Source organism: Cibotium barometz, chromosome 7 (assembly GCF_041138505.1).
Source record: "Cibotium barometz isolate CiBa-2024 chromosome 7, ASM4113850v1, whole genome shotgun sequence".
In the NCBI taxonomy this organism is placed as follows: domain Eukaryota; kingdom Viridiplantae; phylum Streptophyta; class Polypodiopsida; order Cyatheales; family Cibotiaceae; genus Cibotium; species Cibotium barometz.
Window position 1 is genome coordinate 28509643 of NC_141052.1, and position 144179 is coordinate 28653821.

The 144179-nt window shown below is 42.2% G+C and overlaps 1 protein-coding gene and 1 pseudogene across 2 annotated transcripts; one reads left to right on the forward strand and one right to left on the reverse strand.

Moving 5' to 3' along the window:
* Window positions 1-8344: 8344 nt before the first annotated feature.
* LOC147636855 (uncharacterized) lies at window positions 8345-10486 on the forward strand (annotated as a pseudogene).
* Window positions 10487-28321: 17835 nt separating this feature from the next.
* On the reverse strand, window positions 28322-98981 carry LOC147636856 (uncharacterized). 2 transcript variants are annotated; one of them, XM_086800416.1, is made up of 15 exons: window positions 97968-98981; window positions 97702-97823; window positions 88884-88934; window positions 80453-80566; window positions 80224-80343; window positions 80022-80145; window positions 44513-44683; window positions 43852-44007; window positions 42252-42358; window positions 42027-42117; window positions 41319-41460; window positions 31892-32048; window positions 31588-31704; window positions 30753-30879; window positions 28322-28739 (listed from the first exon to the last, which is right to left on the reverse strand). In XM_086800416.1, the coding sequence occupies exons 2-15, from the start codon at window positions 97815-97817 to the stop codon at window positions 28497-28499; spliced, it is 1836 nt and encodes a 611-aa protein (XP_086656542.1). In that variant the 5' UTR covers window positions 97818-97823; window positions 97968-98981; the 3' UTR covers window positions 28322-28496. The 2 variants fall into 2 exon arrangements, with proteins under 2 accessions (XP_086656542.1, XP_086656543.1); XM_086800417.1 differs by lacking the exon at window positions 88884-88934.
* Window positions 98982-144179: the final 45198 nt, after the last annotated feature.

A 144179-nucleotide genomic window follows, 5' to 3' on the forward strand; every position in this document is an offset into this window, starting at 1 on the left:
CAAGTTCTCTTAAGGTTCCACACCTGTGGCAATGTGCCAGTCCTCTCATGAGGTTCCACACCTAGTGAAGCACACTCATGTTAGATCTTTTGGTGGTCACTACCCTGAGGAAGTGCATATTTCACTCTGGCATATGGTGGCCTAGTATGTTCAAAGGCAATAAAGCACATGTTCAAAGCTGTGGGACATTTGCCAACGATGTGGACCCAAACCCCCACCCACCAATCCCCACCCGCCCCCTACAGGTCTCCCTTGCTTGGTCTTTATTTGAACAATGAAGAAACTATTTTGTGGCTCTTATAGCTTATCCCAATAGGTGTCTCGCTACATCCTTATTGCTACTTACTATGCCAGCAAGTGGGCAGAAGCACAAGCCACCAAAGATTCCATTGCCTGAGATGACCACTGATCGGGGCTCCACCTTGAGGAAGTTGTCGAGATGCTTTCATTATCTGACATGAATGACAAGCTTTGACAAATTTGATAACATCTTGCTACATCTGAGGCCAAAAGTATGTAGCAGACAAAAGCCGATATGTCTTGTTGATACCAAGATGAGCAGCATAAGGAACTTCATGATACTCTTGAATGAGAATCTTCCGCAATGAAGTATTGTGAGGTACACAAATGCGATCAGAAAAGAACAGCAACTCATCTATGATGGTGTAGGCTGCAAACATGTTCATTTATGCAGGATTGGGATTAGAAGATTTGAGAGCACGAAACGCATCTCCAAAATCTCTATCAGTCAAATACTCATTTTTGAAACAAGCAGGGATTTCCATTTGCACATCTGTGATGGCAAAATTAGTGGCTCGAGGCATGCGGCTCAAAGCATCTGCAACCACATTCTGAAGATCAAGAACATACTGGATAATCGTGTGGAAATTAGCCAAGAATTCAACCCATCGGCCTTGTCGAGAGTTCATAACAGGTTGAGTGAAAATGTACGTCAGAGATTGATGATCTATACGTACAACTGAATCTGCTCCAAGAAGATAATGTCTCCAAGTCCGATAAGCATGCACGATTGCCAAAAACTCCTTATCATACACAGGATACCTGCTTTGAATGGCTAAAAACTTTCTACTGTCAAAAGTAATGACACGATCATTCTGCATCAAAACTCCACCAGAAGCACGATCTGAGGCATCTGTCATTTCATCAAAGGGCTAGGTGGGATCTGCAATGGCCATGACTGGGGTTGTCGTCAAGGCATGCTTGAGATCATTGAAGGACTGCTCAGCTTGAGAAGACCACTGAAGTTTGTCCAGCTTTGTCAATTTGTCAAAGGGGCAGCAATCTCTGAAAACCTATTCACCTTGCTGTGATAAAAGTTAGCAAGTCCCAAGAAAGATCGAACATCTGAAATGGTGAGAGGCAAAGACCAATCCACAATCGCCTAAATCTTTTTAGGATCTATTGTTGCAATCCCATTAGCAAAAATGATGTGACCAAGATATTCCACATGGTTTCTTGAAAAATTCGCTCTTCTTCTTGTTTGTTGATGTATAGCATATTGGTGCGTAGCACTTCAAAGACAATCTGTAAATGCTCTTTGTGATCGACCATAGATCGGCTAAAACCCAGAATATCATCAAGATAAACGATCACAAACTTGTCCAAGTACGGCCCAAAAATTTCATTCATTAGGGTCTTGAAAGTGGCCAAGGCATTGGTTAACCCAAAAGGTATGACCAAGAATTCATAATGGCCATATTTTGTTCGAAAGACTGTCTTGTATTCATCACCATTGCGGATACGAATTTTAAATCAATCTTGGAAAATACCTTTGTACCAAGCACTTAGTCGAACAACTCATCGATGCGAGGCAAAGGGAATTTGTTCTTGATTGTCAGCTTGTTGAGAGCACGGTAATCAATGCAAAGCCGCATTGATCCATCCTTCTTTTTGACAAGCAAATGTGGGGCTCCGAAGGGACTTTTGCTAGGATGGATGTGACCTTTGTCCAGCAACTCCTATAATTGCTTTTGTATCTCCTGAGATACAGAGTAAGAAATACGGTATGGAGCTCGGGTTGGAGGAGGTTGACCTGGGATAAGATCAATCGGGTGATCCACAGGACGACGAGGAGGCAATATCGTCGGAAGATCATTCGGAAACAGATCCTAAAAAGGCCTGAAGAAGGGTTGCTCCAAGTAAGCAGTTGTTGATGATGACGAGGCTTGAGATTGCTCACTAGTTTCTACTTCAATCTCCCGTAACATGACCAAGGATGTTGTACAGTCACGTTTGCGGACAAGGCGTTTGACTTGCAGGGCAGAAACAACAATGATGGGTTTGGCACTGAAAAGGCCACGAAGTTCTAGCTCTCGACCATCATGGTATAACTGGATTGAATGAGAACGAAAGCTGATCACTCGATCATATCGATATAGCCAAGATTGTCCTAGTATCATGTCATAATGTGACAACGGCATCACTGAAAAGTTAAGGTGATCTTGGTAATCTTGGATCTGGAACTGAAGCTGTTGCACCTTTTTGTTACAATTAAGGAAGGAACCATCAGCAAGCTCTACTTGAAAAGCATCCACAAAATGTTGGGTCTGTAAGCAAAGCTTGTGAACCAAAGAAGTGCCCACAAAATTAGTGGAACAGCCACTGTCCACCAGCACATTGATGGGATGGTCACCAATGAAACCCAGAAGACTAAGGACCTGCTTGGAAAGACACAGGAATAGGGTTGGTACTTTGGCCATTAAGCATCAGGGTACTGACAACTTCAGAAACGCGAACAGAACAAGCTATTTGTTTGTTTTTGTCTTTCATAGGAGGCGGGTCATGATCGGCAAGGTGGCAATTGTCCACCTAAGAATTGTGCCGAGTGTTGGAGGGTTTAGGGTGCTGAGGACATTCATACCACCAGTGATCACCAGAACAAATTGTATAGAGGCCTGGACAACTAGGTTGGGATGGAGTGGCAGTCAATGAAGAGGTTTGCTGTCCTGAAGTGGTTTCTCGCTTGAAGTTGCGCCGATCATTGCTACGATGGTCCTGTTGGGACCAATCTTGGTTTCTGCTGTGCCAAAGGATTCGATCTGAGAGGATCTTACGTTGGATGCGGGAGCTTGCCCCCAGAGAAGCGCGACCGGAAGGACTATTGTCCAAAATATGGTCGCCGAGAGTTGGGTTGTCTAAGATTGGGACGCTGCGGTTGGCTAAACCCATTGGGTCGATTCCTTGCTGGTAAGAACGAGCGCCGGAGGAAAAGTTCCTAGGAGGAGGACACCTATAATCACTAATGTGCTCGACATATGAGATTACTTCATCCAGGGTGGCAGGATTGTACTTATGGACTTCGTCTTGGATCGTGGATTCAAGCCCGTCAATGAAGCTGTGAAGCTGGTCAGAGGGGTTGAGTGTCCCCTCGAGAGCCAATTTTTGAAACTCTGAGATGTACGCGGCCACAGAGCCAATTTGACTCAAGCGGCGGAGAGAAGACCTGGCATGAAAGTTTGCATTTGCAGGCTCAAAAGCCTTGCGAAGAGCATGCCGAAATTTATCCCACGTCGGAGTACACTTGCCATCTCAAATCTTGCGCCACCAAAGGAAGGCGGTATCTTTCAAGAGGGTACTGGGCCAATGCCACCTTTTTGTTTTCGGGCAATTCGGTATTTGAGAAATAAACCTCCATCTTGTAGAGCCAGTGAATCGATTAACTGCTTATCGGCGGGCCATTGTAGGGCTCAGGTAACTTGATATCCATCTTTCTTGGCTGTGCTGTGCTGTGGTCATTAATTTATACAAAAGTTTGAGTTCAACATTGTCTACCTCGGCGGTCGCATCGGGAGGAATTGAAGGATCGTCCTACTGGCCCATCGAGGATGATGATGATGATGTTGGAGAACGCGAACGACGCGCTCACTGCTGTGACTTCCTGGATCCCTCACGCTGGTGTTGGTGCCGTTGTTGCATGTCTTCCATTTGTGATCGCATTGATGCCATACCGTCGAAAAGGGCCCGTTTTGCAAGTCCTCCAGCTGTTGTTGAAGAGTGGTCATTTGCAAGGCCTCCATCTGAGGATCGGCGGGTGGCACGTTGTTGTGCAAAGTCGACATCCGAAGAACTCAGAGAGAGTACTGAGGTGAAGTAGAAAAGGTCCACCTGAAATGTAGGATGGAAGGAACAGCTGCTGGAGAGACGGGGTCCTCGTACTCAAAGTCGGGGTCCTCCACTTCCTCGGGATCATCCTCGGAGGTTACTTCGTTTGCTTCCACTTCTTCGTTTGGTTCCGTAAAGAACTGGTCATTGGAGATAATGGAGTATAATCGGGGGACGAAGATCTCACAGTAGAATGTTATAGGAGGGCGCGTGGAGGAGATATTGCGAAGGCCATCCACACTGCACTCTCGAAGAAAGTGTGCCAACTGAGGGTACCGTGACAGAAAGTACTCAAAATGAGTAAGGTGCAGTGGCTCGCAGGTTGTGAGGAAAATAGTCCAGATCGCCCAAGTGTAAGGTTCGGTTACATGCTGGCTGCTGACATGTATGCGGTACACCTGTGATGCCGGGGCTACTAGGATAGGAGAGTCCGAGAGACTTGGAATCCACCCAGCATCGGTGGAAAGTGGCATCGATTCCGGAGTGGGGGCACGAGGAGGGCTATGTTTGGGAAGAAGAGCCTCGGGGATCTCGTCGATGTAACTCAGGTAGGAGATGTGCATGTCGGGCTCCTCTAGAAAGTTGTCCATGAAGCATGCACATAGATGGCGAGGGCGCACAGACGGTGTAGCGTGGGCAGAGCCGAGAAAACCCACTAACCACCGGGAGGAAGATGGTCGCTGAATCGTCGGGGAGAGGGGGAGAACGTGAAGATGCCGGGGGGAGGTGGTTGTAGCCGAATCGCCAATGGACACAAGGGTGTCGGTTCACACTAGCACACACCCATTTTTTTTTTTTGGAAGATTGAAGACCCATGTGTCAATGTTATGTATTAATATTTTTTTTTAATGGTGTAAAGGTGACGGGCCTACATCGCGTAGCCGCCGGAGGAAACAAAAGGTGCGCCGATTTGAAAAGGCACCGCCAGCGACGAGTAAGCGAACAGGTGGATGGCGGTCGCTAACGAGGGGCTCAGGGCCAGCAGCTGCACGAAGCAAGCGAGGGGCTCACGGCCTGTAGCGCAAGAAGCGAGGAGGGGGGGTTGCTCCATATTCAGCAGAGAGGGGGGAGTTCATGCCATGCAGCGAACGACTACCACCACCGTGAGGGAGGTTTTACGCCAAGTCCGCCATCGCTCCAACACATTTGTGGGTTGTCAAGGGGGGAGAACGCTGAGTGAAGAGGCTAAGTGGCCCGCATAACCCATGAGGGGAGGGAAAAAAAATTATTTTACATCACCATGGGCAAAGCTTTACGCCAAGTCCACCATCGCTCCACTGCTTAACACCGAGAAGAGGGGTGGACGAGGGAGTGCCGCGGAGAGGGTGAGGGCTTCACAACCCACGGGTAGGAAAAATTTTGCTCTGATACCACTGTGAGGATTATGTTGTTAATCCCTCATGTTGTGTACTAATTACTACTTAAGTACTTAACTTAGAGAACAAGAACCTTCAGGAGAACACTTGAGAGAAGATTGAATTGACTTGATTAAACTGAGTACAATAGGTCTCTTGAATTGAATTGATTAAACTGAGTACAATAGGTCTCTTATATAGGAGATGAAGAGACACATTTGAAGAGGCATGTCCTTTGACAAAAGGACATGACCATAGACGAAAGGTAATGATGATATTAAGTAAAATGTTTTCACCATATGGGCCAATTAATCAACCATTGCTCTCAAGTTTGGATAAATCTTGCTAAGTATCAATCATTTACATCCTCTTGAGGAGTCCTGTGGTGGTTGATTGCATGCTTTTGGAAGCATTTGTTGCCTTGCTATTGGTTATTGGATGCTTCAAATGCTCAAATGCAAGTAAACGGTATGCCATTTTGGATGTGTTGAATCATTGGAGGTGCTTGGTGGAGCATAAGTCCAGGAGGATATTTGTATATTGAGCATGAGTCACGTTTAAATTCATTGGGTAAGTGATCTCAACTCATCTATTTGAGATTCATTAACTCTCCACATCACTTTGTATTACACCTTTTATTTCTAGCACACTAGTGATGTGTGAGGGTACCCCGGTATATGAAGGAGAGACTAGGGGGAGCATGTCTTAAACTCACTGTGTCGTGAGTGCCATGGGAAAGCCGTATGGTGAGGGATTAGGTACATGGTGGTGAAGAAATGGCCCAAACTTTTGCCCTTGAATTATAAACTTGGGTAAAGGGGTTGGAAGAGCATGGCCTGGGAGATCGACAAGCTTCAACGCGCTTTACCAACATACATTCTCAAGGTAACATCAAGACAAATCTTGTGGCAAAATGATACATGGGTGAGGTATTGCTGGACTTATGCAGTAATTTTGGCTTGGTATTGGTGGACACTTCTGCAGTAATTTTGGCATGCAAAAAGTGCACTACTTGCTCAGTGTGGTCAAATGCACTGTTAGGGTCAGAGGCAAATTGCCTTTGCCCGACCGCCCATGCCTTGGGCAGGCGCCCACTGATGATTGTACCTTATACATATATATACTATAGTGTGTATAGGGGGTAGCCAATTTTGGAGGTCTCCCCACCCACATTCTGTGTCCCTCTTCTCCTTCATCTCCTCTCTCACACAGCACAACATCCGCACACACCCCGAGGTCCCTTCAACTGGTATCAGAGCGTGGAGTGGGGCATGTGCGCAACGCACGTGTGCGTGGTCGCGGCGGTGACGGACGGAGCTCGCAGCGGAGCTTTGAGAGCTGTGGTGTTGCGAGTGCAAATCTGCAAGAGCGGAGATAGATCTGCGAGCCTGGAGCCTTGGCGGCGCTTCCGGCATAGCCAGCGTGGGAACACAATTTATAGTGAGGCTTATCCATTAGAGAGGAGCTGTGAAGTCGTGAGCAGGCGTGTACAGGTGGAAGGAGTTGAAGTTTTGCACTGTGGGCTATAGAGCTTGCAGTGGAGAGAGAGCAGAGTCTTGTGTATGCACGCTACACACACACACAGATTAGCGCTTGTTTTCAGCCGCCGTGAGAGAGAGAAAAGGGCTGCCGTTTTCAGCCCGTGAGAGAGAGAAAGAGCTGCCATTGCTGTGAGCTGCATGCAGGTGTGAAGGAGTGAAGCAAGCCTTGCTTATGGGTTGTAGCTCTTGCTAGAGAGAGAGCAGAGAGCTTGTGTAAGCATTCAACACACACACGCAATCGGCGGGCACCAGCGTGAGAGAAACGCTCAGCTATCAGCGCTCCAATCAGCGTTTTCAGTCGTGAGAGAGAGAGAGAGAGAGAGAGAGAGAGAGAGAGAAAACCTGCTTCTCTCCACCAGCATACAGAGCAAGTGGGAGAGAGAGAGAGAGAGAGAGAGAGAGCTGGTGTCATACCACATACAGAGCAAGGGAGAGAAAGAGAGAGAGCTCCACGCATTTCTGTCTGCAGCAGCAGGTGGCAGCTTTCCTGCTTAATTAATTTCAGTCCAGGCACCAGGTACAAGGCTCCGGCCTTGCATTATACCTGTTTTCTACTCTTCCAGGTTGCAGGGCGAGTGTAGCCATTCGGCGGCTATGCTCATTGGCATGCTTTGAGCAGTCACATGTATGTCTGTGTGGTATGCATGACTGACAGGGTTTGTCAGTGATCTTGCTTAATGCGGTATATGCATTGAGCGTATGTGCGTGTTCTCTCCAGTTATACAGGTTCTCTCTACAGGCTTCGACTCATGTATGCGATTGCAGTACACATTGCTCATTTGTGAGCATTACAGGTCTCATTTGTGTGCATATGCTCTACGTGAGCGGATTTCAGTCTCGCAGGTCTTTTATTTGCATTACGGATTGGTTACGGATTGGCAGACATTTTGAGCTACGTTGCTCACATGTATGTGACTGTGGATATATGTGCATGAGCTTGAGTTACGCTCTTAGAGACAGGTACTGCGGTTTGGACACAGATTTGCAGAGGTTTATGCACGTATATTGAGTGTGGTTTGATGCATATTGGATGCTCATGGTCTTGAGCTTACAGGCAGTTGCTTGGTTATTGGGTTTATAGCCGTTATACTGTCGGAACTCTGGCGAAATGTTTCCAAGAGTTTTATGCGCATTGGTTGATGCGATCTAGGTTACGATTGCGATAGCACCCAAGGTTTACGTGCGGTGTTCTCTGCAGGTGGGAGATTAGTGCGTGTATGCATCGATACCGCACATTGTGAGCTTGGCGAGATTAGCTCACGGGTGAGCATGGCGATTCGCTCACAGGATTACAGGATTTCATAGCGATTGTCTCATAGATTCACATCTCGTTTTGCCATATTTGTAGACAATTGGCATGTGCTTTTGGACAGCGATTTGGCCTTCTAGTTTGCTACGTTGTTCTCATGGCAGAGACAGGTGATCGATCAGATTGTGACCTCTCACAGATGCGCATGTTTGATGGGTCAGACTTTGCGGCATGGTGAGAGTGTATGCTTGATGCATTGACACAGCGAGGGTTGCATGGACCATTGAGTGGTGATGCAGGTAGACCTTCTAGTATGTCTGATGACGATCAGTGGTGGCAGGAGCTAGATAAGTTGGCATTATCTACGATCCGCTTGTTCCTTGTGGAGTCTATTTTTGCTCTTGTTATGCATGAGACGACTACGAGAGCATTGTGGCAGAGATTACATGAGATGTATGATGGATTTGAGTCATCACTCATGTGAGACAGAGGCATTCACGTATACGTCGACAGGTTACATGTTGGCATTGTGGTCATTCGACGGCGTTGTTTTCATCGTATGCGACAGCGCAGGAGACATGGTTGTCTCAGAGATGCAGTTAGCTCAGTTGATTTGATAGTTGAGGGAGTAAATGCAGTGTCTGAGTACACGAGTGACGGCGATGTCACATTTGCTTTGAGTTATGCACTAGATGTTGTTATGCATGAGGATCATGCACTTCCTTCGCAGTGGTTGCTAGATGCGGATGATACGTTTCATGTCACATCATGTCGTGAGTGGTTTTGTAGCTATTCTAGTGGAATGCTTGGCAGTGTGCACTTGTTTGATGGTTCAGTGCATGACATGGTTGGTGCAGGAGATGTGAGACTGTCATTGTCGAGTGGTGCATCATATTTGCTGGACATGTGCGATATGTACCAGACTTGAGAGTGAGATTGATCTCAGTTGGTCAGCTCCTCAGAGATTGTGAATGCCAGATTTCGCTTCGAGAGCGATCTTTTACGATGCAGTTGGGTTCGCTGGTCATTGCGAGAGGTGCCAGGGTTGACATGATTTACCCTATGCAGCACGTGGATCAGGTACGAGACGACATAGTCTCAATTGCATTACTGACATGTGAGGAGCGCAAGACAAGACATGTCTCATTTGCGAGTACGCTCTAGTATGCTCAGGAGACAAAGCATGTAGCTGTGCAGGACATGTCAGTAGACTCTGTGGAGATACAGGTAGAGCGAGAGTGCTCTAGTGAGTCACAGCAGGATGAGATGTCAGATATAGATGCTGAGACATTAGCTCTGTGATGCAGTCATTTCTTGAGATGCTCGAGATTGAGCATGATGCTGTGTAGGATATATTTGCAGGTGCAGAGGTAGAGTGGGATTGCTTTAGTGAGACACAGTAGTTGTTAGAGTTTGTGCATACAGAGGTAGAGCGGATCTGCTCCCTACAGACACAAATTGACAGGATTGACTTGACTACTATTATAGATGTTGATGCGGCATCTGTGACACAGTCTGACTTTGATATGCTCATGCTAGAGGCTGATATGGTTATGTCAGGACATGTGGATCCAGTCCTTATGGATGTCAGGGAGGTGACGACCATCCCGGAGTCAGCTATTATGCAGTCATTCCTCACCATGTTTACAGCGAGCATGAGGATTCAGTTGTGTAGGATTTGTCTTCTAGTAGACACCTAGAGCAGCACCCTTGCTCCGAGGTTGCACAGCAGGTTGATGCGTCTTTTGTGGACACTCAGGAGATGCATGGGGTTGACATGCCTAGTCAACCAGAGATGCCTATTGCGAGGGACATTCATGTTGATGCATGTTCAGTACGGCTAGCAGGTTTAGCTAGTGTTGCGTCGACATTTGGTGGTCTCATGTACGAGACGTTGATCTCGAGACCGGATTTAGCAGCTTCAGTGGGAGCATTTGCTATCAGTCTTTCGGTGTGACACTGATGCTGGCATAGTGCCGCATGGGGAAGTTATGCAGGTATTGCATACATACTTGCAGTATGTCTGGTGGTGCATGGACTTACACGGGAGCAGGACAGCCGGATGCACACGATTATAGACCATCTGTGGGCATTGGGATGAGTGTGGTTCTCACTCATCAATCCTGTACATTAGTCATTAGACTTGGTTCTCTTATTCAGCGACATATTCGCCTCTGAGTGGGAGAACGGCCAAATGGCACAAAAAATTTTGGAATCGGGTATTGCATGCTTGGTCAACACACATAGTTGACTTTTTCATAAAAGTCAAAATAGAGAGTACTTTCACTTTGACTGAAGCAACGAGATTCGTTGTAGGAACAGTACTACTCATCAAAAGCTTACCAACAAGCTTCTGCCAACAAAATTCCAACCTCATTTTAGGGTTTTGGAGCCAAATTACTATTTTTAGCAGTGTTATATAAACCCTAAAATAGAGAATACTAGGGCTATCCAAAAAAATATTTTTCATGTATATTTGGATACTACACAACAAGAGCTATCCCCATAGAGCCATAGATCGCCAATTTTCAACACCATTTGCCTTCTACGAGCCATTTTCTATTTTTGGCATTTATGCCAAAAATAGAAAATAGCATTTATTGAGCCTTCTACGAGCCATTTTCTATTTTTGGCATTTATGCCTAAGGGGCGTCCATCCAAGCAAGCGGTGGGACTTCAAGAGATAATAGAAGACTGGGAAATGGTGAATGAGGATCATGTAGAGGTGATTGGTGAAGAGGACGTGAATTTCAAGGGGGGCAACAATAATGCAAGTATGACACATAGGACAAATCATGTGTAAATTGGGCCAAATTTTATAAATGTGGCCAATGCATCAAATCAATTAGGAGGAGCAAATGCACAAGCGATGCCTGCTATGACAAATGACATGTCACAAATGATGATGATGAATGATGAGAAGCATGATGGAAACCATGATGCAACCACTTGTGGGGAAAGCATGGTCCAACCAATTGTGCAAAAGATTAGGGGCATTTTTTATGACATAAATATTAGGGATGAAGATAAGGGTGGATCATCTCAACATGTTTGTCAAGCTCATGTTGAAGACAAAGAGAATCATCACCAAAGTTTTCATTCTACTTATGGTGCTATGCGTAACCCGATGTTTCCGTACACACCCAATGAATCCAAAGGCCAGGGTCATGCATTTCCAAACCCAAGGAATGAAGGCTCAAGATTCCCAAGGAGTGATGCTCATATTCCATTCAAGGGGAATACTCATCGAGGCGGTGCTTCAAGACCTCATGTTTTGAGAAAGATCTTGATGATGTGTTTGAGGATAACAATGGTTATGTGGATGGGCCTATGCATAGGTGTGGGGTGACCGACATGGACATGGAGATGAATTTAAGGGTGTGAAAGATAAGATTATCCTTTCAAAGCTTAGTCACTGAAGGCACTAACAATGATATCTTCAAGGAATGGGTGAACAAATTGGATCTCTATTTTGAGATGAACCCTTGAAGTGAGAGAGCTAAGCTTTACTATGTTATCTTACACTTGGAAGGGTATGCTCATGCATGGTGGAAGCATCTCCAATCACAAGATTATGAGGCCACAAGTTGGGATGCATTCAAGGAAGATATGAGAGAAGCATTAACTTCCAAGATGCACAAAGATAAAATGGTTTGTAATGGGATGATCTACAACAAAGGTACTCAAGTGTGAAAGAGTACACACATAAGTTTCTCAAGCTTATGCTTCATGTAGAAGGGTTTAGTGAAGTGTCACAAGTTGGGATGCATTCAAGGAAGATATGAGAGAAGCATTAACTTCCAAGATGCACAAAGATAAAATGGTTTGTAATGGGATGATCTACAACAAAGGTACTCAAGTGTGAAAGAGTACACACAAAGCTTATGCTTCATGTAGAAGGGTTTAGTGAAGTGTATCAAGGGCTTGAAGAATGTAATTAGAATGGGCGTGGAAGGCACAAAGACCAACAACTCTCAAGGATGAAATGATGGCCGAGGTATATGAGGAAACATATGGAAATACATGGGTAAATCATCGGCCAGATTATGGGTTAAATGCTTCCACAAAGCCACCTTTTACTACTCCCAATATACCTAAATTTCCTACCATCTATGGTGGTGGCAAACCATACAATGCATGAGGTTTCAAAAGTGAGAATACTTCTCAAAAGCCTTCACAAGTGGGTGCAAAGCCAACCAATGATGGGGTGAACAAGACCAAATTTGTCAGGGAAGACCGCATCAAAACAAGATGAGGGACAAAAACATATGCTACAAATGTGGTGCCAAAGTATCACAAAGAGCTTTGGTTTCAAAGTTAAGATCAAGGAAAGTGATGCATTTGTGTTGGTGGATAGCGGTAGCACACATAGTTTTGTGAACCGCAAATCATTGAAAAATCTCAAGTTGTACCTGGATACATTAGCAATGAAGAGAAAAGTTGAAGTGGAAAACGGGGATAATATGGATTGCACAATGATTTGTAAAAATTTGGAATTGAGGCTCTCAAAGCAGTACACTTGTAAAGCTGAATTGTTAGTGCTAGATATAGGACCGATTGATATGGTTTTGGGGTGTGATTGGCTATCAACTCTTGGAACCTTCTCTATGAATTTTCAATAAGTGTTTTTGAGGTTCATGGATGGGAATGAGACCATTACATTGCATGGTTTTGGCACCTCAAAGTTAACCTTGATCATAGCACATATCTCAAGAGGGAATTGAATAAGAGTGGCTAAGACGAGGACAAAGAAAAAGAGAGAAATTTTACACATGGGCATGGAGAAGCTACTCAAAGATTATGAAGATGTGTTCCATATGCCCAAATGCTTGCCCTCGATGAGGGAGGTAGATCATGCTATTAAGTTAGAGTCGAATGCAAGGCTGGTCAATAAATCTCTATATAGATTATCAAAAGTGGAGAAGAACGAAGTGGCAAAGCAAGTTAAAGAGTTAATAGATATGGGGTGGGTGGAACCAAGTCAATCACCATTCGTGTCGCCTAATTTATTGTTGAAGAAGAAGGATGAAACTTTTAGAATGTGCATAGATTACCGGGATGTCATAAAATCACCACCAAGAATAGATACCCAATCCCAAGAATTGATCTCTTAGATGAATTGAATGGTGCCAAGTTCTTCACAAAGATTGACTTGCGGTCTGGTTACTACCAAATAAGAATGAAAAGTGGGGATGAGTACAAGACAGCATTTCGCACCAAAAGAGACCTCTATCATTTCATGGTGATACCATTTGGGCTATGTAACGCAATGTATAGCAAGAGTGAAGAGAAATACTTGGTTCATGTAAAGAAAGTATTAGATGCATTGAGAGCCAACCAATTGTATGCCAAAGAAACCAAGCATACATTCATGGTAAAAGAGCTGGAATACCTTGCTCACATTATAGGCATTGATGGCATAAGGGTGGAGCCAAAGAAGGTAGAGTGTGTGAAGAATTGGCCTACTCCCACCAATCTTGTCAAAATTATGGGGAGTACACAACGGAAGCAATAGTTGATGGTGGCAAGATAAAGCAACATATATGAGAGAGAGCAAGAACACAAGATATATAGAAAGATTCTATAAATTACCTTCTATTTCAACCACTTCAAAGTTGGCTCAACCTTCACCTTCAAGTTTTGTGTTACTTGTGTTACAAAAAGCGAGGCCTCCTGCTCTTTATATAGGGTTCACCAAGGGATAGGGTTGGGCCAACCCTAGATCCCTTTTCCACCCACATGCACACTTTGTTTGGGGCGTGTTCACACCTACATAACCTCTTTTTCTCACCCTTTATCACTTGTACATCATATATTTCAACACCCCCTCTCAATGCCACCATGGGACAATGCCAAACATGGAGCAAGGTGAGCATTGGACATACAAGACAAAATTACCCCCTCTCAACCATAGGATAGATGACAAGGTAGGTAGCCTTTATAAATTAGGCTTTTACAAAAGTGATGAGTTATAGAGAAATGTGGTTCACTCCCAATTCTAGCAAACATGCTTCACTCTTCAACTAGAAGATTTTCTCATCGAGAACATTTGAGGAATTTACATATTTTTCCTCAACCTTAGTAACATCTTTGGTACCATCTCTTCCAGAGTGGCTTCATGGACCACCCTTGTTGCTCTTCCACTTTAATGAAACCATCTTCTTGCAAAAGAAAATCTTCAAGTGGGATTTGGATGTACCATTCTTCATTATACTGGCTTCATTGGTTGCATCTTTGTGCTTCTCCAATCCTTTCTCGTGGTGGTAGACACGCTTCATGTGTACATGTCTCCTTCCAATTATGCTAGCTTTCTTAGTAGTCCAGCTATCACATAGACTAACACATGGCTACCACCCATGTTTTAATAGCTTATGCATGTTCTTCTTAATATCTTGCTTCCACCTTCCACTTCATCATGATGCAAAAATACATACACCAATGTGAACATTGATTTAAGAGAGGTCTTACCACTTGTTTATCAACACAAGGGCAGTGTCTAACTCCATTACAATATGGTAGACGACTTCCATGCACATGAGTTTATATAAAAAAAAGGATCAGAGTTCTTGCTTGATGTGTCAATTTGCTTGGTTTCAGAAATTGTGCATACCTTGCACTTCCCAAGCGAGAACGAAAAAAAATATTTTCTTCCTCCACTTGCCTCGAGATTAAAAGAAATGAGGGCAAAAACTTTTGAGTGCTCGGTTGAAAACCAGTTGGAAAACCTTAAAGCTAAAGGTTTAAAGAAAACCTTGTAGAAAGGTTTAAAGACCTTTGAAGAAGGGGTTTTCATTTTTTTAAAACTTTGATTAAAAAAACAGTTTTTTAAAACCTTTAGAATAGCATTTTTTTTTAAATGTTAAAAAAAATGCAGCGTTTTTGCTATGCTGCATGCATCGTGCGGCTCTGTTTGCGTTTTGTTGCCGACTACGTTAAAGGCAGCTTTGCCGGTTGTTGCTGTCGAATCTTACCAAGCCATTGCATAAGCAATAGCAAGCACCACACACAAGACGGCTCACTTACTGTGCTTAAGATGGCACCACTGGACGGAAACAGCGACAGGACGGCGAAGGCAACGAAAATATTCGACGGACGGCCACGGTGACCGAAACACTACAGAATGGAGATGGAAACACAAATGGACGTGCTGCGTTTTTTGGATTCGCCTACTTGATGATGTTTCCCTTTTAATAGAGGGGTAAGAGGACATACCCAGCAACCCTCAACTTATCACAAAGAAGTTCCCATGCATGATAACGGAAAAATTGATAGAATTTCTTGACAGATAAAACCAGAGATTTACCCATTTGCTTGTGTTTTCTTCTCCTTTTTCCTCTTCTTCTTCTTCTTCTTCCTCTTGTTGATGATGAGGATCTTCTTCTTCCAAGCTTCGAGAGCTTATTGATGATGACGGAATCTCCTCTTTGATGGAGCTCTTTTGTTGCCTTCCCTATATTACCTTCTATTTCAACCACTCCAAAGTTGCCTTGACCTTCACCTTCAAGTGTTGTGTTACTTGTGTTACAAAAAGTGAGGCCTCTTGCCCTTTATATAGGGTTCACCAAGGACTAGGGTTAGGCCAACCCTAGATCCTTTTTCTACCCACATGTCCACTTCATTTGGGGTGTGTTCACACCTATATGACCTCTTTCTCTCACCCTTTATCACTTTTACATCATATATTTCAACAAATCTTACTCAAGTGAGGGAATTCTTAGGCCTCTCATCATTCTATCGTCGGTTCATTGAGAAGCATGCACATATAGCAGCTCCTTTAACGGATAAGTTGAAGAAAGAGGCATTCCTTTGGGATACAATGGCACAAAAGAGTTTTGATGAGTTGAAAAGGATACTTACTTCAGCACCTATCGTGGAAGGTCTGGATTTCTCCAAGCCTTTCACTATTAGAGCGGATGCATGTGGAAGAGGCGTTGTATCAAGATCATGGAGTGATTGCATATAAAAGCCACAAACTTGATAACAAGGATATGGAGATACATGTGTATAACCAAGAGATGATTTCTATCTTGCATGCAATCAAGAAGTGGCATTACTATCTTTATATGGAAGCAAGTTTTATGTATGAAGTGACCATAGGATTCTTTAATTCTTTCTATCACAATCAAATATTTCACCTAAGCTAAGAAAGTCGTTGGCTACCCTTCAACAATATGATTTTGAGATCACATATACAAAGGCAAAGGAAATTATGGTGGCTCACTCACTTTTTAGAATGTGGGCATGTTCACTATCGGCCATCACGGAGGTGTATAAGGATTGGATTGAGGAGATTCAAGAGGAATACATGCTTAACACGATGAGGCTTCACAAATGGTGCATAAATTATAGCATGGTGTTTGTAATGATTTACCTCATTTCGAGTTGCAAAATGGTCTACTCTATCTCACAAGGAAAGGGTGTATCTTGTACCCCACTCATCCTTCAAGAAAAAGGTCATGGATGAGATGCATTCTACTCCCATGATGGCGGGACACTTGGGTTTGTTCAAAACCTATGATGCCATAAGGAAGAGCTTTCATTGGAAGGATCAATGGAGGGAAGTCAAAGAGTATGTTGCTAAATGTATGCCTTGTCAACTCAAGAAGGATTCCACACAAAAGCTTGGTGGTTTGCTTCATCCCTTACCTATTCAGGAGGGTAAATGAACGCATATTGCTGTGGACTTCATTACCGGCTTACCTTCTACTAAGAGGGGATAGGATAGTATCTATGTGGTGGTTGACCAGTTGACAAAAGCTACCTATTTTTTGTACCAACAAAAGTGAGACACTCAGCATCTATGGTAGCACACCAATTCATGGAAAATGTGTTCAAGTTACATGGTATGCTGCAGCAAATAGTGAGTGACCGAGATGTGAAGTTCATGGGTACATTTTGGTGTGCATTGTTTGGTAGCATGTGTAGCATGGTACCAAATTGACTCCTAGCATGGCCTATCAACCAGAAACCAATGGTCAAACCGAGAGGGTCAACAAGTGGCTTGAGACATTATTGTTATGAAACACAACATGTATTGGATGATTGGTTACATTTGGCGGAGTTCGTCGCCTATAATAGCACCTATCACATAGTAGCATTGGAATGCCACCTTTTGAGGCCATCTATGGTTACAAGGTGCATGTACCGATCGTAGCATTCAAGCAAGAGAATGCAAATCCATATGCAAGGGAGAAAGCGGAAAGAATACAAAATCTTTTGCAAATATGCAAAGAAAACATCAAGAAGTCTCGAGAGAAGATGAAGCATTATGAAGATGCACATTGAAGACCATTGGAATTCAAAGAAGGGGACTTTGTGTTCTTGAGGATACCTAAAACTCGATATGGATCTCTGAAAGGTAGCACCAACACAAAGCTTGCACACTGTTATTATGGGCCACACAAAGTATTGAGAAGGGTTGGTGAAGTGGCTTATCAATTGCTTCTTCCATCTATTACAAGGATACATAATGTCTTTCACGTATCGCATTTGAAGCCGGAGGTACAAGTATTGGATGAGCTTCCACCCATGAGTAAAGATGGCATGGTGGAGAACATTCTCGAGAAGGTGTTGGGAGAAAAAGGAAAGGTGTTACACAACCGCACTTTGCATGAATACCTTGTCAAGTGGAAAGGTTTACCTCAAGATGCAACATGGCAGCCCGCCTTTATGTTGGAGGGGATGGAACACTTTTTGGATGCATCCGAGGTGGATTTCTGAGTCTTGAAAAATAGCTCGTTGTTTGTAATTTAATGTTATAAGGCATAAGAAAGGATCAAACGCGGATGCAATTGGCATGTACACTTCTTAGCAATGATCAACAATGAGCTGGGGAGCATTACATGAAGTTTTGGAGGTCTCAAAGGCTCAAAGCATACTCTCTTGGTGGACAGCTTTGGCAAAGAAGTGTGAAGTGGTTTATCTTGATACTTATGCAAACCATCCATACTATGGTTCTACTTTGTACATGTTTTGAGGACGAAACATATTTGGGTGGGAACGGTTTGTAATGAAGCGGTGGACGCATGAGAGTGGACACGTGTGGTAGACGCATGAGAGTGGACAAGTGCGGTAGACGCATGAGTGTGGATACATGGGAAGTGTACATAGTAGGCCAAGGTCCAAGCACAAGTCGGAATAGGCCAAAGAGCTAAGAGTAAGTGGGAGACATAGGCTTATGGGCAGAAGGCCAAGGAGGGTGGACGATAATAACTGTGTGAAAAGGAGCCAATGGTATATAGGCCAATGGAAAATTACTAATCGTAATTAACTCATACTAATCAAGATTACAAGCTATCAAGCTTTAATGACAACCTTGTCCTTCTCTTTGCCCATGGATGGTGCTCTTACACCCATGTTGTCACTCCATGAGTTGAGTGGCCAACCCTAATCGTTTCAGATATTGACACACCAGCTTTTCATTTTTCATTTTTCATTTTTTATTTTTGTCTCGACACCATCCAAGGGTACTCCGAAATCCCAATCCTCAGCGGTCCCATCCTTCATCCTCAGCCAGTTTGTCGTTGATGCTTCGTTTGCCTTGGATGAGATATCTATGGATATGAGAACACACTCAGAGTACCTCACGAACTATTTCTTGTTTCTCTCTGAGGAATGGCGATGCTTGTAGTGAGCTCATGATCAAGCCATGACCTGTGTCCACTAGGAGTAGCATCACGCCACCTCCCTCACTGCCCTCCAAGTGGAAATCACCCAGGCAAGATCTTTCGAGAGTCACTCAGAGTGGCGCTTGGCGAGGGAGATGGAAGGGTTAAGAGGCCGCTAAGAGCATATTGAAGGCTGAGACGGATGTCATTGCTCTCAGCAATGTGTTGGTGAAGATTGAGTTTAATGTTTTTTATGCGCCTTGGAGAGTTGCTGCTGCAATGTGGTGACCTCTTGTTCGCACGTGCAGTTCCACCTAGCAAGGATTCTCCTCTGCTGAGCAGTTTTGGCATGTCCCCTCCCCTCCTACAAGGCATTCTAGTTTTGGCATGCCCCCTCCTCCTACAAGGCACTAGTGCAGTCACTTGCATCTCACTCCTCCATTATTTTGTTTTGTTTTTTTGGCAAAATCTTCATCATACCATTATTATATGCAAATTTATTTTCCTCATTTCATGATTATCAGATTGCTCGATGTGTGCCGGTTGTCTGCCTGCTGCTGACAACTCCAACTAACAAGTGTTGGCCGTCTAGCTGACAAGTGCTAGCCGTCATGACAAGTGACAAGTGGCACTCCAAGGTGGTGATCATTGATGGAAGTATATACCTACAACCAACCTCTTTGTTGGCTATGTTGATGGCTTCGGGAGAACTTGCCTTTATAGCCTCGTCCAAAGCACACCACTGTGAGAGAGGAGACTATCACAAGCACCACAACCCAGCATAAACACCACTACAAGGCACCGACAACACCCAGCTGACATCCCTTGGTCCTCAGCTGCCCCAATCGAATACTTCAATACCCTCCCAACCTCTCTATTTAATCCAACTCCCTACTCAAATTGTCCTCTTAGGTCAGCCTCACCTCTAATGTCTCTAATCTTGCAACTAAGAGCCCCTCCTGACCTCAACTAACCAAAACAGCTTCCAGTTGCCACCACAGAACTGGCCAACGACTGCTTCTAAAGTCTTCTCTTTGTTTCCTGTAAGAAATCTGCCTTCCAGAATCCCAAAATGTCCTCCATGGTCAGCTAGTCTCAAAAACTTGCATCAAAAGCTCTTTGAACCAGTCAACTACCCTTTGCTGACCTGGCTGACAATAAACTCTCGTGGCTGCCTCAAACAAGTCAGATACTCACTAATTCTAATGGCTTTCCTTAATCAAAAATGGGTCCTCCAGTATCCTCTACGATTCTCCAGCGTCAGCAGACCTTATAGCTACAATCCATAGACCTTCCTACTTGTCCTACGGACCCTCTTTCGACCTTTCCTTGATCTTCCACCTACTGTGTTCTACCTCCAAATTCTGTCATAGAACCATCTGCCTCAGAACCTTTACCCGACACAGAAACTTCTCCAAATTTCCTCAAACTTCTACAGACCCTCAGGATTCTCTCAACTTGAAGGAAAACCACACTATTAACTCTCTGCTGCCTACAGCTAGCTCACAGATGTCTCCAAAGTGACTACCCCCAACCAACTAGTTAGAATGATTAGTGAATGCAGGTATCCCCTCCTCTGCGTCAGCTAGCACCTCAAGGGCCTCCAAACACTTCAATCAAGCCAGAAATCAATCTCAAAAACTCTCAACTAACCACTCGTGTCAGACTGCTGCCACAAAAACCATGTAAGACAACAAAGCCTTCTGACAGTTGTCCTCAAACAAAACCAAAACCATCAGTTGTGCACCTCAGAACCACTTCCTATCAACTCAAATAGGTCAGAACAAGATCCCTACACAACCGGGTAACTATCATGATGTATGGTTGACTATAGTTGACTCCTACACAAGTTAACTGACCCAGCATAGACTCAACCAGAGTCAATTCTTCACTTGTAGCCTTGTCTTCAAAAGAACTCTATCCAAGCAACACGGAATTGAACCAAAACCATAGAAGAACTCTTTAATTCCACACAACTTGATTCTCTGTGTATTTTAAGAAGACTGTGCAACACGCAACAAACCCTGAGACTTGAGAAGATGAGAGAAAAAACAACAACAGACCAAGAGAGCTCTCACACCAATAACCACAAAAGAAACCAATCATATACTCCAACAAGATCAACAATAATAAGATCTACAAAAACAACTTGCAGGCTTCAACTATCCAATACAACTGGGATCTGCTTTGAGCAATCCTCAAATCTGGTCCAAGTTCCAACAGTGATGCACTCTGAGAGATTCTGGGACACCACTCTCCACACAGAACCCTCGACCACGTCTGTAATCCCTGCTTTGGACAAATTTAAGTCTCCTCTACCATTCCCCGTCGCCCTCTTCACAATACAAACCCACAGATGGCCAACAAGCTTCACAACCAAAACTAGCTCTCTTGTCAGTCTCTTCTTCAACTAACACACTCACCCAGGTCTCTCACACATACAAGCTTTTTCTTTCTCCCCTATGCAACTATGCTTTATCTCCATGCCTATCATGCCCAACCCCACTATGATGTGGAGAAACACGGATATTCCAAGAACCTGCACAGTATATCCAAACACAAGCATAAAGAGCGAAGCATCTTTGACTGGCATCCCTTTTACTTTTTAGCATTTGCAACCTTGATTGGGCTCTCCTCACGTAGACTTGTATATCTACATCCGTTTCTATCATGGGCTTGTCAAAGCCCCAATAAAAGGCATCCTCATGCACCTCTATACCTCCAACCACCTCTTGTTCACACACGTCCATGACATTCTCTTGACAAGCAGAGAGCTCTTTAATACCCACCAAATAGTGATCCTCCTCAACTTGGCACACCAACTGCATGAACTCGGCCCAAGAATCCTCCTCATGCTCCACATCACCATCATGGCGTCCTTCAACAACCTCCAAACTCATCTCTGGCAACTCCCTCGTAGCAAGAACAACTTCGTTTTCTTCATGATGCATGACATCCTCAAGGGAGTCCTCAATATCCTGTTAAGAAATGTATCTCATGTCGGATAAGCCCCTAGGATAAGCCCCTATTGATTATTAATGGGTCGGCCATCTCTACCTATGGGATATATAAACAACCCTATGCCCCCATTGTAAAAACCAACTATTCATTGCTAAAGTTAGCTGTTCGTCAACTTTTTTCTCTCTCTCTCTCTGCGCCAATTTCTCCCTCTACGTGTGTATGAGTGTGGCTTCCGCATGCACCAATCTGACATGGTATCAGAGCTTCTGGCTCAATGATCCTCAAGCGCAGGTAGGAGCAGTTGAGAACAAGAGCTGCGTTGGCTTGCATGCTGTATTGGCGGCGATCGTGAAAGGTGGTGTGTGCTGCTGGCTATGCTTCTGCTTCGCTGTTTGCAGACAGCCGCTCGTGTGTGCGTGCTTCGGCTTTGCTATACAGACAAGGCGAGGAGGGGCTGGGGCAGCACTGTGAACACATTGGCGACGGCGTGGTCGACGGCGTCTGGTGGTGGAGGCTTGAGCCTGGCTTCGAGTGACACGTGGGTGCTTATGGTGGGCACTCGCTGGTCCGGATGAGTCTGAGGAGCAAAGCGGCCGTGCGAGCATATCTGGCGAGGGGCGAGGAGCACTACGTGTCTCACTAATCCCCCACTACCAGTGCAGTTGATCATTGTCATGCCTCTGCTAGTCCAATGCGGCCTTGCAGCCTGGCACACTTCTATTTAACAAGGCACAAAGGGAATTTGTAGGAGCAAGCGATCAAGTGCAGCGTTAAAAATTTTGACTGTTACAAGAGGAGGAACGAGAAGTGTGTCGGCTACGGAGAGGAGGTTTGGTTCAACCGAGATCTTGGATGGAGTTTATGAGATGGGTCTCCCGTGTTCAAGCAAGGACGACAAACTGAATGGCGACAACTATGCGCATTGGAATTTGATCATGAGGCTATGGTTTAGCAGAAAAGGCTTATGGGACATTGTTGATGGCTCAGAGGAACGTCCCCGAAGGGATAGCAATCGGTTCACACGTCTTCAGGAGGAGGAGTTTCTCAAATCTCTTGTGGATTGGGATGCTCACAATGCGAAGGCGATGTCGGCGATTGCAGAATCTCTCACCAAGGAAATTTCCCCTGCCATTCAGACTTTAAAGACTGCCAAGGAAATGTGGTCAAAGCTTGCAGGAATGTTTGATCGAGACTCAACAATGCGAGCAGTAACCCTTCTCGGCCAGTTGTTTTCCATCAAGTTTGAAACCGGGACCTCTATGCAGTCACTTCTAATGAAGGCAAAGGTTATCCATGATCAGTTATCGGCTATGAATAGTGCATTAACTAGTACCCAGTTAGCTGCCTTGGTTCTTACGAAGTTGCCTGAGGAGTACGAGATGGTCTCGAGGGCATTATGCTTACAAGTCACGAAGGAAAAGCTAGAATTTGATGATCTCAGCTCTTTTCTCATTGAGGAGGAAGCAGTGCTCATTTCCCAAGGCAAGATTCGAGTTCCGAAGGATGTAGAATCGGCACATGCTGCATCGGAATCCAATAAGAAGTCTAGGAGCCGTTGTTATAAGTGCGGAAAGCGAGGGCATTTGGCTCGGGATTGCAAATCCAAAGCTAAAGCTCAAGGCTCGACGAATGACAAAGGCAAAGGCAAAGCTGACAAGGATGATAGTGACAGTGATTCTACTAGAGATGCTACGGCGTCTGCCGGTGTGGCGAGGACTACACTGGCACATGCTCCAGCATTCTAGCTTGGTGGATGGATGCTACCACGTGCTTCAGCCAGAGAGAGGCATGTGAGTGGCAGAGAGGGGCAGTCTGTGCTCCCGTTTTGATGACTTGGACCCGTGTGTCGGAGTTCAATTTCTAGGTGTTTGGATTCGTGTGTCAGAATTCAAAGCACTAGGCATCTGGCAAGGAACCAACATGGCGTATAAAACACTATGGATATGCTGCAGTCATTCATTGTTGTTTTCGGGATTATGGACAGGGTGTGTACCAAAGTTCATTATCTTGTGGAGTTTTTTTTTGGACGTGATGTGTTCACTGTTCATGAATGGGGATTCTTGGACGTAGTGTGGTCTACAGTTCAATGTTCTTTGAGGCAATTGGTGCTCAGGATGGCATTTTTGGTGGTGACAAGCTGGTGGTTGCAAATCCGAGGTGTACCTAGTGGTTGGCCACTGCTGGGGTGTCCATGGTAGCTTCTTCATCGACTTGGTATTCCTACTTATGCCCACTATGAGCTACAGAGAGGGTGTTAAGAAATGTATCTCATGTCGGATAAGCCCCTAGGATAAGCCCCTATTGATTATTAATGGGTCGGCCATCTCTACCTATGGGATATATAAACAACCCTATGCCCCCATTGTAAAAACCAACTATTCATTGCTAAAGTTAGCTGTTCGTCAACTTTTCTCTCTCTCTCTCTCTCCGCCAATTTCTCCCTCTACGTGTGTATGAGTGTGGCTTCCGCATGCACCAATCTGACATATCCCACTCTGTTCTGCCCAGCATGCCAAAAGACATGTTCTCCAACACAACAACAGCCTCTCATGTGCCTCCAGCTCGCAAAAGAAGACCCTGCTTCTTCATCGTCACAAGAGATAGCATCAGTAGACGTATCATCAAAGTCTAACGCTGAAGTATAGCCATCCTCATCATCAGCAAAATAGGCAATGTCACACATGGCTGCATGCAAACTCTCGAACCTCTCATGTTCCTACATCAAATACTGCACCATACATGCTACATCGGGTAGTTCTTGACACACCACTTCAATTCCAAGGTTCCCGGATAATGTTCCAATGAATAAAAACTTCTCCTCTTGTGCATCCAACACGACATCCTCCATCAACTCCCTTTCTTCTTTCATGCATTTGAATCTCCAATAGCGTAGCTGGACTTCCTCCAACCTCTCCAACTACAATTGCCTGAGCATTTGATCATTCATTCTCATCACTGCATCACTGAGACTCCTCATGGCTTCACCACACACATGCATCCAAAACTGCTACAAACTGAAGGTACTCGGGGAAAAGATCCTAATTGGGGGCACCAAACCAATGAAGTGTCGAGGAGAACGCTTCTATAGCCCCGTCCCAACACTCCACCGTGAGAAGGACTCTCCAAGCTAGCACCCAAGAACCCAGCAAAACAAATACAAACACACCTTTGTCCTAACTCATACGTGCATAGCATCTCATCCACAACAAAACACCTCGAGGACACCAAAAACACATGATCAACAGCAACCCCTTTAGTGAAGACTGTAAGACATGAAAGAGATAATCATGCAGTCGACTCTTCCCCTAGCTCAAACAATAGGAGCAACAGACATGTCTCAAAGCCCCAGGGCTCCAACACCACCAAGGTCATCTTCCCAGCTAACTCTGCAGACCACCGAGTGCCTTGGTTCTGAAGAGGACGTCTGTGTTGTTTACTTTGAAGCCTACAGTCTGGATATGTGGGAGGATGCTGTGAAGTGACCATCGTTGAAGCTAGAAGTAGGAGACGAGAGGAAGCCTTGGGACTAAGGACATGCTGGATGCTGCTGGGCTTTCTGGGAGGTCGACAGGATGGTTTTCTTGGAGCTATGTGGCTGTGAGGCAGAGTGTGTGGAAGCTGGGGGAATATAAGACAAAGGGATGCCCTTTGGTGAGGTTTTTTTGTGTGTGTTTCTTGGCCTGCAACCCACCACAGGCCATCAACTTCTAGCATGCTCAGACATGTCATCGACCAACTCTTTGTAGCCGCCGACCACGCAAAGTTTTCAGTCCCCTTTCACCTTTGCTACCTCATGCAATAGCATTGTAAGGTTTACACCTACGAGCTTCTCTAGCCTTTAATATATTTTGGTAAAAAAAAACTTAATTGCTTTGGTCCCCCATAGGAGGTGTTCACACCGACCATTATTTCCATGCTTTGGTTAGCCCATAGGAGATGCACACCATGGTTACACCTTGATGCTCATGCTCGTCCACAACGGGAATGGCTCCGGCCCTGCATCACCCAAGCCCATAACCCATACATGCCATGCCTTATTGCCATCCAAGTTGAGCACGTTGACCACATCCTAAGGCCTTCTTCTTGACCGGAAAAAAACCCATCAATGTGCACTCCATAGCATTTTCCAGGTCTATCTCTTACCTTGGAGGCATGTCACCTACACACCATCCCTAATATTGGAAAATCAATGGCAGGTTGCAATGTGTCCCTAATATTGGAAAATTGGAAAACAATCAGTGGTAGGTTGTATAGGAATCATTTTCCACGTTCAGTGGTGGCAAGCACTTCATGACCCAAACACTGCACCTACTCATAGTGGTTGGACCACTTGTATAAATAAGCAATCTTGGGACTCATGGAGGATGTTTCAAATAAAGTTGTAGAGACCAAACATCTAAGGTCTCATACTAGATTACCTTAAATAGACGTGCAAAAACATGTAGCCACAATTATTCACAAGTTTCAGATTGATGCATGACTTATAATCCAGACACTCCTATTGCAAAGGCTAACATGTTTTGGGATAAATGAACCACTTGATGCTAGTTTTCTTATTGAGGAACAAAAAGGAAATTGGCGTCTTGCTCACCATCATTCAACTACAAAGCGCCCCTCAGGGTGGAGATCTAAAGGTACTTAAGAGACACAACTACACTTGCAACAACCTCTATTGCCCCATGATTTCATGACACATCCAAGGGTGTTATTGCACAAAGTAGCTATTGGTCCCCATAATAGGGTCTTAAATTGACTTATATAGTCACCCGAATAACCAAGGTACTAGATTTAGCCAATTTTTGAAACTTTGCATATGTTCCCAAGTATCCTCGTATTCCAACCTTCCCTAGATGATGGCTCCCCATAATAGAGTCTTAAATTAACTTATATAGTCACCCAATAACCAAGGTGCTATATTTAGCCAATTTTTGGAACTTTGCATATATTTCTGAGTCCTCATATTCCAACCTTCCCTTCCACTTCATTAGATATTTATAATTAACTCAATTTCTAGAATGTTTAGCATGTTGATCCAAATTCATTCAAGTTTCAAGGAAACATATCAGTCACATCCATTTGGAATTCCTCCACAAGAAAAACCTCATCACCCTCACCACCCTCACCCACATCTTGCAAATGTTTTGACTTAAAAAAGGACTTCAACACCTAGACAAAATCTTGTAATATTTATCAAATTTTGAGTCCTTGGAAATTGTAAGATATGCCCACTTGCCCTCCTATAGGATCGTTCCAAGTCCTTTTTTTGGCTAGCATAATGCAAGAGGAGCACTCTTCATACTCCTTGGCAAAATTCAACATATCTTGCAAGAAGCCTACAACGTATTGCAACCTAACATCCCTTAGTCCCACTGCTATGTTTAATATGGGCTAGGATCTATACATAAGCATAAATGAGCTATATACATTAGCTGAATGCTAACTACTAGCATACATAAACTTTGTTTGTGGAAGAAATATTTCCCTTTCAAACAATCTCTTGGAGACAAATGCATTAAGGATGTTCTCTATCGTGTGACTAATTAACTTAATCTATCTAGCTAACTCAGAATGATCAAACAATGTGCTGCTCAACTTGGTTTCCAACTTGAAAAACATTGTTTGACAAAATTTGTGTAGTGAATTAGGACCCCTATTACTAAACATCTACTTCACTAGACTAAAGAGCTTGACAGATTGCTCTACAAAAAGTTGAGCTAGCAAAAAAACTCATTTTTTTAAAGAGAGATTACAAACCTTCAAAATCCTATTGAGGGTAGTTGTAGTGTCATTGGTTGGCTCTCTCAATAATAGATCTCATAATCAAACTTTTGCATGAGCTTGATCCATCTAGCTGATTACACACATTTTAGGGAGCAATATTACCTACTTCAAAACTTTTCATCTACAATGTGGAAATAAGCTAATAAAGAGACATTAGTGAACAAACTAAACTTAGTCCTAATGCCTTCTTGAGTGCACTGATGAACTTGCACTTGACTGCAATGGTGGACTACAAGTCCTCCACCTTAGTTAGCATTTGCAAAGATGGAAAATCTTTACTACTATCCAAGATACCCTTTCCTTTTATCTATAAGAAAGAGCATGCACTCCTCCTTCAAAAAAAAACCACTTAGCATTAATTCCATTGGGTACACATGATAGTTACCTTGAATATGCACATCCCAATTCCTTCTATAAATAAAAAAGTTTATACACCGTTATTTTTCTTCCTGGAAGCCTTAGTAAAAAAACATGGATTGAAGTTTCGTTTTGTTGTTTGGCTCTTATCATTATTCCAATGTGCAAGTCACTTTTGCATTACAAGAGTTACATCTTTCTTATGTATTGCAACCATGCTAAACAAGGAACCTTCAAAAGTAAGATAATGAGATTGCACTGGGTGAGACGTTGAAGGAAGGGGTGAGATTTAAAAGCATAGTGAGAGATCTAGGGTAAGGGGAGGGGACTAGAAAACAAACGGACACCTACTGCATGGTTTTTTTCTTTTGTCATTGAATGAAAATAACAACAATACAGTATGTTGTAAACTAAAGAGTTATGGAGTCGTAAGTATGGTTTGTTTAGTTAACTGAAAACCCATAATTCCATGAGACTTCACTTTTGTTGCTTTATATCATCACTAATGCAGTACTTTTCCATGTCATGCTTCCAATGCAGGCTCCTCCAAGCGCAAGTAATCATACATGACTCCCGAAAAAATGCTAGAAGTCACTCTTTGTGTGAGATAGAGAATGTTTTGCCCCTGTTGCAGCCATTCAGGCACAATGTCGATGTCATATGAATAGTGCAGCCCATGAATGCCATGCCTTGCAATTGCATTATCCCTCCCAAACTGTCCTGTGTCAAAGTGTGGAACAATCTTGTTTGGATCATTGAACCTGACCTGCAAAAACACAATACCATGCATGGCCCACTTAGAACAATTGTATTAATCGCTCTGGTGGACATTGGGGTCCCTCCAAATTTGCAAATGCATGCATCATCCTTCCAATTTTTTGGTCCACCTTGCCAAGGTAGATACACTTGATGGTTGTTAGTGTAAACTGCTGGGCCTTGCTATGCATTTATTGAAATAATGAAGGAAGCAACTTTATGACGACGCACTTGCTCCATGTACCATAGTTACCAAGAGTTTCAGAAACGCCTGATTTGAAACGGGTTTCAGAAACGTTTCAAAAGTTTCATATTTTTTTGAAATGGCAAAAAAAATTTCAAACAAAAATGCACACACACACACACACACACACACACACACACACACACACACACACATATACATATTAATATAGAATGTACAACAGTACAAGAAATAAGTGTTTAGGACTTGGCCTATTTCAACAAGCAGAATACTTGAAAAACATGACTCGTGAGAAAACACATTGGATTCATTATTATTCAATGCAAACAATGATTCAATGCTAGAAAACAACAGCAGCTTCACGAAGCTTGTGAGGGTGGACAACAGTTGTGACCAATTGGCCAACCGTACACAAGCAACAACAACAGGAGTCGGGAGACAGGACGGATGTGCAGACAAGCTCCTCGAAACGTGCCACAAACGAAAAGTTGGCGCAAGTGATAAGACTTTTTTTTTTTTGGGAAAACAAATTGGATAAGAAACACATTTCATTCAACGAAACTTTTACGAAACATTTCAGTCCATTTCATAACAGCTAAAACGCGTTTCGCTGCTACTATGCCATGTACACACTCCAGAACTTTCAGTAAGAATGCAACATGCATCTATATTAGGTATATAGATATAGTCTTAGCCTTTTGGTCTCCACATCTACACAGGGCTTTAGACTTGCAATTTTTGTTTAATTTTACTACATTTTGTTGTAGGGCACCCCGCACTGTGCATGGAGCCCTTCTGGTCACAATACGCCGCAACCCTCCATATGGTAACTTCTGGGGATGTGTTTTCACACTTTCACATACACTCTCACAAGTATCCAACTGCTTACTATGATGCTCACTGTGATGATGATGATGAGATAGAGCTACACCTAGTTCCTTTTGTACCAGTTTTTTTTTTTAGTTTCTGTCTTTTCTATATATATATATACCTAGGAACATGCCCAAATTCACCTTTTAGGAACGTGCATGTTATATACTCATGGTAGTCAACCCACAAGACTACATAACTATCAACTCCATTATGCATAGTATGGACTAGATACTACGACATCCCCACTAACGTCATCAGTGCCCAATAGTGGGTGTAGAAGTCTATACCAAGATATGCTCTCACACACGCACTCCACACACACACACACACACATAAGAGCATATATTCACACAAAGGCCTTCGTATTGAGTTTCTATCAAACCTCTGGAAATGCAGGGTAGACTCAGCCATAATGAAGCCTAGCACTAAGCGAAGTAGCAAATAGAAAGAATTAGTACAAAAAATAAGTAGTTGATAGGGCAAATGCACCGTTAAAGATAGAAAGAATAAGCACAATATCAACTGGCCACAGCTCGGACGAAAAATTCACAATGTGAAATCTGCATGTTCGCTAATACGGCTGAATTATATACCTAGATGAATCCAGGAACATGCCCAAATTCACCTTTAAGGAACGTGCATGTGATATACTCATGGTAGTCAACCCACAAGACTATATAACTATCAACTCCATTATGCATAGTATGGACTAGATACTATGACATCCCCACTAACGTCATCAGTACCACAAGAATTCTTGTACTGCTTTTGGTCTCATAGGGTCTTTTGAAGACAACAATATAACTCACTCTCTCTCTCTCATATTGAAGTGGAATGGGTAGACGAACCTTCTCTTGCTTCTTGATACGTGAGAATCAAAATAGAAGATTGATTTTGCGCTGGACTTTAAGTAAGCTCTTAGAAACTTGTGAAAACATAATATACCTGGATAGCAGCAAGGTGAGCTGCTGCAAAAGCAATTCGAAGCTTGTAGGGTCCAGATTGCTTTAACTTCTCAAGCTGAAAGTGAACTTGCCATGTTGTGGGCTCCAAAGAACCATCCTCTTTAATTCTGTTGAAATTAAACTCCATCAGCATGTAGTCATACTTCATATGTTTATTCAAAGACTGATTATGTTTAGAAGCAAGGGTTAGAACCCTAGACCGGTGTGTCCTCTCTAAGAACTCAGATCTACCATGCACCCCTAGAGAGTATATCTTCATGTCCTCTTATAGTTCAGATATACCATGCCATCGCATATCGTCTCACATCTCAAATGTTGCATGGGAGTGACTGCGCGAATTGCATCACATGGCACTAGCTCTATCAAATAGTGGGGCACCAAAAATTTTCCCCAAAATTTCCCCCTTCAATTTTATATTTCCTCCCTAATTCAACTTTCCCCCAAAATTAAATCTCCCTTGCCTCCAAAATAATGCTGGATGTTTTTCCTTCATATACAGATTATTTATTTATTTTTAAATAAAACTATGAATAAATAGATTATATTCACAAGTAATATATTTACCTATAAAATGCACTTCTGAATTCTAAATTCATACATATAATGATATGAATGTAAATTGACTTGTCATAGCTTTATTTATTTATATTATTATAAGATCTATGAGACAAAAGTCGAAAAAGTTAAAACCTTCACTCTTTGTTACCTGCCCCTGTGTTCAGTTTAGTTCAAAAACAAAAATTATGGCATTGACTAAAAGGCCTTAAAACTCTTGAATTTAAGACTAGGCACTTGCCAGGATCAAAGACAATTACCTTATTCCATGAATAAAAAACCAGTCTTTGGTCCAGTCACTCATTCCAACTTTGTAAACCAGGTCTTCATCAGGGAAAATTTGTGAATATCGAAGCCAAAGCCCATATTGCCTAAATCTGAGAAAAAAAGCCACTCGATATCATTTTTTATTATTAAATAACATTTACTTAATATTATTATTTTAATTATTCAAGCAGGCAGCAATGCAGGGGAACAAGGAATCTTGGCATGTGGTTGTGTCACATGGCAGCTCCCAAAAAAAGCTTGGAGTTCTTTTTTAAAAAGCTCTGGCTTGTTTCTTACCTTTCAGGATGATAAAGGAAAAGCCTGTTTACATATTTTGGGTCAGGTTCAGGAATGAAGAATTCAGCTGCTATTCGATCAGGAATACCTATCTCCCACATTGTTTTCCCATCTCTTGGTGGCTCAAATATAAGGTTCCCAAGATCTAAGGATACACCTGAGGCAGAGAATCCATCAAATCAAGTATATTGCTTGCTGCATGACCAGACGTGACACAATTTTGCAATAAAAAGAAATATTATTCCAATTGTTGTGTTTGTTTAATTTTAGAGGCTGAAAAGGTGGTGGTTTGTTTTGTGAAAATCAGGCGAATATCTGTTCCAAGCATTCGTAAAGGTACCCAAGGACAACTTCATAATTGGCCTACCACATGAGGAGCAATACCTTTTGACATATAGTGTCTAAGGAAGGAGTGTGGATGGACCCAGCAAAGCTTGAGGCCATCAAGAATTGGCCAGAATTGAAATCCATACATGAGGTGCACAGTTTGTTGAGGTTCATTAGAAACTTTGCCACCATTGCCACTCCATTGCATGATCTAACCAAGAAGAAAGTAGAGTTCAGATGGGGTGAGCGTGAGAGACATGCCTTCAACCTATTGAAGGAGAAGCTTACTACTGGACCAGTGTTGGTCATTCCAGACCTAGTGAAACCTTTTGTGGTGGAATGTGATCCAAGTGGGGATTGTATAGGGGCAGTTTTGCAACAAGAAGGGCATGTGGTGACCTTTGAGAGCCGAAGGTTGTAACATGCCGAGAACACTTGCAGATTTATGAGAACTTCTAGCCATGATTCATGCCCTTACTTCATAGAAGTATTATTTGCTTGCAGCTAATTTCATGGTGAAAAGGAATCATCAAAGTTTGAGACATTTTTTGACCCAAACTAAGCTTTCCCATAAGCATATGAGGTGGGCAAAGTTCTTGTCCATTATTCATTTCCAGATTATCTACACCTGGAAAGAAGAATGTGGTTGCAAATGCTCTATCTAGGAGACCACACATACATTCAGTAACCATTGCTTATCATAGAGCGTTGGATTCCATGAGAGATCACTATGTGCATGATGAGGACTTTTGACATCCAAGGAACCAAGAACAAAGGAGAATGCTCAAGGTTTATAATCCACTGCAGAGAATTGAGTATTCTAGAACGCGAGGGTTATTGTCCAAGTTGTATCCAAAAGGAGCAACTCTGAGAATAAACAACACTAAATCTTTTGTAAGAGAGTTATGGGACTAGCCATCTCATGGAGCCACCAAGGGTCGGGGACGCCCGGACAAGCATGTGTGCACGTGTTTGTGTCTTTTGACATATAACGGGTGCATGTTGATCTTGACAGAAAGAGAATCATGCCAGGAAATCCTACCTGAGGGCATCCCTAGAGACGCAAGGGGTGGGAGTATCTTCCAAAGAGGTCAAACAGGAGGACATTCCACATGAAGAACCATGTCTCAAGAGCCAAAGAGAGAAGAGCTAGGCCTAAAGCAAGAAAAAGCAGAGAAAAGCAAGAAAAAGCAAATAAAAGCACAAGACAAAGCAAGACCTATCAATTGAGGACAACTGTTTAATAAGTTGGGGGGATGTTACAGAAGCATTAAAATACATGTTGCTAACATGCAAAAACGCAACACAACAAAAAACAAAACAAAATAAAAATTGACGTGACGCTGCCACGTGGCAGAATAGCAGCGCAAGGTAACCTTACAAACTTGGAATGATGGACCAGCTTCTGGCAAGAAAAAGATTAAAAGCTTTTTAAATACTAAAAAGAGAAGAGCTTTTATTATTAAAAAGATGCTTTTTGGGCTATAAGTGAGGTTTAAAGCGCTTTTCCCAAGTGCTTTTGGGCAAGAATTATAAATTCAGCTATTCTCTCATTGTTGAGACATGTAAAAAGACAAGAGAGCTCTTTAGCTCTAAAAACTTGTACTCAAGACTCCTCCAAGGGGTTTTATCTAATATAACTCCAGGGGAGGGGTCGGCCCAAGGCTATTCGGACCCCTAGTGTGGTGTCGTCTCTCTCTACTCTCTCTTTTGTTTATTTTCAGATTTTCTCAAGGTTATATGTGTGAATTTATTGTTTTCTTGAAGATAAGCTAAGTACCCGTGCCACAACCCTTACGAAGGATGTCCCCCCCCCTCCCCCCTCCGGCGCTACAAATCCACGACATCATTAAACGCCACATAGATGTACCACCAAAGGAGGTGGACATTGCTGCACTCTACACCATTCAGAAGGATGACATTTGGTGAGCTTTGTTTAGACACATCCATGTAGTACATGGGCTTGTTTTCTTTTGGTAGATCTTTTTTTCAGTCTTTGACATCCAGTTATTCACGGATGATATGTACTCATTCTTAGTCTTATTAGTAGACATTTATTACTCTTTTACTTTCTTCTCTTTCTGTCTTTGAGAGAGAGAGAGAAAGAAAGAAAGAAAGAAAGATTTAATTAACGTCTTCCGAAAGACCGAACTCGGCCTATGAGACAAATCGGTGTACCTATATGGGGTATCCTCTGTCATCCCAACAAAATGAAAAAGTACTGAACTAAAAAACTGAATCTGGGTGTGCAATAAGTACAATGAGTGGTAGAGGGGATGGAGCTCTACTACTAGGAGAATGCAAAGCTATATGCATGGAGTATACAATCATGATATGCAACCTAGCTAGCTCCATCCTGTACCATACTCGGGGTATAAAATGGTATACATCAATGAAGGGGGTGTCCACAGCTCCCTGAAGAACATGCCTGGGCGTGCTCTGAAGCGAGCCAGTCGCTCCGCACCCTCTCTGTGAAACTAAGCTCTGATCTCTGTCATCTCTCTCTGGTATAGGCGTGGTGTCCGAAAGCCAGGTGTCCTCTGTCTCCTGTGGGCTCTGAGTGTCTCTGCTCTCTCTCGAGTAATTCCTTGCCGTGTAGGGGCTGGGAGTGTGTCTCTGAAAAAATGTAGTAATCTATGTCTGTCATCCCCCCTCTGGAGCTGTCTGAGCCTGTAATGATGTCTCTCTGTGGCGTTGTATGTCTAGAATGAATCTCCCCAGTATGCGCTGGTCTGCTGCCTCAAAGATCTGGCGTAGGGAATGTGGCTCTCTGAATAAAATGGGATATCTCTCTCTGATGGCTGTATATGCTCTGCATCTGCATACATAATGCTCCTCACTCTCCACCTTCTCTCTGCACAATCTGCATACCCTCTCCTCTCGGGGGATCCGTACTGCTCTCCCAGTCTCAATCTCCAATCAGTGTGATGAAACTCTAAGCTGACCAATAGCCACTCGGGAGCCGTGTGGTAAAAAGCCCTCCATGTATCTAGGCCTCTCTATAAATCCATCATCAGTGATACTCATGAAGTGATCTCTGTAGTATAGCATCTTCGGTGGAAGAGGCTGTGTAGGCGATATCCATGTCTCTCATGTATAGAGCTGCCATAGATCCTGTCTCAATACTCTGTTCCTCTCACTATGAGAGAGACGGATATGTGGTGCATCCCTGTCATACTGGAATGGTGGTAGATGATCCATGTCTAGGCCATGCTGTGAGAACCAATGTGTGACCTATGCATACCATGATCCTCTGTCTCCTGCCTCAGCCAGCTGTCTAGATGCCTCAAAAGCTCTGTATGACAATCTGTTCTGTGGCATCTCTCTGAATCTGTCTAGCAGGCATATAGTCTGAAATATGGCCTCTACCATCATAGGAGGCGCAGCAAACTCTGCTCGGATAATGTCATGAGGTACTGACAGTTTGCTACGTATCATGCGTGCCATCGTGAGGGCCTGTGGTCTCTCTATCTGTGTCCACCAATGGGTAGCAAGGCCTGGTGCCCATACCGCTGCTCCATACATCAATGCCGGTGTGACTAATGTGTCAAATAGCCACCCCTTCGTCCGGGGCTCCTGAAAATGCGCCTGGTGGCACTATCTCTCTAGCATAGCCAATGCTGCATATCCCCGTGTCAATCTAGCTCTGGCCTACTCATACCATACTCCAGAGTGGCCCTCGAGTGCAAGCTGTCTTGACTCCGAGGCAAGCCTCGAGTACCTATGGGGATCCATGTGACTGGCAAAATCTATAGTTTCGGATTGAGATCCAAAGTTTACAGGACATTTTTGGACTTCGATATTCAAGTCTCTTGGTACAAATTTACTCTTTAGCTCTGCTTATCATCCTCAGACAGATGGACAAACGGAATGAGTTAATCAGATTCTGGAAGAAATGCTGCGACATTATGTGCACTCTCGATTAGCTTCATGGGAAGAATATTATTTGCTTATAATAATTCTTATCATTCAGCTATTGGAATGACACCTTTTCAAGCAGCTTATGGCCATACTCCCCTCTTTCCTGCCAACTTTGTTCTTCAACATAAAGTGGCTTTAGCAAACCACCTCATTCAAGAAATGCAAGATATTCTATTACAGATTAAGGATAAGATGATCAGCGTCCAAGAGCAATATCAACGTGCAGCTAATAAGCGTCGTCATCACATTGAATTTCAAGAAGGAGACTTGGTATTATTATATATTGCCCCTCATCGATACAAGACAGTGAAATCAGTTTTCCCAAAGCTTCGCCCAAGATATTATGGACCCTTTCGTATTATTAAGAAGAACTCATCTCTCAGTTATAAGTTGGAGTTACCACCTTCTTGGGATAGAATTCATCCAACTTTCCACATTTCTTGGCTCAAGAAGTTTGTGGACGGTGATTTTTCAGTTTTAGATCATTTGGATTATGTTCCAGAAATCGAAGATGAACACATACTCTTAATTCCAGAGATAATTCTTGATGTCAGACAGAAAGAAACACGACATAAACTCACTACAAAATTTTTGGTTAAATGGAGAGATCTTGATGATTCCGACTCTACTTGGCAAAGTGATGAAGACTTACAGGAATATCCAGAACTTCTTCGGGAATTCTTTCAAAGACAACCATCTCTTCTTAGCCGGAGTCTTATTTTAAGTGGGAGGGAATGTCACGATTGTGACTAACTCTCTTAATCTCTCCTTAGTTACTCCTTAATCTCTTATTAACTGAAAGGACACCTGTGAAGGGTCACACCCTTACACATGGGTCACTATCAAAGGACATGTCTATTCATTAAAAGACACACCTCTAAGTCCAAAGGACATAACCGTTGACTCAAGAGCCACACCCCTTCCCAGGGATGTGTCTCTTCACTTGTACCCTTTCGGCCTCTATTTAAGAAAGGCCCCTGTCTCAATGCAAACAACTCAATCTTTCTATCAGCATTTGTCTTATGTTTATTAATTAAGTCTTAATCATGTTAATAAAGCTATAAAAGCTTTACATGAGGTCTAGCAAAAGTGATCCCAAGGTATACATATGAGGTAACATACTCCACAGGCTCTCCACTATATGTAAAATGTACTGCAAATCTACTTATCCATTGTAAGGAGATGTTAAAGATCATGACCTTGGTCTTTCCAAGGTTCACACTGAGGTCCCGGTCCTCGCAAAAGGCCCGTAATGCATCCAAATGCCTCTCCATCCCCTCTAGTGAATCAGAAATAAGAACAATATCATCTGCATACAAGAGGATCAGTATCAGGACTCTTGCCAAATGTGCTCCTGGTTCTCCCTGTCTGTCTATGTAATCCGAGATCTCGTCAATGTATAGACCAAATAGAGTAGGAGACAAGGGGCAGCCCTGCTTCACCCCAATAGTGCTGTGTATGATCTCTGAGTCACCTCTTGGAGCCCGTACTCTACCTGTGACTGACTCATAGAGTGTAATGATCCCCCAAAGCATCTCTGCTGGCACTCCCATATCTTGCAATCTCCTCAACAGTCTGGCCCGTGGGACGGTATCAAAAGCTTTGCAGAAATCCACAAAGCAACAGTTTATCCGATGCCCCTGAGCTCTCCCCTCCTCAATGATCCCCCATAGTGTAAAGATATGATCTAGTGTGGAGTGCCCTCTCCTGAAGCTCGCCTGGCCCGGTGCTCTGAGTCTCTGCTCCGCAGAGCTCATGCTCCAAAATCAAACCATAAATCTTGGCCAAGGTGTGACCAATCATGATAGTCCTGTAGTTGTTGGGGTCCATGGGGTCACCTGCTTTCAAGATAGGTACAATAGTATTCGATGACCAACTGACGGGGAAGCCCCCACATAAAGCTCTATTAAACATGTGAACCAGTAAAGGGGCTAGCATGTCCCTAGCATGGGAGAAATGCTCGATGAGGAGTCCATCATGATCCTGTGCTCTCCCAATCTGCATCCTGTCAATAGCATCTCTCACCATGCTGAGGTGAAAGAAGGAAGAGTGGGGGGGACGAGGTTCGGGTGGATGCTGGGGGCATGGTAGAGAGTGGTGGCATAGGTGTGCCAGGTGCTGGGTGAAGTAATCGGAGTCAGAAGGCGATGATCCTGGAAGATCCTCCAGGCCTCCTCACAGTCCCTTCCAAGAAATAGCTGGTATAGCTCCTGCTCAAGCCTAGCTAGGTAGGCTCTCTTCTTTCTCCGTGCGAGACGTCGAAAGATCACTTGCGTCTGCTGGTGAGTGGTGGATCTTAGCGCCGTCTCCCGATGTAGACAGGCTTGGGTATCACAAGATTCCTCGTCGTACCAGCTATTCTATGGGACAGTCCCTCCTAGTGATGTAGGGATGGCTCTGGAGTGCGGGAAGGCGGCTGCAGCGGCCATATGGAGGGTGGCTGAGAGGTGTGTGGTAAGCTCATCAAGTGGGATGTGGGGGTCGAGATCGGAGAGGATGCAGTAGACGTGATCAAAATAGATGGAAGAGGTCTCTCTGGTGAAGTGTGAAATACCCAGTTCATGGTGCGGATGAGAGCTTCGCCTTACTCACCTTCTTTATTGCGCTTCATGGCAGACTAGAGACCCCCTTAGAGGACTTCAGAGGATGGACCTTGCAGAGGGTGAGGGTGATTGGTTTTCATGCACGTGAATGGCACATTGACGTTGCACCAACCAAGGTGGTCAGAGAGAGATTCTAGCGGTTATTGATTTGGGAGGGCCGGCCTCTCACGAGTCTCTAGTGGGACCCAGGAGAGTGGACATGGCAGGATCCAAAGGACAGTGGGGAGATGCCTGACACCCCCTTTTTTTCTTACACTGCACGGCTGGGCCATAGGATTCAGTTGTCAAAGGTGGAAGGCACTCCACCAGCAACACAACACTAGCAGTCCCAAGGCCTCCCACCGCACTCTTAGATTTCTAGAAGCAGTTGTCGGAAGATCACTCTTTCCATGTGGCAACTGGCGCATAGGAGCTTGGCAATTTTGGCACTTGGTTGGCCATTGGGGGTAGACCAGCATTATGTCAGAGGTGTGCGTCATTGTCTTTCGGATTGCTTGAAGGCACAACAAGTTTGTCAGAGGATCCTACGCATTTTCACTGTGGATCAAGCCCCCGCTCATATTGTTATGCAGGGCACAGTTGCTTGGGCCACTAAGGCCGCGATCATCATGCCATATGAGGATGAAGGTGGGGGACTAGTCCTTTAGGTCTCTCACCTTCGTATTTCTACAGTGTCAGTTCCAGCTCCAACAGGTCACTAAACTCCACGTTCTAGCCAGAGATGGGACATTTGTAGCAGTATAGCTGCATGGCATATATGGAGAGCTCGATGCAGCGAAGCCATCGAAGACCCCCCCCCCCCCCCCAACAGAGCCTATCGAGAGCATCTAGCTCGATATCATTCATACCCTCCACGGTTAGTGGGCGCAGCTTCAGGGTGGCTTAGACTGCATGCGGAAGCGTCAGGAGGCCTTCTTGAGGATCTGGCAGCACGATCCTTTTCTTACAGATAGTGGTGGCGAGCCCACTTGGGATATAGACCACACGTGTGGTTGTTTCCCCCTCCCCCCATTGTATGAGATAGCCTTCTCCTCCTAGAGCGGCCAGCCGAAGGAGAAGAGCATCCTTACCTTCAGTACAACTTGACTTTTGTCTCCCATTTGGGGACAAGTTTGTACTTAGCCATTTTGGTCGTTTTTTTCGGTAACTAATAGAAAGATTTTAATCCGGAAAAAACGAAAATTATGCACCCTTCCCTGGGGAATCCCCTCAATACATGACATGTACCATCTTCACACTGTACATTGGCCATCTACATGTAGCCAACATAAGTGGATCAGGTTGCTAGGCCCATTCATCTTAGAGGCATATTTTGGGGTTTTCTAAGAATATTCAATTTCAAAACCTTCATGCTTGAAACATCAAAGGAAAGCAAATCCTTGAAACAATGAAATGATGGAACATACAAAACATTTTTTGTAACTATGCATGGGCTATACAAGGTGGAGAGGGTTGTGTTAGATGCTGTTCAAGGGAGTAGCAAGCGTATGGTAGGCTGGAAAGTGTGAGACATTGGGAAGTCACAAACCAAGGAGAGGTCTGGGTGTGTGCCTCAGAGCAGGAGCAAGGTGTGTGACAATCTTCCTCTTCTTCGTTTGACCATGACGCAGACACCAACAAATCATTTGAAATTTCTCTCACCAAAAGCATACATCTTCCCCCTTCTTTAGGGCTACACTTTTGATCATTATCAAGCCACTTTTTACCCCCATATTTTGGCTGTAGAACACTTGTGCCTATGTGCTAGGGTTTTGAGAGAGAGAAAAGAGTGCGGCAAAATCACACATACAGCACACACGAGTCCTAAACTACTGCTCTGTATTATGTACAAGAAGAGAGTGTTACAACTGAAATTCAAGTACAACGGGAGGAATCTGAGAGGAAGTGGTCACTGCTCAACCCACTGCTCTGCTGAATACACCCCTGCAGAGATACACTCTGGAGAAGTCCAATGCTTGTATTTTGCAGAGGATTTTGATGGTTTTGCTAAGCACGTATATATACGCAGGTTTTCCTTCTGTCAGCCACCTTCACGACGTAGTCCACGCTTATGCATAAGTGCCCACGACTGGTATTAAAGGTGTTCACACCTGCTGTCCACCCAGCCCAGGCCCAACCCAACTAGGTTGTGTGTGTGTGCAGCCACCCAATACACCCGTGCGCTGTTCCTATCAGGTTCAATTGCTGCGCCTGTGCAGCATTGCCTAGCATTGGGAGGTGTGCAAATGAAATATCCGTAGGTGGGTGGCATTCCCCCAAGCATTTTCACATCTCTTTGTTTTGGCTGTTGCAAACACCAGTTCATGTAAACTGTTATGCGTGGCACCCATTCTTTGAACAACGGAAAGTTGAGATAGGATTGTTTGTGGGCGTCCGTGAACTAGAAAATTGTTGTCCTTGACTAAGATACAGAGCCACATAAAATTGGCACAGAAACCATTAAAACATTGGATTATACACTATTTCAATATCCACACAAAGAATGTACTATTGCACATATATTGTGAACCTTGGATATGTATTGAGGCCTATCCTTATTTCATGAAACAAACACAGAAGGATGGATAATAAGGTACCCGGGTGAATCGTAATAATGCCTTCTCTCTTGTAGTCACCAAACACCCCAGGTACCCATCCATAAAGCTCATAGTCACCAAATCGAACATTTTGAATATTGAAGTATCCGTCTTCATCTGCTTGTGACCAGAATTGATACCCCTATAGAACATAAATAGCAACATCAATTTAAGATTTATGCATCCCCTTTGAAATCAACACCCACTGTACTTAGTGAGAGACTGTATTGGAGAAAGACTGCATGTGACAACTAGCTTTTCTGAAGGTCTAAGTTGTGCATTAAGTTTGTGCTCCAGAATGAGCAACACAACAAGACGACCATGGTGCTACTCCTAGATTTTCATCAAATCGCTGCCAGCTTCCCTGTGATGGCTCGGGATTTATTGACGATGTGGGACTCTAGGCAGGAGATGATAAATAACCTCACTGCTTGGCACATTTGATGTGCCCGCTGCAGAGAGACCATCATGGTCTAGTGCCTGTCTGTGCTTAAAAGTGGAAATGCCCTTACCTTGACATCTTTAGAGGAAATTCCTAGCTTCGTAGGCGACATGGATTTTGCACTCGTTATGCTATGAGATTTGGGGACCATGCATAGAGGCAAGTGAGGACTCTCATTCTTTTGCCATTATGGTCACAAAACATTTTCAAGGAAAAAATTGAGTTTTCCATGGGGAAACAATAGCAGCAACTGATTTAGCTTTTACCTTGCTTTCTGTTTGCCAAGTTCCCTTTAGGCCTGGCAAAGCCAGGCCTAGAAAAGCTGACCTGGCAGGGGTAACAACTGGTAATGCAAATCTGCAAACACTCTGATTATGTCAGGTATACAGTGAACTACAGGATATTGTTATTTGAGTTGCAAGGGAACAGATGAATATTTCAAGTGTAAATATGGCATACTATGGAACACTTCATCTTGCATTAGAACTAACCGGTCTTGCACAGATAGCCTTCCTTGGACTTGTCCTCGTTGTTCAGCTTTCAAGTAGTCTTGAGAATTTGGCCACTCATAAGGCCATGACTGCACCTCAAATACCATCTAAAAGCAACACATAAGCAATCATGCTATATACCTAGATGAATCCAAGAACATGCCCAAATTCACCTTATAAGAAAGTGCAATTTATAACCTAATGGTAGTCATCCACAAGACAATAAACCATCAACTCCATCATGCATAGTATGGACTAGATACTACAACATCCCCAGTGCCCAATAGTGGGTGTAGAACTTGGTATCAATGTATGCTCCCACCCCCCCCCCACCCCTCCCCACACATAAGAGCATACATTATGCATCTTTTGTCTACTGCAGGTGCTATCATTAATCGGAATAAATCCATTGGATTTGGAGCAGAGGTCCTTTATGAGGAAGTTGCAGAGCTAGAACCTGGCAGCATGGCTAATTTGGTGGGCTAGATACATAGAGGTCACTGTGGGTACAAGGGCATTTCATATGCCTACACTATGAATCACCAGTATACTAAGTCACACACTCATCCTGCTATGTGGAACAAGATTCAAGGTCAAAGCAGAGACCAGATAATATGCATTCATGAAAATTTGAGGCAACGATCCGGTTCGCATACCTTCTGTTACACATTGTATGGCATTAAAACATTCTTGACTGAATTTGCCATCAGTGAATGATTCTTGAGGAGTTCCCCCTCTTAGGATGACTTTTGATTCTTGTAGGTTATGTTATACCTGACAGGAGTCTCTTCAATAAAAGCACACAGGTGAAACTTGGACCATAGAGATTTCAAAAAGGTGCACCCCTGGACTGTCCTAGATGCACGGTATCGACCATCTAACCACTGCAATCGGTATTGTATAGAGGTTCACAAAGGATTGCAGTTCTTATTAAGGGCATTCAGACCATAGTTGCATGCAACAGAAACCGAAACAGCAACAGAAACGGATGATGTCTTTGCATTGAAAACGGCCTGAAACTAGGAAACGGTACATCTCTAACATTTTATAGTAGATGTAAATAGAAATGATAAAAAAGGTTGAGAGAAATCAAGGAGAAACTTGGAATATATCATAATTTAAAAGAGTTAACAAGGAAAATTGGGAAAAATCAAAACTTAGCAAGTGGAAAATGTAGGAAAATTCCTTAGGTGAGATTAGGAAACGGCAAAATGGCACCTCCGAAGTTCTGTAATTTTCGCTAGGAAATGGAAGTTTCGTGTTACTATGATTCAGACTCTTCATATGAGGTCTTTCTATCTTGTGGCCCTCTTGTGGTCTAATATTGTCTACAACTTCAATTCTATCAAGATCAGATTCGAGACCCCTCCAAGTCGGCAAAGGACAGATATCGTAAGTACTTGGGGAAAATTCCCCTTCCTTTCATTCTTAGCTACACCAGCACTTACTTTTTTTTTTTGAGAATCCCTCTAATTTGATTCATCTATGGTTTTTTAAATTTTTTCTATGCTTAATAAAAGTCTACATTGTAAAAATAGACTCAATTTTTTTCCTAGCACACACATGCACAAACATTATGTCAAGATTTAACAATTGTCACCTGTTCCTTTGCATCCTCCCACAGATATGACACAGGACTTCCATCTGGTGCAGAGTTTAGATAGATGAGAATGGGACCAAAAACCTTTTTCCAAGGATTGCCATTTCTGAACTTGGCATGAAGTGGTGCGCCAGCATAGTGATCACTATGGAACATCTGTAGTCAAGAAACAAAACATAAGTTGATAATTATGCATACATTTTATCATGGAATTTAAAGATCCAAAAAAAAAATCCTATACATCTTGTACTTGTCCTGAGTAACAACATCAGGTTATTGCTTTACCATTTCCTGAGTTTCACAACTCAAAGAGAGATCCTTTTATGTCTAAGTATACTTCAAAAACCTTATTTATTTTGTGATTGATAGAAGAAAAGATTCTGAACTAGGATCAACTCCGTGCTCCCAGTAGAAGTAAGCCCCACCTCCTGCTTGTATCCACTTCCCATACAACTATGCCTGCATCCAGCCTTCACCACACCAGAAAAGCTGGGCCCACCTTCCCATTTCCCCTCTGCCTATGCTGCTATCACCCCTTCTCTCACACCCTATGGAATAGATAATCCAAAAAAACTCATAGGACATTTGCTTCTTATTTTTTTAAAACCTTCTCAACTATCACATTCACAGTCATCAAGTTTTCATGTGTTTAAGAGCTTACAGATAAACTTATAGGGCCAACATGTGACGTCAAATTCTGCTTCAAGATGCCTCCATTGCGAAATTCGTCACTGGGAGTGATTATCCAAAACCCCACCATTGGATCGAAGCTGATCCATCCATGCACTCTATTCTCTCGATTATCACATGAATATTGGAATTTGTCATCAACCTGAAAAATAACTCTCTGATTTCATACATCATTACCATGAAATCAGATTACCTTTTCCCCGAGGAGAAGGGGGCCGCGGGGACCCCCCGGGGGGCCTGCCGGGGGGTGGGGGGTGGTGGTTGGTATATAAGTAAAAGCAAAAAAAAGAAATCAAATTACTTAGGCACATAAAGCAAACCCCAGATACTCGAGAAACATACCCATGATAATTTATGGCCTTGTCTAGACTTGAGTAAAAATATTACATGTTCTGATGTCACCCTTTATCATCTCTAGAATGTCAGGTTTGCTAACTAGGAAAAAGGATGCTATGTATAAGAAAAGGACGAGAAAGTTGACCTTGACAAAACCAAGGTCGTGAATCTCAAAGAATACCTTTACCTTTCTAGCTGCCGGCATAGCTAAAGTGTATCATTAGCACCACTGGGAAGGCAATGCTCAGTCACATTGTGAGCAAATACACACCAAATACCTCCTCTTTGATTCACTCGTTAGACCACTAGGAATACATTGAAAAAGATATCAAAAGCCATAAAAACACAAACATTCAACGTCCATCATTGACTAAGCCAGCATTCATCATTTGTTAATCACATTTCATCAGTCATAACCTTATGAATATTTGAAACCAGGATAAACACCTACACTTGACGATCCACGTGTTAATCTTTCAACCTTACGTTAACCCTATGGTTCAGTACTCACTGCATTAGTAAGTTAGGCCTTTGTGCATGTGCAGATTATAGGTATGAAACCAATCAGAGATATTCACCTCAGTGTTGCAGGCCACTAAGCTTTTTTTTTTTAAGACCGAGGGGAAAGCATTCAGAAAAGAATGCTAGGGGACAGTGTGGACGGAAAAGCGCTCACTTCTAGCCAGGGGTACAGATCTTTAGGACTCTCTTCCTCTGACAGAGATCAGAGCTCAATTTCACAGAGAGGGTGCGGAGCGACTGGCTCGCTTCAGAGCAGACCCAGGCATGTTCTTCAGGGAGCTGTGGACAGCCCCTTCATTGATGTATACCATTCTATACCCCCATAATGGTACAGGATGGAGCTAGCTAGGTTGCATATCATGATTGTATACTCCATGCATATAGCTTTGCATTCTCCTAGTAGTAGAGCTCCATCACCTCCCCCACTCATTGTACTTATTGCACACCCAGATTCAGCTTTTTAGTTCAGTACTTTTTCATTTTGTTGGGATGACAGAGGATACCCCACACAGGTACACTGATTTGTCTCATAGGCCGAGTTCGGTCTTTTAGAAGACGTTAATAAAATCTTTCTTTCTTTCTTTCTTTCTCTCTCTTTCTTCATGCCCTCGTACAGGCTGCTGCCTCAGCATTTATGCGCCGCCCTGTTTGGCAGCCCCACCACTACCTGACCACCACCCCTCAACCCCAACATCAAAGTGTCACCTGCACGCTGCCTTCGGACTGCATCTGCACCACCAACTCCGCTGGGTTGCATCTGCACCACCACCACAGCCCTCTCTTCTGTGTAAGTGCCACCACCACCAGCATGCCTCTTTATGGTGCTGCCTTGTAGCATTGCTAGCACACCACCCTAATTGTGCCCATGCCCTCTCCGCCTTCTGTACATCTTTGCTGCTATGCAGCTCCACTGCCACCGACTTCTATGTAGCACCGCCTACAACTACCTCTGTGCAGCTCCACCATCTCCCCTGCGCAGCTGCCACTACTGTGCTGCCATCTCAACACCACCCTTGTAAGCATCATCTCAGCCAGGCATTGGCTACACAACCATTAACTATGTGGGTGCCACATTTTAAAAGGCGCCACTACACAGCAACATTATATTTTGTGGGGCTGTTTTTATTGGTGGGCATTTTTAACTCTCTTGCAATATTGGCTGGCAGGGCAATATTCTAACAGCCACAACTTTGAAAGCCACAGCAACACATCAACAACTTCCTATTTGTATCAATATAGGCATTTTGGGCCCTTTAAACCTCTCTTTGGGTGGAGTAAAAACATAATGCTGTCACAAGTCCCCCGGGGCAATGCCTTAAGGTGGGTAGGGAAGCCACTTTGAGTGCTGAAGCTAATGACAAAAAGTGTTTCTCTGTTCAAGTATGGTGGCACTCTAAAGCCGTGTTGTTAGACCCCTGCTCGAAAAACAAAAACATAATGGATTGTTTTGCAATAAAGGGGAGGAGGACTGATCCGTGGCTTAAAAAGGAAATTGACCGTATGGGATCAAACAAAGAACTTCTTGCTGGTTGCAGTAGGATTGCTAACACCCATAGACTTTGGCTTGCAGGGCGGATCTAGCTAGTTGACCGCTGAGAACTCACGGGTGCGGATATGGGCTGGTTAGGATCTGTTGAGTGCATGGGTGAGATCTAGTTGCGATCGCACATTATGTTGAGGACCTTGGCATCCACTTCTTCACAGCGCTGTTTGTCTTGTTTGATTTGCCTTGGAAAAATTCTTGTAATTGGATCACCAAGCGCCCATAGAGCTTTGTAATCTTTCTTTGGGCAATATAGAACTGCTTATTGGGGGGGCTAGCCCATCTTTGGCCCCAGTGTAGTGACTTGTGCATGATCTCACAACACATATACACTTGATCATTATTGCATGCATTCCATCTTGTATAGTGTAGTTAAATCAAGTGGTTTATTAAGATCTCTCTGGTATCACTAACCATCATGTAACACTTTGGTAGCATTGGCCCACATAGCAATGTGGAGTCTATGAGACCAAAACTGCATTGCACATAGCCATCTAGAACTGCAGCACTATGTGGTCAGATCCCAATGGCTTTGTAGACTTACATGGGAAGGGACATCATTTTCTACATAGAGAGAAGGTTACCGAAGGTGTCCAGTTATATTTGCGAGTCAACTGAATGACCAGTAACTCACACAGGGGAGAAGAAAAGGGAGGTTTTGAGGGTTTGGCAGAGTGTGAGTCTTATCCCAAACACCACTTACATAGCATCCTTTCAGTGGTCACAAGGGATGAGGCCGCCAGATTCATGTGAAGTCACCTTAGCTTACCAGTCGATCGATTGACACATTTAAATTGGCTACTTTCCATTAGGGACCCCCAGTTATGCTAAGGGACTATTGCAGGAAAGCCTGTCACCCTATCCCCCCCCCCTCCCCTCCATCTTCCCCCCTTTTTGCAAACATGGTGGAGTTCTCCCATCAAGGAGGCATTCTCCTTTTGGGTGACTTTCATGCTTGGACAAGCAAATGTCAGGTCCAGATGTATGATTTGACACAGACCTCCACCTATTCATCATGACTAAGTTAGACACATCAGACTTGGGACTGCATACAGCATCCAAGGACAGACGTCACATCACTTCATATGGCAGATCCCTTTTGGAGATGGGTGCTATGCATGGCTTGATGTCACATGCAATGATTATATCGGTGGCATGTGGACATAATCTTACAGTTTAGGGGTAGTGTTGGGAAGCCTATGCATGTGTGAACTAGCCTGGCCAAGGGAGATAGGGTTGCTGAAACTACACCGGCTAGGTGTGAACGTCCTTGGGCACCGTTTCCTTAACAATATGCATGTCACACTTTATATGTAAAAGCCACATTGCACATAACAACTGAATGATACATCATTGCATAAGATAATCTGCAAGAGACAAGCACTGCACAGTACACCATCACTGGGGTTGCGAACACACCCCTCCCCCCCCAATACTGGAGTATATTATTGGAGTATTTAAATCTATACAAAGTTCCAAGGGCTTTCCAGAAAGATAATCCAATGCAATGCAAGTATGAAGACGAGTTATTACCCAAGCAAAAGTGTGTCGGAGTAAAATGTCGATGCGGGTATCGTCGTAAGAGTCACCGTGACTTGACCACCAGTCTCATACACCTGAAGAGGGATGAACGCGAAACCGTCGTTCCGTGACCACACACAAACACGCACTCTCGTACTTCAGCCTGGCTCATCCTCTCGTAGAGACTAGGGTTCAAGTCCTCTAAATACGAGTGCACAAACAAGCGTAAGCACACAAGCAGGTTCAAGAGTACACTCCGGTACAGCACGAACAGCAGGTACACGGGTTGTTTCAGCACCTACAATCGATACAGGTGCTGGTATAGCAAATACAGAGGTGTATTCAGCGAGTACAGAAGCCGGTACAAGCAGTACAGCAAGTACAGTAAGGTTTCCAACAAGTACAACTAGTACAAGCGGTACAGCAGGTCCAGTAGGGTTTCCATCAAGTACAGCAAATAGTACAAGCGGTACAGCACAACTATGCATACATAACATAAATTTTCAAAGTTTTAGCCTATCCTACTTAAAATTCCTCATTTAAAATGACATTTTTCAGAATTCCATTAGTTTTGTTTGGTGACGTAGTGTTCCCCCGTTCCCGTTCTTGTTCCGGGGGTTCAAAACGTTCCCCACTTCCCGTTTCCTAGAACTATGTTTTTTTTTTTTTGAAAAAAGATCCTTCTATTAGTTAATGAGAAAACGCCATAAGGCTACAAAGCTTGCCTCACAAGGAGGGATAATAAACACAATGAACACCGGAGCTCCACCCCCATGGCTGGCCGCTCTCTGGGGGGGGGCTACCTAGTAGTACATGCAGGAGGTGAGAAGAGCCAAACTGGAGGCCTGTAGTGCCAAGTGACATCCTCGCCCCTCGCGATGAGGAAAGGGCCAGGCTGCCAAGTGCGGAGGAACGCCTTGCGGCGACCTCTCATGCGATCCGAGTTGCCTTGAAGTTTCCCCCAGTGTCCTCTCAAGGTGTGAATGATGTCCACCCAGAGGGCCTGTATGACCTCCGCCGGTGGAGTCGCCTGGCGGTCTATGGCCTCCCTGCATCGGGCTCTCCATATGTGCCAAGCCGTCATGCTGCTGATCATCTCCCATCTGTGCCCGTCCCCCTCCTGGGAGACTGCCGAAGAGAAGTCTGGCGTCAGAACCACCGCCATCGCCCTGTCAGAGACCTGGATGGTCACACTGCCAGGGACGTCCTCGTATCCAAGGGCCGGGCCGCTGTCCGTGGCCCAAGCCACCGCACCCCACGTCGCCATCGTCTCACCTGGCGAGCCTGCAAAAACCATCCTGAGAGCGCGTTGCCAGACCTGCTGTGCCTGTGGGCAATCCCATAAGCAGTGCCGTTGTGACTCCTGTGCATGGCCGCATCGAGGGCAGGACGCTGGGTGTCTGCCAAAAGCTAGCGAAGCCCCCACAGCCAGTCCTCTATGCGCTGTAAGCCAGAGAAAAAGCGTCACCTTCCGGGGCCGGAAGCTGGCCCAAAGGCGCTGCCAGAAGTCCCTAAGGAAGGCATGGGAGAGCCCCTGTCGCCGCCAATGCTCGGCCGCCGCCGGGGTGCCCGCTGTCCTGTGCCTCTGGATCCGCCGCCCCAGCCTCGCTGTGTACTGAAAAAAGGGGGTGCCTGGGCTGGTAGGGGCCGAGTAGGGATCTCGCCAAAGCCACTCGCCTGGATCCCACTGAAGGCGAATAAGAGGCCTGCTGTCCCAAGCCCATAATCTCCAAGAATAGTCCTCCCCTATCGAGGCCGGTGAGGGGTCTACATGCCACTATCTCTGATGAAAGCCGACCACCCGCACCCTCTGAAAGATACAACCCTGGAACTCATCCAAATCTAGTCGGGTCCTCTGAAGCTGGCCTCCCTCTCCCACCTCGAAGGTGAGTGGGGCGACTCTCTCTGCTGAGCCGCAGACCGCTAGAAGGATCTCATGCCGAGTAAAGACGCCCATCCACTGTGGAGGTGGAGGGTCCCGCTGAGTCTCCTCTCCTGAGCCTCTAGAGGCAGCTGAAAACATATCCAATCGTCTAGGGACTGGGCTGGGCCGGAGCTCAACGGGCCCCACGACACGTGAGATCGCGATCCAACCATATGACCACTGGGAAGTCGGATCAAGGGGTTCCAGATCAATGGCTGCCTCAGGCGCTCCTCATCGGTGCCCGGGGGAGTCTGGAAGAGTGACGGCCTCAGATGCTCCCAGGCCCTCAGAAGGCTAGCTGCAAAACGCTCCTCGAAGCCAAGGCCCACTCCTCTGGATCGCTGCTCTGTAAAGATCCACCTGATGCTGGGGGTCCAAGGGCCGCTAAGAGAAGGAGTGCGGCTGAGAATCCTGGAAACAAGAAACTCCTTCCACGGCTCAGCGCGCCTGGCAGGAGGCCACGAACCACCAACTTGCCAAGCAAAGCTCGGCTCTGACAAATAGGATCAACTATGCCCAGGCCGCCTCTCTCCCTCGGCTGGGTGATCACAGCCCATGCCACCTTGGCCCTGGCGGGCCGCCCGTCGCCACCGGACCAAAGAAAGTTCCTGGTGAGCCTCTGCACCTGGCCAATACACGCCCGCGAGAAGGCCCAGCAAGAAGTGATGTACCACATGGTAGCAAGCAGAACCTGGTTGGCCACAACCACTCGGCCAGCCAGAGATAAACGAGCGGTACTCCAATACAGAAGCTTCTTCCGAATGCTCAGAAGAAGGGGGGCTATCTGCTGCTCCGGAGATATGTCAATGCCCACATAGCATCCCAAATAGCGCACTGTAGTGCCGGGGGGCAGCCACTGAAACCCATCAACTGGCCTCCAAGTCGGGGGGGCACAGAACTGACCCACAACCCACACGACTTGTGCCAGTTGATCAAAGCGCCCGAAGCTCTGCAAAACCTGTCCATGGCTGAGGCGAAGCGGTAGAGGTTCTCCTCCCCTCCCTGAAGATAGACAGCAGTGTCATCCGCAAACTCCGAGTCTAGGAGCTCCTCCGAGGTGCGGATGGGGAGCTGGAGGTCCCTGTATCCTGTGCCGTCAAGAAAGTGCTCATGGCCTCCGCCACAAAAAGAAAAAGAAAGGGCGCCAAGGGGCACCCCTGCCGCACCGAGCGCGAGAGCTGGAACCTCTCTCCGCGCACGCCCTGTATCAGCACCTGGCTATGGGCCGATGTGTAGAGTGCAGAGACCCCACGGATCCACTGAGGGGGGAAGCCCATCCTCTCCATAGTGCCTTCCAAGAAGGCCCAGTCCACCCGATCATATGCCTTCTCGAAGTCGAGAAGGAGCACTGCCAGATCCTCCTGCCGAAATCTAGCCAAAGCCGTAGCCTCCCAGAAAGAGAAGATGTTATCCAGGATGCTCCTATCCTAGATGAAGCCTGTCTGCGTGGAGTGGATGATGTCTGGAAGGTGAGGCTGAAGCCGCCTGCTGATCGCCTTAGCTAGGACCTTGTAGGCCATGCCTAGCAAGGTGATCGGTCTCCACTGTCTAATCTCCAGTCTGTCTCCTCCCTCTTTGGGGATCAAGTGAATCAACCCCTCTGCCATGTTGTCCGGCATGTCTCCCGACTCCATGATCTCCTGGAATGCCATTCCTAGAACTATGTTGGACACGTCATTGCAGGCATTCACATGAAAACAAGTCACGCGAAATCATTTTCACGCAAGCAAAGATGCGTGCACATGCATTATACAATGGATATATCTCCCATTCCTAGAACCTATAAATAGCAGGTCTTCTCGAGCACAGAACTGGCTCAATGGGAAGCCTAAACTAGGATCCCTGGCAATGGGTTCCACATCCTGGCCACGCTACGGGTGACATGAGGCCTGGCTTCCCGTAGGTGACACGAGGCCTGGCTTCCCGTAGGTGACACGAGTCCTGGCCTCAATACGGGCAACACAAAGCTCCCTAGCCTCCCATACCTTGACACAAAATCGAGGAAGGCCATTTGGATGGCAAACGATGACATCCCCCCCAACTTCTAAACAGTTGACCTCAACTAAAAAGCCTCCAAATACACCTGAAGAAGTTTTGGGTAATCTTTGAAGTAGTTTTCATCAACCCATTTTGCGTCAATCAGCAAATAGTTCTCATCTCCTAGAAAGCTTACCACAACAAGTAGCTTTTTATCCTTGTGAAACACAATCTGCTCAGGTTGAAGAACTTCTTCTAGCTCATCGACCTCTGGCAGCTCTTCTGTGTGACAAGCTCTTCTGGCTCTGGCCCCACACACTTGCGCAATAGACTCACATGAAAGGCATCGTGAATCTTCCAATGATCAAGCAATGCAAGCCAGAAAGCAACCTCATTGATCTGCTTGATCACCTTAAAAGGTCCGTAATACCTAGGAGAGACCTTACGGTGTGTTCTCTCCTTTCCTGGCCTCTTACGGAGTCTTGCTTTCTCAAATTTCAACAATAACCAATCATTTTCTTTCATGTCTACCTCTCTTCTATGCTTGTCGGTAGCCCTCTTATGCTTATCTTGTGAAAGAGCAATTGCTATCCGCACTTGTGCAAAGGCAACATCAAGATCTCTGACATACTCATCAGCTGCAAAGATCTCATCCGTAGGATGTGCAGCAATATCACTTTGCCATAAACAATTTCAAATGGAGCCTTTCCCATAAAGGTATGCATTGTGTTGTTGTATGCAAACTCTACCAACGGTAGATACTTTTCCCAAGCTGTTTTCTGGTTTGCAACATAGCATTTGAGAAGATCCAAGACAGCTGAATTTGCAGCCTCACTTTGCCCATCCATTTGGGGGTGAAAAGCTGACGAGAATCCCACCTTAGTGCCCATATTGTCAAACAGACTCTCCAAAAGAGGCTTGTAGTCCTGGGATCTCTGTCCCCCACAATGGATTTAGGCATACCATGGTGTTTGAACACTTGTGCCACAAATAACTTGACCATATGCTCAGGCTTAATGGTCTTCCTAATCAGCAAGAAATGTGCTTGCTTGCTAAACCTGTCACAATGGTCCAAAAGCATCATTGCCTTGCTGAGTATGAGGTAAATCCATGATAAAATCCATTGCAATACTTTCCCATGGCTCGAAGGGAATAGGCAAAGGGTGAAGCAAACCAAGAGCCTTTTGCCTTTCAAACTTGACTTTCTGGGAAGTGATACATGCACGTACATATGCCTCTATATTTTTGCGCATTCCTAGCCAAAAGAAGTAACGCTCAATCATGAGCGTAGTAGGCATTATACCTCTATGTCCAGCATACAGAGGAGCATGGCACTCATCATCAATGACCTTTTGCCTCATGTTTGACACAGCACATAGGCAGTTATCCTTCATGAGATATCCTCTTTCATCACATAAGAGGCATGTGCATGTCCAGCCACTAAATCAATCCATATATGCCGAAAATCAGCATCCGTATGGTACAATTCACACATGGCACACAAGTCCCCATGTGAGACAATTGACTCTGCAGCCACATATGGCTTTCTAGACAATGCATCTACCACCACATTTTTCTTTCCTAGAGTGAGCATAATCTGAAAATGAAACATAGACAGAAGTTTGCCATCCTCACATGCTTCTCCGAAAGCTCTGTTGTCAATAAGTACCTTAGGCTTTGATGATCTGTCTTGACCATAAAATGAGCCCCAAGAAGATAGTGTTTCCAAATAGTCAAGGCATGAATCACAACCAACAACTCCTTCTCATAAATGCCCAAAGAAAGTTCTACGTCATGCAAACGACAGCTTTCATAAGCTATGGCATGTCCTTCTTGATTTAGAACAGCGCCAATGCAACTTCCGGATGCATCACATTCCACACAGAAAGGTTTCTGCAGGTCTGGAATGACTAACACAAGCCCGCTCATAATAGCCTCCTTGAGGCGAATGAAAGCATCTTTCTCATCAAGTGTCCATTTGAAGACTGCCTTCTTCTTGGTGAGATCATGCAATGGCGAAGAAATCCATGCAAAGTGTCTGATAAAAGGCCTATAATATGAGCGTGAACCCAAAAAGCTTCGTACTTCATGTACGGAAGATAGCTCAAGCCAATTCCGAATGGCTTCAGTCTTTGCAGGAACCATCTTGACGACATTCTTTGATACAATATGCGCCCCAAATAGTGAATCTCAAAAAGGAAAAATTCACTCTTTTTCACATTAATGAAGAGCTTGTGGTTACAAAGCTCTTCAAAAACATTGGCCAAATGTTGGCAGTGTTCTTGCTCATTCTTGGAAAATACCAATATATCATCGAAAAACACATCTATGAATTTCCCATGCTCACGAAAACCCAATCCATCATTCTATTGAACGTGGTGGGACATTCATAAGACCAAACGGCACAACCAAAAACTCATATAGCCCAAATGACGTCCTGAATGCCGTTTTGTGTATATCTTGTGGTGCCACACACACCTAGTGATATCCACTCTTAAGATCAATAAAGCTGAAACATGCAGACCCATCAAGTTTATCGAGGATGTCATCTATGCGAGAGATTGGGAACCGATTCTTGATAGTAAGCTTATTCAAAGCCCAGTAATCCACACACATAAGAAAGAAACCATCCTTCTTCTACACTAGCAAGACCGGTGAGCAATATGGCGAAGAGCTTGGCTAAACCAAACCTCAGTCCAAAAGCTCCGTCACCTATTTCAAACTCTCCTCTTGATGTGCTCCGATTACCCTATATGCAGGTCTATTTGGTGGGGAGCTACCAAGCATTAAATCAATGCAATGATCCTCGGGTCTCTCAGAAGGTAGCTCTCCTGGTAATGCATCTCCAAAGCTGTGAGAATATGTGAATGTGAAGTGGAAGCAAATAGAGATCACACAAGAGAGAGTAGACAGCCACAGAAAGATCCCACACTTGAGCTAGAGACTGAAATATTGAATGTATTGAATGAATGTTGAATGAATAAATCAAGGTACAATGGCCATGCTTATAAACATCTCATGTAGAGCAGTCCGCCATGTAGAGCAGACGGCTAGTAGCACTGGAAGACAAATGTCCACGATTGATAAAAATGCCTAAAATAAGCTATTATACGAACAAAGTGAAAGTGGACATCAATATGTTTGGTCCTACCATGGCAGGATGAAGTTCCAGCCAACACCAAGGCACTCTGGCTATCTGTAAGAATACGGATCGAAGAATCCAAGAGTACATCAAGATTGCTCAACATCTCGAACAACCATAATAGCTCACAGCAAGTATCCAGATAAGCATGGTACTCCATAGTTACCAAGGAACGAGAACGGGGGAACATTTTGACCCCTGGAACGAGGACATTTTGAACCCCGGAACGGGAATGGGAACAGGGAACACCACATCAGCAAACAAAACTAATGGAATTCTGAAAAATGTCATTTTAAATGATGAATTTTAAGTAGGATAGGCTAGAACTTCAAAAATTTATGTTATGTGTGCATAGTTGAGTGGAAAAAATGCTTTTTTTTAACATTTTGCCCCTTTTTTAAGGGTTGTTGGGCCTGTTACGAGGGGGAGCATGAGGAAGCGTTTCCCCCTGACCATTCCTTGTGGGGGAATGTTGCGGAACATTCCCCGACATTTAACTTCCAGGAGTGGGGAATGGCGTTCCCCCATTCCCTAGAGGGGGAACAACGTTCCCCAATAACTATGCGGTCCTCAGCCTTAGTAGAAGATAATGAAACTGTATTCTGCTTCTTGAATCTCCAAGAAATAAGACAGAAACCAAGAGTGAAGCAATAACCAAAAGTGGATCGTCGAGTATCTTGATCACCTGCCCAATCAGCATGAGAGTATCCAACAAGCTCAATGCCTCCTTTGAAAAGAGAGACCATAGTCCAAGGTACTAGATAAGTATCGGAAAACCCTCAGAGTAGCCTGCCAATGAGAATGTCGAGGAGAGAAGGAAAACTGACAGAGAACACTAACACTGTAAGAAATGTCGAGCTTGGTGTAAGTCAAATAAATAAGAGAACCAACAAGCCTCCGGTACTATGTACTATCCTCGAAGAGGGGAGAGGGATCATCACGAGAGAGCTTGAAGTTAGGATCCATCGGACAAGAAATTGGACGGCACTCCATCATCCCAAATGTCTCCAAAAGCTGCTGCAAATATCTGTAGTGGCTAAGAAACACTCCATCAGAAGACTGATAGACCTCCATCCCAAGAAAGTAGTGGAGAATTTCTAAATCAATCATCTCAAAGGTGAGAGCTAAATCTCACGGGAGTTGTTAAATCTTGGCAAGATGTGAGCCGGTGATCAATAAATCATCAACATATAAGACAATCAAGCAGAGCAAAGCATCCTGAGCAAAGACATAGAGATTGATCTCTAGAATCCAAGATGCATCAACCTTATCATACCATGCCTTGGGTGCCTATTTCAAACCATAAAGGGCTTTGTGTAATCTGTACACCTTAACCTCATGTCCGGGAACCTGAACACTTTGAGGTTGTTCAACATACACCTCCTCATGTAAGTCACCATTAAGAAAAGCAGACTTGACATCCATTAGGTAAACCGGCCTGTACACATGAGCAGAAAGAGCAAGAACTGTCTGGATGGTGATGTATATGGCTATAGGAGAAAAAGTTTCCTCATAATCCACACCCTCAATCTGAGAGAACCCCTAAGCAACAATGGCAAGACCTCCAAGTAGATCTTCCTAAATTTGTTTACATATGTCTGCACGGACTCATTGTCCTTTTGCTCAATCTTATCCCACTTGCTCATGATCTTCTACACGGAATTCGGTGGCAAGAATTGTGCATAAAATTTCTCTTTAAAGTCCTCTCATGTCTGAACGGGGCTGCTAGAAAGCTTTTCCATGATCCACCAATGGGCAGCCGAGCCCTTTAGAAACATGCATACATGGCGAATCTTGGATTTCTCAGAGAATTCCTCATCACTGAAGGCAATGTCAAACTGGGCTATAAAAGCCATTGCCTTGCTTGCATCATAATCACCATGATAGGCTTCAAACTTCACAAATTTGTCACCTACTTTAAATTCTTTAAACCTCTTGGCATGGTCATTGGTGACCCTCATCTTCCAGCTTTCTCTTCCCCTTATCCAAAGGGGCAGCAGTAGGTGCATGCATCAAACCCTGATGAGTAACATGCGGCACGAAGGCATGTGCTCTATGCAACGGTGACCTGCGCAAAAGCGGCCTCCCAATACTTGCATTCACATAAGGATCCCTGCATGAGACTTGTTCACCATGGGTATACTCGGTGGCATGAGTGGCACGTGATACATAATCAACTTTGGCTGTCCCAACATTATGCACAAATTCCGGCCCATGATCGGGTTCATCGCTAGCCAATTCCAGAGGCAAAGCGCGGCGGCTAACATGCGTACCACTTTCCCCATGGAGAGCATGCATTAAAAGTACATTAGCATCCTCTTTGCCATATACATCCTTCTCTTTTCTCAACCCATGTAGGGTGGAGGCTTGCTTAGAAGTCACGGAAGCCTCATCTTTGTGCAAATAAGACTTGACCCTCCGAGACATAGCATTCCCTGTCTCCCCATGCGGGGGTTCTTTCACACGAATTTCCCTTGCATTGCCTTTCACCAAATCTCTAAAACATATAAGGTAGTTGAGGGCTCCTTCTCAGGGATTCATACCCAATTCCTTCACCATAGATAGTGTGTGCCACCATAGACTCAGCCCTTGTGGCCTCCATAAGCTTGTGAACCTATGGGTTACCATAGAGCATCTTGAGCTCTTCTTCCCTGGCATACAACTGCCTTTTTACATGCTCAATCTCTCCTTTCAATACATTCGGGTCATCCTCTTGCATCTTCTCTTTACCTCAAGAAGGCTGTCCCACATGTATTTACTCCTCTATATAACCTACATGCATATGCTTATTGCCCAAAGCTTCAGAAGCATGAGTACCACTTGCTGTGAACTAGCCCCTTGACCACTTTGTGCATGGATGTCCTTAGTGTTCAACAGCTGTCCACACAAAGCCCAATACCCAATTGACCGTTTTCCCTCTGAGAAGAGGGAAACAACCATGCTCTGATACCGCTCAAACTACACCGGCTAGGTGTGAACGTTCTTGGGCACCGTTTCGTGAATAATACGCACGTCACACTTAATATGTAAAAGCCACATTGCACATAACAACTGAAAGATACATCATTGCATAAGATAATCTGCAAAAGAGACAGGCACTGTACAATACACCATCATTGGGGCCAAGAACGGGCCGACCCCCCCCCCCTCAATACTGGAGTATATTATTGGAGTATTTAAATCTGTACAAAGTTCCAAGGGCTTGCCGGCCAGTTAATCCAATGCAATGCAAAGACAAAATACCCAAACAAAAGTGTGTCTGAGTAGAATGTCGATGCAAGACTCGTCGTAAGAGTCACGGTGACTTGACCACCAATCTCATACACCTGGAGAGGGATGATGAACGTGAAACTGTTGTTCCATGACCACGCACTCTCATTCTTGAGCCGGGCTCATACTCTTGCAGAGACTAGGGTTCAAGTCCTCCAGGCACAAGCACACGAGCAAGTTCAAGAGTACACTCCGATACAGCACGAACAACAGGTACAAGGGTTGTTTCAGCAAATACAATCAATACGGGTGCTGGTATAGCAGATACAGAGGTGTATTCAGCAAGGACAACAGCCGGTACAAGCGGTACAGCAACTAAAGCAAGGTTTCCAGCAAGTACAGCAACTAGTACAAGCGGTACAACAAGTACAGTAGGGTTTCCAGCAAGTACAGCAACTAGCACAAGCAGTACAACAGGTACAATAGAGTTTCCAGCAGGTACAGTAGGCACAATATGGTTCCCACCAGTACAGCAGGTACAGTAGGTTTTCCAGCAGGTTTGGCAGGTACAGTAGGATTCCCAGCAGGTACAGTAAGTAGAATAGGGTTCCCAGCAGTACAGCAGGTACAGTAGGGTTCCCATCAGTACAACAAGTAGAATAGGGTTCCCAGAAGTACAGCAGGTACAGTAGGTACAGCAGGTACTGCAGGTGCCCACAGCATTTGCACAGCAGGTACAGCAGGTGCCCAAAGCAAGTGCACAACAGGTACAGCAAGTACTGCAGGCACAGCACATACTGCAGGTAAGAGGAAATCCTGTGCGAGAGAGAGAGAGAGAGAGAGAGAGAGAGAGAGAGAGAGAGAGTTGACTTGCAGAAAGATAGCCAAGGAAAGGGAGAGATGGCCAATGAGGTTATAGCTCAAGTGGTGAAGGTGTTTGCCTAGGACCAAGAGGTCCTGAGTTCAAAACCCCCCTTGGTGCTTCCTCGGCGGCATTGCCTACAGGTGGATAAATAAGCACCTATAGGCGGCTGTCTATGGACGGTGAAATTTGGTAACTATGGGAGGATCTTGGGCCAAAGGCTAGTTGAAAAAAAAAAAAAAAAAAGGGAGAGGGGCGCCAGCTTGCAAGAGAAGGAACAAGGCGGAGAAGGATGGGAGAGAGGAGGTGGAGGGGTCCAAGCCCCTTGTGCCATGTGGCATAGCCCACCATAATTAATGGTGGGCACCTCCTTTAAGTGTCCACACAATCATGAGGCCATGTGTGGGTGCCCAAAGTGTGGATTGGGCACACTTTTAACCTTGGGCCCTGGGCACTGGGCTAGTGGCTTATGCCCAACTTTAATAAGTGTGAACTGCTAAGGTTATAAAACCTTTACAATAATAAACAAGGGTTAAATGAATACTTACCACCTGTTCGCATGCCACAAACCATGTCAGAATACAGGGCATTCACTCGCCTCACAAGTGGGCATCCCCTGCCCGTGAACTAGACACGCCATAGCAGGCACTCACACGAAAACAAGTCACGTGAAATCATTTTCAAGCAAGCAAAGATGCGTGTACATGCATTATGTTGGGGTAAAGGCATTATGCCCGCCCTTATAGTGTGTACAAGCCCATAAGTTATAGTACATAGAACACTTAGTACTTTTAATGTACTAAGTGCACTATGTGTACTAGTGCAATATACATGTGTGATAGGGGAGTCACACACTCATTCCCATGAGTTGACTTATCCCCACAACTCTCTCTCTCTCTCCCTTGTTTCTCTGTGTATGTCTCCCACATGAACTCTAACCCTAATTAACTCTCCCATTCAACTGGTATCAGAGCCACGGTTGTGTCCGTGTGTGTGCGGGTGTGCAGAGTCATCTTCATCGCGAAGAAGAAGCTCGGCTATGGAGCCTTGAGCTTGGAACGAGCAGAGGAACTTTCTGGCCAGCGTGAGCAAGGCGCAGGTGCTGCAAAGCAGCACACAGCAGGTAGCGAACCATCTACAGCATCACAGCAGTCGTAGGCATTGTGAGCAAAGCAAGGCGCTGGTGGCCACAAGGCGTAATAAAGAAGCGAGGCAGGAAGTTCACTGCTGGACGGCTCTATCAGATCCACGCTTTCTCTTCCTCCGTCACAAGCTGCGTTGTAGATCGGCCGTTGATGTTCTGCCATTGTGCCCGCTGCTTCTCATCGCTCGCCGCCTGCCACTTAGCCTCTTGCTTCCCTTTGCTCGCAAGTCCTATTCTGGTCAGGGTCTGCTCGCACTGGGCCAGCGCTTGCGGGTGGCTAATCACCCGACGGAGCTGCTCTTTTTTTTACACCGGGCATGGCCAAGAGACAGTGGTGGACGGGAAGCTGCATCTCACCCACAATGTGAAGTCGGTGGCGTAGGAGGAGGTCGTAGTTGCGGTGGATGCTACCGCCCACAGAGTTTTCTACTGGCAGAACCGCCCTGTCGGCTAGCCAAAGCTCCACCGCCTGAAACGCCGCCAACACGCTGGACTTGGGCTTTACCGGGTCATGAGAACCTCGCTGGACCACCCTCAATAGGCAGCAATAACTTTTTGCAGCAGCATTAGCAAACCCCCCTTTCCTGCAACAAAAAAATCAGAAAATAACCTGAGGTATTTGCCTTCAATTTTGGGAATTTCTTATCAATTCAATCAATTGAGCAGGTACAGGTGCCAAATTGCTCAATTTTTGAGCAAAATTGGCAAAATTGGGTGACATTGGTCACAATCAGGATCAATTTGCAGGAAATTGGATGTCGAAATTTGGGGCTTTTGATGTAATTGTGCAATTAAGCATTCATACATGCTGTATGATGTGAGAAATCGCACATTCGGGCAAAATTGCACAGCAAATCAAGGGGCTTTTGTGCCGATTGGATTGATTTGCATGTAGGCACTCGCATTTGATGCTTTGGGCAACGTGTTGATGCCTGTCAAGCACTCAATGTGCCTGTAAATCAAGGGGCTTTCATGTATTGGATGTATATGTGGCCAGGGGGAAGCATCGCGAAGACTCTGGATGCCTTCATGTGCGTCAATGTACCATGTATGATCAGCAATTGATCTTAAATCAAGGGGCTTTTCAAGATCGTATGCTTGTTGAGCTTGGCAAAGCAGCAGGCAAGACATTTATGCCTTGAATCCTCAGAAATCAGCTTGCAGTCAAGGGGCTTTTGCCCAATTTCTGTTCGGGACTGTTGTATGCAGTGTTCGGGACTGTAAAAGTCTGATTTTCACTCATTTGGACAGCCAGGAGAGCATTTATTGCTGCTGTACTTGCTGGTACAGATTTGGTACAGCTTTGTACAAGTTTTGGCATGGTGCACATTGATTTGAGTGACTAAAAGGCTCAATTTCAGCTGCTGTACTTGCCGGTACAGGTTTGGTACATCATTGGTGAGCACTTGGTACTGTTGTACAGTACTTTGGAAGGGGAACAGAGCACATTTAAGGTGCTGTCCTAAATCTGCAGCAACCAGATTTTGGTGATTTCATCACATACAGTGGGAGTAGAGTTGCATTTGTGCTTCCGCAATGGGAGATAAAGCTTGGGAGAACAACTGTGAGCACTTTGTGTGCTTTTGGTGCAGTGTTTGCACATTTTGCAGGGAGTCAGGCATTCACAGGTTGCATATTGCTATGGCAACCACAGGTGAGAGCTCTTCATTGCTTCACATCAAGAAGCTTGAAGGCTCACATAACTATGATATTTGGCAAACCCAGTGCTATAATGTGTTGCTCCATAAGAAGCAACACAAGCCTATCAAAGAAAGGGGTGTAATGCCCGCTTCTCTTACTGCTGAAGAGTGGGAAGATATGGATGAGCTGGCAAGATCTACTATCATGTTGTCCGTGTCAGACTCTTTACTTTTCAGCATTCGTGAAGAGAAGACAGCTTGGGGAATGTGGCAAAGATGGCAGGACTTGTATGCCCAGCAAAGTGCCTCAAGCAAAGTGTATTGGTTGAAGAAACTCATAGGTCTTCAGATGAAGGAAGAGGCTTCTATGACAGCCCATCTAAATGAGTTTAATGGTATTGTCAGCCAAGTTATAAATCAAAAGTTGGCAATGGACGATGAGTTCAAAGCCACTTTTCTCTTATACACTTTGCCAGAGAGTTGAGACACATTCAGGACAGCCACTAGCAATTCGAATGCTATGCTGTCATATGCAGATGTTGAGGGTGCTCTTCTTCAAAAATAGATGAACAGGAAAAACAACTCTGTTGGAAAGTCCAATGCAATGAATGCACGTGGGAGATCCCAGCAAAGGGGTAAAAGCCAAGAACGGGGAAGGAGCAAGTCTCGCTCCAAAAAGGACTTGGAATGCCATTATTGTGGCAAGAAGGGACACATCAAAAAGCAATGCTACAAATGGAAAAATGATCAAAAGGAAAAGGGAAAAGGCAAAGACAAAGACAAAGATGAAGCCAAAGATGTAAAGCAAAAGGGCAAAAGTGGAGTCAAGATTGAAGAAATCAATGTGTCACATGCAGGTGACAGTGAGGATGAGGTCCTATTCACGTCTTCACTTGATGCCCATTCACTTCTTACAGGAGATGGTCATGGTATGCACTCATGGATCATTGATTCAAGTGCCTCCTTTCATGTCACAGGTTGCAGAGACTTGTTTGTCAGGTATACTGCTGGCAATGAAGGAGTAGTTTATTTGGGTGATAACCATGCATGCAAGATTCTTGGCAGAGGTGATGTGAGGCTTGTGTTTTCAGATGGCTCATAGCTTACGCTCCATGATGTCAGGCATGTGCCTGAGATCAAGAAGAACCTGCTTTCTACTGGACAGCTTGATGATGCTGATTATGTTATCACATTTGGTCGTGGAAAGTGGAAGATTAGTAAGGGCTCACTGGTTGTTGCCAGAGGCTCTAAGGTGGACACTCTTTACTTCATGCATGCAGGTGTTTGTCACCATGCTAATGTAAATGCAACCGAGCTGCCGGAAATCTCTATGTGGCATAGCCGGTTGGGACACATGAGTGTCAAAGGAATGGAGCAATTGTCTCGTTTGGGTTACTTGCCTTCTCTAAAGTTTTCAAGTTTTCAATTTTGTGAGCATTGTATATATGGCAGGCAACTCCAGTGCCCCCACAAGAAAGCTCTTGGACAGAAAGATGCTCAGTTAGAGCTTGGGCATACAGATGTATGTGAGATGCCTCAGCTTTCTTTGGGAGGGGCAAAATACTTTGTGTCTTTTATTGATGATGCCACACGCAAGGTGTGGGTCTATCCTCTTCGTTTGAAGAGTGATACATTCTCAGTGTTTGAGAAGTTTGTTGCTCTTGTTGAGAATCAAACTGGCAAAACACTGAAGGCTTTGCGTTCCGACAATGGTGGAGAGTATATGTCCAAACAGTTTCAGGACTTTTGTGATGCTAAAGGCATCAAGAGGGAGCTCTCTACTCCTTATGATCCTCCACAAAACGGGACAGCAGAGAGAATGAACAGGACCATTCAGGAGAAGGTCCGTTCTATGTTGTCACATGCTGCGTTACCTCATGGTTTTTGGGCTGAAGCTGTTATGACAGCCGTTCACCTTATAAACAGGTCACCTAACACGAGGCTTGGTGGGAAAGTGCCAGAGGAAGTCAGAGATGGATTCTCTGCACAAAAATGGAACATGGAAGTTGGTGCATTTGCCTGCAGGCAAGAAGGTTTTGCCTTGCAAGTGGGTTTACAGGCTCAAAGTTGCACCAAATGCAAAGCCAAGATACAAAGCCAGGCTAGTGGCTAAGGGCTTCAAGCAAGAATATGGTGTGGACTTTGATGAGATCTTCTCTCCAGTGGTCAAAATGACCACACTTAGAGCTGTGTTGGCTTTGGTTCCTCATGATGATCTGGATTTGATTCAGATGGATGTGAAGACTGCTTTTCTTCACGGTGATCTCCATGAGGAGATATATATGCAACAGCCAGAGGGTTATGCAGTGAGTGGAAAGAAGAAGCTTGTATGCAAGCTGAAAAAGAGTCTTTATGGGCTCAAACAGGCACCAAGGGAATGGTATCATAAATTTGATACATTCATGAAATCACAGGATTTCAGGAGAAGTGACATAGATCACTGCTTATACACCAAGAAAGCTTTGGATGGCAGTCTATTGATCCTCATCTTGTATGTTGATGATATGTTGATTGCCGGGAAATCTCGTAAAGAGATGGATGCCTTGAAGAAGAGACTGCATCAAACCTTTGATATGAAGGATTTGGGTGATGCAAATCACATCTTGGGTATGCGGATACTTCGGGACAGAAATCAGCATGTGTTGTATTTGTCTCAGAAGGAATACATTGGCAAAGTTTTGCAGAGGTTCAATATGGACGGGGGGAAGAAGACTAGTACTCCTTTGCCTCCATATGTGAAACTGAGTGCTATGGACAGCCCACAGTCAGATAGTGGCAGGGCTGATATGGCCAAGATTCCGTATGCTTCAGCTTGTGGCAGTCTCATGTATGCCATGGTTGCTACTAGGCCGGACATTGCATTTACAGTGGGAGTGGTTAGTAGATACATGGCCAACCCTGGCAAGAAGCATTGGGAAGCAGTGAAAGGTGTCATGAGATACCTGAAGGGCACACAGGATATGTGCATATGCTTTGGCAAACAGGATGCATTAGTGCATGGTTACACAGATTCGGATTATGCCAGTCATCCAGAAAACTGGAAGTCTACTACTACCGGTTATGTGTTTACATTCACAGGAGGTGCTGTGTCATGGATATCCAGGATGCAGAAGTGCACAGCCTTATCTACTACAGAGGCCGAGTATATTGCAGCCACAGAGGCTTGCAAGGAGGCATTATGGCTATCTCGGTTAGTGGTTGATTTGGGTTATACAGGGGATATTCCATTGTTGCATTGTGACAGTCAGAGTGCCATCCAGTTCGCAAAGAACCCTGTCTTTCATGCAAAGACGAAGCATGTGGATGTGAAGTATCACTTCATCAGAGAGGTGATAGAGAACAAGCAAATTCAGCTTGTTAAGATTCATACGGATGACAACCCGGCTGATCTGTTGACAAAGAGTTTGCCTCCGGAACGGTTTGCTCATTGCAGACACTTGATGGGCATTGGATGAGGCCAGTTTCAGCCTTGATATGGCCTTGTATATTATCATGTACATGCTGATTTTTCTTTTCCTTCATTTAAGGGCACTTTGCCTTTAAGTGGGAGGTTGTTGGGGTAAAGGCATTATGCCCGCCCTTATAGTGTGTACAAGCCCATAAGTTATAGTACATAGTACACTTAGTACTTTTAATGTACTAAGTGCACACTGTGTACTAGTGCAATATACATGTGTGATAGGGGAGTCACACACTCATTCCCATGAGTTGACTTATCCCCACAACTCTCTCTCTCTCTCCCTTGTTTCTTTGTGTATGTCTCCCACATGAACTCTAACCCTAATTAACTCTCCCATTCACATTATGCACTGGATATATCTCCCGTTCCTAGAACCTGTAAATAGCAAGTCTTCCCGAGCACAGAACTAGCTCAGTGGGAAACCTAAATTGGGATCCCTGACAGTGGGTTCCACGTCCTGACAACACTACAGGTGACACGAGGCCTGGCCTCCCGTAGGTGCCTCGTGTTAGTACGGGCGACCCGAAGCTCCCTGGCCTCCCGTACCTTGGCACAAAATAGAGGAAGACTACTTGGGCAGCCAAATGGTGACAGTTGGACACTTTTTTAGCCCGGTATGGACGCATTAAGTGAATTTCATGATATTATTTTTGAGGCTGCAAAAAGCTAGCCGACTGGAATTGGTTGGACAAGAATATTGCCTATAAATAGCAGAGTTTGGGTCACATTTCAGCATTCAATATTGGAAAAGCAATCCCAAACAAGTTTTATCCCTATGCAGCTTTGAAGCAGCAAATACAATCCATAGCATGCATCATGCACAGCATTCAAATGTCCAGATTTAGTTTCCATCTAAGCAATCACTATAAATATTCAGTCATGCAGTTAATGTTTACATAAGATTAGGTGAATCTCTTCCCATCTCTCTGCATGTTCAGTTTGTGTGTTAATTGAGAGCTTAAGTGGTCGAGCGTGCAATAGCCTAGATCTGCCCTGTGGGTTAGAGCTGAGGATTGCCCAATGCATCCACAACGTATGGCAATGGCCATGGGGACAAATTCAAAACTTAAGACTTATGCATGTAACCTAGGTTCTCAATCATAGGTGATAGGGAAAGTCTAGGCAAGATCTCTATTTGTTTCATGACAAACATGATAGAAGTGTAAGAAAACACAAGTTTGGAAGTAGGATCTTCACGATACAAAAAGCACTGAATTGTTGAAAGCAATAGAGAGTAAACTATATAATACTTACAAACTTTGATTACAAAACACTGATGGTTGTCACCCACCCGTGTGCTCCAGGTACGGAGCTTTGATGGCGATCTAGACAAACTTGGATGGAGGATGTCTTGCTTACAAGAGTGCTTGAACACAATGAAACAAAGCCTGCCAAACAAGTTTGTGTATAGTGCCCAAGGTTGGCTTCACGACTTGTTCTCAAATGACCAACTGACCATATCACCCGACTGGGACCATATTAGATACAACACATTCCCGTAGAGATCTCGCGCAACTCCCACGGCCATATTAGATACAACACAACCCCGTAGAGATCTCGCACAACCCCCATCTGGGACCGTCTAAACCCTCAAACGGGCCCCGCAACCCGAGAGCAGTGTATCCTCGGTTTGTTGTCAACCAACGCTCACTAATGTGGTCACATAGCCCGCACAAGCATGCATCCTACTTGGCAAAGTGCCAACTCTATATAAGCCGTCTCCTACCCATCTAGCCACATTTGGCCACGATCCAATGTCTAAATGGGAGCTGTCGGGTGCCCAGTTGCTCACCACAATGGCTACTCCGCATGTAGGGTCCATGGGTGTAACCACTGACTTGCACTCTACCATGCCAAATTCAAAATGTTTCCTGCATGCTTATGCTAAGAAATGAAGATTCCATCTGACTTTTGCCATACCTCAATCCCCAAACAAAAATGCTTAAGCCCAATGTCTATCATTTCAAACTCTCAACTCAACATCTCCTGTGTCTGTTGGATCTTCTCTTCATGGTTTCCCCTCATAATGAGGTCGTCCATATATAGGACAATAATCATGTACCTACCCTGCTCAAAGAAAATATACAAATTTGCATCTAATGGGCTTTTATAAAGACCAATACTTACAAAGAAAGCATCTACCCGCTAGTACCATGCCCGAGGGGCCGTTTTCAACCCGTATAATGTCTTTCGGAGTTTGCACAGTTTGTTTTCTGAACCGGGTATCTCAAACCCGGAAGGCTGAACTTCATCACTCTCTTGAGCAGCGCGCGGAGTACCGTTTCCATGCCCAGGAATCCTTTTGGACACAAATGTAACAAACATTTCTTTGCTACGCACGGCCCATCTCATGCCAGAGATAGTGTCAGGCAGTTGTAGGATTCACATGGCACTCTTCACTCAGATCCTCTTATGGTTAGACAGATTACCATTGATTTCTATCGCCAGTTTCTTAGTGCTAAGCCGCACTCTGATTTGAGACACAGGGCACAGAGGAAGGTTTGGAATGCATTGCCACATTTGATCACTAGGGAGATGTGTGCCGCTCTGGATGCCCCTTTTTCTATGCAGGAGTTCAGTCATGCTCTTCATGCCTTACCTCATGGTAAGTGTCCAGGGGAGGATGGCCTCTCCCCTGTTTTTTTCATTACTTTTTGGGATGAGATTGGGGCTGAGATCACATCGGCTCTGCAGGAGATGTGGGACACAGGTTCTATGCCTTCTTCTCTCACTGAGGGGCTTATTTATCTTATTCCTAAGAGTGGGGATAAGACATTGATTGGCCAGTGGAGACCTATCACCTTACTTGGGACTGCATATAAGATTCTCGTTTTGGGAGGCCGTCGAATAGGCTAAAGCGAGCAATCAGCCCTTAGCCATTCTGCTCTTGGATTTTGAGAAGGCCTATGAAAGAGTGGATTGGGACTTCCTTGAGGGTACTCTTAGCCATATGGGCTTCTCTCAGAGATGGATCATGGGAGTTTCATGCATGTATCGTGATGCCCACAGTAGAGTGCTCGCTTGCGATGATAGAGGAGAGCGGTTTCAGATTTCCTCCTCAGTACGGCAAGGCTGCTCTTTAGCCCCATTATTATATATCATAAATGCAGAGGCCATGAGCATCTTTCTCCGCTCCACTGCTGGTATTTCTGGATTGAGGTTGCATCTTCGTAGTCAAGAGGAATTGGTTGACTCTCAGTTAGCTGATGACACAGCCATGTTATGTTCCTTCCGGGTAGCACTAGAGGAGTTCTGTTTGGCAACAGGGGCACTCATTAATTGGCACAAATTTGTTGGTTTTTGGGTTAGTGATTCACCAAGAGTTGCTTGGGGTGCAGAGCTTAGTTTTACTTGGATTACCAAAGGATGCACTGCTAGATATTTGGGATGCCAAGTTGGGATTGATATTTCTCCTGCACAGCAGTTTGCTCCGAAACTTACGAGTGTCCGGAAGAAGCTCCTCCATTGGAGCTCCAGGAGATTAGATCTAGCTTCCAGAGCTTTGGTGGCTAATCAGGTATTGCTTGCCTCAGCTTGGTTTATTGCCTCTTGTTGGTGCTTCTCTCGTGCATGCATTGGATTGATCCGCAATTTTCTTTGGTCAAGTTTGGATGGCACCTCAAGACACTCGTGCTAGGGTAGCTTGGCTCACAGATATTCAGCCCAAACGAGAGGGGGGCTTGAATATTATCGATCCGGATGTTCAGTGCAAGGCGTTGCTTTGCAAACTTGTGTTTAGAGGTTTCCTACCAAGCACTGAGCGTTGGAATGATTTTTTCTTGTCTCAGATTTTCGGATGTACACCCAAGGTCAGGAGAGACTGGATACCCAGCACACGATTTTTGTTCACAGAGGCTGATATCAAGACACCATCTTCCCCTCTTATTGCAGCCATTGTTAGAGCATGGAGAAGCATGAGATCTTTTTTGCGACAAAGGCTTCCTAGGTCTTTGGATGAGGCTGACCGACAACCTATTATGTGGAACGAGCTCATCAGGGATGAGGCTGGTCGGCCACTTGGTGCATCTCGTTATATGCAGTGGTCAAGATGGGAGAGATGTGCATACACAATTCTTGCTTGGAAGACCTTTAAGAGTCTTGTGGAGGATCAGAGAGCTGCATCCATTCAACATCTTAGGGGCTCTCGCATTCGTATTGATAAGATAGATGCAGCTATTCCGCATGAGTGGCTTTCTAAGACCTTTCATGGAGACTATCATCCGAGTTGGCAGAGAATTTTTTGAGGATAGGCATACTTCTGCAGGTCATTGCTCTCCCAGGCCAGGAGGCTATAGATTGCATCATTTACTCTATCATGCCTGGAGGGAGATTGGAGGAGATCATCCCAGATACTAGGCTTAGTCCAGTGAGGATTGTTGGTCGTTCGGGGAAGCATTGGTTCATTGACCCTTCTCCTAAGATAGTGACTCATGGCTCTTGGTGTTTGTGGTTATATGGTGGCAGTCCTATCAGATATCTTCGGTGGGATCCGGGAGTGGATTGATGCCCTTGATCCTTTGAAAAGCCTTCCTTTTTTCAGTTTCACCGTCCGGAATGCCAGGCTTCTCCTCACTCAACAGATGCATAGGATCCCTACTCTCAGGCCTCATTGGGAGAGCTATGATATTTCTCCAGTGATACAGCGCAGATCTTGGCATAGACTTTGGCACTCATACAGAAGGAGCCATATCTCTCATTTCTTTTGGTTATTCTTACATGGTGGTCTCCCACCAATCAATGGAGATCGGTTTTCGGTGTAGCACCTTCCTGTCCTAGGTGTGCAGCAAATTCTGAGACTGTACAACATTGTTTATGGGGATGCAGCATTGCACAGCAAATTTGGGGTTCTGTAGTCCAACTTATGGGCAAATTGAGTGGCCGAGCCATGCATGTGACTTGGGGGGCAGTTGCTTGGCTCTCCTAGTCCGGTCCGCAGCTTTTTTATGAGGACAGTGTTACAGATTCTGCTATTTTCATTCGTAGAGGTATTGCCCAGCATGGTTTATTGCAGGATGTTCGTCACTCTAATTACACAACCCCCAGATAGAGGATTGACACCAGTTGGGAGATTGTTGCCAGTATTACAGCATGGCAGATCTAGAGAGCTAGATGCACGGAGGCTATTGAGGGTGTCCAGATTTTTGGGTCTCAGTGCATTAGTACTATATGGGGTGATATCATCCATACTCTTATGGCTACTTGGGCTTGCATTCACGGGCCCTCTTGTTCTGCGCAAGCAAAGCGCGTGATATTTAAGCGGGAGTGGGACCATGGCATCTTCTTTTCCTCTAGTACCACAAGTCTTACATGGCATCATGATGCTCCTCAGTGGTTGAAATCACCTTACATATTGGGGTGATTCTATTCTTTTCCAGCTTATAGCTGTGACTATTGTATGTTTTTTCATACTTAATAGAAGTCTCTTTCTGGAAAAAAAAAAAAAGGGGTGGCTGTGTCACATAAACTGTCACGTACACCCTGCATTGGGGTACATAGTGAACACTCGCATGATCTTCAGTGCAGCATTTATTCAGTAGTCGAACCTTTTTTAGGATTATTTGTCGTACGCTGTGACTCCATTGTGAGCCCTCAATCTAGGGATAGTCAGGCACGAGCTACATAGGTTAGTCAGATGTCAGTCCTCTTAACCCACTTGGAGAAAACATCATTCAGAAACATTTAGGTGTCTGCCATAGCCTTAGTTGCATGTTAGGCATTTGTAGGACATTATCACATAGAAGGGGCCAGCTCCAAGGCAACCCAACATGGGCTAGCCTTGCAAAGGGCAACCATGCCCTTTGCAAGCATGCCGGCCAAGCGCCTTGGTGATTTATGTGGCCAGTCGGCCAGCAGCCAACCAAGCCTACAACCCGACCAGCATAAGGCGGGCAGCCGACAGGTGTATCAGCAGCCGACTGGGCAGTTTAGCCAGTCATGAGAATATTCAGCAGCCGACTAGGGATTTAGACAAGCCGACTGGGATTTACTAGTCGTGGGAGACTTTTCTACAGGCCGACTGTCCATTTGCAGCAGCCAACTGCATCCAGGAGGTCATATAAAAGCATGGCCTCAGTCCCACACAAAGGCATTCAGGTATTCAGCAAAGTACAGAAAGTTTGCAGCACCCTATCAACTCCAAGCAACAAGGAAGCTCATCTTCACATTCAGCCAGCATATGTGCATTCCTACAGCTATCTGGACTTGCATTAGTGGCTAGAAGAGTCTTCAACAGAGCCTCAAACTAGGTGGATACTCACCCGACGTACGGTCTTCCTCGTCCTTGCGTTGGGCATTCATATCGCTTGTACTCAGCATTGTACAGCATTTCTCCAAAGAATAATATAGGCAAATACTCCTGCTTGCAGGGGGGTGGGGACGGAAGGGGGGGGGGGTGCTGGGCTTCAGTGGGTACTGCGACCCAATACTGTGTCGTCTTCTACATTCTCATTCTCATTCTCTTCTCTCTCTCTACTCTCTAAAGTTGATGCTAAAGATTCTACATTCTCATTCTCATTCTCTTCTACATTCTCATTCTCATTCTCTTCTACATTCTCATTCTCTTCTCTCTCTCTACTCTCTAAAGTTGATGCTAAAGATTCTACATTCTCATTCTCATTCTCTTCTACATTCTCATTCTCTTCTCTCTCTACTCTCTAAAGTTGATGCTAAAGATTCTCACCACATAAAGGTAAAAAGAAGGCCCTGTTGTGCGTTATCACAATCAAGCTCAATGCATGTAACATAAACCTCCTCCTTGAGATGGCCATTCAAAAATGTACTTCACATCCACACTTAACGACTAGTAGTCAACCTAGGTGTGGGGGCAAATGTCATGAAAGTCAAGCCCTTCAACCCATGCAAGACCCTTCGCCATGAGTCTTGCCTTGTACATATCCAATGTACCATCGGACTTGTACTTTGCCTTCCAAACCCACTTGGTACCAATAACTTTCCGTTTTTTCAGGAAGATCCATAAGATCCCAAGTGTAGTTTCTCATAATTGAGTCATGCTCTAACTGCATGGCCCCCCTCCGTTTCTCATAATTGAGTCATATTCTGATTGCATGGCCCCTCTCCAGTTCAGATCTCCTCATGCTTCCTCCAAGCTGGCTGGCTCCTGGACTTTCATTGTCTCAACCATCAAGGCCATATTGACAATGTGAGCAGAGGCCCTCTTCTACTCCTCTATTCTCTTGGATCTGCGAATAGCTATTGGCTCTTCTATGATAGCCGGTGGAGCTTTCCCATCCAAGAGCTACCTTACCCATTTAGGATATTGCCCCTTCTATGGTGTTGCAGGCTTCTCTTCTTCATCATCTCATGAATCCACTTCTTGTGGAGTTGGTAATATCACTCATGGTGGCTATGGCAATTGGGCCACTGCTTTTTTGAAGCATAGTGTGGACATAGCCTTCTCCTCCACTTGATGAGGTTGTTCCTCGAACACCACATCACAACTAACAAATATCTTCTTTACCTCCGGATCGTATAGTCGGTAACCCTTTGACTCCATACTGTATCCCAAGAGGGTAAACTTTCTACTCTCAAAATCCCACTTAGTTATGTGGATGAGTCTGGAACATGCACAAAACAACCACAATTGAATGTCATGAGATATGCAGCTCAAGGCTTCTTACTAGAATAAGCTTCTTGAGGTGTCATGCCTTCACTATCTTTGTGTGCCTCTTGTTAAGAATATGCACTGCTGCAGTGTTAACTCCCTCGGCCCCAAAAAGAATTCTTCATTTCTTTCCCTTAAAGCATACTCTGCACCATCTCCACAATTCTGTAATTATTGTGCTATGCAACGCCATTTTGTTGCAGAGTAGTTGCAGAGTATGAGCAACTGTCAAATCTCTCTTGATTCTGTGCTCTTTGCAGCAATTCAATCTATTCGAAACTTCTTCAACCTCTTTCCTATCTCATTCTCTCCCAACTTATGCCATATTTTGAATTTCCAAAAGCTTCAGCCTTATTACAAAAAAAATACCCTCACATCTTCCTATTGAAGTCATCGATCAATAACAAAAAATAGGAAGAATCACCCCATGCAGCAGCATTTTTCCACAAAGATCTACATGGACAAGCTCTCGAGGAGTCTTTGCACGATTCTTACTTGTGTTTATGCATACCGATGTTGCTTGCCCATCATACAAGCTTCACATACATCTAACATCTTAGAAAATGCTGGTAGATGTGTCACAATCCCAATCCTTTGCATCTCTTTTAAGACTACAAAGCTCGGGTGCCCAAATCTTTCATGCCGTAGCTTGCTTGTCCCAACATCTCATACAAGTTGTTGTGTCAGATTCCTCTCCGTACGACATTACCACTGGCATATGTGATGATTGCACCAACCTTATCGAAGAGAACCTTCAAGTCACGGTTACCTATGGCTCCAATTGACAACACATTCCTCTTGATGTCTAGAACATAAAGGACATCAAACAACTTCTTAGTATCACAACTGCTAGAAACAAAAGAAATGGTACAAATTCCCAGGGCTAGGCATTTGGCACCATTCCTGGCCACTACCAACATGTACTCCCCCACAGGCTTGAGAGAGCTATACCAACCCTTTTGACTGCTCATATGTCGAGCTGCTCTACTATCGATGATCATGAACCATCGGGTGTTGAGGAATGTTCTACCTTTGCATAGATTTCTTCGATTGCCACAAACAACTCCACTTCTACTTCAACATTGTTCCGAGACGACTCCTTCAAAGGCTTCAAAGTGCCATTCTTCTCATTTGCTTCCTTCAATCTACATGATTTGATCACATGACCAGACTTGTCACAATAGAAATACATTGCCTTTGATTTCTTCTTCTTCACAGAAGCATTAGGAGCCCTTCCCCTTGTCTTTCTTTGCATTTACAGAGAATGCAATGTCACTACCATTTCTGGCTTTCAAACGCATCTCCTCCTCCACCAGCATTGCGCCGAACTCCTCAAAAGTAAGCACACCGGTGTGTTCAGTGAGATCACCAAACTATCATACTTCAGGGGAAACACTCCGATGCACCTATGTGCTAGTTTTCACTCGTCAATGATTCCCACCACTGCCATCTGATCTCTTGTAGATTCTTTATCTGCACTATAAACTGCTCTGATGCTGCTTCAGCCTTCTTCATAATGCTTTTTTGTTGCAAACTGATTCTCAAGGTTTTATATCCTTGTCTGATTCCTTGTCTCATACTGGTTCTTAAGAACTTGCCATGCTTCAGAATAGATGTGGTAGTATGTTGAATCTAAGTTATCGCTGAATGAATGACGCTAGTGTAGATGGCACATAACATATATGCATTCCTTCGCCTCCAAGCCAAAGCAAGATCAAGATCCGGAGTAGGACCCGGCTTTGCATCAACCCTTGTTGTGGTTTACCACAACTCACATGAATCAAAAATAGACCTAATCTTGAACTTCTAGAGAGTGTAATTTGTCCCATCCAACTTTCCATCACCAAACGATGGAGGACAGGCACAAGCGGCTGCATTATTTGCATGTTGAGTCATCTCTCCAAATCAGCCTTCAAATAGCAAACTACCAAAACAACCTTTGCCTAAAGCCTATGCTCTGATACCATGTAAGAAAACACAATACCGGAAGCACGATCTTCACATTACAAAGCACTAAATCGTACTAAGAAGTGGAGAGTATACAATATTACTCCTTGCAAACTTTGATTACAAACTAATGACTCTCCGCCCACCCATGTGCTCCAAGTAAGGAGCTTTGATGGCGATCTAGATAGACTCTCGACACAGGATGTCTTGATTACAAGAGTGCTTGAACACAAAGAACTTGATGATGAACAAAGACTTCCAAACTAGTCTATATAGACTGTCCATGGTCGGCATGGACATAGATCGACCACATCGACGAGCTGTAAACCCAGCGGAGCATGCAATGACAGACTCAACCACATGTCCAAGAGATAAAGATATAGAGAGAGAGGGAAGAGAGAGAAGGGAATAGGGATCTTGCACAATACACCACACTGAGCGGGGAACAGGCCCCGTCCCCCTTCAGGAATTTATTCAGGAACAATCCACGGGCACGCTAGCCAAGATCAATACAACCAATGAATACAAAACAAACAGATATGCCGATGTAGAATATCCAAGTTGATGTCGATGTCTATATCTAGACACGAGATCTCTGATGCCGAGCACACCACGGGGATGACCCACAAGTATCTCTCACCGAGATAGTACCAAATCTAATATCCAAGTCCAAATCCAAGTCCAAGTCCAGATCCAGATCCAAGTCCAAGTCCAAGTCCAAGTCCAGATCCAAATCCAGGTCCAAGTCCAAGTCCAAGTCCAGATCCAAGTCCAAGTCCAAGTCCAAGTCCAAATCATGGACTTGGATTTGGATTTGGACTCGGCCTTGTCGATAAAGAAAACCATGGCAAGGCTCTTTCTGGCAAGAAAACTGACATAAAACCTTTTTTAACAGTTTTCAAGCGATAAAATCTCCAAATAGGAGTTTTTAAGGTTTTTGGAGTAGTTTTAGGGTCTTTGATTTTTTTTGGGTTTTTGAAATTCTCAGTCCGTACAGCTCCGCACATGTCTATACAGTTCCATACAGCTTTACGGATCCGTACAGTCGTACAGGCATGTGATGACGTGGCACAACAGTTGTTCATGGAGGCACTCTAAATCAACAGGCAGCAATGAAAAATTCCATGATTTGGTTCATGATCAAGTAGATGATGATGGAGAAGAAAAGCTCCACGCTTCAATGAAGATGGTAACACGATGAAGAGGTTCTTCTTCAACTTGATGATCAAGAGAAGCTCATGCTTCTTTTATACTTGGGGAAGCCTTGCTTTTTACCAAAAAGTGATGATTTTGCCTTTTACTTTGCTTTTGGTCTTTTTAATAGTAAAATATTACTCAACTTTAGTCAAAAGTTTTTGTTTTCCTTTTCTAACTTCAAGGCCTTGCTTTTTGAAAAAGCGGCTTTTAGCTTTTTTGTCCGGCTCAGTCTCCTCTTTCCAATCATGTCCTTGGCTTGCGGTCAACCTTGTTTGACTTTTTGCTTTTTCTTGCTTTTTGACCAAGAATGGTACTTTTTCGTGATCAAACCTTATGGATGGACCTTGTCCCCATGTCTTCTTCCACGTGTCTGGTGCCCGGACATGGGTTTCATCATGTGAAATAGAGCTAGAAGGACCAAATAGTTACATTCCCTCCCTCTTATATCGCAGTTGTTCTCAACTGCGAACTGCAAGTGTTCCAAGCACATCCATATGTTCCATGTATATCCATGTGGTCCAAGTACATCAAGTACTTCCATATGTTTCAAATATATCCATATGTTTCCAATTAAGCCATATGTTTCAAGGTACTAGCCTCATCTGGTGAGCTTGTGCATCTGGTCTTTCCCAATATCTGTGGTGTCATATGCTCATCTGGCAACATCTCAATGCCTTTTTGTCACGTGCATCCCACACTTGGATGCCACGTAGACATATCTATACAGAAGGTGCAGGACTTGGGATGGTAAACTGGTCCCATGTGAGCCCAGTCTGGGACGAGTCAGCCACGGTTCCATCCCAGTCGTCCGTGGTCAGGTGTGCACATGAAACAGTGCCAGTCCGCGCTATGAGTCTCCCTCTGGAATGATGTCGGTGACTGTGTGTATCTAGTATAATACCGGATGCCAGAACACTGTGTAGACAGTTAGGGTTTGTAGTTAGGAAAAGGGGCCAGCCCATAGGGCTACCCCGTAACCCCAGGAACTCTTGTGGGCATGGGGAAAGTACAAGACAGTCCCCATAAGGACTAGAAAGGCCCTGGCTGTACCCACCAGCCATGGGTGGGCCATGGGTGGGCTGTAGCACAGCCCTAGGGGCATGCCAGGGGTAGCCGACAGGTTATCCAGCCATGAAATGGCTATGGGGCAAGTGTGGGGCAGCCCACACAGGCTGCCAAGCTTCCATTACAGCAAGTTGACAGTGCCCAGCCCACGTAGTCTCATGCGCCTAGTGCCCAGCCAGGTATGAAAGCATGCGCAGCATTTATTAACATTTAATGCTGTAATATTCAGTCGTGGGCTGATTTTGGGACAGCCAACTGCTTATTTGCCAGCCGACTGCTGTCCTAGAGTGGTATAAATACCAAGGCCTCAGTTCAGTCCAGATATCTCATAATTCACCAAGAGCTAGGCTAATCAAAGGGGCAGGACAGCCAAGGATTTGCTAACGCAAAGAGTGTGAAGGACTGCAAGTCAAGGGCAGAGTTATCTCAGCCAAGAAAGGTCAAGTTTTTCTGTATTTTCTTTCAGATTTGCATCATTCTAATAAAGCAAATACACCATTCGTGGTGGGGGGCCCTACAGAGGGTATTAGAGACCCAATACTGTGTCCTCTCCTCTCTCCCTCTCTCTCTCTATTTTCTGCACATCTTCATTCAGTTTTGTGCCTTAATTCCGTCGCGAAAAGTGTGCTGATTTCTGAGCATTGAAGTTACCAATCTTCCCCGAAGCTTCTGCATGTTACACTTTTCTTTGACCAATAGCTTTATTCTTGATGGTACTTCTTCAAGGCATGTCACATGTATTAGATATAGGGAATTGGCAAAGGTTGCAATAATCCTACGGGTTTTTGTCGATCAAACTTGACCTTCTAACAAACCAAACATTCTCGAACATTTTGCTCAATGTCCCTTCTCATGCTAGGCCAAAAGAAATAACTCTCCAAAGCCTAAGTTGTCAAGATGCCTCTATGTCCCATGTAAGGTGGGGCATGGCATTCTTCCATTACCTTTGGCTTCAAATCCTTAGTCACACATAAACGGGTTTGCATCATAAGGAACCCTTCCTTGATGACATAAGAGGTCACCAAGTCTCCATTCTGCAACTTGTTCCAAAACATACTTGAAATCCTCTTTGGTAGCATAAGGATCCTTCATCAAAGTGAAATTCATATGGTAACCAATAAAAACCGCATGGCTTAGGGGACTCCGAGATAATGCATCTGCTACCTTGTTGACTTTGACGTTCACAGGCCACAGCATGGCCTTCTTGGTTCAAGACTGCTCCAATGCAATCTCATCATGTTCAACCACCAAAAGGTCTAGAATAACCAACACCTTGTCCTTTGCTAGCATAAAGTCTCAATGCTTCAAAAGGGTTCTGTTTCAGTATTGGTCCACAAAGATTCCACGGCTTTCTTCGTCGAAACATGCAATGGGCTAAGCCTAGTTATTCCCTTCATTAGGCCCTTGGTCTCTCTCTCCTCTCGACATGGCTCTGTCACCCCAAGAAAGTTTCTTCAAAAGAAATCCTTCTCTAATAATGACAGACTCAACCACATGTCCAAGAGATAAAGATATGTAAGAAAACTAATATAAAACGTGTTTTAATAGTTTTTGGATCATAAAAATCTCCAAAAAATAGTTTTTAGGGTTTTTCGAGAAGTTTTAGGGTTTTTGAATTTTTTTAAGCATAGAACTCTGCACATGTCTGTACACTTCTGTACGGCTTTACAGATCCGTACAATCGTACGAGCATGTGATGACATGGCACAACAGTTGTTCATGGAGGCACTCTGAATCAACGGGCAACAATGAAAAAATTCCATGTTTTGGTTCATGATCAAGTACATGATGATGGAGAAGATGATCTCCACACTTCAACGATGGCAACGCGATGAAGAGGTTCTTCTTCAACTTGATGATCAAGAGAGACTGATGCTTCTTTTATACTTGGGGAAGCCTTGCTTTTTGCCAAAAAGTGATGCTTTTGCCTTTTACTTTGCTTTTGGTCTTTTTGATAGTAAAATATTACTCAGCTTTAGTCAAAAGTTCTTGTTTTGCTAACCACATAGCTTGGACATACTCGCCCGTTCTCTGAGCTCCATGTATTCATTGCACCACTTCATTTTCTACAATATTGAAGCTCATTTGAAACACTATCCTGCATACCGCAATCAGTAACAATATTCTCTTTGCCGCATATAACTCATAGACTTTTAAACAAATTTCTGGTTCCTTGAGCTACTTGCTCCTTGAACTCACAAACTAATGATCAGCTTGAACCTTGGCATTATTTTTCAAACTTAGGAATCCCCTTTTTGTGCTATTAGGTGCTTGCCATCTAGTCCGTCTCATGTCCTTCAAAAAAATTTGTTGCTGATCAAAGGTAGAGAGAAGCAGTATTCATATCATTTGATAAGCAACAAACTCACCTCCCCTTGATCTGTCAGTAAGACAGCTTCAGAATAGGCAAGCTGTGTGCTATTTTCAAGTTCTCGATCTTCTGCAGAGGGCATGATTCTTTGCTTATTATCAGCTATTGCCATGTACTGAAATCTACAATAAAAGAACTTGTAATAAGAAACAAAACCAAGTCAATTAGATTGCATGCTGATCACTTGGGTTTTAACATACCTGTCCTTCTGAGGCCTACATACAAAGCGTGTTTGATTCAAATCAAAGTCTGCCCACCCAGCTGAATGTTCATATATGGCATAACTGTAAAATCCATGGTGACCTCGAAGAAGAGAAAATCTGGATATAGATTTTTTTAAAGAAAACAACAGTAATTGTGAATGCATAGTTTTTCACTATCACCACCACTAATGGAATCCACTCAATCAGAGGGTTTGGCATTTGTTACCTTTTGTCTATGTTCAGGGGTATCATTGCACTGCTTGGGTTGTACACTCTCAAAAATGATACTTCTACTTTTTCTGTGCTTTGATCCACTACACGATACTCGCTTCCTTTTGGACTGCAAATTTAAGGCCCAAATCTTGGCAACATGAATGTTGACAAATGCCAATAAGTTCTTCATAAACTTTCATAACAAAAGACCTCATGCTTTCCCACTGTTTTGACTTCTAAAAAACATCCCTAAAAGGTTAGTTTCACATTAGGAAAGATTCATAAAAGGTTAGTTTTCTCAAAAATGAAACTTTTACTTTTTCTGTGCTTTGATCCACTACACTATATTCGCTTCCTTTTGGACTGCAAATTTAAGGCCCAAATCTTGGCAACATGAATGTTGACAAACACCAATAAGTTCTCCATAAACTTTCATAACAAAAGAGCTCATGCTTTCCCACTGTTTTTACTTCTAAAAACCATCCCCTAAAAGGTTAGATTCTCATTAGGAAAGATACATAATGCGTAAGCTGCAATAAAATCAACTCGTCTCATTTGATCACATCTGCACACACATGGGTCACCATTGACCACAACGAGAATGTTTTCCTCCAATCCAGGTGTAACCCCCATAAAGCAAGGGTCCACTTGGGTCGTTGTCCTCATCCACCATATCTAAGAAGTCAAGAAGTGCAGAAAAATGGTTGGAGTGGAAAGTGGGGCCCAGCCTTAATAGAGGTGAATCAAGCTGCCTTTTCAATCACAGCAATTAACACAGCTTGGGGGCATCCCTTCCGTGAGCATGTGAACTGGCAAGGGAAGGCCAGGACTGGGACTGAGGTTTAAATTGGCCATCACTCGTTTGCATGTATGCCTAGTTTTGCGTAATGTTGTGACAGGCATGGGGGCATGACTTCCGTGAGCATGTGAACCGGTAAGGGAAGGCCAGGACTGGGAATTGGGCCATCACTCGTTTGCATGTATACCTAATTTGCCTTGGGTAATGTTTGTGCGTGCCAGGCATCCTCTCAAGTCTCTGCCAGCCAAGAAAACACTCCCTTGGGAGACCCATGACATGCTCTAGCAATACCAAGTGGCCCCTCAGGACTCTAGAGCACGACATGGTCCCCTAGTTGGGAAGAGTCCTCCACGAGCATCCCCACATGAGTACCTCTTCACAATTACCAATCAAAACTTCATTTGCTTCAGTGAGGTATACATCCTACCTCAATCATCACTCCTTGTGCCACTCCAATGGTGGAAATAGTTCATGAGCAATCGTAGAAAATGGAGGGTAGCTAGGAAGATGTATCTTCTTTGGTGGAGGTTAAGTCGTCACAAAATTGAAAGAAGAAAGTCATCTTTATCCCTAACATGCAAAGGGCTGCAAGAGAGTGTGCATGTATGCTGATTCAGGAGGATTGAAGCCACCAAGAGTCATACATATTTTGATTCTAGTGAGGTTTCTACCAATAACTAGCCAGCAACCTGTCATGTGCACAGTGGGTATCTACCGTGTGCTACACGCATGCAAGACTAGTTTCGAGGCTTGGGGAAGCTTGGAACTAGGGAGGCTGATTGACGAGCTGAGTTAGGGAAATACTAACGGGCGGGCACCCAAGTATGGACGGGCGGGCACCCAAGTGTGGACGCCCGATGACCGGCCAAGAGCCTATAAAAGGGTGGCCAAGGTTAGTTATTGTATTATAGAGAGTCTCGCGAGTTTGTGAGAGCTCTATGGTCTTGGAGCCTGAATCTAGTGCAGACGTGCACCTGCTTTATGCAGCCGAGGCCGGCAGCAGTCTCGAGGCCCGCGAGGGCAGCTTCGTGGCGGTATGGGACGTCGCGAGGAGGAGATTGGTCGGTACGTCAACCTAGTTAGCTCAGCTCGTGGCTCGGTGGGGACAGCCAAGACTGTGGGCTTGCCCACGGCTATCATGGTTGGGAGGTGAGTCAGGCCAGCACCCCCCTTGCTTGTTTGTTGTTCGTTTGTTTGCAAGATTCGAGTTTCGAACCAAGATCGATCACGACGGGATCCGTGGGGATTTGACAGTAGTATCAGAGCATACCTCGTGAACAAGCAAGTCGGTAGGTAGAGAAGAAGAGGTCAAAGAACGGTATGTGTTAAAAAACTTGCTGTTTTTCCTGTGCATACTGTAGATTTCAGATTTAGTCTATGTTTCCTTCATCAAAGAAACCCACGTTGATGGGGGAGGTGGTAGTCTAAGTAGGGTTGATTGCTTTGCAAAGAAGAGGCACGTTTGTTGTGGAGTCGCATGAACTGCAGGAAGAGAAATCAGAAAAAAGCACGTTTGCTTTTTCGTTGAACAAGGGAGAGAGCGTTGGTGTGAACGATGCAATGGCGGGATTGTGTGCTGACGGCGGGTGTTGCTGGCGTTGGGTTACAGTCGGCTGCAGGCACCTTAGGCCTGCCAAGCCAGGCAGCCAGGCAGCCAAGCCACGTAGGCGCCTAGGCTACGCCAGGCGGGCTGGTGCCCAGGCCAGCGGCCATGATGCCCAGGCCCACGCCGTTTAGGCAGGCGAACAGACGTCGAGGCCTACGCCACCATGTGGCCAGCAGGCTGGCGCAGGCGCAGCCTGCCGCCGTGAAGGCACCCGAAGCTGGCGGCGTTTTTCCGACGGGACAGAGAAAAACAAAAAAAAAAGGCAAAACAGCAAACGCCCGATTCGACGCTTTGTTTTTTTTGTTTTTTTTTAAACTTTTTTTTTCAAAGGTTTACGGGTCCCTACGGTTCAACGTGTGTTTTTTCTTTTTCTTTTTCTTTTTTTTTTAAGAAAAGAGAATTTATATATATATATATATATATATATATATATATATATATATATATATATATATATATATATATATATATTGCCCCCCCCCCCCCCCCAAAAAAAAAAGAGAAAAAAAAAGAAACACAAAAGCAAAAGCCAAAGATAGCTTTTGGGGGTTTTTAGTTTTTTTGGGAAACCTTTTTAAACCCCCTCAAGTGGGCTTCTTTCCACACATCTCTCAAGTTCTCAAGTTTTCAAGCTCTCAAGCTCTCAAGTTCGCTCGCACTTTTGTTGTGCAAAGATCGAATTTTCTCTCCACGTACCCTCTTCACGATGTCGACCCAAGAATCAGAGTTGGAGCCCCTTGTGGAACGCGAAGGCTTGCCGGCTACGGAAGGTACCGATGCCGATCTTTTTGACGATTTTGTGTCAAAATCAGATTTCCAAGAGTTCAAAGTAGCTCTCGAAGCTTCTTCGACGGAACATCAGGCACAAATCGCAGCCCAGATGCAAGCTTTGCAGAACTCCATTGCTCTATTGACCACTATCCTCTCTACTTTCTCGGGTATGGATACCTTGGCTTCAGCTTTAGGCCCCAACATTACTCCGGAACCGTTCGGGGACGCGCACAAGCAGCGAACCAAGGAGATCGTGGACACGTGGCTACATAAGTGGCAAGTTCACTTTCAGTTTCATCCATATGATGATGGAAAGAGGATCCAGTTAGCAGCAGGTTTCCTGTCCGGCAAAGCTTTGCTTTGGTGAAAGGAACTCAACCCTAAGCCAACGACTTGGGCACAATTTGAAGACGTTTTCAAGAAAGAATTCCTCAAGAAAGAGGATGATTACGATGTTGTTGCCCGGTTTTCAGCTTTGACCATGACCTCGCAGCACCTCACTTATGAGGTCTACCTCCAGAAGTTTCGTGACTTGCAGATAAAAGCTACAAAGCTAGATCCCACTACTCTGCTAGGGTTTTTCGTAGCTGGTTTACCCGACTCGTACCGATTACAGGTTAAAAATAACAAATGTAAAACATTGGACGAGGCCATCCATTCAGCTCGTATCTATGATGATACGATGGTCTCTTCCAAGTCAAAACCCGTTACCGAGCATGGGAACAAGCATAAAAGAAAGTTCTCCGCACCTATGGCTAACACGACAGAGGGAAAGTCTTCGGACCAACCTTCGAAGAATTCAAGTTCGACACCAGCAAAGAAAAAACGACTCCTTAGGGCTTTAAAGCTCAAGAAGGAAGGACGTTGTTTTATCTGCGAAGAAAAAGGACACATGCATAATGAGTGCCCAAAGCAAAAGGGTACCAAGTCAAACGCGGGACCCAAGCCAAAGGCAGCTAACCAGTTGTCTTTGACAGGTACGTCAATTACTGTACTTTCTCGCCCTAGTACTTGTTCTGATTGTCTGTTCAATTCTAAGGTATTTGGCTTGCATGATCTTCTCCGAGTTTATGGAGAAGTGAATGGCCATAAGATTCACATTCTTTTAGACCCTGGCAGTTCACACAACTTTGTTAACTACAAACTTGTGCAGAAATTGAGTCTTGATACGACACTCAGCGACCATACCTATGAGGTACGCCTACCTGCGGGAAGGCAAGTTTGGGATCGCAAGGTGGAGATGCTTCCAATCCAGATTCAGGACTACAAAGATACTCTGGAATGCTATGTTATGCATCTGGAAAATGTAGACTTGTTATTAGGGATTGAGTGGTTTAAGACTCTTGACGTCCAGATAGATTGGTCTAGTCATATTTTTTCTTTTCAGCATAGGGACACCAAGTATAGTATTTTAGGTGATTGTATCCATCCCTCTCAGGGACCTCTTGTAAATACAATTGATTTTGGAAATATAATGGATTCTTCTTTGTATACCGCTTTCCATTGTGTATTAATTCCACTTTCTTTTCTCATCCCTTCCATGGATGTAAATGAATTAAGTGTGTTTGAAAGCAAAGAATTACAGAAGATACTTGATTCATTTCAAGATGTATTTCCTAAGGAACTGCCATCGGGTTTACCACCTGAACGGGCAGTAGATCATCGTATTGACTTGATCCCTGGTGCTCATCCTGTGAGTATTCCACCTTATAGGATGAGCCAAGCTGAGGAAGATGAGTTGGCTAAACAACTCGAAGATTATTTTTGGGATGCACCTGTGTTGCTTAGGAGAAAGAAGGACAACACTTGGAGAATGTGTATAGATTACAAAAGTTTGAACAAGCTGACCATTAAGAACCGTTATCCTCTCCCTAGATCAGATGACCTGATTGACCGGTTAGCCGGAGAGAAATATTTCACGAAGATAGATTTACGTACTGGCTATCACCAGATACGTATTCATGAAAGGCATGTCGAAAGAACCGCCTTTCGGACTAGGTATGGCCATTACGAGTTTCTCGTATTACCTTTTGGGTTAACCAATGCTCCAACCACTTTCCAGCAAATGATGAACGATCTTTTTTGTGAACATTTGGGGAAATTTGTGGTGGTGTTCCTCGATGATATTTTGATTTATAGTCGTACTCTTGAGGATCATGTCAGACACATCACGATTGTCTTACCTATTTTAAGACAGAATCGACTATATGCTAAGTTGAGTAAATGTGAGTTCTTTATGACCGACATCATTTACTTGGGACACAAGATCACTAAAGATGGATTGAGCATTGACTATTACCGAGTTCATAAGGTTTTGGACTGGCCTATACCACGAACAGTGAAACAACTTCGTTCTTTTCTCGGTTTTGTTGTTTTTCTTCGGAAATCTGTACGGGAGTACTCTCGGCTCACACTACCGATGACCGACTTATTGAAAGGTCGTGGACGTAAGTCAAATCAGCCTATCACTTGGAATAACGATTTGGATATGACCTTTAGACTTTTGAAAGATAAAGTCAAGGAAGCACCTATCTTAGCATTGCCTGATCCTAGTCGGCCTTATGTTCTTGAAACTGATGCCAGTGACTATGCTATCGGGGCTGCTTTATTTCAAGCTGGTAGACCGGTTGCTTTTGAAAGTAAAAAGCTAGACGACACTCAATCTCGTTGGCCAACCCTTGAGAAGGAGCTTTATGCTGTGATTCATGCTCTCAAGGTTTGGAGACATTATTTATATGGCTCCAAGTTTGTGGTATTGACTGATCATCAGTCAATCAAGTATGTGTGTGATGCGGATGATTTGAGAGGCAGGAAAGCTCATTGGGCAGAGTTAATGCAAGATTTTAATTTTGAGATCCGTTATCGGAAAGGGTCCATGAATAGTATTGCAGATGCGCTTAGTCGGATTAGAGAGGTGAATACTTTGTCGTTCACCGAGATTTCTACTGACTTATTTCAGTCATTGAGAGGGCTTTGCAGGACTGATAGTTATTTTGGTCCATTTTGGCAGAAGATCCAGGACGGGAGCTCATTGATTGACCAAGACTCGATGACTGAGCAGTCTACTATTCAGGCTGCAGGAGGTCAGTGGATGATTTGGAATGGTTTGCTATTCCGTAATGACAAAATTTGTGTACCACAGATCCCGGACATTAGGTCCAAGATTCTTAAGGAGTGTCACGACGCCCCTTCTGTTGGACACCCTGGGGTACACAGGACACTATCATTAGTGAAACACACTTTTTATTGGCCGAAGATGAAAGGGTATGTAGAAGATTATGTTCTCAACTGTCAGATTTGTCAGGCAAATTAAAGCTGAACGCTTTAGACAGGCTGGGTTGTTGCATCCTTTGCAAATCCCAGGTAATAAATGGGAAAGTATTTCCATGGATTTTATTACTGGATTGCCAAGAACACATCAAGGCCACGATTCTATTTGGGTTGTGGTAGATCGCTTGACAAAAATGGCTAGATTTTTACCGACCCGGAAGACTATTACAGCTACGCAATTAGTCGGCAGTTTATCGACCAATTGTTTAGACTGTACGGGTTACCGTAGGACATAGTCAGTGATAGGGACTCTAAGTTTACGAGAGATTTTTGGAAACTTGTTTTTGAGAAGTTGCAAACAACTTTGAATTTGAGTTCCTCTGATCATCCTCAATCTGATGGCCAGACTGAAAGAGTGAATCAGATTTTGGAGGATATGCTTCGAGCATATGTATCCAAAAGACAGAGTTCATGGGAGGATTATCTTCCTATGTTAGAATTTGCATATTACAGTACTAAGCATACGAGTACAAGGTCTAGTCCTTTCATGCTTATGTATGGTTTTCAACCTAGATCACCTGTTACAGTAGGATTCTCAGGACTTCAACATGATGCAGCACGTAACTTTTTGCAAGATATACAGGAAATGTTACAAGTTGCAAAGGAATCTATTAGAAGTGCTCAAGACCGAGACAGGTTTTATTCTAATAGACATCGTTCACCTAGAGAGTTCTCTGAAGGAACGATGGTGTATTTGCGAGTTCCAAAAGATTCCGAGACTTTACGGACAGGTAGATCTCCGAAATTATCCCCTAGATACTGTGGACCATTTCATGTTACACGACGGATTGGTTCAGTTGCATATGAATTGGATTTGCCGTCTCATGTGAAAGTTCATCCTGTATTTCATGCCAGTAGACTTAAGGAAGTACTGGGTGGAGCAGATCAGTTAGTTACTCCTCAAGAAATTATAGACGTCGAGGACATGACATTTGTTCCGCACGAACCTGAAAAGATTCTTGGATTTCGTGAAAGAAGATTGCGTAATACGCTTATCACGGAATACAAGATCAAGTGGAAGGATCGTGTCGAGGAGGACGCTACATGGGAGACATTGACTACTCTTCAGAGAGATTACCCTGGCTTCTTAGTGAGCTCAGGAGTGAGCTCTTAGAGGAAGGGGAGTATGTCATGTGCACAGTGGGTATCTACCGTGTGCTACACGCATGCAAGACTAGTTTCGAGGCTTGGGGAAGCTTGGAACTAGGCAGGCTGATTGACGAGCTGAGTTAGGGAAATACTAACGGGCGGGCACCCAAGTATGGACGGGCGGGCACCCAAGTGTGGACGCCCGATGACCGGCCAAGAGCCTATAAAAGGGTAGCCAAGGTTAGTTATTGTATTCTAGAGAGTCTCGCGAGTTTGTGAGAGCTCTATGGTCTTGGAGCCTGGATCTAGTGCAAACGTGCACCTGCTTTATGCAGCCGAGGCCGACAGCAGTCTCGAGGCCCGCGAGGGCAGCTTCGTGGCGGTATGGGACGTCGCGAGGAGGAGATTGGTCGGTACGTCAACCTAGTTAGCTCAGCTCGTGGCTCGGTGGGGACAGCCAAGACTGTGGGCTTGCCCACGGCTGTCATGGTTGGGAGGTGAGGCAGGCCTGCACCCCCCTTGCTTGTTTGTTGTTCGTTTGTTTGCAGGATTCGAGTTTCGAACCAAGATCGATCACGACGGGATCCGTGGGGATTTGACACAACCAATCCCTTTTTTGGCTCCGAGAGGGATACGAAAGGTGGATGTAGCTAGGTTGGTGCCAAGGATACAATGCATTTTCTCATGTTCTCCATAAAAATCAATAGTCTCAACTGATGGAGGTGTTAAGAGAGATCCTAGGAACTGTACACCAAAATGGATTAACTCATACACGTTAAAGCTTAAAAAGCTGAAAACATGCAATCTTGTGTAGATTCTATTCACTTTGCTAGATGGTTGGGATCTTACGCATCATACGAGACTCTTCCTTCAGGTACCCTCCAATGGAGATCCCAATACCTGATTTTTCATAAACAACCCAAAGACAACCAGTAAATTTTTCAAACATAGGAGCAAAGAAAATAAGATTCAATTAATTAAGATTTATGAAGTACTAGTCAACACAATTCATTCTATATTTATTTGATTGTCTATTTTCTTAATTATACACTTTTACAATTATATGCGATATATTTTTGCTGAGTTGAGACCTCTACATAAAGATAGCAAACATGCAAGCCCACAATGTCAAAGAATCCATACAAGCATTTTTTGCAAAATCTGTAAAATCAATAGTCCATTTAAAGGGTCCTTTTGTAAGAAAGTACACTTTGCACAACTTAATCTTAAGACAAAGAAACTTGATGTGTAAGAGATGGAGAATAATACTAAATTACTATTGCAAACCAAAGTTACAAACTGATGGGATCAACCCACCTGTGTGTTCCGACAAGGAGCTTTGATGGCAATCTCCATAGACTCTGGACAAAGGATGTCAATGCACAAACATGAATAAATTCCTAAAAGGGGGCAGGGTCTGTTCCCCACTTAGTGTGGTGTACTGTGCAAGTTCCCTATTACCTGCTCTCTCTCCTGTCACCAATTGGCCGACCATTTGGTCCATCTCCAGATTTTGTGTCTCATTCACTTGAGGCCAGGCCGGTGTCTCATGTGAAGAGGCCAGTATTCTGCTAACATGGACGGGAGCCAGACTGGTGCCACCCGTGTGTTAGCAGGATGGTGTCGTATGGACGGGAGCCAGACTGGTGCCACCCGTGTATGACCTGGACTGTGTTCGACCCATGGGATTGTCACGCCATGGAAGAGCCAGCATTCATGCCGTGTTTTGCCTATGAGACTGTCACACCATAGGGAAACTCGTGCCTGGAACTGTGTCTTACCTATGGGACTGTCACTCCATAGGAAGACCAGGTTTTTATGTTTTTATGTCGTGCCAGTTTTGTGCCGACAGATATTTTGTACTTGTTCCATGAACGGGAGATATGTCCATGTTACTATTTGCACATGCACACATGTTTTGCATGTTTGAAACTGTTTTCGCATGACTTGTATTTTTGTGTTTGCCTGCTTGACGTGTTACTTACTAAGCGGGGATGCCTGCCAGTGAGTCGTGAAGTCTGCTCTGTATTCTGACGAGTTTTGGTGCATGTGAGCAGGTGGTAAGTATATTGCACATGTTGTTTTAATGTTTCACATTCTAACCCTTTGTTTTATAAGGTTTAATGTTCACACACTTAAAAGTGGGCACCCACTTAGGGGCCAAGGTGGGCAGCCCCACTTAAGTGAGTGTGGGAGTGGGCATGGTCACCTACCACATCCCTTTGGAACTGGCCACCCACATGCAAGCGTAGGGGGGCCAGCCAAATCAAAGTGTTAAACTCCACCTTAATTTTTATAAAAAAGGGTCTTCACCTTCAGCGTAGAACTAACCCGCTTCCACTTTCTTACGTAAGACAACCGGCGACCATCTCTTCAGGCTGCGCACGTACACGATTCTTGGCGGCTGTACGTTCTGCTCCTACAGGCGGCAGCAGACCTGCGATACCCCCCCGTGCTGTCTCTGGCGGCTGCTCCTACAGGCGGCAGCATACTTGAAGGCTGCGCTGCCTTTCTCTTCTGCACTCAGTCGTGGGCCAACTCCAACAGGCTCTGCGCCTCATTTGCAGCAAGCTGTGCCTAACCTTCAACAGGCAGCCCACTACAGGCAACTGCGCAGGTTGTAGCCAGGGGGCAGTACACAGCAGCCAGGCGCTTCCTAGGTGGCTGTTTTCCCTTTTCTCACAGGCGGCTAAACCCTTTATCTGGCGGCTGTTTACACACAGGCTGCGTTGCCTTGTTCGTTTGCAGGCGAACGTGGGCCATCTTCAGCAGCATACAATAGCAGCCAGTTGTGTGACCATCATCAGTAGACCGTGGGTGTACTTCTCTAATACGCTGCACTCTGCAGCCGGGCTGTTGTTCCACCACCAGCAGGCCACGCTCCAGCTACTTAGGTGGCTGTATCTTCATGCATAGCTGCTTCTGTTGGTAGCTGTGTTCCCATAAGAGGACTTTACCTCTCCTAAGGCGGCAGCTCCATCTTCTTTTTGGCAAAAGGTTGCACTTCCTTTCCAAAGGCGGTGACTTCCGTCTTCAAGTGACTCATCTCGGTGTTTCCCTCAAGTAACTGCACACACGGGTATTGGACTTCCTTTGCCATCCACAAGTAAGTGAATTTTCAGATTTAAATAAAGTACTTTGTGTTAAATCTGCTAAGGGATCACGGTAACACCCGTTCGGTGCCGGGTAGTCCAAGCTTTATTGGAGAACCTCGGTCCAAAGGTGCTGAGATCGGGAGAGCCACGCGTTAGTACGAGAGCGCCTGTTTGTGCGTGGTCTCAGAACACCAGTGAGGCGCTCTCTGCGGAGTCCAGTGAAAGCACAGGACCGTAGAGACTGGACCACGCTAGTGGTCGTTCTGCTTCGAGTGTCTACTTCGAACGTCGACTTCGAGCATATTTGTTTGGTACTGTTTTCATATGTACATGGACATCATCTGGTTCTTGGAACCAGCATCGTATTTGTTAAATACTCCCAATAAATATATCATATATTGAGGGGGGGGGTCGGCCCGTTCCAGCCCCAGTGCTGGTGTCCATCTTTCCATTTCATTTCATTTCAATTTCAAGTTGTATTAAGTTGTCCATTTCAAATTTGTGGTTTTAAAGTTGTGCTATTAAGCGTGTGGGTGTCCAACGGAGTCTTCCCACTTGACGGGATCGGTTTCATCTCCCCTCTCTCTATATATATCTTTATCTCTTGGACACGTGGTTGAATCTGTCACAACACGCCCCACCGGGCTTACAGTTTATATGCTAAACAAAGGGTACAAATGCTAAGGAAAGGTTCACATGCACATGAAGTGAATGCTATGCAATGCAAACCATGACCTAAATGTAAACCCTATGGATTCTACTGACTCTACTACATGCATGAATGATTCTCTTCAAGTGGGATAAGAGGACTCGACTAGACTAACTAACTTGACTGGCCTTCTATGGCTAAGGAAAGACCTACGTACGGAGTCCATCGAAAGCATTTGGCTCGACATCATCCATACCCTCCGTAGTCAATGGGGGAAGTCGCAAGGTGGTTCTAACCACATGCAGAGGCAGCGGGAAGCTTTCTTGAGGCTCTGGCAGCCTGGCCCTTTTTCTCACCGATAGAGGTGTTGATCCCACTTGGCATTGCAGACCACCTCTGGGGTTATCCCCCCCCCTCCCCCTGTATGAGATAGCCTTCTCCTCATAGAGCGGCCAGCCGGAGGAGAAGTGTATCTTTCTCCACCTCTTGATTATTTGTTCCCCGCCCCATACATGGAGGCGAGTTTGTATCTAGCCCTTCATGGTTGTATCTAGCCCTTCGTGGCTGTTTTTATTAACTAATAGAAGGATCTTTTTCTCAGAAAAAAAAAAAGGAAAGACCTACGTAGCTCGTGTGCCTGACATGTCCCGGATTGGGGCTTACAATGGGGCCACGGCATACGACAAAATCATATCCTAAAAATGGCTCCTACCAATATACAAGATGCACTGATGATGAGCCAGCTTGCCACCATGCACTATAGTGCAGAGTGCATGTGACAAAAGTTGACACAGTATTGGGTCCCAATTTAGTAATTTACCCATCGAAGGGGCCCCCCTGCAAGCAGGAGTAGTTGCTTATATTTCTTTGGAGAACTTTGACAATGAATATGAATGATGACCGAGGACTACCAAACGCAAGGATGAAGTAGACCAAATGCAGGCTGATCCAGATGATGTCCAAGCTTCTTTGAATCGCTCTTCAAAGACCACTATGCAATCCCAAAACTGAGGGATGCACATATGCTAGCTGAAGGCTGAAGATGCTCTTCGTGGAAGCCTTGGGAATACTGCTGAAAAGTATGCACAAGTGTCAAGGGAGCGGGTGGCTGTAGGCACACTTGACCTGCTGGAAATGCTAAGAACTGATTGTGAATGATGGATGATGAATGCTGAATATTAAGTGCCGCTTATATATGGTCCAAGGATGCTGGTCGGTCAGAAATAGGCTATCGGCTAAATGCTGTGTGGACAAATAATACTAAATAAGCATTAAATGTCAGCACTTATGCTACTGCTGCTGCCCAGCGCGTAAACCAACTGCTGGTGGTCCATGACTTGCTGTTGTAACCCTGTATTCAGCCCCTTTTTGCTGGCCAACAGGTATGCACAGTCCCTTGTGCTGTCGGCTGGCACTGTTTGGGATTCATGGCTGTACGCAGCCTCCAAACTGGCTGTCACATGAGCAAACAGCCATGGGCTGGCCTTTGGCTGGCCCATAGGCATGCCTTCTTAGCCTAGATGCTAACTACATGATTCTGATGCAAATCTACTGCTATGGCTGACTGCTACATGCATTTAGCTGATGATTTCTCCAAGTGGGTAAGAGAACTGACACATGCAGACTCTAAGGCTGTGGAGACTCACCTACATAGCTCATGGCTACCGAGGCTCACAATGGGGCCACGGCACACAACAAATATTCCTAAAAAGGTAAAATCCTACTGATGAATGATGCACTGATGTAGAGCCAGTGTGTAACATTTGCCATAAATCAAATAGAAGATGTAGTGGATGACAGTTGCATTGTGCTTTCTTCCCCGCAAGCTTCTAGAAGATATAGGCCTGGTATGCATCATAGGCCACTATGGAGAAAGCTCAAAGATATGTTGCATCCTCTCGAACAAGTGCCCCTTTAGATCCACATAATAGAATGCATGATTGGGCTTTCCAACATCCTAATGGAAGCCGATTACAATTCCATGCAATTACTGCATGCTCCATGTAACGCCATTTACTTCCACAGCCATGGATACAGGAGCATGCGAATCATTTATGGGTTCTAAATAAACTTCAAAGTTGGTAGAAGAAACGCCTGCAATGTATATGCAAAAATGGTCTTCCACTCAAACAAAGAATGTTTCTGTGGAGATGTTTGACTGGAATGTTTCCGGTTTCTAATATTCTTAGAAAACGCGGTATTGCATCTGATAGATGTTCTAGATGTCGTAGTCACATTGAGACTGACCACACCTGTTATGGCATTGTACTTATTCTACACAATTCTTGGCACGTCTAGCTGATGATCTGGCTGCTCGTTTCCCTCGTAGAAGAGGCTCCAAGAACTTTTGGCTTTTTGGTGTGGGCATTCCGGGATTACAGGATAACGCTACATTCTTTTCTTGGGTTAGATTTTGGACACTTTGGACAATCTGGCGAATGTGCAATGCTACCATGTTCAATCAGCCAAACTTTGATCCTTATCCCTTTTTCAGAGTGCATCTTAGACAGTCACAACATGACAACCTTCAAATGGAGCAGATTTCTCTTGCTCAGTTTGAACTGTTTTTCCAATGCTTCTGACTTAATCCCACCTTGGGTTAACTCCTTGTAATATTTTTCCATAATAGAAGCTTTGTTTTCACTAAAAGAAAGTGTGTGTGAGAGAGACTCTCAAGAGAAAGTGACAAGTGTGGCCTGTGGGTGTAACATGCGGAAGCTTTGGGGGAGATCGGTAACTTCAATGCTCAAAAATCAACACACTTTTCACGACGGAATTAACGCACAAAACTGAATGAAGATGTGCAGAAAAAAGAGAGAGAGAGAGGGAGAAAGGAGAGGACACAGTATTGGGTCCCGAATACCCTCTGTAGGGCCGCCACCACGAATGGTGTATTTGCTTTATTAGAATGATGTAAATCTAAAAAGAAAATACAGGAAAACTTGACCTTTCTTGGCTGAGATAACTCTGCCCTTGACCTGCAATCCTTCACCCCTTTGAGTTAGCAACTTCTTGGTTGTCCTGGCCCTTGTTTGCCTTGGCTCTTTGTGAATTATGAGCAATGGATTGTGGGCTTTGGTATTTATACTACTCCACAAAGGTAATCGGCCAGCTCTAAACCAGGCGGCTGTCTTTAATTCTGCCCACGACTAGAAAATAGCAATAAATATGCTATTAAATGCTGAAAATATCTACGCATCACTCCCTTGATGGCTGGGTACTAGGCGCCTGTGCAAGATAGGGCTGGGCACTGTTTACAGGCTGTTTGGGGACTGGGCAACCTGTATGGGCTGCCCCATACTTGCCCTTACAGCCATAAATAGGTTGTACAGCCTGTATGCTTCCCTTGGCCTGCCCCTAGGGCTGTCCTTACAGCCCTTCATGACTTGTTCATGGCTGGTGGGTCCAGCCAGGGCCTTCCTGCCCCTCATGGGGATGGTTTTACACTATCCCCATGCCCACACAAGTACTTGGGGTAGCCCTATGGGATGGCCCCTTTCTTAAAAGCAAACCCTAACTATCTACACAATGATCTGGCATCCAGTACCATACCAGCTACACAGAATCACTAACATCATTCCAAAGGGAGACTCACAACGCGGACTGGCACTGTTTGACTTTGGACTCATGTGCAGGACAATGCACACCTAACCTCGTACAACTGGGATGGATCCCTGGCTAACTCATCCCAGACCCCTGGCTAACTCATCCCAGACTGGGCTCACATGGGACCAATTTACCATAACAGGTCCTGCACCTTCTGTACAGATATGTCTATGTGGCATCCAAGTGCAGGATGCACGTGACAGTGGGAGAGAGTGTGTATGAGAGAGAGAATGTGAGAGAGTAAGAATGTGTGTCATGTATGATGTGAGAGGAGGAAGGGGGCTGTCTTGGGCCCTTAAAGCCCCCATAAAGTCATCTAGAAACTCAAACGGGCAGAAACAGGCATAAACAAAAAAGGCTGACTGTGGATGCCTCGATCCACGCATCGAATGCCTCTCACGGTTTGAGGCGCACCTCGTAACAACCCTGACTGTTGTTGCCCAGAAACTGAAGCATCATGAACCGAAGCCGGGAATCTTGATTGTAACAATTTTAACAACGGGTAGCATGGAAAGAGAAGAGAAAATGCTAGGTGGGGAAGGCACAATTGAGAGAGTAGAGGGAGCCTTGTAAGATTGGCATCAGAGAATTGCCTAATGCACTAATGTATTCATGTGACTCCCGTGGCCTTGAGCCGATTGTAATCCAAATAAAGGAGATGGCATGGGCTGTATCAGACAAGCTGGAGGAAAGAGTATGTACATAATATCTATAGGTCCCCTAAATAGCCTTTGTACATCTGGCCCTTCAAATCTGCAAAGCTATAAAGCACCTAATAATATCCCAAGCCAATTATAGCGATCTGAAGAGAGATCTGAAGGGAGAATGCCAACAAGGAGGTGGTATAAATTGTTCCTCAAATAGCATGCAATTCACAATCTAACCAATTGGCCTCATGGAACATCTTGGGTAGTGAAATCAGTAAGCCACTATACTGCTCCCCAGGTAGCACAATCCGGATCCCAAGGTAGTACAATACGGTCCTCTCCAGATATGAGGCATAAGCAACACAATCCTGCACCATACTCTCTGGGCCGCTCTGCAATGTGCATCTCCAAACACAATGTTAAATGGTCTCTGATGGTGCGGATGCACCCGTCACTGATATCCACCGGTTGATAGGCAGTCCATTATGGGCCGTCAGCCAGAAGAAGAGTGTAACCTTCCAGCTTTTGGCACAACTCCACAATCTTCTCCAGAAGAAAGCCTACATGGCCCAAGTGGCCTCCTTGTGAGTTCACTGCCAATCCTAAAGGCAAATGTCACACCAATTTGGTCCATTCACAATGTCCCTGCTCAAAAACTTAAGGCATTTGATGTCAATACACTCACTAAAGATTTCTACAAGACCTCCAAGTGTGAGTATCATATCATATGCAAGCTCTAGTTGCTATTTCCAAATACAAAAGCCAACAATAGCTCTGTCTTCCTTTCTGATAAAGCAGCTTATTGCCCTGGATATAAAAAGGTGGACCAATGGTACGAGAGGTCAGCCTTCATGAGCTGCCTTCATGAATTGATATGATGAACTGGATACTGCCCCTTCCATCCTGGATATAAACCTGATTGTTTCAAGGACCCAGCCCTCAGAGGAACCCAAAAGTCTCCTCGACAAAGCCTCATCAAGGATAAAAACCTTATAACACTGTGCATGCATAAAAGTTGGCAACCAGAGTAAGATTTCAGCACTTGTGCAAGTCCCTTAGAGCCCAAAATCCATGCGAATCTTGTGATGACACCTGTGCATTCCACAAAATAGAATGTCTCCCCCATTCATCACTACTCATACCAGGTAGATACTAGTGGTAACACCTACCATGCCCGGAAAAGGCTGGCTAGTCAGTAGAGGGCTGAAGCATACGTGGGCTGCCACCCAACCCCCAACATGGCAGCCCATGTACACTTCAAATTCCCTGAGAAAAACCTTGTCCTATATCTTCCCCAGCCCATTCTTGTGTGCTACAATGTGGATCCCTAAAAGGTGATCAATAGCCCAAGATTTGATGCAGGAAAAATGATGTTCACAGAAGGCTTTGTGACAATCACATGAAACTGCTCTCACTGTCCATTGAAAGTCTTTTCATATGGCACTCGCTGTCTAGGTCATGGAAGTCCATGTTCCCACACATGCAGTGAGCCCTTCAAATGTGCAACCAACCTTGTTGTACGGTTGCTCTTATCCGACTGCAAGTCCAAGTGGGACAGAAAGCAGTGTGGCATGTAGACCAGATGGTTTTCTTCTCTTGAGAGTTTCAATCCTGGTAAAATGTACTTGCTCCTTTTATATTGAACAACTATAGAAACATACAAGACTCACCCTCTTCTGCTCTCCTGATTCGAAGTTTCAAGAAGATTGTCGAGTCCACCAAACTTGACTCCAGTGACAAATCCTGCTGGTTTGGTTACGGTGACTTGCAAAATTCCATTGTCCATTATGATCTGTGGAATCAATCATGCAAGAAACTGTATATGAATACCAATGATCAAATCATAAAAACTATTGTGTACAAAAGCTTTCATCAAGTCATGACACAAAAGTTGGTCTCAAAAATAGATGGTCTCTATCAAAAAAGCATGGCCTACCTGCCATCATCTATGTAGTCTCTGTTGGACCACAATTTCATGTATGCTCATAACGTGTGATTTGTCCTGCATGATTTGTGTTCCACACAGTGACAATCCTTCTGAGCACAAAGACACTTGACTGCAAAATGTACAGGAAGATGAAGGAGATCTGTGCACAGCTGCAGAAAACATTCTGCTGAAGCGGATCTGGCGCAAAAACATGAATCTCTGGGTTGCCATCAAATCCCAGCTGAAACTGATCTGACCCAAATTTCTGATTCTGCCCGTCGCCATCATTCTGAGTCCCTGCAACCTTGACGGCCGAAAAGGGGTTGGCCTTTCCCTGGAGAAGAGGGCTCTTCTCCATGGAAAGGTGCCCTCCTCAAGGCCTTTCCCTACTCCTCCATGGTTAACCTGTGAATCCCAAACCATTATAAATGTCTCAAATCCTACACTCCTCAGGAGCAATGCTGCCTTGCATCTCTTCATCCTATTGCTTATATAACTGTTCTCAAGCAAACTACGTCTGCAATGGTTTGCTCTCTAACATCACATTCAAGCTGTCTAAAAATGCACCCTCCACAATCACCTCTTGTTTTTGTTTCCTTCCATGCTTATGCAAGATAAACACCTGGTATCTGGTCATCTTCATAGTAAAGATTGTCATGTCCTTGACTCACTGTCAACAAATTTCTATAAGACTCCAACCTTGCCTTCTCAGTAGACTTGGTATGTTAGCTACACCAGAACTTAACGAGTTTGCAATCTATCTGCAATAGTGGTTGAGTAGTGCTAACAAACACAGCAGTTAGAGAATCTAATCACCGATAATCTTCTAGTGTTTGATCTTCCGTAGAGCAAATGATCTCCATCACCCTTGGCTATTTATCTAATTTCCCAACCATAATGCTTACCTTGAGCAGGCAAGAAAATAAAACACAATCTGTAGCCCACTCAAATTGCCCACACATGTCCAAAATCTTGTTGCACGTTTAGGGTTTAGGCACTCCAAGTTGTTTTCTCTTGATAATCCCAACGCCTAAGGCTTTAAAGAGGAATTAGGCTAACTAATTATAGCTCCCGGTTTTTTATTGGCACAATTGCATGTTGAGAATTTTTTATCATGCATACTAATTAATTAATTGACCTCATGTTACATTGAAAAATGTAACCTAACTCCAGTCACCAAACGTAGCAAAGACCTCTGATACATCTGTATTCGTCCATCCTCATAGTCAGTGCTGAAATTTGAAGCCTTCAGAGGGCATCAAAGCCCTTCGAACCGTCTAGAGAAGGCCTCTCAGAAAATAGGGTTGCAAAAGAAGGCCACTATTTTGAAAATTTCTCTAAAATTTGTACATAAACATATATATTTTGAAGGTCAACTTAGTTAATAGCCTTTAAATTGAAGGTTAGGGTAGGCCTTAAAATTTCAGCCTAAGCCTAAGAGGCTCTAACGTCTGTCAAAAAAATTGTCGCGAAACAAGCGTCGAATCAAACATCAAAAAAATTGTCGCGAAACAAGCGTCGAATCAAACATCAAAAAAATATGTTTTATGCTAATTACACAGAGACATTTACGGCATTCTCAGATCGGATGTATGACATATTGTACCCAGACTATGGGACTGGATGGAGTTAGGAGTAGATAACATATCATACTTGTATCACCCCTTCAGCATATAGAGATACATTAGTAGCCCTCCACACCCTCTCGTTTGTACACCACTATTGAGTCCCCTATGGTCGTGTTGTCATACTTGTACATTTTATTCTCACTCCACATTTTTCTCTTGATGACTGGAGGAACATCATTGTACTACTTGTTTGTCTCATAGGCCAATTTTGGCCTTTTGCAGACGTTAATATATCTTTCTTTCTTTCTCTCTCTCTTTGATGTGTTATGTGAATGTTAACACAGCTACTTGATGCATTAAAAGCCACATGGGAGAATCGAAAGAAAGTAGCTAAGCTACAATACTATATCACTCATATCAATCCAGAGTGTTGGGTGACCTATAGAAAACCGGCACTTAAATGTACTCGACCTTACCTCAACAAACCCATGTCAGCAGGATCTCGCAGGGCCATAACACAATTACGTACCCGCTCTCACAACCTAAGTATTGAAAGTGGTGTGTGGGGAGGAGTTGTAGTTGAAAACCGCATCTATGCCCTATGCGACACCTATGTAGTTGAGGATGAAGAACACTTCTTGATTGTTTGCTTGGCTTATACTCACATCCAACTTCAGTTCCCCATTTATTAGAGGGTTGTACTAGTCTTTTGCAACTACTACAAGCTCATCCCCAAAGACTCCGGACTTATGCACGAGTCCTTTTTCAACATCGTCAGAATCTACTTGATTGCCACACTACCCTCCCTCCCTAGGGTGGAGACTTGCATCCAACTTCAGTTCTTAGAGGGTTGTACTAGTCTTTTGCAACTACTACAAGCTCATCCCCAAAGACTCGGGTACAAGTCCTTTTTCAACATCGTCAAAATCTACTTGATTGCCACACTACCCTCCCTCCCTAGGGTGGAGACTCTGTATCACTTTTTGGTCCCATAGGTCACTATCTGGCCTCCTGTGGACGATAAAATATCATCATCATCTCTCTCTCTCCCATCTTCAATGCAAATAACTTTCGAAAGTTATCAATCTTGTTGATGGATTGCTTTTTGTTGGTTGCATGCATGCCCACTTTTGGTCGACTCTAGCACCCCCAAATCTAGAGCCAAAAAGTGTCTTTGTGTTGTTTTGGGAACCTACTTGTAGCCCAAGTTTCTACTGCTTTTTAAAGCTAAAAATAGCCTTAAACAATGCAACCATACCTATACAGTATGCTACACTAGGTTATACAACATGTTACACATGGTTTAGCCTTTAAGTTTCAACACACCTATATGACCTATAGTATCTACACATCCTTGGTACTTGTAAAATTTGTCAACAATCACGGCCCAACCACAATAGCATAGTTGCTTTCCAAATAAAATAAGCTTTAATCTCATCATAGTGGTTACCAGGGTCGTCATATTACTAAATCTACTATTAATCTATACGATCTTATCCAAGTTTATGGGTCAATAGGTAGCCATAAAGTGTGGGTTTTATTTAACAACGGGTCAAATCAAAATTTTATTTCTTTGCGTTTGGTTGGCTAGAAATGGATTTGGACATTATGGACTTGGATAGGGTGGGCATGATCTCAGATACGTCCTTGTTTTTTATAAGAGCTAGACTTTGATATTGAAATATCACATGTGCTTTCTTTTATTTACGTAGTTGGTGAGTTTTCTGTGATCCGGAGTGACATTCTACAATACTCTGGCTTTAAATAAGGAAAAATATCAAAACTATTTGTTTTTCAAATTTTAATTTGATGTGATGCTTTCGTGAACTTTTAAAACTTGAAATTTATTCAAGATCATCTGTAACATGTAACTTATTTTATGTGGTGACAATGCAACTAATAAAGAGAAACAAATTTAGATCAAATACATGTGAGTTTCATGCTATATTTATTAACGAGCTACTTGATGATAAAAAATAATAGACCATCAAATTAAGTTATTGCCTGGTAGTCAACACGTCTCTTGACAAGCATATCAATATAGCCAAAAAGAGAGAGACAAGACACAAGACATGAATGTATACCAATTGAGAGCATTGATATGAGAGGAATTAGCTAGAGCTGAAGGAGCTACAAGAGTAGTATTGTCGGAAGGATGGAGAACTTGTAGCATGGTACAAACAAGAATAAGAGGAACATGAAGCTCGCTAAAGACAAGGAGAGTAACACAAAGCCTGCTAAAGAAAAGAGGAGGAACACAAAGGCCAAATCAAGAAGCCTACTAAGGACAAGAGAAGTAACATAAAGCCCACTACAAAAAAAAAGGAGTGACACAAAGCCTGCTAAAGAAAAAAGGAGGAACACAAAGCCCAAATCAAGAATGTGAAGCCCGCTAAAGACAAGAGGAGGAACACAAAGCCCGCTAAACTTGGGATTCATGTGATAGGCTCTTTGTTTGTATGATTTCACGCCTTCATGCAGAGGGATGGTGTGTTTCACCACTTTCATAGGAATTCCCTTCATATCATTATATTTTCAAGCTGAACCAATCCTAAAATTCCTCAAGCAAGGCTATCAATTCTCCTTCTTTCTCAAGGATGAGGTCCTTGGCAAAATAAACATTGGCTTGGGTTCTTCATGTGGGCTAGCAAGATTTATTTCCTTGACCTCAGTGGGACCGTCATATGAAGCGTGTGGCACTCCTTTGAGCCTTCTCGCCATGTACCACTACGTCCCCAATGTTGTAGGACTAAAAGTACTTGGACACTTGCCTCAAATCTTCCTCTTGGGGCTCAGCAAGCTAGTTAAGTTTCACTTCCTTGTTGCCTCAACCTTCACCTTATTGAGCTTTCGTATGATAGCTTGGCAAAGTTTAGCTTACTCAGAGCTCCTGGGCTCCTTGTCACTTTTATAGACCACTATCTTGGTTTAAATTTTTAGGTCAGCTTTCCACTAGGACAAGTGTAGGTTTCATGTGGTTTACTTATTCTTGGCTGGGTGATTGTGGGTAACACAGAAGTTGGTCCTTCTATGGAGGAGTCCTCACGCTAGATGAATCACTAGCTACTCCATTCTCAAAATTATTGTTGGCTCCTAATAAGGATGCTACACTAAGCATGAATAGGGAAGTGATTTCCGTCCCATCAAGGTATGCAAACTTGCTCCAAGATTTTTTGGAAGAGTGTGCATGGTTGCTAAGATATGGATCCAATCCTAGAGTCTTCATGCTTTAGGAGAGATTCATAGTCCTCGTTCTCATCATCACTATCCTACAACTTGTTGCAACATTTATAAATGTTGATTGAAGTAGTTTGGATAGTTATGTCAGACCCTGGCGAGAATGCCTCAATCCATGGGATGAGTCTTTCATGTTTTAAGGTTTATCTTTTAGGACTGCCTTTGCGCATTCAAATGTGATTGGTTTCCCAATCATGAACCAACCTTTCTTCTCTCATGTAAGGCCTTCCAAAGATCATTGTGTATGATCCTATTCTCTAAAATTCCATCACTACGAATGTGTGGTGGAAACTTAATTTACACCTTGCAAGATGCCTCTATAGGTTTGGCTATGTTCCCAAGCTTAACCAACGAGACATGTGCCTATGAGTTATCGGCTACCCCATGCCTCCCAGTAATCCTTGGTGATTATGCTGACACCACCACCACTATCCAAGATTGCAGAGATCGTAAGTTCCTTATACATGATAGGTAAAATGATGTTCATATTGCTGCTTTCAAAATAGTGTCCCAGCTTATTCATAGGCACTTTTGGTTGTCCTTTGGTTTTGGTTATGGAGGGAGGGTGCTCAATGGGGCATGATTTATCTTCTTTCTCCTATGGTTTGGGTTGAGCTATGTGGACTTTTAAATTCCCATTGACACTCTGATAAGTGTCTCCAAGGTTGCAAATTCCCTTAGAAAAGAGAACTTATCGGCACCACTCGAACCTGTGAGGATAAGAACATTGTGAGTCCTGCTATGTCTTAATGATACTCACACTTCAATGGGTGCCTTCTTTGAAGGGGATGAGATAAAGTCATCACCGATCGCATCGGAGAAGATGTTACATTAGCAATGGCCACCCGTGGAAGGCCAACTTTCACCTCCCATTGAGTCCTCCCTCACTACATCTAGCAATGTGGGGCTTGGTTGGATTGGTTTTAGAGGCAAAGACTTTTGTTACGGCCTCTTAAGAATGGATAAGCAATTTTGTCTGGGGCCTTGAGAAAACTTTAAGGTTCCCTCTCTATGTTTAGCTCTAGGATAGGGTCTAGGATTCGTTCAGGTGGGGTTTGGTGGTTTGTGCCTCCATTGTGAAGCTTACCAACGATCTTCCGCTCAAAACGGCTCTTTCCAAAGAAAAGAAACCCATAGACTATAAAAACCTTCTAAAGAAACTCAAGGAGTACCCCAACTCATGTTAAAGAAAGAGAGAATGAAGCAAGCTCAAGAACTTATCAAGAAGGTACAAGCTCAACTAGAGCTAGTGTTAGAAAAAGTGGTCGAGTAGCTTTAGAGCTCTCCTCTAAACCACTTTCGATGATCATGATGTCGTTGCCCTTGACAATTGATCGTGTGTTGTGTTTATGTGTACTCTTTGAGGTCTTCTTCTGTTGGACCTATGTTTTTGGTTCATTAGGCTACTATAGCTTTTGGGGCTTCCAGCTCTAGTTCTTCAATAGCCGCTTAGTTCAAATTGCTTGGCTCGAAGTTAAAGCCAAGGCTTGGATGTTCCTTTGGCTACTGCCCTCGTCTTGGCGTGGGGCCTTGTGATTCCATTAAGAGGGACTATGTGAATAAGACCTCCTTATACCTTCAACAAGTTAAGACTCGTTGAAGTGGAAGTAGATGCTTCAACCCCAATGGGGGGATTATCACTTTGTTGGGAGAATCCTTGTAAGAATGGTCAAATGTGCACACTTATAGCATGTGCCTCCATATTCAAAGTGCTTGCACTCAGGGGACTTGGTGCAAGGTCTTTGTGTAAGCCCTCTGCAATACGGTGTGGGCCTTTACATAAAAAACATTGAATTCGATGGCCTACATACCATATTATTGAGGCCTCTTGCTCTTTGCTGCACCATGGCTTTCAGCATAGAAGTGTTGTCTATGGGTGAAGCCTGGTAGGATACCCATAGTGATGATATCATTACTACTCATATGGGTCTTGTTGGTCATAAGACTCATAGCTCTCTTGTTCATAGGTTTTTGTTTCTCTGGGCAAGGTAGGACTGGCCTTGAGGTTGCCCTTGGGGTAGTCCCTCCTAAACAGTTGAGTAGATTCTCTACCACTCATCCATGCTCATGTCCTTGACTAGGACTCTTGTTGGTGTTGGTGTGGGCCACCCTAGCCGACGATGAGGCCTTGGATGATGTGTTCCCTATCTCTCGGTTCAGGTGGATAACTTCTACATCCTTGTCTTATAGATTATCTACCAGGTCTATTGCCTCATGGTAGCACTCATCGAAGATGTAGTGCCTAGACCTGTAGAGATGTTCATGAAGCCTCTTGCTCTTGAGACCAATCATAAAATCAATCAATGAACAATAGATCATCTAGTCTTTGATGGGTGTTGTATCTCATGTGTAGATACTTGGTTCTAGCAATGTAGTCCTGCATGTGGAGATACTTCATTCTAGCAATGTAGTCCCACATGGTTTCTTCCTTCTCTTGCTTGAGGTTATAGATCTGTGCAATGGAGCTTCATCTAGCTCCACTAGGCAAGAATCTGACTACTATAAAAGTATGTCTCGAGACCTCGTAGTAGCTAGCCTTTTCAAGTGGGTTTAGTAACCTAAACCACTAGCCTGCTTTACCTTTAAGGCAAAGTCCAAATGACAAAATCTTCTTGGGATCATCAATCCATCCCATGGCCTCACAACAAATTTGATCAAACTTCTATAGGTACTAAATGGGATCAAACTTCTCTACATACTTAATGGGATCTCTAGTTCCATCAAATTTGGGCATATCCTTGAGATGTGGATTGGCTTAGTTTTTCCCAACTCTGAGCCTTTATGTGCCATGTTTATCATAAGCCCCCCTTCCTATTCCAAATGCCCTAGCCTCAGCATGTCTTTTATGTATTCCTATGGCAGTGGAAGGTAAGGAGGAGGTTGCGAATTGGGATACGTAGTTTCTAATGACACTTGTCCTCTGCCAACCTATCCCTGAGTTTGGACTTGTCCAAATAGAGAAGAACTAGAACTTGGTTCTATGGTAAAGACACTTCTATAGTGTGCTCCTATGGAGAGCAAGACTCCTCCTTGGGCTGTGTGCAGTTACTATTGTGTGTATTGTGGAACATTTCTCCCTAGTGGTATAGCTATAGAGACATTTCCCGATACGATTGTTAGGTTAATTGCTGGTCATGGTCTGCTTGGGATAAACCCGACTCAAGAGGATCGACACCAAATGTTTAAAATACTGGTTTGATTGGTTCTTGTGGGAGAGAACCTTGAGGTTCCTCATCCTGGTCTCGCTCCTTCACTGGAGTTGTGCCCAAAAATAGGATAGTTGAATGCATTCTTATTAAAATTTAAGGTGTTGTTAATAGAGTTAGTTGTGAATTTGGAGCTCGGGGCCTGTGGCATGGGCGGCTCCAAAAATAGGATAGTTGAATGCATTCTTATTAAAATTTAAGGTGTTGTTAATAGAGTTAGTTGTGAATTTGGAGCTCGGGGCCTGTGGCATGGGTGGCTCCAATTTTGTTATTCCCCACTCATGTCTATGTTTTATTGGCTCATTTATTCTTAAAGCTTCTCGCTTGAGGTGGATCGGAAATAGCTTAGCCTTCTTAATAGGAGAGCACTTTGCTTGCTAGTTGTTTGTTGGGATCGAAGACTTGGTGGGTTTGAGGAGGTCTGGTTTAATGGTGAATATATTATTATTATTTCCAACAATTAGTTCAAATCAAGTTCACATCAAAGGTCCCTGGTGTTTTTGGATCACAAGTTTTTTTCTTGTTGTTAGGTTCACATGTCCAAATTCATGCCTCTAGACTCACATCTCAGGCTCACATCTATAGGTTCACGTGTGGGTTCAGGTAGCCAAGTTCAGGTCTCTAAGCTCATGTGGCCAGGCTCATGTCTTTAGACTCATGTGTCCAGGCTCATGCCTCTAGACTCACGTCTCTAGGCTCATATATCCAGGTTCATGCATCCAAGTTCATGCCTCTACACTCACGTTTGTAGGCTCATACCTTTTTTGTATGAACTCGCGGCTCACATACTTCCCCTATAAAAAATGCACACACCTAGGATACATAAATCTAGGAACTGGGCCTATGATAGGGCTGGTATAAAATTATTGGGTACTAAGTGTACTTAATTTTTAATAATTTATAAAGGACAAGAATTTTCCTTGGAATTGAGAAAATTTAGCCTGGTCTTTGATGGTTTTTGTGAGATTTTAGACTTATTAGGGTGTGATTAATGATCCTAGGCCTAGTTAATGGTTGTAATGTAACTAATTAAGTGTTTTTTTGATAATTTAGCATGTTTCTAATATCAATTCCAATAATGTATGAACAACTATGAAAAATATAAAATGCATGAACAAAAATTGACAATCCCACTCTAATTCAACCTAATGGAGCTCAATGCTCATGTTTTCAAAGTGGATTCCACTCCTAATCATATTAATCCTTAGATCAAAGCAATGAATTCTAATCCTCTTAGGGTTTAATTTCATGTACATATGTTATTTAGAGTGTGACCTCCTAATCAACATTATGGGTGTGCTAGCTTAGAATAGATGGAAAAATGGAGCTAAGCCCTAGGCTAGTCCTCAATAGCAGTGCCAAATATGTTCAAATCAAGAGCTTACCTTAGCCTTGCCAAAGTATGTGTCATTGGGCCTTGCCTTTGAGCTGCAAATACAACTTCCCATTATGGGTGTGCTAGCTTGTCCATATTGTAACCTCACTTTATTGTCACACTGGAATGCTCCTTGCCAAAGGGGTATAAAATCCTATTCTTCATGTTTGAGGCTAATGAAGTATTTGCTTGAATCAAATGGAAATGCAAGGCATATGAACTCAAGGACAATGGCTCCACAACGATCTGGATTGAATGGAGAGGATGAGGAACCATCATTGATGATGAAGCTAACCGTGTATCCTCCAGGTTTGAATGGAAAAGATAGGGAATCACGGTCGATGGCAAAGCTATCAGAGTGCTCTCCAGGGTCAAATGGGAAAGATATAAGTGTCATACCCGAAGATGAGGTAATCCATACAACCATATCTACTTGAGATAAAAGAGAAATTCAAGTCATACCGAAGATGAGGTAGTCCATACAACTGCATCTACCTAGATAAAAGAGAAATCCAAGCCATGTAGACTCCAAAAAGCAATGGCCCTAAAACCACCTAGATTGAATATAGAATATAGAGAGCCAATATTGGTGACGTGGCTAGGTATGAGTCCTCTTGGGTCAAATGGATAAATGTAGTATACATCATGGACCCTCAAATCCAATGTAACAATAGCTTCTGGGTCAAAAGGAAAGCTCAAGTCTGAGGGATAGCTCATAAGCCCATCCTTGTGACCATAACATGGAATTGACATCTAGGGTATTAGCCAAATGGAAGCAAAACTCCTATCTGGAATGTTGAATGGTCCATGCGGATCAAGACAAAGAGATGTTCTAAGTGCATCTGAATGGTATGCTATATAGTCATCTACCATACATCCCAAGTGGCATATGATGCATTAGAAGTTGAATGTCCCAACTCCAAAGAAACTAGGGTCATGCAAATAATCATGGAAGCCGAAGAAACACATCTCAAAGTCGACATCATGTAGGAACTCATGCGAATCAATGCTATCATCCACTATAGCATAGCTCAAATCATATGGGGCATGATCCATTGCATCAATATGTATATAGGAACGATGTAAAATATGCAACATACCTTCATGTGTGAAACCCTCCGTATATGTGTGGTCCTACAAATCAAAAGCATAATCAATAGGATCACCATAAGCATCATCATCACTGAATACTGATAGTGTATCCACACATGAGAAGAAGTGGCATCATCCATCAAATCACCGACCATGTCATCCTCACAATCTCTAAAGTCATCATCATGATCATGGTTTGTGTCCATCAATGGAATCCATGCATAACCTATATCCCAAGATAGGTCAACCTCTCTAATCACTAGATCTAGAAAAATGCCCAAATCAAATACAAAGCTCTCTAGATCCATATGCCTAATCCTACTTCTCCTATGAGGTCTAACCTAATAAAAATCATCACTACTCTCATGCACTATCCCTAATTTCTCAAATACACTCTATGTACATAAACACTGCTAGGAATGCTATGAATTTTAGGAGTAGTGGTTGTATCAACGATATCTCCACAAATAGAAATCCTAGAAGAATAACATGAAGAATCTAATACAAGGAACTTAAGTCTATGCTCATATGTGTCTCTATCACTTGTATGTGGAGTATCACTATCCTTGAGTGTGCTAATGAATGCACTATCCTCAAGTGTGCTAATGGATGCATCACTAATCAAATGCACATCATCCTCTAGAATGTAGCCACAATTAACTAGAGTATCCACATGATCTGTATAGGAAAGATAATAGGCATGGAAGTGTCAATGCTTGGTATGCTCTCTCTGCCAACTTTGCCCTCGAGATCATGCCCACATGATCTAACTCACACACATCACTATCACATACATCATCATCATGTGCATATGTGTCAGTGGCATCATGTGCACATAAATCACTGTGATCATGTGCATGTGTGTGCAATACATCAATATCATCATCATGTGTGTGTGTACAGTCCATCATTATCCTGATCATCCCCATCATAATACAATGAATGAGTCGATCTAAGTAAATGAGACAATGGCTAGTCGATGTCGTAGGTGAGTCGAAGCTATCAAAGCCCATGAGAACACCCCATTGTGATATAGCGACAAAAGTGTCAGAAAACTGGAAACACGTCCTCTAAGGCTCTGATACTATCATGACAAGACTCCATGAATGCTCCCCATGAATGATCATCATCACCCATATAATCATCTATAGCTGCATCACGAACATCATTATCATCCTCGACATAATGATATGGATCAAACCCATACTTACATGCATACCACTTCTCCCATAGGTGTTGGTATGTGCAAAGGGTCCCAAATTGACCAATTAAATCCAAATAGGCACCATAACTCCTCATCTGATCCCATACAAATGGATATAAGGATGCATGCATGTACACAGCCCTGCGCTTATCAAAATAGCATGATAATGCTACCTGCTCATCTGAGCTAAGCATCTGATAATCATGATATGCATATAGCTCGCTTGCATGGTATACATACACAATGTTGCACCTCGACGCCGTACGAACATCCAAAATGCCCAAAGTATGAGACGTGTGTGAACAAACACCAATAAGGCCTAAGGTATGTACATGAACTCACTAAAATCCCCAAATGTGTGACACAAGTCCAACAATGTGCTAATGCACATGATCAAGGCTATAAAAGCACAAATAGTGTAAGAAAATGCTAGCAATGCCAAAGTAGCCAAAAGCGATGAAGCCCAAACAAATATGACAACTTGCACTGATTTGAACTAAGATCACTGACCATGGTGCTGTTAAAGATGCGCTTGTCGAAGCTATGGTCGGTGAGCAAGAAATGCTACAATAAAATGATGTAGGTTGCTTGCTGCACATCAGACTAGCACTTGGCTTGTGTGGACTCGCAATAGCCCTCAATCTCCTTGCAATCTCTTTGTAGATGTATGTTGAAATGCTAGTGTTGAGCTTACGATGATGTTGATGAGGAGTCTCTGAAGATGATGATCTCATACATGACCAAGAGCCTTACCATGAAGGGTAGCTTGAAGTGATCAAATCCCCACCTTCCATCACTTTCATGACATACATCGTGTCGTCATCCCGGAGAGACACAGAGAGAGAGAGATAGAGCACTTGTGTTGGATAAGCCCCAACCCTTTGTCACATTAAGTAAGCCCAAGCCTATAAGTAGTAACACAATATAGGTCTGGCTTCATTGCTGTATCCGAAGGCTACAAGCTTTTCCTAACAATGCTTGCATCCATGAGTATGGAGCGTTGGGGTTGTTGTTGAAAACCTTTGGAAATGAGATGAACCTTGTTTGTTGTAGATTTTTGTTGTTATGTCTATAAATACATCATTAAGGATATCAACACAGCATAATTGGGTAAACTTAAGTAATCTCCAGGCGGAGATCCATTGTCCAACTGTTTTCCCCTTTCAATGAGAGCATAACCAAAGCTCAATGATGAAAAGGCTTATGTATTATGTTGTTGAACTCAATCTTGATTTTACTATCATGTTTATCACTAATCATTCTTTCAAGAGAACAAGAAGCCTTATATACAGGTTAGAAGATTAGTGTGGTGTATAGGGCACCTTGACTCACAAGATTGGATTGGGTTCAATTTCCACCAGGGTCATACTCTGCATACTAACTGTGAATCTTTGCTTCAATCTTGCTTTCTACACTTGAATCTTTAATTTTGCATTGATTCTTGATTAGATCTTCAATGTCCTTCACTTTGCACTTGAATCTTTAATTATGTACGTGAAATTGCACAACAATGTATTCTACAATTGTATTATGTAAACTTTCTTAAAACTACACCAAGATTCTATACACTTTCTTGAAATCACACTAAGATTTTACATAATAATTTATTGCTTACAATATTTCTTCAAAGAACTCAAAGATTTGGCAATCTAGGGTTTTAATCTTGAAGAAATAAGGGTCCAAAGGATTAATCTTTAAAAAAGTATGCTCCCTAAGAAAGACTCAAAACTGGTTATGCTTAAATTTTTGTAAATCCTAATTTTTAGAAATTAAGATCAAGAAGATCAAGAACTTCAAGAAATCAAGTAGTAAAGTGGATTAGAATTTTTTAAAGCAATAATTAATACAAATTTGAAAATGAGTAATACAAATTTTATTGTTAATCTTTTTTAATTAAAAAATTAGAAAATTTAAAAATTATATAAAAATCAATTCTAAAAATGATTAATACTAATCATGATTTAAAAATGCATTTTGAAAAATTAAATTAATAGAAATTTAAAAATAATTATCATTAATTATGATTAAAAATGCATTCTAAAAATTAGATTAAAATAATTAAAAATGATTAGTCTCTTATTCAAAGCATTAAGATCTAAGCCAAGAGCTCTAATACTAATGCAAGATAGTAGCTCTGATACCACTTCAAGATAGTGGCCCACCCAATACTTGGAGTAGACAACAAGGGTAAAGGTCACCATCCTAGCATCTCAAGAAGGAGAAGCTCACCTTGGAAGCTTACTCTAGGTAAGAAGATAACCAAATGGTTAATATGTCAAAAGGTATAAAAAGAGTATCAAAAGGTACTATATCCTAGTGATGCTACCTTTTATAGTCCCAAGCTTCCCATATGCCCTACACAACATATGTGCAAATGTCCTTAAGCTCCATGTTCCTAGGCTCATCCCCCATATGTATGTGCTCACTAAAATCCCTTTATTATAGCAATGAAATGATTTAAGTGCACATGCACATGGGGGCGATGGGCATGCACACATGATCATTTATATATGTGGGCACATGGGCCTTACTACTATAAAAGGCACCAGCCCCCTAGGATCATTACCTCATTGCTTTATGACTTTTAGGTCTATCATACACTTTACCTTTCTTAGAGCTTATGGCCCAAGCTTTCATTACTTTCTTCATGAATCTATGGCTACTCTAGGTAAGGAGCAACCTATGTGGACTCTATAGTTGTGAGAAGTCCAACATATGAGCTCTTTTCTCCCACTAGATCTCTTTCTTGCATCATCCAAATTGATAGAGATAGATTACCACCTTTTTAATACATTCTTTTATGCCTCTAACTTCCACCTTAGCAAATAGGAACTTGAACTACATCATCCACCTAGATATCTCTAACTTTGTGTCTTTTGCACATGTATCAATCTTTCTCATTTTTCAACAAAAAAGAAAATCTACAAGGATCATTTCCATTGATTGCTTCAATTAGAAACCAAAGTATTGGTATATTGATGACTTCAATTTACAAGGATCATTTCCTATATATTACCATTGATGGCTTCAATTAGAAACCAAAGTATTGGTATATTCAAATGTCACATGGTATGAGGATTTCTGACAACCCATAAGTCAGCTTGGGGCATGCTTACATTGTTTGAGATATAAGACATGAATATATGGAGATCCACATTTACAAAGATGTGGAGATCCATATCCACAAAGAACTTACAACATTCATAAACAATGTGAGATAGGGGAGATTGAGATAAATGAGTACTACCTTTTTAAATACTCTATCTACTATAAGATCCAAGGTAAATGCCTAGTTACTTGGGAATGTTTTAGTCCGTTCTCTCTTATTCAAGTTAAACTTTCATTTTGCACATGTAAATGTAGCCATAAGCAATTTTTTAAAACTCTAGAGTATGCCCATTTTGCACAATGAAAAAAATATGTAAGGTGGGATCAAAGGGAAGTAGAGCACACATATTCTCCATGGTCAACCAATCGGACATTAAAGGCTTCATCCTCATATGTGAGATTAGCTAGCGCTCTGGTTTCTCTGCAAGAAATAAGTGCGTCACCATCATACCTATCATTTTTGAAGTGTTGGCCTAACATAATTGCAAGACTATGTGAACCTAACTTATAAATGCACGGTTGGTCTTATGCTTTTTTAAAATTAAAACCATCAAACTTTACTTACTTTGAACCTTACAAATTATATAAATATAGCATGGTTTTCTTCACCTAATTATAAGTACTCTTTTTTTCCATTTGAAGCCATGAAATTTGTGTTTTTAAATAACTAATATGTGCATGTGTACATGCATGCACATGTGTCTGCGTGTGTGTGTGCACACGTGCATTGCATACATGCATATGTGCATGTGTGTACATGCATGTGTGCATTCGCGTGCGCTTGTGTGTGTGTGTGTGTGTGTGTGTGTGTGTGTGTGTGTGTGTGTGTTCTCATTTAACAAGGAACTAATCCATTATACTCACAAAAATAAAACTAGCTATATCCAATATTCCTTTAAAATTTTAAAAAGTTTGTAATGTGGATAAAAAAATAGCCTTAGGTACCTTAGTTCTATAATATGTATATTATTCCATGTTATTATTAGGAGATAAAAACATTGGATATTAGCCAAATTAGGTACCTTAGTTTGATAATATGTATATGATTTCACGTTATTATTAAAAGATTTAAAAAATTCGATAATATGTAAAGCGCCTCTTTTATATATCTATTTTGGCAAGTAGAATTTATCTATTTTTTAATGGTCAAGCTTGGTCTTATTGAAAAATACTTTTCATATGTTAATAATAATTATGTATTGCTTTAACACTAGTCTCGTAATTTAGACACAAAAGTGGCCTCAACAATAAAAATGGCTCAATTTGGTTTTTGTAAATGTAAGATAACTTTTACACATGATGTTGAAAAATGTTGAAACTACTCAAGTGTGTACAGTTACTATAAAAAAAAATTTGGGTAGGAGAATTAAATGAAAATTTGGGTCATTCAAAAAAGTGGTGCTTTATAAAAATACAAAGAAAGCTATAAAAGTGGCTTAAATAGTTCTCAATGTCCATTGAATTGACGTTGTATTATAAAAATGAATCACAATACATAGATGCTTTTTTCATCACATTAACCTTCTTAAAAATTCTTTGAGAGAGTTTCAATGAAAAAAACAAAAAAATATTTTTTACAAAAAAAAAAATCTTAGTTGTGACCACCGTTTAAAAAAAAACTTTAAAGTTCTTTTTGTTATTGTATATATTTTTAACTATCTTATGTTAAGTACATTTCCCTATAAGGATCATCTTTGAAACTTTATAGTTAGAGAGTATGAGTTTGTTTACAAAATTCTCAAAAAGCCACAAAAATGGCTTTTTTTTTCTACAAGACTAGTGTTAATGGTTAAATTTTGATAATTTAATTTTGAACTTTAAATTCCTAAATTCCTTATAGTAAAGTGGTATTTATTATAGTTAACTAGTAGAAGTAGTATTTCAATGAAGAATACTAAGTTAAGGTAGGTAGTGGAAGTACTAGGTCAGTGAAGGAGAGCATCATAATAGTACTTATGCATGGGATTTTGCACCCTTGAGATGTTTTCTCATTCATTTTTCCACTTGCATTTTATTAGGATGAAATTTTAGTATACGGTACTTCTCTTTATTGGTTATTTTATTGATCCCAAATACAATATACCTTTATTGGTTATTTTATTTTATTGATCCCAAATGCAATATACCTTAGAAATTAATTACATCTTGCCAATTAATGTTTTATATTATCATAATGAAAACAAGCTTTAAACGGCTATATGTAACAAGAATTGTGGAGTTTACTTTGGAATTTGTAAGGTAACACAAAGATTCGTGATTATGACTTTCTAGGAATAATTTCCTTAATGAGATGATTAAGAAGGGAAGCTCTTTAGAGAAATAAAGGTGATAAAAAGGGGGATCATATGGAAGGACCAACAAGTAATGTTGAAGGGAGGGCTAGACCCAACACAAAGCTCTTTAGAGGAATAAAGGTGATTAAAAAAAAGGATCATAAGGAAGGACCAACAAGTAATGTTGGAGAGAGGGATAGACCCTACACAAAGATATAGATTTAACATCTTGTCCTTCAATCATAATGCCTTACTCATATAACGTACATTATGTTGCCACAAAGAAACTGGGTGTCATGTGGCACCATCAATTGAGAGTGCTTTTATTATGTAATCTTAGATGTCACATCAAGGTAAAAAAGTTCAAGTCCTTTCCTAACTATTGTTTTAAAAATGAAAAACTAGACGTGATAATTTTAGTGTCCCATTTGTTGATTAACACATTATAAGTAAACAAGTGTGTAAAATCATAATATAGTTAACATTTTATTTGATTTTAATATGTCAACTATATTATGAGCAACCTTTTACTTAGTTTATCTTGGATTATTATTAATTATGTGACAAGATCACTATAGTTATATAAGCAAGGCATTATTAATATAAATGGTAATATTAATATAGTTGACAAGTGTGAAAAATCATAATATAGTTGACATTTTGTTTGATTTTAATATGTCAACTATATTATAAGCAACCTTTTACTTAGTTTATCTTGGATTATTATTAATTATGTGACAATATCACTATAGTTATATAAGCAAGGAATTATTAATATAAATGGTAATATTACATTAGTTGAGAAGTAATCATTATAGAGGAATGGTCACAATGGTCTTGGGTAGTAATCATTAGAGGGACTTGGTGAAGAGTATAACTAACAAGAAAAAAAAACCTATATAATATGGCTTACCATTATATATATATATATATATATATATATATATATATATATATATATATATAGAGAGAGAGAGAGAGAGAGAGAGAGAGAGAGAGAGAGAGAGAATGTCATATCTTGGTGAAAAAACCATCATTTCTATGATATGTAATAACCAACATCATTTTGATGGTCACTGGATGTTAGGAAAGGAATGGATGTCAAGATTAATAAGTGTAAGGCCACCTTGTAAGAGTAAAAATAGTTTTAAAATTTACCAAAATACTTGTGAATAGCTAAAAATATTGGATGCAATGTATCACCAACAATGTGCTAAAAATGTAATTCACTAATAGACAATAGAGTGGAAAAACTATTACAACCTTGTGTGGAGGAATAAGGTTAATACCAATTTAGAGAGTATTCCACCCTTGAAAAAAAATCCTTTGCAAAGGGGTGGTGTAAGTTTGGCAAGGTCGGGGCTATATGCATTATTGCCTACTAGTATGTGTGTAGAGCTTTCTTCAAGGACTAGGGGAAGCTCAACCTTTTAAATATTTGTGTGAGTTGAAGGAAGGAATTGACCACAAAGGTTGTTAAAACAAAATGATTAGATTTATGCATGGTATATGCACAAAGAAACTTGTTGATTTTTTACAAACCAACCATATAGCAAGTTTCTTTTATAAAATAGCAATAACAATTTTGTGTTTGCATATAATCTTGCAAGAAACTAATTTTATTGAAACTCATCAAAAAAATTCACCATAAGTTGAAGAGGAGGTGTTTTCCCTCATAAATTTAAGGTAGGTGTAGAATTGAATAAGAGATTTAAATTTGGAGCTTATGTACTTGATCTTTATAAGTGCCACCATGCCTTCAAAGAGCATTGCATAGAAAATGGAATCGATCATCGATATTTTGTGCTCCACAACAAAATGATGTTATAGAGAGAAAGAACCAAAGTACAATGGAGATTCTAAGGGCCACATAATTAAAGGTAATCACTTGGTCCGCACATTGACATCTCAAAAAAATGCCTAAGAAAGGTATTGAAATACAAGATACTATTCCAAGCATGGTATGGTAAGAAGCAAGGATATTTCATTTTTAGGTATTTTACTCTATTGAATATAGATGTTGTGTCCCCTCAAAGAAGTACTAAGTTTGATGGTAAGGGATATAAATGCATTTTCATGAGTTATAGTGGTGAAAGAAAAGGTTATATAGGCTCTACAATAATGTCACTAAATTCTAGTTGAGATATAATTTTAAAGAAGGAATTTCAGACCTTTAATGATCGTAATAGTGTAGGTTAGCCACATTCTCAAGTAAGCCCTCAAAAATGCCCATCTTAGCATTAGTGAAAGATTCATCTCAAGCAACCAACCTATAGTCATCCGAAATAAAATGGGATGACTTATAAGTCATCCAAAATAAAATGGGATGTAAAGTTAGTGTAGGGTATTAAAATAGAGTAATCCATTCATGTTGAAACAAAATCAACCAATTTTGTAAGTTCGACATGGGTGGGGTATGCTTTGAGGATTGATATCTTGCATATAGAAGAACCATGGTGGTCTTAACTAACTAAGTGGGTTATACAAAGTGAAGTATGCTTTGAGGATTGATATCTTGCATATAAAAGAGCCATGGTATGAACTAAGTGGGTTATACAAAGTGAGAAGTATCATGCTAGTGGTGATACTATTGACAACGACCAAGCCTCTTTAGTAGTTAAAGGTGATGTAAAAAGACGAATATGAAGAAGAAATAAACTTTAGTGGTTAAAGGCTGTGCACAAAGTGTAGCATTATATGGTAGTGATGTGTGTGAACACACTTAGGACCGCCGGGGCACTTTTTCCCTCACCAAGAGGTTTTTTCCTCCGTGCGTATGTACACCCTCTTATCTACTCATTTTGGGGTGTGTACTTATCTTTTGTATCTGGCACACGTTTGTTCATTCTAATCTAGTGATTTTGTGTGCTCTCAAGCTTATCTATCTTGTGTGTGTGCATTGTTGCAATCCTAACCCTAATTCCAACACAAAGATGAGGAATAATATTTTGAGCTTGTGCGCAACGAGCTTCCAAGGCAAAATGGTGAGCTTCTCTAGTTTTTCTTTTTTTTTCCTTGAGAAATGTGTTTGAAAGCTCACCATTTTAATAATTATATTTGGCATATATGTATGTTAATAGTGTGCTAAGCTCACTAAAAACTCAAACTAAAAATGATATATCAACTCGGTAATTCCTACTACTTGTTGTCATCTCCTCTTTAAAAGCTACATCCTTTTCTCTAAATCATAATCAGATTCTAGAGGTGTCTCCAACCCATGCTCTATTTGCTTCCTCTTATCATATGACCATTATCACCAACTTGTAGAGGCTTAGATCCCTTTTATATTTTATATTCTTTTAATGAGCAATAATTTTAAAGTAACAAGCTTCCAAGGCAAAATGGTGAGCTTCTATAGTTTTCCTTTTTTTCCCTCGAGAGATGTGTTCAAAAGCTTACCATCTCACCATTTTAATACTTACATTTATCATATATGTATGTTAATAGTGTGCTAAGCTCACTAAAAACTCAACCTAAAATTTGACATATCAACCCACTACTTCCTACTACTTGTTGTCATCTCCTCTTCAAAAGCTACATCCTTTTCTCTAAATCATAGCCAAATTCTAGAGGTGTCTCGAGTCCATGCCCTATTTGCTATTATTCGATACACAAACAATAATGGCGAACTTCATACTAACACACAAATAGTATTATACACATAGTACTAATACACACATGTATTCACTTAGTATTGACACACAAATAGTATCATACACATAGTACTAATACACACACACACACACATGTATCTTATATTTATGTGATACCTAGTTATATACACATGTTATTAATACACACACATGTAGGACAATGTGTATCGTATATTTATGAGATACCTAGTTATATACACATTATTAATACACACATATGTAGTAGGACCATATGTATGTATCAAATTTTCATACATTTTTCTTGAACCATATGTAACCATTCATAAGATCGATAAGTGGATGTTATTAACTTGTTTCCCATTTTTCCAATTTGTATATTGATGTTTTTCTTCTCTTTGAGGGTAAAAGATATTTTTACTTTGTTAAAAAAAGAATATCTCAAAGATGAAGCTTTAGGAATATAAAAATACAATTCTACTCCAATTCTACTCCTTTATAATTCTACTCCTTTATAATGTCATTTCACTAGAACAATAGTCTCTTTTAGTGCACTATAAAAATATTGACAATTATGCCTCATGTGGACTTTATAATGTCATTTCCCTAGAGCAATAATATATTTCATTACACTATAAAAATATTGACAATGATGTAGCATTGAAATGCATAGTTACAATGTGTGTCTTTGAAAGCATCTGAGCGATCAGAGTTGGTTCCTAAAAGTTACTCCATTTTCACCAATGCAATTCTCCCTCCCTGCCTCTCTCTCTCTCTCTCTCTCTCTCTCTCTCTCTCTCTCTCTCTTTGAATCACTAAATCTCATAAACATTGTGTTTATGTCTTACAAGGAACACCTTCAGAAATTCTTAATGAGATTATTTAGGGGTGTGAAATAGTTTATTTATTGTAAGTGGGAGTCATTTAAACCTTGATATATGTTGATATTCTAAAAATTAGAAATTATTAGTTTTTTAATTAAAGTATATTGTTTGTTTTAAGTATATATAAAGCTTATGTATTCCATGTCAAAAAATGTTAATTTCAACTCTATAACTCAAAATTAGTTTTATTTTTAATTTCATCAATGTTTAATTTACAAATAGAAATACTTAGCTATACTTTACAATTGAAATTAAAAAAGGTATGATTATAAGTGTATATTTACCTGTTCATTTTATGATTATGCAATCTGTTTTTGTCTTCAACAATCAAAATATGCGCACAAAGCTACCTAAAGAATCCATGAAAAAAAACAAATGAGAGAGACCATATATTAGCATGTAACATTCACATATGAATAAGTTTATTACCAATAAATAAATCAATTTTATTTGCACTATTTTTTGGAGAAACTTGGCCAAAGTTAATTACTGTGCTTATTCTTTTTAAAGGGCTTTTTATTGTTTTTAGCTCTTGATGCATGAGATGCACCTAGAAGAGTCAAATTCAAAACTTGGCTAGGTACCTTAGTTGTTACGATGAAGCCCTCAAAAACACATATGAATAAATTTAGAGCATGAGAAGGAAATTATAAGCTTGCAACAAAAAGCTTAATAGTATTTAAAGATATCACAAGAAGCTTCTTGGACTTTGAGTGGAGTACAAGATAAATAGCATGATGCACGAATAGCAAAGTGGAGGTAGGTAGGATGCTGAAATTTCCATTTGATGGTTACCAAGCATAACCCACATATGAAGGAGTCTTTTATACTTTGAGTGGATTAGAAGATGAAGAGCATGATGTATGAATAGCAAAGTGGCAGTAGTTGGGATGTTGAAATTTCCATATGAAGGAGCTTTTTAGACTTTGAGTGGATTAGAAGATAAAGAATACGTTGCACAAATACCAAAGTGGTGGTAGTTGGGATGTTGTAATTTTCATATACAATGGTTAGCAAGCATAACCCATATTAGTTTCATGTCATCTATCAAAAAAACTATCCATGGAAATTGACCTTTTGTTGAGACACACTAATGACAATCTTGCTCTCTCAATGCAAACTATGCGCCCTATTAAGTGCTCTATCAAGGGCAAACCATGCACCCTATTAAGTGCTCTCTCAAGGCAAACCATGCACCCTATTAAGTTCTCTATAGGCTTCACATTAAATGTACCATTAAAAATTTAAGAGTTTCAAATATTAATGGCCACACATCCTTGTCTTTTTATGCATCACAAAAGAATATTTTCAAAACAAGATTTCTTGAAAGTTCCCTTTTACACCATTGTCCTAAGATTTGGGGTTTTTTGTTTGACAGAAGAGAAATAAAGTATTATTTTGAGGTTGATTGAAGTGACCAAAAGAATTAGTAATAAATTGACCTGAAACAAAAAAACATCCTTACTAGTTTTGAGTGAGCTTGTCTTGATCAAGATCTTTCTTTCAAGGAATTTTCTCATCTTAATCCCCTTAAACTAATCTATGGGGTCCTTTTTTTATTGATCTCATAACATGACAATATTTAGTTTAAAAGGGTCTTTCCTTTCTCTCAAAATCAACCAAATCTTTATTTCAGGCCTTGTCTCTCTTTAAATTTTTTGAATTTGATAAATGTTGAGTTTCATGGGTCTTCTCTTCCATTTCCTTCCTTTTAAATTGATTGGGATTTGATTCCAAGCCTTTCTTCTTCCCTCTCTTTTCTTAAATAAGTAAATTTGAAGTTTTTTTTCTTCCCTCTTTTCTTAAATGAGTAAATTTGAAGCTCTTTTTCTTCCCTCTTTTCTTAAATGAGTAAATTTGAAGTTTTTTTTTCTTCCCCCTTTTCTTAAACAAGTAAATTTGAAGTTCTTTTTCTTTTCTCTTTCTTCCACTTCTACAACAATGTATATGAAGATTTGCATATGGTATTGCATGTGAGGAAGTATCTCTAATTATTAAACTAGAGCACTTTATGGTCTTATAACAAGCCCCAAAACTAATGGTGGTGTTTTTCCATTACTTTCCTTGCATATTAAAGCTTGAATACAATGAGCACACCCCCCGGCCCCCTACAAAATCTCCAATTTCTCTCTCTCTCTCTCTCTCTCTCTCTCTCTCTCTCTCTCTCTCTCTCACACACACACACACACACACACACACACACACACACACCACCAACACCACCACCTTTACTAATATACATGTTTTTTTATAACTTTTTGAATAGAAATATCATATTTCCTTTCTAGTAACTTTATGTACACATGAATTTTATAGAAAGGAAATAGGATTTTTCTATTCAAAAAGTTATTAAAAACATGGAGGTTATGTTTATACCATTCTCATCAAGATGTACAATGCACTTGATAACATCATGCTTGCCTCTCCTCATGGCAGAACATTCTTAAAGGCACTAGAGAGCTAGAAATAAAGAGTAATAGATACATTGTATAGACATCTTGATAGGTATAACTAAGGAAAAGGATCATAAAAATCCTATACGCAATTATTAATAATACAAAAAATTATGAAAAACTTATCCAATTAATTCATTGGTGATTTCTAAAACTTTAGGAGGTAATGCTCCTAAAGTTATGCTCCCTAATTATTATGATTGTATTTTGTTTTAAAAAATCATTGATAAGGGTAAAAAGTTATTAAATTCATTTTAAGAATTTAATAGAAAGTTATTATGTCTAAGGAAGTGTTTTTTTGAAGTTACTAGGTGATACATGTCTTTATACATATTTTTTAACCCATTCTTAGGGTTAATAAGAGCTACTAACATTATCTTATATCAAGGAGTCAAGGTAGATACACCAAAAGGTCATACCACATACAAGATATGAAGCAATGGTGTCCAAATCTACAACTTGGACGGGTGCCCGTAATGGTCCTATGTAATGCGATTTCCACTTCAAGAGCATGTGGTAGTAACTTAGGATGAAGTCCCAAGTGATGTACTCTATGCGTATATTATGAGAGTAGTCATTGTAATAACATTAGGCCTCTTATGAGCCTAAAGTGCCTAGTCGGTTCTTTTGAGTCTTGCTCTTGCTAATCTCTCTCTCTAATGCATGCTAGTGAGTGTGTGTGTGTGATGTGAGGTGAGAGGAGGGATGAGTACACGTAGTGCAACGTGGCAGTGTGACAATGCTTGCGGGAGACACGGTTGAATTGCTTCTCATCAAAGAGTTGTAGAGCTTGGAGACCTCAAGGGTTACGAGCTCGGCCATTGGAAAGATCCTCACTCACGACAGTTGCGGTTCACCAGGTAATCTCTTGTTGTTGGATGTGTTTCAAGGAGGGTTAGGGTGAGCTATAACGTTTTTGGCACCAAAAATGTTATGGCTCACCCTAACCCTCCTTGAAACACATCCAACAAGAGGCTACTTGGTGAACTGCCAACTGTCGTGAGGATATTTCAAATGGCCAAGCTTGTAACCCTCGAGGTCTCCAAGCTCTACAACTCCTTGAGAGGCAATTCCACTGTGTCTTCTGCGAGCGTTATCATACCGCTATGTTGCACTACGTGTACTCATCCCTCCTATCACCTCACATCACTCGTGAACACACACTCAATAGCATGCATTAGAGAGAGAGATTAGCAAGAGCAAGACTCTATTGCACAATGGGAGAGTTCTTTGTATTATGAGAGATATTCACTTATATACATGGCCATAAGTGTTCACACTCACTTAAACTATGGTCGACCGGGCACTTTAAGCCTAATACCTTTGTTATAGAAGCACACTCACATGCACCTATCTTTGATGAATATTATAAATTGGTGGCTAATGCCTTTGGTGCTGAGGTTTCTTTCTTTGTGCAGGCTTAAGGGACTTTTTGATGCCCTTGGGAATCCAAGCTTTGGTATTACCTTAGTAGTACCCTTTTTTTTTACAGTAATCTTTTTGGTACCCACACTTGTTGAGTTGCCGGAGTTCTTTGAGGAACTTGCATAGACTTTTGTGGATGTTGTTGTGGAGCACTTTTAGTTTTCCTTGGCCTCTAAGTGTTGCGCTGTGAGAGGAAGAGGCTTTGATAATCAAGGCACCCAAATTCGATCGGTGCCTTTGTAGATAGTAACCTTGGGCTACAAGTAGCTTCTTCTCCACCCACATTTTGATACCATTAAGATATCTTGATCTTTGTTGTCTTGGTGGATTTTTCTTTTTAATTGAAGTGAAAGGTTTGGGACCCTTCGTCACATTGGTTGGCGCTGAGGTTATGGGTTTGAGACTCATGGGTGTTGTTGTTGATGAGGCTTGAGTCCCTTCTGGAGTCGCTTTCGATGATGAGGCTTTTAAGCATATTTTCATCTCCTTCGGTGAGGTTTGTCGATAAAGAGGTGTGGGCTCCCAGGCTTTTCCTTTGAGTTCCTTGTTAGATGGTTGCGTTTGGGGAACTTCTTCAAGAATAGATATGAATTGCGAGGTTGTGGCTTTGGACCTTGTTGGTGAGGATGGAGTTGAGGGGATAGATGCTTTATTGGAGTCGGTCCATTGATGCAGATGGTAGGTCATTTTGTAGAGGGGCTTCTATGGAAGAGTCTTGTAACTTTTTGCGTCCAGCATCATAGAAATCCATTAGGTTTGCATCCTCTTCCTTGCAGTATGGTATTATCAATTTTGTGTCATTGATCATCATGATGAACCTATCGCTAGCAAAGCACAAAGGTGCTTGGGAAACCATAGTCCATTTATGCCCCAAGATCAAATTTACTTCCAGCATATACTCAACCACAAAAAACTTGCAAGTAAGGGGGTTAGTTTTAATATACATTGTATGTTCAACGTACCCCAAACATGGCATGTTCAAGTCTTGTGTGTGGAATTCTTTCAAGATGAGCCATGAGTGTTGGTTGACCTAATAGATCCCATAACTCGAGGGTCAAGAGATTGTTTTCTCTTTGTGGATTAGTCTATGCTTGGATTGTGGTGATTTCATTAGAAAGATTCAATCAAATAATAATTGTTGGGATATTATCCATAAGATATGTTGGAAGTTTCAACTCTTCCAAGGTCTCTTTCTCCCGAAATAGCAACTGCACAATGCGTGCAAGAGTGTTCAAGGTGATTGTTTGCATGGATTAATCAATTGATTACAAATGATTCACATATCCAAGTTCCACACCAAGGATGATATCACACTCAAGGGGATTTGGGGTAGCATGGAATCTAAGTTCCACATCTCCACCGATTGTTTGAGTAACATAGCTAAAATAACGTGGAATTTTAATGTTTTGTCTATCGACATCTCTTGCAAGACCATTGTCTTTAGGGATGATTTTAGGTTGTCCCACAATGACACCCAAGTGTTTATTGTCATGATGTTATGACTAGCTCGAGGGCTAATCAATGCACATTTGCGCTTAACATCATTTCCTGCAGGGAAATCCAACCATACCATGATAGAATCTTCAAGTGGATCCATGGATGTTTCAGTTTTTGTTTCAGCTTTAGATCCCATTTTTATTTCATATTCCCATTTACTTTCATCCTCTTTTTGGCTCTCATCTTTTTCAAGAATAGCTCTTGATGTCTTGGTATAACTCATGTTTAGCCTTTAAAGGTGTAAGTGCTGACGTTATGCTAGCTTCACCCCCATGAGAGAAGAGCACTCCTCCAAATGAGGACTTAAGAGACTGCTTTAATTTCATAAGGTATTCATCAAATTCATCACGTGCTTTTTCAATCGCATAATTCGTGCAATTTGTCTCTAATGACTCTTATGTAAAGAGTATGTCTTCCTCTAAAGGGGAAGTGGTACTCCTCCGGGTTTTGTATTTTAGTGCTTTTTTAGGATTGGCATTATGAGGTTCAATCACAACTAGTGATGGTGTATGACACTCAACAATGCTAAGCATGCTCCCTTGAGCTTGCTTTTTGCGTTCTACATATGTCATGTGATCTTCATGATTTTCAATTTGGGGTGGTTGGGCAGGTTATAGTCTCTGGATTGATCTGGCAAGTGCACTAAGTGAAGTATCATAACTTGTTTCATCCTCACTAAGTGACGTACTAGAACATGTTACATCTTCTGACTTTCTTTTTGGATCATTAGGATTTCATTATCTTTGCCTACTGCGACAAGAACGAACTTTCTTTTTTAATTTTTAAAATTTTTATTCTCTGGCTTACTCGTGGGTTCTGTGGTTTGAGTTGGTAGCCTGGGAGGTGGATGCTTCCACATCATGTGTAGCTTTGGGGTCTTTTGTGGTTATGTTCTCTACATGCTCCTTTTCCTGTCCTTTAATTCAACTTTGGTGTTGACAGTTTGTTGCCCTTTGTTTTTCTTGGGTTTAGAAGGTTTTGCTTTCTCTTTTGGCTTCTGCTTTAAAGCATGTTCTTCTACCCATTTCAAAGTATTCTCTTTTGAATTCTTTTTTGACTGTTTCTCGTGCCTGGCTTACAAGCGTGTAAGCATATTCAAGGGTACGAACAATTGCCCGTTTTGTACACTTAAGATGTTAAGAGTTGTATTTTGTGAGACAGGTTGCGTAGATGAATTGGGACATTAGGATGTGTCGTGACCAAAGGTTTTGCAATATATGCAATACAAAAAAATAGGCGCTTTGTACGCACAATGGGGATTGGGATGGTCGTAGTGATTACAAGGCATTTCGCTCATCACTTGGAGAGGATGTTTGGTTTTGGAGAAGGTTATCCTCTCCTAGAGATATCGATTGTAAATTTTTAAGCATGGCTGCATAGAATTCAGGGAATGACATTTTCGAGATCAATTTTTCTTTAGCCAGTGCTTCACTTGGTTTAGATGAGGAACATCTCGTATCATCGTCCATTATGTTATCATCTAAACGTATTGCTTCTTATAACATTGATCAAATGTTTTCGGATTGGATACCATGATCAAGTTGTGTAAGTTGTTATTCTTTAAGCCCATCATGAAACATGTCTTCAATTGAGAATCGTTTAATTTTTCACATGTCTCACATCGTGAGTCCAAGAGTTTTATCCAAAGGATAAAACTCTAATGGTTTTGTTTGGTTTTCAGTCAATTGAATAGAGTTCTCTTGTTGCACTCCACTGATCACCTTGCCTTAAAAAGTTATGGATAAAGGTTGTTTTCAAAGTCTTGAAGTTTGTTCTTGATCGCAGGCATCAGTGTGATGAACCATCGGCTAGTCTTTCCCAGTAAGCATAGGTTCAACGCATGAACCTTGGTGGGGCAGTTTGGACTTCCAAAGGCTCTGCATCTTTGTTCAAACATTTGTATAAATTGAACAGGATCAGTTGTTCCATGATTTTGGAAATTTGTACGGCCATGTTTTTGTATGGGTCACTGAGGCCATGTGTGAGTGCTAATGTGGGTAAGGACTCACTTAGTCCTTAGGCAACCCCCCTTCCTAGACTAGTCAATATATCTAAGGTGTAAGCATCCATGGGACGAAGAGGATTGGTACCTATAGAATTTATGGGAACATTAAGCAAAGGACCAAAGCCTGGTGGGACAGGGGGTGTAAATCCCGATGATACGCTTGTTGTTGGCATGGCAATTGGTATTGGGAGTTGCAGTTGGGACATGGATCTCAATGGCTCGGAGATGTCAGCCATTGGGTTCAGTGAGGGTGACGGCCCACGTAGTCGTTTTATCATTGCCATGTCTTGACGACGCTGCCAATTGCTCCTTTACTGAGTAAGCAATTTTATTTTATTTTTTTTGCTTTTTAGGTTTTCTTACAGCCCATTACAGTCTTAGGATGCCTCATGTACTCTTCGTTGGGTCAAACGAGTGTCCATTTGTTCTATTAGCTTAGGTGCAACACGTGAACGACCTCAGATATATTTTTTTCGAAAAAAGTACATGCTAGTAGTAACCTAGTTGGAAGAGGAGGTCTCAAAACTATTTTCCATCACTGTCTGAAGATGAATTTTTTTTCTCAGGATGATTTTTCTTGTTTCGCAGCCCATTTTTAGAGGTGTTTCAAAAGGAATTTGGAAAAACTCCGTATGAGAGAGTTGTAGTATTTTTGGAGTACTACAACTTTGTCTCTCTGAGTTTTTTGTGATTTTGTCATTTAGACCCTCAAAAAATAGCCCAAATATGGTTTGCAATCGTTTTCGCGCTGTTTTGGTGATTTTTAGTGCTTTAAGAACCGTTTTTTATCTCGATTTTCGGGTTGAATTATGAGGTTACTGGTCGGAGGCCCAAATGATGGATTTTGCCCTTTGATACACTCAAGATCAATTTTAAAGAGCTCGATGCCGTCTTTCCGATGAGCACTAGAGCGTGCTCATTAGGTTCACGGTTTAGGAGATACAAACCTCCAAACAGGGCTATTTTCTAGAGTCTTTTTTTTTCGACGGACCCCCTTTCATGTCATGAAATAGCACGATGCAGTTCACAGCATGAAATGGACTTCGCTAATTTTATCAAATTTGATTTTTTTTTTGACAAGAATCATTCACAGCGTGAAAGTTCAGGTGTTTCACGGCGTGAAAGTTCATGTACATTTTTTTTTTACAGAAAACTTTCACGGCGTGAAAGTTCGACTGTTTCATGGCGTGATAGTTTCAGGTATGCTTTTTTTTTAATGCGTGAGGTCATAAGGCGGTAGTTTTTTTTTTGTGAGGCCTTAAGGCATGAAAGTTTTTTTTTTTTTGCGCATGAGGCCTTAAGGTGTGATTTTTATTTATATTTTTAGTCTAGTGGTGGGGAATTCGAATTTCCTTGTTTGGGAGGAATTTTTTTTGAATTTTAAATTAGGGAGATATGGGCATTTTCTAAAAAAGGCAACTGGAAATCAAAAAAGTCAACCCTTTTATGACATCCCCTTACACCCTTCATAAATGACCCCCAAAATGGACAATTTGATAACTCATTGGGCATCTTTTCATTCAATGCTCATTAGCCTTTGAGTTATGTAAAAACTTAATTAAAAATTAATCAAAGATTAATCCTCTCACTAATCTTTTCCTCTTTTAGACTAATCAAGGACTCTAATTAACAACTAATTCACACCATTGAGCCTATCATTGGATAGGAGATTAATTAAACTCTTAATTTCTTCTCTTTATGAAAAATTAAGTAAAAGAGAGCCACTTCCTTAAATTGATGCAATTAGATGTTTTGATGTATCTAGATGCTCTCTAAACATCCAAAAACACTAATTTTGACCTCTTATATATGATCAAATTTGACCCCAAAAATATATATTTTCTAATCTTTTTGCCTATTGAATTGAATTAATCACCCTTAATGATAAAAACTAGTCAATTAAGGAATATTAGTCGATTTCAAAGTTTTTTTGATGTTTTTGAGATATTTTTTCAATGATTAAGCTACTCCTAATGCTTGATAACACTCCAATGCATACAATTCAAACAAAAAACACACAAATCAAACAAAAATTAATGATTCCAGCTCTATGTTTAACTCTAAAGAGAGCTAAAAATCACTAAAAATTGCATGCTATTGCATTGTTTGATGCAATGGTTACAAAATAAACCTAATGCACACTATGTGTGCAAGCCCCAGGAACATTAAAAACCACATTAATAACAATAAAAACAATAAATTAAGCAAAAAATGAAACAAAAAAGCATTCTTTACAAAACATAAAAGAGAGCTATTTCTCACAAAATCACATACAAATCTCCATCAAATCCACATCTTTTTCATGGAAAACCATTAATCAAGACAATGGGTAATGAGTAATGTATAGATTAGAGAAAAACGATGGAAAAAGCCAAGGGATGACTCCCCGGCACAGCGGCACAAAAAATGTTATGGCTCACCCTAACCCTCCTTGAAACATATCCAACAAGAGATTACCTGGTGAAGCACAACTGTCGTAGGATCTTTCCAATGGCCGAGCTCATAACCCTCGAGGTCTCTAAGCTCTAAAACTCCTTGAGAAGCAATTCCACCGCGTCTCCCCTCAAGCATTGTCACATCGCCACGTTGCACTACTGTGTACTCGTCCCTCCTCTCACCTCACATCACTCACACACACTCACTAGCATGCATTAGAGAGAGAGAGAGATTAGCAAGAGCAAGACTCTATTGCACAATGGGAGAGTTCTTTGTATTATGAGAGATTTCACTTATATACATGGTCATAAGTATATATATTCACACTCACTTAAACTGTGCCAGCCGGGCACTTTAGACTCATAGGAGGCCTACTGCTATTACAATGACTATTCTCATAATATACACATGAAGTGCATCACTTGGTACTTCATCCTAACTTACTACCACATGCTCTTGAAGTGAAAATCGCCATAAGTATTACATAGGACCATTACAGGCACCCGTCTAAGTTGTAGTATGTATGACCTTTTGGTGTATCTACCTTGACTCCTTGATATAAGATAATGGTAGTAGCTCTTGTTAACCCTAAGAATGGTGGGTTAACAACATTTCTACACTCTAAAAGGAATCAGTGGAGTATTTAAAGAGATTGCTATGACATGAAATCATATAAATACTTGCAAATTAATACAGGTAATAATATCTCATATAACGAATATGAAACTACAAATATCTAGCATATGCTTGAAGAATGTATCTTGCATATAACTAGAAATGCAACATCAACATACATTATAGCCATGGGGCTCAATGCATATATACAGAAATATAAAAGCAAGCGATATAGAAGCATATGTATAACATAGGTGCCACACCAAATCAAGATAATCACATGTGACACTATCAAGAATATACATGTGTAACATAGGTGCCACACCAAGTCACATGTGACACTATCAAGAATATACATGTGTAATATAGGTGCCACACTAAGTCACATATGACACTATCAAGAAATATACAAAGATTAGAGTCAATAAGATATGATTGCCTGTAATATGTGCTTCTAGGTAAGGCTTGAAATCTTTGATTTAATAAAGTACGCAACCCATCATAAAATATTTCAATACTCCCCTTCAATTAGATTTTCTTTTAAATATAAGTGAATTCCTCTTCTTTAATTTTACCAAGAGTGTTAAGATATTTTTTATTTACTTATCAAGTGGACAATGTATACGGTGTGCATCTCATGAGTGTAGGGCTAGTGAGGATTTGTATATGTTCTATTTCATTTTTAAAAGAGGATTTTTAGTACCTACACTCACAAACACATGAATGGGTCCTCCCCCCACTCCCTTACGGCCAGGCACTTTAAGCTCATAAGAGGCCTAATGCTATTACAATGACCACTCTCATAATATATCCATGAAGTACATCACTTCATCCTAACTTACTACCACATGCTCTTGAAGGGAAAATCACCACAAGTATTCCATAAGACCATTACGAGTGCTTGTCTAAGTTGTAGATTTGGACACCGATGCTTCATATCTCGAATGTATGACCTTTTGGTGTATCTAACTTGACTCCTTGATATAAGATAATGGTAGTAGCTCTTGTTAACCCTAAGAATGGATTAACATACATGTAGATGCGATACACCACTAATTACTCTCAAAAATATTTATAAATATTAATTATCTTCTCCTAAAAATAACAATAATAACCCCTCAAGTATACATGTAGATGAGATACACCACTAATTACATGTATGTTATGTCTTGCACTATACTCTTGATTAAACCTACTAGCTACTACAAAAGCTTGTATAAATATACCGACATGGCCTTCTTTCCTAGTGACCTTGTACACATACTTTTGTCCCACCAAGTATAGGTCCTCCTCCTCCTCCAAAGTAAAACGCAAGAGGAAAAGCTATAAAAAAAAAGAAAAGAAATTTGCACTCATTAACATGGAGTACACACGTGTAATCTCATATAGGAGAAGAACACCATTGAAGCTTGCAAGAAACAAGAAGATGTGTAATCTTGATTAGTCAAATGATTAATCTCATATAAGAGAAGAACACCATTGAAGCTTGCAAGAAACAAGAAGATGTGTAATCTTGATTAGTCAAATGATTAATACCTCATTAGGTTTATAGTTAGCTTTTATACTTGAGCTCTCATTACACATTACATTATTACTATCCACCCTTGTAGACTTGGCTCTTAGCTCTATGTCCACATCTATTATTAATGTCCCCTGGCCTTTGGCCCATATAATATAAATCTAGAGTAACCACGTTACAAACCATCCCCTCCCACTGGTTTCTTCCTCAAACCATGAATATTATATGACATGTGGTGGCTCAATGCACATGGCTCCGAAACTATCCATGAGAGCATATTGTCTTCCACACATCTAAGAAGTGCATTATATGCTCTCAAATCAACTCCCAAATGGTTCCTTATATCCATATGTAAGTTCCATGAAGGACTTGCATGAGAACTAAAATCTTAATGGGCCTCCACAACTATCATAATAGTAATTCCTATCAAGCAAATAGCATCCCTTTAGCATCAACATCACTCATGATATTTATGCAAAATCTCTTTAAATCCTTCCAACATAGAATTGGGCTTCCATGAAGCTTCTTAAAGAGGTAATCCATGCCATTTGATCCAATACTCTACCATAGCACTCTTTCTCGCTTGCCCACTAGCCTCTATGCCACATATTCCACCATTCCTTCTTGATCCATTGGTGGTAACTCATCAAAAATTTGCAACTTCAGTCTAGCATAACCCTTTAAATATGACACATAGGATACATCCTGTATCTTGGTAGTCAGTGGTAGGAATAGTTAGTATGCAATCTCTCCAACTCACCTCAAAACTTTGTATGGACCATATTAACGACGATGAGCCAAATTGGTACTAGTGTTGCCCTTTAAAGAATTGTATCTTGATTTAGGGAGTCTCAAGAATACATAATCCCATTCTTGGAACTCGAATGGCCTTCTATGCTTATTTTCATAGTGCTACATCCTTCTTGTGACCTCTTGATATTACTCTTGCGCTTGCATCTTTTTGGCTTCTTCTTTTGCATTTGGGCCCTCTTGCTTGATGGCCATCATTGGTAAATTGATATTATACCCATATAATGCTTGAAATAGTTGCATGCCAATACTTACACAATGGGTAGTATTGAATAAGAAACCTCGATATAAGAGCCAACCAATCATCCCATGTGTGTTCAGTCTCATGGAAATAGTGCCTCCACCCACTTATTCACTCTCTTTGTTTGACCATCGATCTCATGGGGTGACAAGCAGTACTACTAGGAGTCAAATTGGTTTCCATGTTCTCAAATAGAGTTTTCCAAAATGAACTCATGAATTTAACATCTCGATCACTAATAATTTTCTGACATACCATGCAATTTTAACACATACTCCACAAATAGCTTTGCAACCATAGATGTTTTGTACTTGACCTTTGGGATCAAATGTGCCACCTTTGTCAATCCATCCACCATAATTACATAAAATATGTCCTATCCCTTCTTTGTATGAGGAATTGTGAGTTCAATTCCCTTTGGGAATAAGCAAGCTTGAGGTAAGCCCTCGAGCTTATGTGTTAGATCCTTATTGAGTTTACAAGGCATGCACTTTGACACATGCATGTATGTCCTTTCACATATACATGTATGTCCTTCCACATCTCTTTCCAATAAAATCTCTTTCTTATCTTTTCATATGACTTAAAAAGGCCCAAATGCCTTGGAATAGGAGATGAATGCATTTCCTTCATCACCTTTTGCTTGTATTCTGACATGGGCACAAGGTAGACTCTTTTCTTGTAGTACAAGAGAGACCATTATGAAGCTTAAATTCTTCATGAGAACCATGCTGTAATTTTTACACATTTGTGACAATTCCTCATCCAAGAGATAATCCTCTTGAATATCCATGAACTAATCCTTATGCCCTTCAGAGATGGTCGATAAAGGGCATTCCTAGATTCTAGATAGAGCATCGACAACCACATTATCTTTGCCCCTTATGTATATGATCTCAAAATCATAATTTTGCAATGTGGCCAACCACCACCTTTTCTTAGGAGATAAATTTGGTTGAGAAAATAAATACAATAACACCCTATGATATCACTTCTCACATAAAAGTGAATCCCATAAAGATAATGATGCCACTTCTTGATGGCATGTAAGATAGCAACCATCTCTTAATCATACACATATATTTGCATATTCTTCTCATTCAACTTATGGCTATCATAAGAAATCACACCATGATCTTTGTATAAAACTGCCCCAATTCCTTTTTCACATGCATTGACCCTCACACAATGGCAGTAATGGTTTAGAGAAGTCTAACAAACCAAAAATAGTAGTTGAAGTGAACATCCTTTTGAGCTCCTCAAAGCTCTTGTTTTCTATTACATCCTTCTGAGCTCCTCAAAGTTCTTGTTTGCTATTACATCCCAAAAGAAGGCTCCCTTTGTAGGCTTTTTGGTAATAGGGGCTGTAATTTTTTCATACCTCTCAATAAACCTTCAAAATAGAAAGAAGATAAGCTTAAAAATTCTCTTAGTTGAGTAACATTAGTGGGTATAGGCCACTTCTTCACACATTTAACCTTCTTAGGATCCACCTTAATGCCCTCTTTGCTCATGATGTGACCAAGATACCCTTCTTGAGCTATAAAAGCATATTTTCTCTCCTTTGATACATATAAGTGGTTGTTCCTCAACACCTTAGGCACTTCGTTCACACGTATCAAATGCTCATCCTCATTCTTACCATAGATGAGGATATCATCAAAGAACACCGATACAAATTTGAAGAGGAAGGGTTATAGAACTCATGAATGCTTGAAAAGTAGGGGGTGCATTGCACATTTCAAATGGCATCAATGAAATGAAATGGCCCTCTTTCCATCTTTTTTTTATAAAAAAAACTCATCGCCTTCCTTCATTCTATATTGATATACCATGAGCTCAAGTCAATCTTAGAGAAGTACTTGGCATCCTTAAGTTCACCAAGAAGATCATCCTCCACACAAGGTATTGGAAACCTATTCTTAATGGTGATCTTGTTGAGATCATGATAGTCTATACACATATAAAATGTTCCATCTTTCTTCTTTTACCAAAAGTACGGGTGAAGCAAATGGTGATTGACTTGGTTTGATCCATCCTATATCCAAGAGTTCTAAAAGCTATTTTGGACTCATGACTTTCCTTCGTTCTAATTTGATGGTATCCTAACCTCAAATCAATCTTAGAGAAGTACCTGGCATCCTCATCCAAGTGTTTAGCCATAATCTCATACATTATTTGTTGTAATAATACACCAAAATACCATGTGACGTTGGGGATATAGGCATCCGGTCATTAGGTTAATAGCCAAATTGGTGTGAACACTCTAGGTGTAAACAACCTCTTAGTTAGAGTCAAAAGATAGGGTTTGATTCCTATAAAAGGGTATTATACTTGGTGGTTCATTCATCTCATTCTCATATCATTCATAATACAATCACCTTGTGTTGTGCCCAGCTTGCTCTCTCTTATTCTTCCTCCTCAACCCTGGACAGACTTCATCCTTGAACTTGTGATTGCCAACATGGTATCAAAGCCATGCTTCTTAGTGTTTATGCTTAATCTTTGCTCATTATCCACTCTCTTTCAGCATGGTTAGCTTCATCTTATCATTTGAATCATGATTAGTAGCTAATCATTTTTCCTCTTCCTTACAAAATTGTAGCTTCACCCCCTCTCACAAAATCATGGCATTCTCCTACTCCATTGCATATTCTTACAAACCCTCTTAGGAGCATCAACCTAACTCAATTGCTAAGCTACAACTCAAGGGATTCATTAGAAAATGCCTCAAATTGACTGTGGCGATAGACACTCAATCACAAGCCAAAGCTTATTTCTAGAGGGTTTTTGCAAATTTGCCTTCATCGCTTAGAATCAACCCGATTCCTCTTAGTTGTAACAACTATACACTAAGAGCTACAAGCTCACAAACTTTGAGCTTATTTGGTCCATAGAAACAATCGGGAGGATCAAATAAAAAAACATAAAGCACGGCTTCATTAACAAAAATCGACGCCTACATTTATATTTCTTCTAATTGCTCTTGGGGATCAATCATTGAGTCATCAACCTATGCATAGCCCAAATCTTGAAGCAAAATGATCAAAGAAAGAGAAGATTCAAATATATCATCATTTTCAGCTTTCTATCATTAAGAAAGAATTAATGCTAATTCTACTCATCAATTAGTGTTACAAGGGTTCAATCATACCATTGGGTACTTGCTATTGCTTTCCAAAGCTTCCTATTCAAAAAGCTCCTTGATTTGCCCCTCAAACAATGCTCTCAAAATCAGGGTATTTTTTGCTCAATGAACAAAAGATTACATTCTAATACCTTGATTAGTGCTAATCATCTGAGGTTTTTAGGGCCATTAATTGTTCATATCTCACACTCAAGTGTTGTAAATCTCTATAAAGCATCAAATCAGATTTGCCTTTATTTGAGTGGTCAATCTGTTAATCCAAGATCGAGTATAAATATGTATTAGCATTGTTTGGGACAATGGGAATTCTGAGCTTATATGCTTCATGTACCTCATCTATCATGCTCATAAATCAGTTGTACAAGGGCAAGACATTAAGGGCAAGACATTGGCCATTGATAAGGCTAAGACTCTCCTTAAGTAGATTCAATGCATTATCATCATGTCAAGATTCATGAACACATTGAGAGTATGATCCATCTTTGCCTACATGGATTTCATTACACAATGAAATCAAGGATGAAGAAGACCAAGGACTACATCAATATCAAGATCTACATCGACATGAAGAAGATCAAGAGCAACATTGACATTACGAGCTACATCAAGAAGATCTTCACCAGCATAGTGGTCATTTAGGGGAAACTCTTCCTTTATTTCTAATTTCTATTTTATGTTGAGTCAAGGGTTCTCTGCCCAGGTCATCCCCCAAAATCTTAATCTTTTGGACTGTTTGGGTTTGTTGTATAGCCTTGATGTTATAAAAGGCATAGGTGGCTTCCTAAGCCAAGGCACCCCCCACGTTTAGTCACCCCCTCTATCCTAAATGAAATGTAATCATAACTAGATGTCCTAGTTGCATCTGTAATCATTGATAGGCATTTGTAAACCACCATGAGTAAGACCTACGGGCACTTGGATGGTCATCATAAACAACAATGTAAATAGTAACTAGAGCTAGCATTGACATCATAGTAGTCATGGATATTTTGTTGAGGGAGGACATTGGAATATTACACCAAAATACCATGTGACATTGGATACGGGCATCCGTCATTAGGTTTACAGCCAACTTGGTGTAAAAAACCTCTTAGTTAGAGTAAAAAGATAAGGTTTGGTAATTCATTTATCTTATTCTCGTATTATTCATAATACAATCACCTTGTGTTGTGCCCAACTTGCTCTCTCTTCTTCTTCCTCCTCAACCCATGGAGAGATTGCATCCTCTAAAGCTCTGCTAACCCATTCCTAGGGTTTAACAAGATCTACGACCATTATCTTACATCAAGGAGTCACGAGGATAGATACACCAAAGGGTTATACATTCAAGATATAAAGCAATAGTGTCTAAAGCTACAACTTGGACGAGCACCCATAATGGTGTGATGGAGTATTTATGGCGATTCTCGCTTCAAGAGCGTGTGGTAGAAAGTTAGGATGAATTCCTAAGTGATGTACTTCATGGTTATATTATGAGAGTAGTCATTGTAATAGCATTAGGCCTCTTATGAGCCTAAAGTGCCCGCCCGCCCTCGGCCACAGTTTTAGTGTGAACACTTATGGCCATGTATATAAGTGAATATCTCTCATAATACAACACACTCTCGCATTGTGCAATTGAGTCTCGCTCTTGCTAATCTCTCTCCATAATGCATGCTAGTGAGTGTGAGAGGAGGGATAAGTACCCATAGTGCAACACGGCGATATGACAATGCTCACAAGAGGTGCGGTGGAATTGCTTCTCAAGAAGTTGTAGAGCTTGGAGACCTCAAGGGTTACGAGCTCGGCCATTGGAAAGATACTCATGACAGTTGCGGTTCACCAGGTAATCTCTTGTTGGATGTGTTTAAAGGGGGGTTAGGGTGGAATTACTTCTCAAGAAGTTGTAGAGCTTGGAGACCTCAAGGGTTACGAGCTCGGCCATTGGAAAGATACTCATGACAATTGCGGTTCACCAGGTAATCTCTTGTTGGATGTGTTTAAAGGGGGGTTAGGGTGAGCCATAACATTTTTGGCGCCGCTGTCTTGGGGAGCTATCCCTTGGTTTTTTCCATCGTTTTTTCTATAGTCTACACATTACCCATTGCCCATTATCTTGATTAATGGTTTCCCATGAAAAAGATGTGGATTTGATGGTGATTTGGTGTAGAATAGCTCTTTTTTTTTGTAAAGTATGTCTTTTGCTTAATTTTTAGCCTAATTTATTATTTTTGTTGTTATTGTGGTTTTTTATGTTCTTAGGGCTTGCATATAGTTTGTATTAGGCTTAGTTTGCATCCATTGCATCAAACAATGCAATAGAATGTAATTTTTAGTGAATGTTAGCCCTCTTTAGTGTTAAACATATAGAACTAAAATCATTAATTTTAGCTTAATTGTGTGTTTGTTGTTGAAATTATTTGCATTAGAGTGTTGGCAAGCATTAGGAGTAGCTTAATCCTTCAAAAACCATCAAAAAATCCTTGAATTTGGCTAGTTTTTTTAATGGACTGGTTTTTGTCATTAAGGGTGATTAATATTGTTCAAGAGGTAAAAATTTTAGAAAATGTGTTAATTGGGATCTAAATTGATCATATGAGTAGTTGAAATTGGTTTTTTTGAGTGTTTTGAGAGCATCAACATGCATCAAAACACCTAATTACATCAATTTCTTCATTAAATTGGAGGAATTTAACTCTCTTTGCTTAATTTTGCCTTAAAACAGGAGACCAAAATTAAGAGTCTAATTAATCTCCTATTTTTTAGATTAATTTACACATTTGTTGATGGACATAGATTAGCATTCCCATGCTCTATCCAATGATGTGCTCAATAGTGATTAATTCTTAATCACTTTTTACATAACTCATTAAGGCTAATGAGCATTCAATGAGTTGTCAAAATTGTCCATTTTGGGAGTCATTTATGAAGGGTGTAAGGGGTGTCATAAAAAGGTTGACTTTTTTTATTTTCACTTACCTTTTTGGAAAAATTTCCATCTCTCCTTAATTTTAAATTCAAAAAATACCGCCCCCCAAAAAGGAAATTCATATTTCCCACTAGACTTAAAAAAAAATCGAAAAAATGGTTCAAGCCGTGAACCATTTCTGCACTTCCATGGCCTAAGGTTTCACACCCTAGGAGTCCACGCCAAAAAAAAAATCAATAAAATGGTTCACACAGTTTTTGCACTTTCACGACCTAAGATTCAACGCCTTAGGAGTCCGTGCAAAAAAAGAAATCTGATTCACGACGTGAAACCCTTCGTTCACACCCCGAAAAAAAGAGACTCTAGAAAACACCCCTGTTTGGAGGCTCCTATCTCCTAAACTGTATATCCGATGAAGGCACTGAGATCAAGCTCTTCAACTTTGTACTGTCGTCCAAAGTCAAAATCGATCATTTTGGCCTCCGACTAGCAGCCTCAAAATTCGACCACAAAATCGATGGAAAAAAAAGGTCGAAAAGCACAAAAAATCGCAAATAACAATGTGAAAACGACGTCGAACTATATTCGGGCTACTTTTTGAGGATCTAAATGACAAAATCACGAAGGACTCAAGGATACAAAGTTGTAGTACTCCAAAATCACGAAGGACTCAAGGATACAAAGTTGTAGTACTCCAAAAATACTACAACTCTCTCATACAGAGTTCTTCAAATTTCCTTTTTGAACACCCTAAAAAACGTGCTACAAAACAGGGATAAAATTCTCGATTTTTTTCATCTTTCTTGAGAGAGTGATGGAAAATAGTTTTAGGACCTCCTCTTCCATCTGGGAAGTTACTAGCATGCACTTTTTTTGGAAAATTATCTCAGGTCGTTCACGTGCGTATAACGCCTAAGCTAATTAGAGTAAACGGACACCCGTTTGATCCAACAAAGATAACACCAGGACTCTTGCGGCTGTAACGAGCTGTGAATGAGAATATAAAAAGCAAAAAAAAAACATGTGCTTGCTCATTAAGGAGCATTCAGGCAATCAGACATGGCAACGATAGCGAGATTGCCAGGGATCACATAAGGACTGGACCCAATGGCTGACATCTTTGAGCCATTGAGATCTATGCCCCAAATGCACCTCCCAATACCATTGGCCATACCCATAACAAGCATGTCATTGGGTTTTACACCCCTTGTCACTTCAATTCCACTAGGCTTTGGTCTTTTACCTAGCATCTCCACAAATCCTATGGGTAACAACCCTTTCCTAGATGGCCACACCTTGGACATACTAACTAGTCTAGAAAGGGGGGTAGCCCAAGGACTGAGTCCCTACCCCACAAGATCATTCACATATGGCCTAAGTGACTCATACAAACATACAACCATACAAATTTCTAAAATCATGGGCAAATATGATGGAACAACAAATCTTGTTCAATTCATACAAATGTTTGAACAGAGATGTGAGGCCTTTGGAAATCCAAACTGCCCCACTAAGGTACATGCCTTGAACCTATTCTTAGAAGAAAAAGCTAGTCGATGGTTCATCATATTGATGCCGGCGATCAAGACCAACTTCAAAACCTTGAAAACAACCTTTATCCACGGTTTTTAAAGACAAGGTGATCGGTGGAGTGCAGCAAAAGAACTCTGTTCAATTGAGCGTAAACCAAATGAAACCATTAGAGATTTATCCTTCGAATAAAACTCTGGACCCACGATGTGAGTCATGTGAGAAATTAAACTATTCTCAATTGAAGAGATGTTTCATGATGGGCTTAAAGAAAAACAACTTACATAACTTGATCATTGTATCCAACTCGAAAACATTCGATCAATGTTGTAAAGAAGCAGTACGTTTAGATGGCAACATGCTGGAAGATGATCATGCTACGAGATGTCCCTCATCTAAACCAAGTGAAGCAATGGCAAAAGAAAGATTGATCTCGAAATTGTCGTTCCCTGAATTCTATGTAGCCTTACTTAAAAGCTTACAATCCACATCTCTAAAAGAGAATGAGATCCTTTAAAATTAACCATCCTTAACGCCTCTACAAGTGACGAACGAAATGCCTTGTGTTCAGTGCAATCACTATGACCATCCCAATCCCCATTGTGCATACAAGGCACCTGTTTTTCTATACTGCATATATTGTAAATCCTTTGATCATGATACTACATAGTGTCCTAATTCATCAACAATTAAATCAAAACCTCCAACTCCCGTGCACCAAACACAAATAGTCCAAGGGGTAAAAACTGCTCAGGAAGCAGTTAATCGAACACTTTAGTGTTTCTATTATCGTGGACCTCACAAAGTGGCAGACTGCATAGTTTGGAATACTTCCATGCCCACGGTCACTAACATCTTGCCCATGTGTGAACGATGTGGCATTGATCACATGTTCCAAGATTGCCCAAGATGAGTTGCTTCAATGCAACTTGTCTCACAAAATACAACTCTTAACATCATAAGTGTACAAAACAGACGATTGTCTATGGTACCCTTGAATGTGCTTACACGCTTACAAGTCAAAGCATGAGAAACAGTCAAAAAAAAATGTAAAAGACATTACCTCAACATGGGTAGAAGAACATGCTTTAAAGAAGAACCCAAAACAAAAAGCAAAACCTTATAAACCCAAGAAAATTAAGGGACAACAAACTATCGAAACCAAGGTTGAAGTAAAGGACAGGGAAAAGGAGCCTATGGAGGACATAAACCCAAAAGAGCCAAAAGCTACACATGATGCAGAAGCATCCACATCAAAGTCCACCACACAAACCACAAAACCCATATGTGTGACACAGGATACAAAAGCCCAAAAGAAAATTCGATCTCGTCGCATGGACAAACATAATGAAAAACTGACGATCCAAAGAAAGCCATAAAATGAAACAAGTTCTAGTACGCCACTAAGGATGAAACAAGTTCTTACTCTTCACACTGAGTGCACCTCGTAGACCAATCAAGAAACTAGAACCTATGCAACCACCCCAAATTAAAAATCATGATCACATGACATATGCGGATCCCAAAATGTAAGCTCAGGAGAGCATGCTTAGCTTGGTTGAGTGTCTTACAGGATCACCGGTTGTGATTGAACCTAATAACACCAAACCTTAAAAAACAACCAAAATACAAATCCCAGAGGAGTATCGCTTCCCCTTTCAAGAGGAAGACATACTCTCTATACAAGAGTCATTTGAGACAGATTACACAAATTATGCAGTTGAGAAATCACGTGAGGAATTCGATAATTCCCTTACAAAATTAAAGCAGTCTCTCAAAACCTCATTTGGAGGAATTCTCTTCTCTCATGGTGGTGAAGCCAGCATAACATCAACACTTGCACCTTTAAGGGCTCAACATGAGTTATACCAAGATATAAGGAGCTCCATAGAACATGACTGGGAGGATTCGCAAGTTTCCAAACAGACCTCATTTAGATTTGTCAGAGGACCAAGTGTGCTAGTGTACACATTGGGTACTCTTGCAAAAGCTGAGAGCCAAAAAGCGGATAAAAGTGAATGGGAATATGAAACAAAAACGGGATCTGAAGCTGAAACAAAAACGGGATCTGAAGCTGAAACAAAAAACTGAAACATCCATGGTTCCTCTTGAAGATTCTATCATGATATGGTTAGATTTCCCTACATACAATGATGTTAAGCGCACATGTGCATTGATTAGCCCTCGAGCTAGTCATAACATCATGACAATAGACACTTGGGTGTCATTGGGATAACCTAAACTTATCCCTACCGACAATAGTCTTGCAAGAGGAGCCAATAGACAAAACATTGAAGTTCCTCGTTCTTTTAGCTATGCTACTCAAACAATCGGTGGAGATGTGGAATTTATATTCCATGTTACCCTACATTCCCTTGAGTATGATATCATCCTTGGTGGAACTTGGATACGTGACTCGTTGTATTCAATAGATGAATCCATGCAAACAGTCACCTTGAATACTCATGTAGGAAATGTACAATTTGCTACTACGGGAGGAAGAGACCTTAGAGGAGCTGGAACTTCCAACATATCTTACTAAAAAGATTTCTAGGATTCTGGTTGGATTGACAATTTCAAATAAAATAACCACATCTCAAGCATAGCTTTATCCAACAACACGAGAACACAATCTCATGATTCTCGAGTTATGGGATTTGTTAAGTCAACCAACAGTCATGGCTCATCCTGAAAGAATTCCCTTTACATAAGACTTGAACATGCCATGTTTAGGGTACTTTGAACATACAATGTATGTATGTATGTATGTATGTATGTATGTATGTATGTATGTATATATATATATATATATATATATATATATATATATATATATATATATATATATATATATATATAAAATATGGTGTGTGTGTGTACACACACACACACATATTATATCATCTCTGTATATGTGTGTGTGTGTGTTTGTACACAACAAACAACGGGCATTGTAAATTTCACAGCTCGTGGGGCAGGGGAAAACGACACTCTCGCTCTCACAAGTGTGCAGAAACCAGTCTAAAATTCTAGTTGGCTTCTTCTTTTTCCATGGTTGAAAGAAACCATCTGTGTGTGTGTGTGTGTGTGTGTGTGTGTGTGTGTTCTGGCATTGGTGTGTGTGTGTGTGTGAGAGAGAGAGAGAGATTGTGTGTGTTTGTGTGTGTATGTGTGTATGTGTGCGCACGCGTATACAGCAGTCTGTGTGCGGGTAGCCCTCTGTGTGTGTGTGTGTGTGTGTGTGTGTACAATGAGCTATGGCTGTGCAGCAACTTCTGTGTGAACATGGCGTACAACAGGGAGAAATCTTCTCAAAACAAGAAACAAAAATTCATGGTGGGGCCGAATGGCTCGATTCATCATTCGATGGAAGCGCAACTGGTATTCGATGTTATGCATGAAGGTTTGTTATGGGCTACCACACCTCCAAGAAGGAACTCAATGCATTCACCTTCGGAAAGAGCAATAGAACACAACTATTATAAGGCACTTACCAATGCTTCAAGCTCATGTCCCTTGAGGTCTCCAAGCTCACTTGAGAAGCTCCACCTCCACGCTGTCACCATAGAGTCGCTCACACCACCACACAGGGCAATCACTCTCTTTCACTCCTCCACACAAGCATACAAGCATACAAGTATAGAGAAGGCACATGTGCTAGAGTACTCTCTCTCAATCTCTCTCTCGAGACAAAAGTAAGAACTCTCATAGCACAAAGGGGGATTGTGTCTATTCATTATGAGAAAATGCCTTATATTTATTTGGCCCTTATTCATACTTGGGCGCCCAAAACTTACTTAACTAAAGCCTTGGGTGGCCAATATCTCATAATGTACAAATTTTATCGTGCCTTTGCATAACACTATCTCCTCAAATGAAGGAGCATATTTGTTAATCCAGAATGGGATTAATATCCCCCGTACCTGTTATAGGTTCTGTCCTCAGAACCTATCACCGAGGTCTAAAGACCTGGTCGCCAAACTCATGATGTAGAAGTTCCGACGTGATTGAAGCTTTTTGAGGGTTCTTCTAAATGCAGCGTGTAATCTCCAAAACCTAATGTCAACCATATCTTT

Coding starts and splice junctions, on each gene's coding strand:
- LOC147636856 (XM_086800416.1), bottom strand. CDS start 97,817: ATGGACAATGGAATTTTGCAAGTCACCGTAACCAAACCAGCAGGATTT. Junction 32,049..41,318: donor CATTATTACGATTCACCCGG/GTACCTTATTAT, acceptor TCTCTGCCTCAG/GTGTATCCTTAGATCTTGGG. Junction 30,880..31,587: donor TTTTTTATTCATGGAATAAG/GTAATTGTCTTT, acceptor TAATTTCAACAG/AATTAAAGAGGATGGTTCTT.